Source organism: Tyto alba, unplaced genomic scaffold (genome assembly GCF_018691265.1).
Source record: "Tyto alba isolate M040663 unplaced genomic scaffold, T.alba_DEE_v4.0 Super-Scaffold_18, whole genome shotgun sequence".
Classification (NCBI taxonomy): domain Eukaryota; kingdom Metazoa; phylum Chordata; class Aves; order Strigiformes; family Tytonidae; genus Tyto; species Tyto alba.
In genome coordinates this window covers 10,666,052-10,800,322 of record NW_024881280.1, presented here as the reverse complement: position 1 = coordinate 10,800,322, position 134,271 = coordinate 10,666,052, and the positions used below count along the sequence as shown (strand labels likewise).

Here is a 134,271-nt window from a genome sequence, read left to right as displayed (position 1 = left end):
CCAATTGGCCGCCGCCTCGTCAGCTTTCGCTTCCCATTGGGCGTCGCGGCCCTTGTCAATAAGCGCGTCCGAGCTCCGCCTATCCGCGCCGCTTCTCATTGGCGGGAAAAAGGGGGCATGACACGGGAGAGGGTGGGGAGACGGGGTGGGCGGGGCGGAGCTCCTCGCTGCGCTGGGGCGGCCGCACCTGAGGGAAGGCGGCCGGGCCCGGCCCGGGCCCCGCGGCGCGGAGCGGCTCGCTTTCCTAAAGCATGGGCGCTTCCGCGCGTTAAGGGCCGCCCCGTCGCCTGCCGACACCCTGCCCTCGCCTGCCGGGGTCTCGCCCGGTTCCCGCCCGGGCCTCCCCGCGGGGCGCCGGGGGCTGGGGTTTCGGGTGATGGCCGCGGGTAGGCAGGGCTGGCGGCCTTGGCGCTCCTGCAGCCTGAGGGGCCGGCATAGCTCCGGGGCAGCCGCCTGGAACGGGGGCTTAGGCCAGACACCAAACCGAAGCAGGGACCGGAGAAGTCTTTGTTTTCAGTTACTCCACATTCTTACATACACATGCTGTGCTAAAGCACAGGTGTTCCACGATTTTTGTACAAGGTTAATACGGCTGCATCCCTGCTGAGTGCCTCTTAAAAATTAAACCACAGGATTTATTTTTCACTCTTGCAGTTGGTGTAGAGCTTGGTCCTGAAAAAAAAAAATCCTTCACCCTGCTACCAACATTTTTACAGCTTGTGAAGGTACCAGATCTTGTGAACAGTATCTGTTCATACTTACTGACACAAAAGGGAAATTTTATTTCCATTTTAATCCACTCTTTAAAATCTTAATTTGATTTTCAGTGGTAAAACTGGAAATGAGACGTCTCTGTTCATGCTTCATCATAACCAAGCTCACTGATGCTGAATGAGAATTCTAGGTACTCTGCAGGCGATGTCTTCCCACTTACATAAAATCTCGGGCTTACTTTTTCTTCAGTCTTTTGTGAATGGAGTTATAAAATTCTTCTCTGCAAGACAAATTTTCTTTTAAATTCTCTATTCCCTAGTGAGGCGGTTGTTTTGTTTTCTGTACACAGTAACTACTAGTAGTTCTTAAATTTTGTGCAGTGGGGCTTTGTGTATTTATTTACCCTTGTGTTAGCACTATGATGCTGTGCTTAGGAAGAACCAGGGTTTAGGCTTTAAAAAGAATGATGAAGATCTTAAGAAGAGCATGCTCCAAGTTAAAGAGGTCCTTGAAGGTCCTTATCGTTGTAAAATATTTGAATTTGTCTCTTTTCCAGGAAAGCACCTCTGCCCTACTGAAACTTAGTAACAAGTATCTCAGAGAACCTTGCAGGGAACTGAAATTTTTCTAGTTCCTTTTTTCCACAAACTTTACAGCCTTTATTTCTGACAGAAACAAAAAATACCTTGCCTAGAAAGAGCTGGTATATTAATATCCTTATTTTACAAATAAAGAGCAAAATACATCTAGTAAAGGTTGGAACTAACATTTCTATGTGACACTTGCAAGATTCAGGTGTGCTGCAGTACTAGTTTTCAACTGAACTTGTCTAAGAAATGAGCTTTAGATTTTCTCCTGTATCTCCATCTCCTCTTGCCAGTGAGGGCAGAGCTGAGGATGCATCCTCTCCACTACTGTTTTGTTACTTAAGGATGTGTTTTCTCAATTAGAATAAGCTTATCTAGTATTACTTTCTTGCTGAAAGGGACTTTCCTGCCCCTTCTCACGTGCTTGATCCACTTTCCTGATTGCAGCAGTAGTGACTGCAAGGCCGTAGAGTCATTTCAGTTCATTTATCCAACTGAAAGCTAAGCCATCAAGTAAAAACAGCTAGTTTTCAACCAGCTTTCTGGGTTGTTCTGACTTCTGATAGGACTGTACGCACGGCTGTTAAAGCCAGCACAGTGTGAGGAAGCAGGACAGGACAGGTAAAAGGGACAGCAGACCCTGGTCTTTCAGCAGCAGCACACAGTTAGGTTACCTTGTCTTGATCATGAAGCCAGGGGGTAACAAACAGCTCTGTTCATGATTTTTGGAGTTCAAATAATAGATGACCGAGATGGAATCTGAATGAGTGATGTTAATGTCCCTAGTTAAAACAGCCTCAGTTGCATGCAATACTTTTCTGTCCAATTTTGTTTAGGAAAAAAATGGTTTCTTTAATTCACACAGTGGGGAATTATTATGCTTTCTGTGAATATTGTGCTTTAAAAGTTGTAATATAAAATTTTGAACAAGACATAATAGAGGCTTCCTATCTTTCAGTTGTTTGACACTTATTTTGATCGCTGCTATAGAGCATCAGTAGGTTTAAAGTAGAGAGTTATATTACTGATGCTGAAAACTATTCTAGGAGAACAATGACTTCTGTAGAGGCTCCCGTTGCCTGCTGCAGTGACCTGCCAAGACAGCACCCTGCCATCTTGTGGAATGCCTTGATATTGAAGTGCAGAGTCAGCTTTGCTTCTCAAAGACATCTTGCTGCTTTTTTTTTTTTTCTCTCTTCCCCCTTTTTTTTTGTCACCCATGATGTATTTGTTTCTACAGAGACGGTGTGGCTGCCTCAGGAAGCCCAGAGCAGCCAGTGCCCTGAGCTGGGAGAGTGTCCAGGAAAATGTTCTGAAGAGCCATGGTAGGATTTTCCCATTCTCACAGACTTCTCTTGGCATCTTTTACCGGCCATGTCAGAGACTGGCTTCTGAATGAAAAGATTTGGCCAGGTTGGGAAGGCTGTTCTTAGGGTCAAGGTAAATGGAAGAGTCAGTAAATGTTAAGTTTGTATTTCAGTGACTGGCAAAAGGCAGAAGGAAACAACATTAAAGACTGTCTGCATGCAGTCTGTGAAAGACAACATTTTAGTGTTTGCAAGATACAGAAAGATTTTTGAAATGGTACATGCCTTTCTGGTGAACATATAACCTAAATGCTACACTGGAGGTTTTTTTCTTATGAATTTTCTAATAGGACTGTATATGTTCCCATTATTATTCAGAAGATCTGAGTAATGGGAATTAGATTCTAGATATAACAGATGCAGTTCTCAAAGTCTGTATTTGAATACAGACTCAGTGCTTCTCAAAGTTTGGATACAGATTTTTTTATAATATGTTTAAAAAGGATAGTCTAATCTACAAAATGCAGATGATACTCTGTAGTTCAAACTTCCTCCAAAGTGGGAACCTTGGACCAAGGATTTTAATTCACGTTCATTTTTGCATCTACATTTTTAAAACCCCAACAAATTATAAGATGATAAACAAAAAGGCTAGTCTATTCCCAGCCCTTGTTTTAAAAAGCTATGGAAAGTACTCTGCTTATTCAATTCTATTATTTGTATAAATTTAGGAGAATCATCTCATATTCCGCCCTGTCTTTTCTAGATGTTTGTGCAGACTACTAAACTAGTACTCTCTTTTTCGATGGACGCCTTTCCTCTCTCTGCACTGGATTTAGCAGCTCTATAATAACATGTTACTGCTGTGCCAGTCCATAATTATAAATCTGTACTGGATATCAAAATGTTGGCACTCTAGGCTCCTACTCTCTCTGCTCTGGGAGGGGAAAAAAAAAGAATGCTACCAAAAAAAAAAAAAAAAGTAAGAAGAATGTCCAGAAAGAACAAAAAGTACCAGCGCAATCCAACTACACCACAGTACTAGAAAAGCACTGTACTTAAAACTATAGCTACAACGAAAGCACATCTCTACCAGCACAGCAAGAAAGTATAAAAGATTAAGGAGATGCTCCTTGGCACATCTGCTTAGTGCAGCTCCCTCCTTTTACATCCTGTGACAATTTATATTGCATCTTAAATTAACCCAGCACTAATGCTCTCATTTGGCTTTTATACATTTCAGAGGATATATCTCAGCTGGGTTCCATGGTTATATCCACAGATATAACCATATACACCACTTTGGAGAGGTATCTCATGCCAGTAGACAGATTTATTTGATCAGTTTCTGATAATCTCTCCTCAAACAATGTAAGCTTCACTGAAAAATTGATTCTTCTGTCATTATAAATTGCCTCTCTGCATGGATGTAAAGCTGGACTGTGTTTTTTTTTCCCCACTTTAGAACAGTACTGCTTTGCCAACACCACTTCAGTGTAGGTTTGTTCTTCAGGCAGGGGAGAAAGGTAAGCCACTGGCAACAGAAGCTTTATGAACTGTGCTGTGCTAGCTAGGAGGCAGGCTGCGAATCTGGGTCTTTAGCATCTGAGTCGGTGAAAGAGAGAGCTCTACTCTGCTTCATAAAATATATATGCTAATCTCCCAGATGGCTATATCTTCTTTCTCCATAGAACAGATGACCTGGAAAATAAAAGAAGACTAAAAACATTGGAAAGTGGAAATTCTGGGCCAAATTCTCAGAGCTTCCAGTAGATTTTACAGACAGACTTGGCTTCTAAATTTAGTTTGAATTTGTTTTTATAATAAAATATAGCAATGATTACATGACTACTATTACAGGTCACAGTATAGTTTCACAGGTAACATGAAGCATTCATACGTTTATCAGCATCCCTATAAGAAAAATAAAACAAAGGAAGACTTTCAAATGAGATTTCTGCCTACACTAAAAGATACACAGCTAACACAAAGAATGTTTAACTTTGGCTTAGTAATGACTACCATTTGCATAATGTATATTATCCCAATCCAAGCCACATTTATAGTTCTTGTTTAATTTGTCACTGGTTGAGTTGCTGCTCCTGTAGAGGAATGCCAGAACCTCACTGCCATGCTGGCAACACTGTGCCACAGTTTTGCAAGTGCATGCAACAAAAATTTAACTTATTTGAGTAGAGAAACTGAGGTTAGTGCAATGCAAATGCTCCCACCGGAGTTCACCAAAGACACTACAGCAAACCTTGGGGGTTCCTGAAATCTTTATAGGTGCTGGTGGCCTCGATCTTCCTTTTTATGTGTCAGGTGAAAAGTGAAGCAGCAGCACAGTACGCCTCGGTGCCACAGCCAGCATGTGGTCCAGCGTTCCTCACTGCCTGCAGCATCTCAGCTCCCATTCGAGGCCTGCTGCCCAAGGAATGACCAAGTCTCTCTAGTTTGTGAGGGCAATGAGGTTTTGTTTGGAAATAACAAAAAAAAAAAAGGTGGAAAACAAGGTAATAGCTAATCTGTGGGTTTGTTTATGTTTTAATTTTGTCAAACAAAACCTTTGGGCCAGTTTTCAGGTCGATGAAGCCACCCTTGAATAGTTTCAGGAACACGACACAAAAATGAAGAATCCTGCATCTGAACTCAAACCATAGCAGATGGATGCAAACTGTATTTCTACAACATACAGAGACATACAACATCCATTAGATACCAGCATTCATATCCACATCATAGCTATATACCTGAATCATAACTCTCCTAAATCTGTCATTACAAAGTTATGGACATAAAATAGCCTTTTCATTTGGACTAAAATAATCCTTTTGTTGATTGAGGCTGATGTCTTTTTTATCTCATTTGTATTTAGTAAGTTAACTTACTATTCAGAATAATAAACCTCAATCTAAAATATGACCAACAAGGTCAGTAATAATTGTTTTCTTCCATGTTGTCTTGAGGGAATAGGCAACATTTGCCTGCTGTCTCCTCTTATTTGCAATCAAAGTTTAAATCCTTAACAGAATTAGTTAGAGGAGCCTCTTTCAAAAAATGTACAACCCTCTACTGGAAAATTTTATGTCTTGATTTTCCCATACAGCGTCTACCCTATGCCTGGTGACTAAGCTCAAGTATGATACGGTATTCACTTGATATTTCATAAGGCAACTGGAAGGGGATTTCCTTGTCTTTAGATGGAAATGGACCTAACTCTGTTTTGATCTTTTAGTTAAGTGTGGGCAGAGAGACACATCCTGTTTTTATTGTGATGCCATCTCTCAGTACTGGCAGCACTGGATCCATAGGCAGCCAGAAACATCAACCCATTGAGCAGGGATTTCATGTTACACTGATGCAACCACCTCAAAGAGTCTGCCTTTACACTCCAGAATTAATTTGAATTATCCATTTACTTTTTCTTTCCCTAATTGGCAATCTTAATGGACTCTGGTCCTGCACGCCGTCAAGGCACTGCACATTCACTGTGCAGCTGAAGCTCTTGTGAAATGAGAGCAGCATGATTCACAGAGTGAGCCTACACAGATCAGTCCCAGACTACAGACTGTTTGTGTGAGGAAATGCTCAATTGCCAATGATCAGCGGCTCAGACAGGATGCGTTGTGAAGCACTTTTTATTACGTTCTTGCAAGACTGGGCGCCCCACCAGGTGGATGTGCCTAGTGGCCGTCGTGCAATGGTTTATATCCCTGTCTCCAGACCACAAATTCCCTTCCCTGATTCCTCATTGATTGAGTACTACAGGGTGTACAGACTTCCTGAACCGCCTACCGACACGCCTCTTCATGTATGTGTTCATACGTCGCATGTTCATGGAAATGAACCTTGGCTCTCTCCAGGGCAGAGAAGTTCAATATACATGAGCTCATCATGCAAGCGTACTAAGATGAAAAGTTCAAAAGTTCAGGTTCCCCAAGCCTTTTGGTATCTCCATCCACCTAAAACTAGTTCCAAGTACTGGGTCATCACAGTTAACAAAAGGACCCCTTATTTTCTGGCCACAGGGTAGGTGTGAATCACTCCTCCTTTATCAGACTTGTTCTTCCAAAATAACATTCTTTCTTTCCCTTACACGCGTCTTTAACTCTAATTGGTACCTGAGTAGTTTTCAAATATAACTTTAAACATAATTAACTTCTGAATGATACATGCCTCCTTTCTCATGGTGTGGAATTTTCCCTCCATATTCTGCCACTCAAAGGGCCTGTAAGAGTAAGATTTGTTAGTGTACAAATGACAGACTTTCTGCTCATATGTATTGCTTAAGCATAAGTCTTCATGAGCCGCTGCTGGTAGAATCTGAAATTTTGTATCACTGGCAAGTGGAGAGTCTCAGCTTCAATCCCAAAAGGTCTCAGGTAAGATTCTAACTACAATATTTATGGACAGACAAGTAATAATCGGATCTTTCTTGAAGTCAGCTTTGACCCTTGTATTCAAAACAAGTAAAACACTTGGCTTTACAGGAAGAGAGGATTTGAAAAAAGACTTGCAATAAACGGTTTTGAATACTCAGGGGGGTTTTTATACCTATTTTTTTGTAACTTGGGTCAAGCTAATGGGGAACAGATTAACAATGAACCAGCGGTCAATAGAATGAGCTACATAATTCATTCACAGCTTTAATGCTCGTTAAGCCTTCACCTCAAATTAATGCCAGCAGAGCCCTTCCCTTTCTCCACCACAGTACCTACTCTCCTTAGACTCCAGGGTGCTCCTATGGGACTCAAAAAAGGCTGAAGCCTGTAACACAAGCAAGCACCTCCCTGGAGCTGCAAACAGGTACCCAGGGGGATTGAAACACTGAACAGAACCCACCATTTTATAGTAAGCTTTGGGAAAACCTAGAATGCTATTTGCCTATATTATTTTGAATGCATATGTAAAATATGTTAAACTATTCTGATGGCTACAAAAAGTTTGTTTCCCTATTTTCACACAGTTATCCTTTCTAGTATAGTGTAGCCACTTTGCTACCAGCAAAGAAATACGCTTCCTTTCTATCCAATTTTAGTGTTCGAATTGTTTTGCCTACTTAACCCAGGTTGAAGATACTCATCTTTAAACTGTCGATACTGCACCAGAATTTCTTTATGTGGGTAATAAAAAGGAAAGGTTAACAAACTCCGGAGCTGTCTGGGGAGGTGAATGCCTGAAGAGGCAGGTCTCACCGTGGGTGTGCCAGGGGAATGCCACCCAGGCTGAGGAGCTGCCATGGCAGTGCCTGGGCAGCCTTTCTTCTCCCTCAGACCTGCCCTGGAGCTGTAAGCCATAACATGACATTTACAGTAACCTTCCAGCACTTATTTTTGGTCATTATCGGTGAAGGAGAATCGAGACCCTCTCACGAGCAGGAGCCGTAACTAACGGCCACCGATACTCCCATCGGTCTCAATTAACAAAGCAGAAGGGTGAAACCTTTGGCTGGAGGCGGGTAAAAATCCCGCCTCCCTCAGGCGTTGAAGGCCCCGGGGGGATGCGGCGGCGGCGGCGGGCGGGGCCCCGCCGCGTCCCTGGGTGCCGCCGGGGGGCGCCGGGGCCTGCGGCGCCGGGAGACCGGGGCCTGCCCGGGGCCCTGCCCTCCGCCGGCCCGGGGCCCTGCCCGGGGCCCTGCCCTCCGCCGGCCCGGGGCCCTGCCCGGGGCCCTGCCCGGGGCCCTGCCCGCCCGGCGGCACCGCCGAGCCTCCCCACGCCTTGCCCTTGCAAAGGCAGCCGGCCTGTTTTTCCGCGCTGCGGTTAACAATGAAGATGTTCGCACCCTGGCTATTTTTGCTCCCGCTGGAGCCGCACACTGTTTCCTCAGGGCTCAAAGCTCATTGTTTTTAATTCACTTAGATGAAACAATTACAGTCGACGGAGGACATATTTGTTTTCCAGTTTCTCAAACCATTATTACCTTTTCCTGTTCCCCTTGAGAAAATGGACCTTTGATACCCTGCCAGGTTGCATTATTGAATTCCCTGCCTGTTTCAGGGTGAAATCATGACAAAGGCAGCCACTTCTGGTGAACAAAGCAAAACCAAAAAATCACAGAAAGAATGTGGAAGAAAACCTTACTCTGGGAAAAAAAAGCAAGTTGTGTAATAGTGAAGGAATGAGATAAGGTGAGTCATCTCCCTGATGAGCACTGCATCTGGTCGAGTTCTCACCCACCCGGGAGGGAGTTTGCCAGGCCCCGCTTACATCCCACAGCCAGTAAGCTTGGCCAGGGTATAGCACCCAAAATAGAACTGTATCTAGTCATCTCTGAGCATATATGAGAAGCAGTCTCACGGTTGCCCTCAGAAGAAGTATAAACTCTCTTTACCTACATTTTATTATGAAGGATGCCACTGGTCCCAGCCTCATCTAGGACCACAGGGAGGACTGGAAGACAGGTCCATGGGCTCCCCTAAACAGCCAGTTTCTCATTGGAAGACCCCTTCTCATGGTCCATGCTTCATACTACTCTTACCGTACTTTTCTTCCAGCTTATCCCTCAGAACAACTGCTTTTACCTTCTGAAACTCGGGTTGATTTCAGTTATTTCCTGTTAGCCCTCCAGTTTACCCTTGTTAATCTTTTGTGGGACTTACATGTGCCATTACAATTCCTGTGGGTGCTGTAAGAGGGGGGAAAAAAGAAACACATGCTTTTTGGATTTAATCTTTCTTAAAAACTGTGCAGTAGGGTGAGGCAGATTAATTAATTTTCACTTAAAGTTTGAATTAGTCTTAATTCAAATGTAGCTGTACATGCACATCTAGGACTCCCAGCTTTTTCCTCAGCTCTGTTACCAACCAATTCAGAGAACATGACAGTTTCCAGGTTTGTACCCAGTGAAATTGACTAACTCTCAGCACACTTCTACCCTTATTTTGAGTAGAGACTGTTAGAAAGAAATACAGATCACAAATACAATGGCTGTTCCTATATTCTTGGTGGGAAGAAGACAAGGTGTTATTATGAAGGATAAGTTTCAAGTAATGAAATCTCTCTTTTTCCTGTAGACAACACAAGGCCACACACACTGCCTGTGTGGTCACCTCCTACTGAATTTCCTTGAAGTTCATTCTAGCTAACTGAATTTGATGGATTTTCTGGAGACATCAGTTCCACTGCTACTAAACACTTCTAGCCCAGAGCTGATGTTCTTCCATCACTCCATTAAACTCTGTCCCTCATAATTTCTCTGTTGTATTTATGAGCAAATATGACGATTTAAGAACTTGTCTCAAAGTTTATAAGATGATGAAGTTCACAGAACCAGGAGATGCAATTAGCTAGTGAGAATAGCATCTGACAGAAGCTCCTACCAGGCCTGCTAATCACAAAGAAGTCTTTTTGAGAAAGTATGTATTGTTTAGATCTGTTGTAAGGAGTAAGGCAGAAGGGAGGCTAGTGAAAAGTTGGATTAGTATAACCTCTGAACTGTGTGCTTGTAAGACTCAGATCCTACAGATTTTCTGTTCTGAAAACAAATATCAAGTTGTGTGCAGTTTTCTTGATGTCATAGAAGTAATGGTTGTGAGTAAAGACACTTTACAATATATAGGTTGCAAAATTATGCCTGAAGCTTTGACTTATGTCTCGGGTTTTTTAAATTTTAAGTATTTTGTTTGTTTTCCATCATATGTCATTTAAAGATTTACCAGAAAGCATTTAGCTACATTGCTACCAACGTAACTGTGAAGCAGCAGTTTGTACCAAAAATTCAAAATTCAGTCCAAGAGTCAGAATACTTTGGCCACCTGTGCTTAATTCTGCTGTTACCACAGCAAGACTGTTTTTCATATGATTTGTGTAATACTCAGTATTGAATTAAATCTTGGAAGTACATTTCCTACTGCAAAATAGCTTTTTGTGGTTAAAATACTGTTTGCAACAAAACCTCCTCTTTTCATGTCATGTCATGTCACATGTTGAAACAATGGCAAAAAGATAAATCACTCCAAATCTAATTTTAACTGCTGCAAATTTTTTAATAGGTTTACTAATTTCTATAACGTTTAGAATGTTCTATGTAACAGCTATAGGCACATAGCTTGCAGATTTCGGATGCAACCTTCACAGGCATTTCTGAGTTCTATAAGCAGCACGAAGCAGAGTATAAATCTCTCCAAAAGGGTTGCTTGCTCCACCCTTCCTTTGTTTTGCAGTTGTTTCTGATTTTTTGCCTTTAGGGTTATTTTTAATGTTAGATCATTTCCATTGTTTATCTTCAGAAAAGCGTTTCCAGGCCATTTTGCAGTCATCACTGTTCTGGGAAGGCCTATGAAAAGGTGAAGATTATGTGTTTCTCTGGCAGATGTGGTCAGAAATATATGACTGTCATCAGCATCGTAGACCTATATCTAATTCCTTTGCTCTTTAACAGTTTTCTCCCTGTTCATTTTCATTGCTTAATCCATCAAAGATTTCCCAAGGGGCTGAATATATCTTTCCATGCTTCAGGCTGATAAATAATGTGCCAATGAAATAAATAGACTAATGTTATTAATATGGACATTGCTCTGGAGCCGAACCTGGGGCCAAGAACCTAGCAGCTGCACAAGGCACCCATGCAAGTGGCCTTGGGAAACACAGATGCCTCTGGATGCCTGAAGATCCCTAAGAATCTGCCATGAGGGATTTACAGGCCGCTCCATGGTGGACAAAATGCCTCATTCCTGAGGAAAAGATCAGGAAGAAACTCTGCAAAGGGCTGCTCATGCATCCACCGTCTAAGAGCATCTCCTGTGGGTTTTTCCACAGAAGGCAGGGACCAACAAGCAGAGTTTGTAGAAAAACCTTTAGGCTGGCTGAGAGTTGGAATGAATCTGCCTGCAGTTCTCTGATCTGTGAACTCCACCACTACTGTGCTGTTCAGTGTCTGCTCTTGATATGAAGTAGGGAAGAATCTCATGTGATAAATAAATACAGAGGAATGAATAGCTTTAGTTTCATCCCACTGCCTTGTCTTTGAACCGAGAAAAGCTCACTTGTCTAGTACTCACTCTGCAGAAGCCGTGACAGTTTGTACAGATGTTCTTCATGTTAAACATCACTGCATTTAATGAATCAGGACCTGGAAGATCTGGGTCCTGGCTTTGTCAGTGGTTTATGTCGTGAACCAGAGCAAATCACTCAATTTGCAACAGCTTTAACACCTGTACAAAGGAATTAAGGATACCTCCTTTGCAAGTTGCTTTCATCTACAGATAAAAAACCCCTATATCTAACACATGCACATACTTAACAGATAACATGGAGTTGCAAAAAGTGAATCTATTTTTAAGTCCACTTTTCTTGGCTGTGCATAGTTCCCTTACTCAATATGGTGCCACCATGCCCCTGCAGTCGATGAGGACCATCAGGCCTTACCTGTACAGAGGAGGGCAAAGAATTCTGATGACAGACATAATAGACACATGGATAAATGTAATAAGTGAAAAGCAGTCTGATGTAAAACAGGCTGAAGACCATCAGCTAATGCAGCTGAAAGAACATTTGCATGAAAAATGATGCTGTTTCAGTGCCTGTGGTGTATCTATATATGTGCATGAACACATGGATCTGTATATATGCGTACGTGTGCTCTGTGTTCACAGGGACTGTCTGACTGGGTTATAGCTAAGACCTAGATGAAAGAAGGGGCTGCAAGGAGAGGCTGAGTTGAATGTGTGTATGTGTTTCCATATAGCTATGGGTTTATTTTACAGTAAGAGCTTCCTCCTGAATCAGCTTAATATGAAATACTGTTTATGGAGGGTAGGTTGAAATCAGTTGCCCACTGAATGGCTGCAACAAATCTATTCAGCCAGCAGGGGAGAGAGAAGATCTTTGTAGCTGCTGCTGTTTTCCTGATGAATAATTATGCCACCTCCAGCTGGCTGCCAAAGACCCTTTCTTTAAAAACCATATGTCCTCTATAATAAAGCTCTCATCACACCTCCTTCAGGCTTCCCTCATTCTGCTGTACTTATGCCTGATTTCATTTGGTTTATGCAGTTGTACAGCTGTAGGATGATGGCTTCCTTAAGCTAGCGCTTAGAGAAAACATGGCCTAGAGAAAAAGGAAAGATTGTCTGGGACAGCCTGGGTCTGTGCCTCAGTGATTCCTGGAATGTTACTCACTGGGTAGCTCATATGGGTTTTCTTTTTAAATAGCTCTTTAAAGGGTTGCTGGAATCCAAGTTACTTTAGATCTGCCATAAAGTGGCAGTGTTTCAGGGCACTCCCCCCCAGATTAATCATTTTCACATTCTGAAATCTGTCAACTGTACCTTCAGGCACTGCCAATTCAAGCAAATACAGAAATAGTAGTTACAACACCTCAGGGCATGATTTCATCAGATCTTCTACACTAAGCAGGTCTGACCTGCTCAGTATTTATCTGGGAGACCTCCAGAGAACAGAAGGAAGAATACAGGAAGGGGCAGATCTTGTGAGGCAGCTGAGATTTCTTGCTAGTATAAATCATACAACATCTCTGGGAATTCAAACCTTGGTTGTTTAAAAAATAGCACTGCTTCTGCTGCGACCGACCTATATTGGTGCGGAAGCAGTGTATGACTGGAGATGCTACCTTCCAAAAGGGATTTAAAACTGACATGCTGCAGTTCTTTTCTCAAATTCAGGTTGTTAACTATGGCCACATTCCATCTCAAGGCAATGAATTACATACTGTTTCCCATAGTCTTGAATGTCAAAATTATTCTTCACACCTCCTACTAAAGCACACAGTCACTGCCATATTCCACTTCAGACAAGGCTGTATTCAGTGAGGAGTCTTACATGAACAGTTAGCAAAGGAGTTGAAATCAGACAGAAATATAAAGTTAGTTTTCTGTTTATTCAGAAAGAACCTGAAATCCAAGAAAGATCATAGGAAACTACCAAGGCCTGCAGGGCCTCTCAGCTAGTCTGCCCAAGTGGACTCTTATGCTTGTATGAAATCCAGTCGCATGAAATTGTGACTTATATCCCCTACAACATTGCTGTCTTGCAATTCCACAGATTGCCACAGTCCCCGCTGTGGAAATGATGGCGTCACAATCTTCTTGCAAGAAACACCACAAGAACCATCTTTAGGAGGAATGCACATTACTCTCACCTTGTTCTCAGGCCGTCACCACAATGTTATAGCTTCCTCCATAGTTCCCTGCAATAATGTCCTCAACCCATGTTCCCTGTCTACTCATTTTTGGCCTGCTAACTGTGCAAGACATGGTCCATACTCTGGATAATATGAAATCACATCCCTATTGATAAGTCAGCCAGTTTAAGACTATTCTCCAGATTCTGCTCACATTTCCCCTTTGGGAATCCTAATGTTGGCCTCTTTTCATTACCCTGAAACCGAGAGGCATTTAATATTTAAATTCTGCCGCTGACAATGTACTTGAGACTGGAACTCTCTCATGGGCAGGGACGGACCAATTCAAAAGACTAAAATTTCTTAGAAAAAATGGCTAAAAAGAGCCACAATAGAGAGGAGATCCCTTAAAATGGAGAAGATGGTCCTGGGGACTCATTCACATGTTATGGGAGCTTTGTACTTCAGACAGAGAGTTTTAACTCTGAACAAAGATCTTAAATGAGTTTATCCCAGTGGCACTGTGAATCATTGTTTGGTAGAAATTTCTTACAGTGAGGCACCACTGTTCTGTACTTTAAAGAATGTGGTATAAATGCTGCTAAAATACTGTCAGCTCAGTGTTTGGATATTCTAATTTTAGCCTTGTTTATTATGTTTCATCTCCATGGTGTTTTTAGGCAATTCTTGAACCAGCAGTGCTAGAAAATTCCTCTTTTTCACAGAGACCTTTTGGTCACTGGGACACTGATGATGCTTCTCTGTGTGATTTCTGTATGGACACGTTCACACAATTAGGTCAATTACAAATAGGAAAGTGGATGATGCCGTCACCATTTTCTTGCAAGAAACACTACCAGAACCATCTTTAGGAGGAAAGTTCATCTTTAGACTGCACTCTGTCTCCAGCAATGGGAGCATTAAGCTATTCCAGCTGATCTTTCAGCCATGCTGAAGCAGATGCAGGAAGAGAGACTGGGGCCCACATTGCTGCTAAAAATGTACAGCAGAAAGCTGTATAGAGACAATTTCTAGACAACAAAGAAAGGGAGTGGAGTGTAAAATGCTGTTGTTCTAGTGGCGACCTACAGGAGGTTGCTATCAACAAGTTGGTAAGAATTCTTTTTTCTTAGTTGTCATGGGAATTCTTTGTCTGTGTGGATCTATTTTAAACAGTTTTCCCCTTTCAGCACTCCCTGATAATAAGAAACTTATGTAAGTGCTCTTCTTCAGGGAGAATCTTGTTTTGGTCTGCTTATTTTGCCTCAAGAAAACCACAGGGCTCAGAGAATAATATGAAAAGAGTTTACATACTCAAAAGGTGCAGCAGGCAACTGAGACAAACAGTGAAGCAAGGATTAATGGGACTGTTGAGCTTCATGGTTCAGCTGTTTCCAGATCAGTAATTAGCATCCTCCACCCAGTGCATTGATCTCTGCCTAAGTAGCACTGTGAAGTACTATATGTGAAGGGCTGTATTAGTCATAGGGATAGTTGAAAAAAAAAAAAAAATTAAAACCCACAACCAAACCCCAAGCCTTTCTTCCCCCTTTCTTTGTTTGTGAGGGCAAGAACTGTGTTCTGCCACACCGAGAGAGTGAGGGAAGGGTTTGGCTTGCCCCACAAGCTGCTGGGCAGGGTGTATCCCAAAAGGGCAGGTGGATCTGGGAGTGTGTTGGGTGCCCTGGCAGTGATAAAGGTGGGTGCAGGCTGTACTTTGGTGCAGCTGGGGTTGCATCATGTGCTGTGAGTGGTTAAGTCTGCTAGTGCAGCAAGGACAGGAGGTCTTTTGCCACATAACATTTCCTGCTGGCAAGTTAGTGCCTGGTCTATACTGAAACACTAGAGAACAGTTTGTTGGTTTTGTTGTTGCCTTTTTTTTTTTTTTCTCCCTTGTTGTTTCTAGCTGCTGTGTTCCAATTCGGAGTGCAGTAATATAAATGGCAGAGTTTCACAGAGTAACTTCATAACAATCTTAGTGTGTGAGGCTGAATCTGATGTGAAATCCCCACTAGAAAGGGAGCGTGGTCTGTAAAAGGATCTGGATCTTATTCAGAAGTTTGTTTAAAAAATGTGCAAGTAGCAGATAAGGTGCTATCAGATGCTAATGTGATGGCAATGTGTTCAGTACAGTCCTGCAGTTGTCAAACCCCATGCTACTGTAATTAAAAGCAAGTCTAGATCAACCTCCTGATAGGTTTTATAAGAAAATTAGTTATCTTACAGTAAAACTAGGCTAACAAATATTATTGTAGAATGACTTTCTTCTTTCTATCACCCTTGTAAATAAGCCTACTTCTTAATTCTCATAGGAGATAATGAGAGAATAAAACACATTTATCACCATTTATGACAATGTTCTGAATTCAGATAAACCATTTTTTAACCAGGTTGTGATTAGAGGGGAATGGTGATGAAAAAAGTCAAGATTTAAATTCTGCAAAGATTTTTACTGCCCAAGTAGCAAGTATATATTTTACCTATTACTTCTTCAGGAAATCAAAAGATAGGTATACTTCTCTCCTAGGCTGATCAGTTATATAGAAAATTTACTTTTGTCTTTTTCTTTCTTTCTTTTTGGAGCCAAAGTTGCTGCTTTTGGTACTGTATCCAATCCACAGTAAGTAGTATATGTCAGCAGGATCCAAAAATTGGGGCTGAACTGCTGCTGTCTAATTATAGATACAGAGACAGGTAATCAATAGGAAGAAGTAAATACAAGTTGGTAGTGAGCCACCAAGGCCTAGTTTGTCAATCATCTGAAAACAAACACTGTATCCAGCATGGAGAGAGAAGTGCTAACCCTCATAATTGTCAGGTGAGTAAATCAGTGTTTTTCTTGTTTTCTGCTGATTGTTTTATTAGCTATTTACAGCTTGGTATCATACTGTGATTACTATAATGAAAAATTACAAGGAAGTGCCAATCATAAGGTTGTTTCTGGACATAATAAATTTCACCCAATTTAGGGATAATATTATTTTTAACTTTTGTTTCGTTTCTTGTCCTAATTATCTAAGTTATGTTCTCATAAAACTTAGGCATTCTCTTGATAACTAATTAAAAAATTATAATTTGGGGTATTCCACAGAAGATGTCTGGAGGGAAAGTGTAGAACTTCATTCCGTTGAATGAGAAGGTAAGAGAGACTAAAGTACTACTAATGGTGGAAAGCATGCTGTAATATTAGTAACATGCTGAAGCGTTTTTGTGGCAGGTTTCAGTGTTTTGTTACTGTTTTGATTAACTTCCTGTTCTTGTAGTATCGCATATTAGAAAAAGTGCGCTCATAAGGCAGGTCAAAAAATTGTGATTAGTTTAACCACCTGAGTATTTAGTATGAACTACGTGCTACTGTGTACCACAGGTAGCACTGCCCTGATTTTGCAAATGCGCTTGCAACCCACTGGAGTGTTGCATGAAGCAAAGAAAAATGTGGCTGTGTGTGATGACAAGATAATTCTGCCTTGGCCAAGTCCAAGTCAAAACAGCCCCATCTTTAACATGATGGCATACCTAAGAGAGGCAGTAATACTAATTTGCTGCAGAAGTTTACCCAATAGCCTGCAGTTGTAAGGAAGGCACTCGACTGTGTACATAGATAAAGAACATGAGGAAAAATGGAATTGAAGTATTGTCTGGCTGAAATAAGTTAAAGTTTTGATTTCGTCTCCTCCTGTGTAATGCTAGCTTATGTGGCAAATGACTTATTTGCCTTAATCTTGGCATAGTAAATTGCAAGAGAAATGCTGGAGAAAAATAGGGTGATCCCCAATCATTTGATTTAATGCCCCCTCCCTTTAATATTCCAATTTAAAATTGTTCAGTCTTCACAGATGTCATGCTCTATTCTTCCCAGAGCACACTCTTTTCCTTTATAGAGAATAATCCCTATCCTAAAGAAGTGTTGTAAGGCTAAAGTAGAGTGCCGAATATAAGATAGTTAATTGTTGGATTGCAGAGGTTTGATGCCTAGATTGCTGTTACTTTCTATCCAGATATGGATTGTTCGTTTGTTTCCCTTAAAAGCTAAAAATGATTATTCTTTTTTTTTTCTTACTTTGTTAATGATACCTATGACTGGGCTTGTTATCAGTTTTACCTTCAGGCATGGATGGATTCCAATAACATTATTTCCCTATCTTGTCTCCTAATGTTTTCAGCCTATCAGCATTTAAATAGCTAAACAATGAAAATTAATTGTCCTCTCAAGCACGTGGTATTCACTTGCTTATTTTAGTGGACACAGACTAGATCATCGCCATGATGAAGTGCTCTTAAACAGGGCTATCTGTGCTCAACTAGGTTACGCTGATTTGGATCAGGGTTGAGCCTGTAATATTCATGCTTTGTTTCCTCTGTTTTTTTGCTTTAATTGCCCTCCCCACAGCCCCACCAAGCCTCTATCACTTTGTGGCTGGTCCAGTGACTTCTAGGAGAGGGCTGGGGAAGCAGCCATAAGCTTCCACAGCATCCAGCCTCTCGCACAGGGACACTGTTTATTGTGAATCATTACTATGAGGCTGAGGCTGATCTGTCCAGATTTAATCAGTGGCTCCTAAACAGAAGCATAAGGGTTTTTAAAGCATTTACTGCACTCTTCAGACATGCTATTTACGAATGTTATCCCTCTTGCTTCCTTTTTGTGGAGAAGGTAAACAGCTTTTATGTAACATTCATCAAACAGCTGCTGGAAGAACTAATGCTTCATAATCTTGATCGTTACGGTATCATAGTGTATCTGTGGATAACATATCCTAAGAACTTCAACTTAAACAGCTGTACTTGTAATTTTAGTTTTTAATGGTATTTTGGCAAATTACGTGGTTGAAATGGGCTTAACAGTTTCATTTTTTTCTGAGCCTACTGTAACTGGTGAGGCTTGTCACGCTTGGCTTTATCCCAAAAGGATAAAGGGTATTCCCCCTCCTTATCTATGATAATCCTCTGTAGGTTTTCTCTGTTTTTGTTTTCCCTCCTCCCCATCTTCCTTTTTTCCTTCCTTGACGGAGTGAAAAAATGCTCCTTTGCAAAATATTGCTAACAGTCTTGTATTTGAAAATGCACTGTCTGAAACAATTAAGTTAAAAATGCTTTATTTGTTTATACTGGGGGGACAGAGCCATCATGGTTGGGGTTTTGTGTCCATCCGTTCTCCTAACTTTCCCACTGGGGAAACAAAAAATTGATCATCTACATCTGCTTTGAGTCAATCACTTCTGTGTTCTGTTTTTCCAAGAATAGCCAAATGATGCCGCTGGTTTGCAAACCGTCAGGGAGAAAAACACTGTGGAGACTGTGGCATTAATGCAGCCTCTTGACACGACCAACCCAAATGCATGTTCATCATGAGTCATGACGGAGCGCTTGGGTTATTTTATTTCCGCAATTCCTCCTCAGCAGAGACCCAGAAGGTTCTGTGCCCCCCTTCTCGTATCTGCTGGAGTGGGACAGTTAACTTGGTTTCAGGACAGAACCTACGTGGAATCCTTCTGCCACCATGGTGACAGTATCATCACGTGCGCTCAAAGCTACTTTTTCCCAAATATGATGGGGGAGTCAGGTAATTTAATGAGGGATCCTGTGTTACTCATTCACAGGGTTTGAAGGAGGAGACCTCCCCTCTCCCCTGCTTGGCAGCACTCTTGGGACTCTTTCCCTCATCCACCCCTTTCTATCCGGTGTGTGACTCCTGGGATGTGCTTGCTGAAGGGGAAAGCTTGAACAGCTGGGACTTGATGAGAACTGGTGACTTCCTGTAAAAACAGGTGAACATGGAAGTTGAGCCTTGAATTTGTGAGTCTTGCGTTCTCCTAATAAATACAAACGATCCTGCCTTTCTAGGTGTTGAAAGCAACAAGCCTGGGGCAGGGACAGGCATGCAAGGGTTTTGGTTTGGGTTTCGGTAAAATCATGTTTTAACAGTAAATGGAAGGACTCCTAAGACCAGCGAGGTTGTTATCTTGCTTTAATTTTAAATAATTAAAGGGCCTGAGGGGCCAATGTCCTCCTGCCTTGCCCCAAGAAGAGCACACTCCGCCTCGCCAGAAGCAAGGCCCTGAGAGAGGGGAAGCGGCAGCTGGCTGCGAGGCTTCAGCCTCCCTCCATTTTCTAGGTGTATCCTGACACGGCACGAGTCCCGAGAGCCGCGCCGGCCAGGCCGCAGGCGCAAGCCCGCCTCGGTGACTGGGGGGGACACGTTCCCACCACACCCCCCACCCCGTCGCCGTTACTCCGGGCGGACCCAGGAGGGGTTCAGAGGGGTTTGGGCCCGGGGTGGCGAGCGGGGCCGCCGCCCAGCTAGCCCGGCTCGCCCTCCTCCGCCCCGCCAGGGGGCGCTAGGGGCGGCGGAGGGGGGGGAAGCGGGGAAACCGCGCGCAAGCGTAGTAGCGGGCGTCCCCCTCCCCGGCGACAGAGCGCGGGGCGGGCGTCCCCTGCCGCAAGGGCTGCCGGTCTGTCGGCGGCGCGGGGGCGGGCGGCCGGCCCGGGGCCCGGACATAAGATGGCGGCGGCGTTGCTGGGGAGGCGGCGGCGGCGGTTGCGGCCGTGCGGGCTGTCGCGGAGCGCCGGCGGCGCGCGGCTCTGCCCGGGCTCGCAGGGCGGATAGAGCGGGGCCGGCTCGGTGGAGAGCGGGGCCGCCATGGGCTCCCAGGTGCTGCAGATCCTGCGCCAGGGCGTGTGGGCGGCGCTGAGCGGCGGCTGGTACCAGGACCCGCACCAGGGCGCTGGGGTCAACGCGCTGCACCTCTACCTGTGGCTCTTCTTGCTCGGCTTCCCCTTCACCCTCTACATGGTGAGCGCGGGGCCGCCGCCGAGACCGGGAGAAAAGCGGGGGGCGGCCTGGGCCTTGGGGCGGCCGGGCGGGCCTTGCGGGGGGCCGCCCGCCTCAGCGGCGGCGGGGGGGGGGGGGGCGGGAAGGGCCGCGGAGCCGCCGCAGACGCGCGCCCTCTGCCCGCCGCGCTGTCCCGGGCAGGGGAACCCCCCCGCCCCCCCGGGGCACGCCCGGGGGCTGCGGCGTGTCGGAAACCACCGACCTGTTACCGGGAAAAGGTTTTGTGTGTGTGTGGGGGGGGGGCGGGGGGGTTTCGATCGCTGGCACTTTGCCTTCGTTTTTCTGTTTGCTTTCCTTCGAAATTGGGCACAACTCTCCTAGCTTCCGCCGCAGCTCTACCGGTAGTCCGGGAAAACGTACAGATTATGTAGAAGCTGTCAGATTTGGCTAGTGTTTTTGCCTGGCAATTCTGTCGCTTTCTGTTGTGACTTTTGAGACTGGGGGAGGGATGTGCTTCGTGGTCCGTAACCTAGAAATTTATTTGGCCATAGTGTGGTGTATTGTGTGCTGGCTGGCACTGTATCCGGGCTGTGTGTTATTTACAAGAAGTTATTTAGGCTTTTTTGCCTGTGTCCAGTCTTAGTATACTTGGTTTGGGAGAATTCGTGTTGAATATAGCTTTGTATCCAGCATTTTAATCAAAGCTGTTAAAGTATTAACCTTTAAACCTAGAAACTTTTTTGACATTTGGACTTGGAAACAAGTATAGGAGGGGTATGATCAGTTATGAGAGAAGGGGGCAATTTCTTGTTGGCCATTGCTTTTTCTTTCTATTTAACTCGTGTGTAATTTATGAAATACTATTTCTCTTAAGATTTCTCAGAAAAGTGTGGTCATACTAGGTGTGTTCTGCCCAGTTTTGAGCGTATGAGGTAAAATGTAATTTTCAAGTTTGCCAGGTCTAGATGCTGTGACAACTAAAAGTAGAAACTGCCTTCTGAAAAAAATGTGAGTTAGTGAATGAAATGTTGGAGAAAAAACTCTATGTGAGTGCAGTTGCAGAGATTGAGAGCTCTGGGCTCAGGTATTTGCTTTGTTAAAAAACAATTTGTAAGATTGCCCTATGAGACACTTCATACTAAGAAATAGGTAATGTGGAAGAGGAGGTTACAGCCCTGTATGGTTAGTTTTTAATTTATATTACTGTGTCTTGGAAAAGGTAGCTCCAAGGCTTTTTGTTTGAAAACTTTAGACTGCTGGCAAGAAAACCACAGGCTGAGACAAGCTTCTTTTAAAACCAAAGTTAATGTGACAACAACTAGATAAAACTTTGAACTAAGCAGATCCTCCATGTAAAAGCTGTGAATCTGCTTCTACTTGGAGTTCCACTGAATATGGGAAGAAGAGAATCCTTTTGGTCGCAAATATAGCTTTTTTTTTTTTTTTGTAAGTACTGGTCTTTGTCCTTTGACAGAATAGTCTATTTAATTAGTATCTCCTTGCTGAGAAAGCTGTTCATAAAGGTGTGGTGAGCTGTATCTCTGCATGTGCAGATGAAGGGGGGCTGGTCTATAGTGTGCATAGGTCTTTTGACAACTGATGAGTCTGGACCAGCATTTGAGTCTCCTGCTGCACTTAAAGCAGCAATTAAGCTTCAGTTTCCCATACTATGGGGTAAACTTCAGTGTTGCTTGAACTTTTTTTCCTTTTCTGTGCAAAGGGAAAGGACGGTCAAAAGCAAGCTGCTTCGGGTTTTGTTGAGGTCACAGGGATTCTCTTGCTTCATAGCTCTGGACACGTTAAAGATGCCACAACAAGTGCCAGCTTCCCTGAGAATAAGTAGGGAGATTAGTCACAAGTTAAAGCAGATTGAATCATATTTGGCTGTTTTCCCTCTTTCCACCCTCTGCAGTTTAAGTGTTGTCTAGACATAAACTAAACAGCCAGAACCACGATGGTCATCTTAGCTCTTTAGCATCTCTTCAGCTCTTTTTCGGAATAAAAAGCAGTAAATGTTGCATTACTGTAGACCATACATAAATAAGCAGAACTTGCTTAAAAAGCCTTAGGTAATCGTAATCTGAATTCTGAGTGTGGCTCACTGCTGTGTAGGAGGGAGTTTCTAAGCTAGCTTCAAATGACTTGTTGCTGGCAGACAACCCTGTGTGTTTAAAAAAACAAGGTATGTAGAAAGACTTAGAATGCTGTCAGGTTTTATATTACTTAAAACTTCCTCACATAAAGATTTCCAAGATCATAGTGTTGCTTTGCATTGGGGCAGCAATAACTGCAGTTTTTCCTAAATTGTGCTGTAGCAACAAAGGTAAAAGGATCCCTCAAGAACTTCGCTTGTAGCTGGCTCTAAAGGCTGAATGCATTTTGCAGTAAACTAACCACTTTTTTCAAATGTTATTTAACCTCCAACGGGAATGGAACACTTAATCTCTTTTAGATATGGTAATTTAGGTGCTCTTATTGCTTAAAGAGTTGGTTTATTGCACCCAATGTTGCTAATCTTTTGTCTGTGCATTCCTTCTATTGATCCTGTATTTTCAGATTGGCATCTGGTAGTGGTTGTGGTCAGCAAGTAATACCATAAATCTGTGTGTTTCTTTGCCAGTGTTGTTAGGGTTGGTGCATTTAAGGCATGCTGCAAACCAACTGAAGAAATGAACAGTAGAATTCAGCTAGCTTTTCTTCCTTGGTCTCTCATCTGCCCTCTGAGTTTAAGCGCGTGAAAGCGAAGTCTGTACCCTATGTGACGGAGAAGAGAGAGGTATATATAAATGTATCTCTATTACAGATCCAGATACTTGTCTTTTTTTTTTTTTTTTTTGGTGTATTTATACACTTAACCTGTCCTTGTTGGAAGTATGGCAAAGAGTGTAGATAATGAAGGAATTGGGGTCTAGAGGAAGAGAAGTATCTGCCTGAGTGAAGCTGCTTGAGTCTATGCTGTTGGATCTGTGGTTTGGCAGCATGCATACAAAAATACTGCTTTCTAGACTAGTTAAATGTATCCTGTTTGGATATTTGTATTCAGTAACAGACTCAACTGTGCTTCTTGATCTGCATATCTGTCGTAAGAGCTGATCCCTGTTTTTACTTTAATCCAAAACTGAAGTTGTGAGAAGAAAATATGCTAAAATACAGGGAAACTGTACAACTAGGTTGTAAAATATAGTGGTAGAGTTGGAAAAAATACCCTAAATGCAGAGGCCAATGTTATGCATCATTGTTGCAAGGGGGAGGGGAAAAGAGAGGCTGCCAAAGCACTTCCCCTGGTCGGAATGCTGTTTCAGCCCCACCATGCGCGCAGGAGGGGGTGAAGTCTTGGCTCCGGCGCTCGGGGAACTTTGCCAGTGACTGAAGAGGAGCCAGGACTGTACCTTGCTTGGGGTGATGGGCTTGTATGTACCTACAGAACTTGTCTGTCAAAGTCAAGCTCATTTAGACAACAGTTCATTTAATAGGCACTTGATTTCCTGACTTCTGTACATAGTTATAGAAGTAGGTCATATAAATCCAGCTTCATGTGAAAGTCTTTTTCCAGTGAGGTGTCTGAAATAGGTGCTGTTTCTTAAACAGAGTTTAAGTGCTTGAAGCTGGATGTGTGATGAGAATCCCTGGTATCCCACATTGTCTAAGCCACATCTAGTTTCTTGGCTACTCAAGTTTCATTTGTACACCTTGAGGTTTTATTCAAAAACTAGATAACTTGTAACCAAACATGCTTCCTGATAACACCAGTTCTTAAGGGCTCTAGCTGTTCATAAACAAAAAATGGTGACAAAACTACATCTGCTGTTTCTTGATCTTTCCTCTTCTCCAGTATGTATGTTTCTATAAAATACTGGCCTCAAAATGCTTAAACTTGAAATAGTTTTACAAGACAACTGTAACTGCTTAATGAATGTTTGATTGATACCACTTTTACGTAAGGACTTGTAATCTGTTTTGGGTTGAGAGACTTTCCTATGAATGTTCTCAACAGGTAACACCTACACATCTCTTTTTGAAAAGAATCTGGAAACTTCACTGCATCTGTAGTATCTAGCTAAAGCTAGATTTGATTAGGTAAGATCCGTAGAGCCTTTACTTCTTCATAAGTATACAGCACAGCCAGTCATCAATGAAATTCCCTCTGGTTCCTGGCACCGAAGTATATGAAATGTTGAATCAAGATACAGTGACCTTTGTAGTTCAAATGGGAATATTTTAGTCTTGTAACTAGTGGTCTGAGGTTTCTTTTCTGTTCTGGGTTGACCACTGGAATCTAGGAGTGCTTATGGCGTCTTCTACCCACTCTTTCACAAAAGAGGTGCTGTGATCCAGCCAAGCTGACCTAACAGCCAGCAACTTTCTGAAGGCACAGTCATGCTCCTCAGCTGTGCTTTTGTACATTTTACTTTTGTTCATATGTATAGTATTGATTTCAGAAGTTGTCTTGAAGGATTTAAATTTGGAAAGTAACTCCTGAGGGAAAGGTGGTAGAAAATCAATGTCCTCCCCCTCCATCTCTGAGAGTACTCCTTAACTTCACTTTAAGGTTTAGGGAAGTACTTTTAGCTAGGAGTTTATCTAATGATTGGTTTGTTCAGCCATTAGATAACTATAGTTTTCAACAGAAGGTAATTAAAGCAGGCAGTTTTTGTACGGTCATGTCTAGCCCTTTCTTCTCCTACAAGAGCTTCGGTTGTGACTACTGCTGTTCCGTGTGTTTTCTTTTGGCGCTAATGGAAGTGACTGGAGATGTGCAGTTAAATGGGATGTTCTCTGAAACGCTGTTGCAGCTACAGACTTGTAGCCATCTGATGTCTGCTAACAAGCTCTAACCTGAGGTTTTTGATTTGTTGTGCCCAATAAAAATGCTTTTGTACTTGTGAAAAGAACTGAAATGAGATCCAGCTGCGAATTTGTAGGACTTAGATTTGTATTCCAGTCTTGAACATGTTATTGTATAGGATGCTCAGTTACTCTGGTGAGAGACCTATCTCTCCTTAAATGTGGTAAAATGTCAAGCACAGTTTAAATTACTAGTCTCACTTTAACTTGCCCTGGCTTGTGGAGAGAAGACCCCAAATGGAAGTTGAATGCTGCTAAGTTTGGCAAAGGAAAATAGAGAAGGCACCAGTGGTTTAGGTTAGGTTACAGTAACTCTTCCTCTTGAGACTGGATTGCAGATGAATTGCTGGTACGATGGGTAATACTGCTGTACCACAGCATGAAACTTAAAGTATGATCAAACAGCAGAGTATGCCAGACATGCTAAGATTTCTTCTATTCCCAGGGTATATGCCCTATTCAGAGTGGAGTAATTACTAATGAGTATGGGGAATAAAAAGTGAATTAACTTAGTTTTAGCTCTCTGCAATCCCGTGGAAACAGGATGTGAGGAAAAAGCACCCTTTTAATTCTTTATTGGGTTTGCTGCAAGTTACACGAGGTGTTTTGCTTTTTCCTGACTTGTTCTCAAAGCCTCCCTTTGCAGAACAGGATGTGTAGATTGAGCATTCCACAAGATAAACTGGATACCCTGTGTAACCTCACTGCTGATGGAATGGAGGGGAGAACTTGAAGAGCTTTCCAGACAGAAAAGTATAGGCATGTCTTTTATAGACTAACTCTAGCTTTTGTCATCTAGTGTTAAACTGTCTGTGTTGGTAATGGCTTCTGAACAGTAGGTACTTGTGAAGGAGAGGATAGTCGAAGTTGTGTTTGCAATTGGGTAGCAGACTGCTTAGCAGGTACAGGACCCTCACACATTTTGCCAGAGTTATCGGGCTTGCCCTTGCCTGCAGGGACCTAGCTGCCTCTGAAGCTCTGGAAAGTGGAAGCACATACTTCTTGAGGAAACGCTTGTAGCATTACTCCAGGGGATGTATGGAGGCCATTAGCATTGTTGTGGCTCCTGGTTGCTTACTGATGCTGTTTTTAAATAGTTTGGTTTCCTCTTTCTCCTCCTGAGGTGGTGCTTGGTAAGTGAATTTTCCTGTCCTTTAGGGTCTTGTCCAGCTCAGCATGCAAAATCTACATTAGCATACTTCAACTTAGTTTGCCTGCCCTACTTCAGATGTTATGTTAGGTGTTGACTTAACTTGTTTCAGAGGAAAAGGTAGGTTAAACTGGATCTATTTAAGAAAAGAATCCTAATAAGTAACCTGCCTCTTGATTGATTCCAGACTCAATTATTTATACTATTTCGGCTTTAGCAGTGTTATATTGATTATTTGTTTTTGCTTACTGCCAGAAAGCAAGCAGCCACATTAAGGATTGTTTTTGTTCCGAAGTCAACAGTCAATACAATATTTAAAAATATTTATTCTTTTATGTCCCTTGATAGTACAATATTTTGTATTTGGATATATCTTCAAACACTGTTTTTGCTAAACCCATGGTTTAAATTACGTGACAAGCACTGCCAGCTCTTCTAGGACTAATAAGATCTTAAATATGTAGAAATATTAATGTTGTAATTGGATCTCTTAAATGACTAAAATTAGCTTTATGTGAAGAATAGAGAGGGCCCTCTGTCTTATTCTCAGATCATGTTTCCTTTCTGATTCTGCAAGATGAGCATTGTGCTTTGAACACCATAGAGGCTCTTGCGATGGTCTGTATGGGGAGGGGGGAGACTAGGTGTACAAAATAAGCTGGAATTCTCCTTAGTCTAAGTGGTCTAAAAAGACAGTTGATTTGTTCTTCTCATCTACTAAATTGATGTTTTGTGCTGGGTAACAAATGCTGTTTAGTTCTGATTGTCATATGTGTCTGTGTGTGTGTATATATATGGCTGTTGGAATTTTATATCAAACTATACTATCAGTGGGTTAAAGGATAGTGATGCAGCATAATACTTGAGAACACTAACTCTTGTTGCTTTTTTTAAGGGAAGTGGTCTGTTTGTGGATGAAGACGAATAGTTAGTATCTTACCTTGTTTAGTGACTACCTAGGAAAATGGCAAAATTATACATATTAATAAAATGTGAATTAGAAGGATGAAAGCCTTGAAGTGAAATATAAAGTTTAACTAGTATTCCGAACATTTCTTTTAAATAGCTACTAGGCTGCACTTAATATCTGTTGCTGAAGTGATTGATCTGTAAAAGCCTCATGGGTATCAGCTAAAGTTGCATGAGAAGTTATAAGTCTGAGTGGAATTTAAAACATTGAATTCAGGACTGAAGTTTTTCATGTGATTTCTGGACATGTTTGACACAGATGACAAATTCTCCTTAGAACATCTGCTCTGGCTGCCTTTCCATGTGCATGTAATGGTCTAGCACAAATAATCTTTGCAACATGTGGTCTTGCAGGTTATTGTGGACTCTGCTCCAGTGTGAGAGCCAGAAATGTAAACAACCTTTTTTTTTGGTATGCAAGTAGGGAAGAGTTTGGCTTTTGTGACTGATCAGTATCTTGTCATTCAAAAGTAGCTGTTAGATGCCTTGACTTGACAGCTTCCATGTTGGGTAGATGAGCAGGTTTTCTCCCATCTACCATGCTGTCAAACTCGAGTCAGTTTTTCCAGATGGACTTGGTGTTGTGTACTAGTCCTGAAATAAGGTCATACACTGTGCTTGGTTTAGTTTTCAGGTTGCTTAAAATATTCCCATCTTTTTTATCCATAGCAACTTAACAAAAATTTTGTGTGTGACACGCAAAATCATGCTAGCTCTAGGTTTCCTAGTCTAGATCTTGCATTCTGATAGCCTGGAAAAGGAGAACAAGAACTGAATTTGGTTCTCAGGCTCCAGTGATAGTTCTACTTAGCATGCTGCTGCAGTGCTTTGCTATCTTGTAGTCCAATTGTTCCTTTTTTCTATGTTGCCAGACTTCCACACAAAGTTTCACTGTAGGGGATGTGTGTTTAACCTTCATTTTCAGAATGATCAATATTTTCTGCATGAAAGAAACTGTTTGAACTCTAGATGGCTTTATGTATTCTTTGGACATTTGACCTTGTGTTCATTAACTCTTTCTTACTTTTTTTTGAAAGGCTCTTCCTTCTTCCATGATGATAGTAGCTGTCTACTGCCCGGTGATAGCAGCTCTCTTTATCGTTTTGAAGATGGTGAATTACCGTTTGCACAGGGCACTGGATGAGGGAGAAATTGTGGAGAGGAATGCCAGTGAGCATATGGACAGAGGTGCAAAACCAGAACAAAGCAGTGTTTCAGCCAAGAGGAAAGACAGCAATGGACCCAGGTAAGGTGTCTACTGGTGTTTGTGTACTGTTTCAAATGATAAACAGTCTTGTCTTCATCAGATGTGTAACTGGAATGGTGCTTGAAATAAACAGTGAAGAATATAGATGCAGACCTCTGTTGTGCTGAAAGACTGTTCCAGTCTGGTCTTTAAAAGCAGACTTACTTATGTATTGGTTTGAAATGATGGATTCATGTTAATTTCCTGGTTCCTCCCCCAGTGGAGTTCCAGAACAATATTGAAAATGCTGGAAGCACTGAAACAATAGCATGGAAAATGTGTGCTGATTAGGTCACTAAATACTTAATGAACACAACCAGTACAAGTAGTCTTATTTCAGCAGTAGACTTAGTCTTAAAAAGTCAGCTGTCAAAGACCACATTCTACATGCTAAGTCTTTTACCACTAAAAGGAGAGTTTGCCCCCCCCCCCAAAAGATAGTTTTGCAAAAGCAGGAGTCAAATACAATGCTTGACTCTAGTCATAGTCTTACTTCAGGAGAACACTGTTCTGTGACTTTGGAAATTCTGGGATTGCTCAGCTCAGTAATGAAAGTGATGATTCTGAAGTACTGTCAATAGGAGGTGATTCAGTTCCACAGATCTCCTTTGCTGTCACTAGCATAAAAAACCCTAGAGGTTTTCCTCCTCTGACCAGACTATTTGGAGAAAGAGCAAAAGATGACTAATCAACAGGGCCAGCCTAACCAGTCTGGTCAGGCTGTGGATGTGATACCAGCTCTATTATCAGAGCCTCTGCCTGGCTCCAGATAATGGAGGCCCTCTTAAGAGTTAGACTGGATGAAATTAATCAACTATGAATTGTTAGATTTTACAGAAGACACTTCTCTTGGCTGTGAGTTTCTGGTACTGGTAGCCATGAAGAATTTTTGAAGGGAGGCAATTAATATGCTGTCCTGACTTAAAACGTTGTGTGTGTCTTACTAAAAAAAAGAACCCAAACTGAAACTTTTACATGGACACACGTGCTGTAAGGAAACGTAGTTGAAAGAAGCCTCTTAAGTCTGTTTATCAGGATGCTAAAAGAAAGGAAGTGTTAAAGTGATGCTCTTTAAAATGCTCAGCCTGGAAGTAAAAGGACTTCATTGTGCATATTGGGTAGCTTCTCCTGAGATAGGTCTTAAGTTCTTCTATATCTGCTCTCAGCTCAGGTATTGTTAGTAAAAACAGTGTCTTAGATTCCTTTAAAGTTGATATACAGTACCTTCTCGTATCAATCTTTTATAACCTTGACCCTTTTTCCGTGTCGTGTTTGGTAACTGAACCTGCCGGTTTTAATTGTGATTCCTTTTAGATCACCATATACCTTACTAAAACTGTATTAAATGATTTTGGCAGAATGCTTGCCTACATGTATATTAATGCTTGTTCTGCTTAATAAAATTCATGGAAGTAAACTAGTGGTCTGTTCTGTTTCAATGCAAGCTTGCTAATGCCTGTTTTAGTTGTGATTCTTAGATATTTTGTTTTGGTTGGTTGGTTTTTTGTTTTTGTTTTTTTTTTTTTTTTTTTTTTAAGCCATGTAGCTTTTGCTTCCAAAACAGGGGCCAAGACTTGGCAAGGGACTTCTTTCTACTGGTATTGTGAATTACTTACGGATGTTTCAGAAGTCCTGTTTTCTCTAAGGAGCAGCTGATATGGGACAAGTTACTACCTTATAAACATTCGTGAGCTCAGAAGTAGAGGTTAGTTTGATGCTGTGTGTCCTGCTTGCCAACTGAAGTTTTATTAACTTTTATATGATCCTTGTTCCCACTTTCAGGTCTCTTAACTAGAACTGGGAACAAGGTCAATGCAGAAATTACGGAGTTACTTTTTGGTAAGTGGGATATACAGTATATACTAATCTTTACGTGGAAGCTTACAAGAACTCTGGGGTAACATTCAAACCAGTAGAGGGGATGTAGAGTGAGTGTTTAATATTAAGCTGTCACCTTAGTAAGCTAAATTGGAACACTAATTAAAAGAAAAAAACTGTTTCAGAAGAAAATGAGTATGTAAGGTTTTCTTTTTTTTTTTTTTTTTTCTCTAAACTCTGGTCCCCTAGCATAAGGTGGATATAGGGGAGATCTATTGATAGCTTAGGCTACAGCATGTGCTACCAAATAAATATATAGTATAGTGTGCAGAGCTGTCTTAGAGTTTTCACCCTGCCACACACACCCTCTCTGAGACCACTTTAGATATGAATACTAATATTTTTGAAGGATTAAGCAATAGTCTAGTTTCTGTTCAGAAGTTATGTTCAGGATTCTGTTTAGGTTCTGAGAACTGCTCTTCCTTTCTGAAGATGTTTATCTGTGAAGCAGTGCTTTAGGTATCAGACAAAAGTTATGTGCTGACATTTGTGGGTTTACATGAACTGCTCATTTATCTTCGGTTCACGTTGGTTTGTGAGTAGGATCAAACTCTAAGGGTTTGTAATTATTTCATAAGATTTTGGCATGCTTAAATGCGGAACAACTTACTGCTCCCTAAGAAATACCTTGTTTATTTTTTTCTCGTACTCTTTATAAAGCTGAAATTCTTTAGTTTATATTTTTGAAAGAAGCTATTCTTAATTTAGAGATAGCAATGTGAGTTTTCTTCTGTAGCTTCTAGTCATATTGCTGCTTTCATACTTAAGGCTGTGACGTTAGTAATTCTTCTGTGAGTTTTCATGAAAACAAGCGATAGGGATACAGGCTCCTAATCTCATGTAAAAGGTAGAAGGAACAGTACAAGTGTTATCTTTGTTGGGTATCAGTGGACCCACATAGATACCTTAAAACACTTAAGTCAGTCTTGCTTTTGGGGATATGAATATGTCTTTTTTCTTGTGTTGGTGACAATTATGGTTTGAAGTATTGTAAAGGATTAACGTGGTGACACTGCTGTCCCTGATCTCCATCAGCATGGGGGAGCTGTAATCATGATGCTACATGAATTTCACATATACTTCTACAAAATAAAGCTGACAGCTGGAGAATGTTGCGTCTTTGAGTTATATGCAGTCTACTGAAACAAGTATGAGCAAGAGAAATGAAAAAAAAAAAAGTAAACTCTACAACTCTTGCCCTGCATTTGCTGTTTCTTCTCCTTGCAGTTTTCTGGGGCTGGCAGATGTGTTCTTGAGCTTGGGAGTTGTTTTGCCTGTTTGACTCTATAATTAGTGATTCAGGCTTTGAAGAAAACTTCTCTTAATACTTGAAATTGTCATGGTGTAGTATTTGCAGTATGTGTTGTGGTGGTTCTTTGTTTTGAGAGCAGCCTCCTGAATAGTTATTTTGCTATTTTAGTTAGAAATTAAAGACAGAAGAAGGTATTCAAAAGAAAAGAATAAAACACTTTGTCTACTTTGTCCTGACATCAAAATTGCTCATTCCCAATTTTCTCTGGAAGTTCTAGACTGAGTATCAGATTTCTTTAGTCAGTCAGCCTAGGTCAAGTTTTAAACTTCTAATTTCATGTAGACTTACAGCCTCTTCAGACTTTTGGTTTGTCTCTGATGTGCTAATGTAATATAGCTGCAGACAGTAATTTTAGATAGCAGAGCTACTAATAAAAATTAGAAATACTAGTTTTAATTGGTTTTGCATAGTCTCTGCCTCTTCCACAGCAAACTCCATTGCAGATGGCTGGACATAATTAATTCAGTCTTCGCAATTTGTATAGTAACTTCAGTTGTTTTGCTTGCAAATCGGGAAGCGTAGCACTTGCTCTAAGGTATGAAGTCAGCAAACTGAAAGAAACTGGTTGTAGAGCTTAATAGCAGAAAGGAACGGCCACAACACTAGCAGAAAACAGCTCCTAAGGGATTCTACATGCAGTTGTAGTCCAGATCCTCATGCATACAATGATTAATCCTAGAAATCTGTACTTCCTGCTTGTTCCTGCAGACTTTATTTGCTGCTGTTTGTTACTAGCTTCTGTTAGTCCATTAGTTTGTGTGTGCTGTCACAGAATATAGCAGCTCTTAGAGTGGTGGTGTTGGGTTTTATTGTTGCTTATGTTGCTATCTGTTGGTTCGCTTTTAGACAAAGTCAGCTCCATCTTCCACCGTGGCTAACTACCCAGTTCTATGCATGAGATTTTATTTGCATTGGCTTATTTTCTACTTCATGGGACATTCTTTAATCATATGCAGTGTTTCTCAATGAGTTATTCAAAGAGGAAAGGAATTTTGTCTTTGTGAAAAGCATTCTTTGTTATATCTTCAGTTGTTATCATAATGTGTGCTGAAGTGAGAGTTTTTCAGGTAAGTATTTAACTTTATTTTTTGTCCTTATGTGTTCTTAAAATGCTTACATAAGGAATACTTTGTTTGGCTAAAGCTGGTGGAAATTATTGAAGCTGATTTTTATTTTTTTCTTCTCCTTACCTGATTCTGCCTTACAATTGATATTATCATGTCAGAGAAGGATCTGTAAACAGCCATCAATAAGAGCATGCTTATATGTCACTGCCGTACCAAAATGGTGGCTTTTCACTTCTTTTTTCCATTTGCTGGAGTTGGACCATAAGTGTTTTGCTAACTCATGACTGATTTGTCTCTTAAGTTAGCTTACTTTTACTGAAGTAATATTCTTAACTTTAAACTGTCTTTTTTTGTCATCTCTTTGATGTAGGACAGTTCAGGGGCCTCTTAAGATCTAGAATGGTTCCTAAGGCTGTACCTTTACACGTCTCTGAGATGACAAGAGCTTGAAATGTTATGCTGCAGAATGAATGATGTTTCAGGTCCTTTAGTCTACAGGCAGTTTGTTTATAATATCCTAGATCAATGTTCATATATTACAAACATTATTAGGTGCTGGTCTTATTGCCTGAGACTTTTCTGTGAGACTAGCTGTCTTAAGTCCTGCAGTGCTTCTGTCCATTTCTGTCCTGTTCTCCAGAGGGGCTTCATCTTCAGTTCGTTTAGTCCAGCTGGAGAAGGGTTGTGCCTGTGATCTTTCTTCAGCAAAATGTTGAAGTGGGCTTGCCACAGCTCTGAATCATTGGTTGTTGCGAGACAGTTGTTGATCTTTGGGAAGGAGCAGAGAGAGGGTCAGTGTCAAATTACACTGCAGTCACTTCTGTTCAGAAGTCTCCTGGGTCAAGATGGTTGGAGAGAACTGTACTGGGAGAGGAGAAAGGATGCCTCCACTTCTCCATCATAGCAATGAACAAACAGTTCTAGGTTGGATCTCTTGAGTTGTAGTCCCAAACTCATTTCACATCCTGTTGTCTTAACGGACAGGTCCAGCTTGCTTTTGTTTCATAATTATCTGCCTTTGACAAGCTGAATTATGTTGAATTATAACTTGATGTTGATCTAGAAAATACTTTCAAACCAATACTTAATAATCTTGAAAGGGTGAAAGCACTAGGACATAATAATATATATATTGTAGCTCAAAATACTTCTTGGCAAGGCCTGTAAATTATCTGATGGGAAGTGATTTTCTGGCAGAAAGAATTGGTTTGCATCTCTGTGGGAGAGATACCATGTCCCTCTAGGTCTCTGCCTTTTCAGTAACTTTTACAGACAGTGTGTGGCTTTCTTGGTTAACCCATCCTTAGTCTTGCTCCTAGATCCAGGCTAAGGGAAAGATCTGTAGTCCTTTCCCTGCTCTTTGAAAGAGTTCTATTTAGTACTTTCTGTTGATTATGGTTGAACAGATGAACTGAAAGTTACATGTGTGTGCATACACAGAGAATTTCATATGTCAGCATTTCGGAATGCCTTGTAGCTCCTAAGTCTTCAGGGTTTGTGTTGGCTGGTGACAGTGGGCTTTACAAAGCAGCAGCTCCTGTGACAGTATATAGGGTGCTCCAGCTCCAGCTGAGATTCCTGTGTCACATGGACAGTATTAATCTGAGATACTGGGATATACTTGAGCCCCTGATACTTGAAAAGGGAAAAACTGTTTTGAATCTGAGCTCAGTGTAGACAGACAAACTTCTGTTTAACTGGTAGGTTAATATTTTGGTTTGTTTTGTTTCTGTTGTTTTTTATGTTTCTCTCAGTGACCCTGGTGGAGGGATTGAGATGTCAGAGTTCATACGAGAAGCAACGCCTCCTGTTGGATGCAGTTCACGCAATTCTTATGCTGGGGTGGATCCAAACAACCAGGTAAGAATTAAGCTACTGCAGTTGTTGCTTCAATAGTGCTGGCTTTGCAGTCTGTAGAGTAATCTTTGCTGATTTTTTTTTTCTTATTATTTTACTATTTTTTTATTGTATTAGGATAAACAACTTACCTTTCTCTGCTTCTTAACTGCTTTATTAGGGTGGCATTGCACTCTCCTTGCTGCATAGCTCTTGCTCCTCCCATCCTGTCTTCACTTTAGGAATGTTTGAATTTTTAGGCAACCTACTGTCCCATCAGAAAGTATTCCCTGTTGCTTAATTTGTTGTCTTCTGATTTAGTAAATCAAAGTGGCTCAGAGCATGGTCAGATAAATACTAAGACCCACTGTGATGGACTTCTCTCTTCCTTTTGGTATGAGTGAGCCATTGGACAGCTGAAGTTATAACTTCATCCTTATGTTCTAACTTTGTTTTCTTCCCTTACTTCTATTTGATCTGTCATATAGATGCTTAACTGGCAAACTTCAGTTGTCCTGAATTTGAGGAGGCTTCTGTTCAATCTTAGAACATACTTGCTGATGATTATATTTTACAATGCTAAATGGCTTTCTGAAAGTTACAGTTCAGACTGCAGTCAAAAACATTAATTTGCTAAAGTACAAAGGAAGGCAAACTGGTAGAAATGGAAAGATTAAAACTGTTTATTTTTGGATGACCTCAGCAAAATCTTCACTATTTTGACCTAATAAATAGGGGCTGCTGGGCACCGAAGGCAAGTGCTAAAGAACTTGGCTTTATTAGATTTTAATGCAACTTCTGGTTGCATTGTAATTTTACTGGGGAAGTTGTTCTATTTCCTTACTATGTCTGCGAGATTTCAGTGCTGCATGTGCTGTTCTGTTTGGCTTGTGACATTTAGCCAGTTGTGGCATCTTTTACCAACTCCTGATGAGGACAAGTAGATTGAGTAGCCATACTGTATGGTTATGTTGACAAAGAGCAATGCAGCATAATATTAAAGATACAGAAGCTATTTTTAAATGATGTGGAAATCCTTGTTATTGTATTACAATATCAAGTTCTTCTAATTAGCTCTCTGAGCAAGCAGTATATGATGTACTGCAGTGTTATGCTGATGTTGCTGCTTTATCTGAATAATGCTCTGTTACACAGCGTAAATACTGTAAGAGATTTTCTTCTTTGAAAAGAGTAGGTATTTGGTAGTGTTCAAAGGAATAGGAAGCAATGGTCCATGTAGGAAGACCGAACTAGGCTGAGGATCATGTTTTTTGAACTGGTCTGGAAAAAAAATATTCCAAACATAACAGTTTTAATGTTAAAGCATGTAAAGAAGCTCTTGTGTTTTTTCCTGTGTGCTTTAAAGCTGACACTATAATACACAGTTAAACCTACTGTGAAAGGTAGTATAGTGTTGAAAATGTGTTTAGGCTGATAAAATTAGTGCTCACTAGTCCCCTTTAATTGAATTTGCAGCATCAAAAGGGTGTCTGAACAGTAAGCATCTGAGTTCTGTTCATATTTTTGTGTGAAACAGCTTCCCTATACAGATGCATTTGCATGCAGCTACAGCATTCAGTAAGGCATGTTACTGAAGGGGAAAAAAAGGTTGAAACATGACAAAATTGCTAACTAAAAGTGTACATGACAGTGTAGTAAAGAAAATGTGTTAAACAAGCTGCGGCTGCTTTTTTTTGCATTACATATAGAAAAGCCATTGTTCTGTAGCATTACTGAATAAAATCTGCACACATCTTCAGATTACCTTAAATTTGCTTTGCTTACAGAGAAGAATTAGTAGAATTATGCTCATAATAATTTGAACTAGGGATTTTTGAAAAACAGCATCCCAGTAAGTATACAGTGAAGTCAAATTGCCATCATTTTTGTGTTTTAGGTTCAGATTTTGCCGTTGAGTGCTTTTCTCCTGTCTTGTTTCCGAGTGGTTTAATTGACACATGCATTTTTTGCATGCTAGTCAAAGCTCTTTGGGAGAGGTGTTGTTGGAAATATTATTGAAGGAAAGACCAAAATCTTTTTAGCACCTCTGCAAAATAATCTGCTACATAGAGGACCTATGTAAAAAGACAGACTGCAAAGCTAAATGGCTAGCTTGTTTATATGTGAGGAAGTACATGCCTGCTGGTTGGCTATTTGACGTGGCTGAAAAGCAGATACTATACATTTGAAATGTGATTCTTAACTAGTATCCAAGGATAGATCAAGGAATCTTGCCGTCTTCCACTAACCAGTTTACTTGCTTTGAGGTAACTGTAATCTGTGTACTCAAACTCTCATAAAAAAACTCTCCTGCATTTGCAGGAATGAGAGGAAGGAATAAGATACAGTAAAATGATTAGGTTAAATTGATTTAAGTTTATTCAGCTGCCAGGAGGGATCATCCTGCCATATCCCCTCATGATGCTGCTGTCACTTTCCGTGTACCAACAGCTGGGTTCTTGTGATTACCTGGTCATTGGATCAACTCTGACAGATCTGAAAACTAACCCTGCTAAAAATAGGTATCTTTTCCAATGGGAGCAGTTTCTGGATTTAGCTTGGTGTTTACTATGTTGAACAGATAAGTTTTATATTAACATGGTGTTTTCTTTAGGCATTTTAGGCAACCATGGTCACTGCATTAAACATTCAGCTTTACAACAGCAGTTATTCGTGTACCACCACACTAGTAGTTTGTTTCCACATTAAGTATTTTCAAGGAGGAATCCTAGGTTAGAAACTCTTTTTAAAATCAGCATAGTAAAATCTCCAAATGCGTTGGCTATAAAACAGAATAATGCAGTGTTATAGTTGGAAGCATAATTAGATGCCTTGTCATCTCTGTTTGCAGTGGAAACACTCTTGAGTCAGAAAGGATTTTGCAGCACTGTGCTGTTGGATGCTTTTGTGACTTTGAAAACCTCTCCTAGGTATATTGGCAAATGCATGCATTGCAGTAATAGTAAACAACAGTTGGGTAATTCCTGAAAATTTACGTCTTTCTACATAATTCCCTATTTCTAGGTTGGATCTGGGTTATCTCGTCTGGGAACAGCAGCAACCATCAAAGGTGAGATTTTGGCTACTTCTTAAAATCACCCTGCAGTAGTACTTCAAATCACTATTGTTTACGAAGTTGTTTCCAAATACTGTCTACCTTGTTCATCTTTAGAACTTTTTTTGTGAACTATGTACAGCATTTACTATTTGGAAGAAATCTTCCTTGGAGTTGCAAATTACGTGCCTAAAACACTAGGGCAGAATATTCTGGAATCCTGCTCTGTTTTCCATGTTACAACAGGTTTTTCTTTTGCTTGAAAATGCAGAGGCAAGGGGTTGGTTTGAGTGGACTTTTCCCTACTATTTTGTGTTGTGTGCAACCAGTTGCCCTTCTGGTATTGTATTTACAATGACTTGATTATTGCTAGTTGCTTGGTATCTAGTGAAAGTATCGTCCAGGACAGCCCTTGTGGACCCCTCTGAGATAAAAAGATAAATTATTTGTAATATGCAAAGCTGCTATCTTGTAAAGTTATTAAGCCAATAATAAGACAAAGGAAAACGAAATGTGAATTATTGTCACCTTCCTGATTTTTCCTTATCTCTCTTTACAAGTATTTTGTTACAATCTACCTCTCATTTTTATTGGCATCCAGGCAAAAAGGAATATTCAAATAGATATCTTTATTTTCACCGAGTTCTGTGTAAGATACTTTTTCAATTCTTCATCCAGATCTGTGTAGTTGAATGAAAACTTTCTTATATACATAATAAAAGAAACAGAGTAGACAATATTTATCTCTAAATATAAGAGAAATCTTGTATACTTGTAATTATTGTTATTTATCTTCAAATGAAGAAATAAAAGCAACAGTCTTTCATGACAGGTGATAAATCTGCAGTTTATGTTGATGTGTGTGGTAATACTTTGAGCACTAGTACTCTTCTTTCTTAAAATTTACAGGAGATACTGACACTGCCAAGACCTCTGATGATATCAGTTTAAGTCTTGGCCAGAGTTCTAGCCTATGTAAAGAAGGGAGTGAAGAACAAGGTAAAATTTCTTCTTCTGCATATTAAACATGGTATTTTGTTACCAAAGACCCTTTGCTTAACATGCTAAATAAATTCATGCAATTTGTTGATAGACTTTGAGAAAGGGTATCTTGAAGCTCTCAGTTTCCTTTTTTAATTATTCTGAGTTCCTGGGATGCATAGCTTGAATACTTTTAACTTTATTCTTTGGCTGCATGTTTCTTGTCCTGGCATCTTCCAGCAGGTAATAAATATTTATTGTCTCCTTACTGCTGAAAGATAGCCAGCTTACGTGTCTGTAGATGATCTGTCATACTGAAAGTGGCCTGGGTTTCATGGTCTTCATTCAAGACTAATTTGATTTGCTTTCCAGTACAGCCAAATGATTTTTTTTTTTTTTTTTTTTTTTTTAATCAGGCATGCTTTTCTGTAAAGTAGATAATCTCACGCAGAGTTCTGTGTTTTTGGAGCTACAGACTGCTTCTTATATGCAAGCTATCAGAGTTTTGTAATTGTTTTGTTTCTAGTATGTAAGGAAACTGTTAGCTTGTAATCTTCAGTTGTCCAATTTTGTTTCAGATCTCATTTTTCCTTTAGGTTTATTGCCAGGAAAAAGTCTGCTCAGACTAAAACACATAAAACTATAGGGAAATCTCTTGTTTACTGTATTTTAAGTATGTAGTGATTAGCAGGAAGTTAACTTCGGGAATACTGTGTTTCTTTTTGGACAGTCTAATCAGTCTAATGGGTTCTTTACAGTCAGTACTGTGTGATTCGGTGCAGGAAGTATGTTTAAAATAGAGGATTACAGGTGGCTGTGCTGTTGTAATAGGCATCAGGGTTCTACTGCTTTCAACTGAGTAATGGAACTATTTGTGAAGTCTCTTAAGTTACACATATGCAAATACACTCCACAAATTTAGTAATTGTCGTAACTTAACTTGGCCTCCAGATCTTCTATTTTTAGTGATAGTATCAAAAAGGAAAGTAGCCTGACTTTCAATATTGCCTGCAGGGGCGACACTTTTATAAGAGAGCATTTCTGATGGGTAACAGAAACAATTGTTCTGACCAAGATCTAACAGCAAATCCTTATGATTTTCTTTAACAACACCAGTTTTAGAGGTAGTAAAGCTCAGTAACTTCATGGGGAGTTTCATTGTAGTATCAACCTACTTGTGATAGTGCCTGAATCCTTGCTAACTGTGAGCTTACTTGGTATCTAGTAGGAAATGTGTTTTTTCTTGTTTATTTTGTGTCTTGAATGTTAATGGGTTTACTCTGTTTTCTTTAACAATTTTTAAGTTTATATGAAACAGTTTACTGCAAGTAGGAAATAAAACAAAAGGCAAGGTACCCTATTATAATTAAGGAACTTTGTACATAAAAACATGGTCTGAGACACTTGAACAATAGAGGAGGCTGGGGACTTGTCAGAATAGTGTTATTTTTATTAGCTACTAAGATTAATCAGGTGTTGATAGTTTCTCTTTTATTAAAAAAAAAAAGTGTCAGGTTTGCGCAGATGCTCAGAAAGCTCTTAAATGATAATGTACTTGCACTTTAAATGACATAGTACTTGCAAATGGATTTGTCAGTTTATTTACTTTATCTGACATAAACAAGCAGTTGTAAAGCAGATTGTATAACTTACATGAACATCCTACATGAATATTTTTTAAATATGTACTTACACAGATTTGGCAACTGATCGGAAGCTTTTTCGTCTGGTGTCGAATGATTCCTTTGTCTCCATCCAACCTTCATTATCCTCTGGACAGGATTTGCCAAGAGACAACAGTGACAAAGTGTGCCTCTCGAACAACCAGCTTGTGGACCAGTCTAAAACCAGCGCATGTGACACGGAAGTAGCTTCGCTTGTAACTCTGCATTCTCACTCCTATAGGAAGGATCATAGACCACGAGGTGTACCAAGGACTTCTAGCTCTGCTGTCGCTTTTCCAGATGCTTCACTAAATGACTTCCCTCTCTATCAGCAAAAACGAGGACTAGATCCTGTCAGTGAGTTAGAAGCTTCCAAGCCCCCTTCTGGATCCAGAGAGTCCTTGGCTGAGAACTCTTGCATTTCAGGAGTTTTTCAATTAGATGACATTCTGAAAAGTAGCAGCCCTCAACCATTGGTTAAGAGTGGGAAGAGCAAATCCTTGAAAGCAGACAAAAGTGTGGACAGTCTGAGAAGCCTGAGTACTAGAAGCAGTGGTTCAACAGAAAGCTACTGCAGTGGGACTGATCGCGACACTAACAGTACCATCAGTAGCTATAAAAGTGAACATACCAGCTCAACGCATATAGAAAGTGTGTTGTCTGAGCACGAGGAGGAGTCTCCTAGAGAAGAAAAAAAGGATGATAAGAAAAAGGACTGTGGTGTTGACTCAGAGGATGACAGTAGCTCTACTACTGACAAAAGGACTAGTAGCGAAAGGACTGCTGTGGAAGTGAGCACCAACAGTGGTGTTCAAGAGGTAAAGGGTTCTAACGTGTCTGACGAGATGCACAGTCAGAAAGGTCTTGGTGCCTCTGCTTCAGAAGAGGCCAATAAGAACCCACATGCCAATGAATTGACTACGCAAGCTGACAGGCCGCCTGGGAAGGCTGCTGAACAAAGAGATGAGCAGAGTGAGAAACTAGCTGTGCTAGTCGACTCAAGAGCTCCTAAAGAAACGAGTGGAAAACAAAAAGAAGGAGATGTTCGACCAAAATCCTCTAGTTTAATACATCGAACAGCCTCTACCCACAAGACCAGTCGGAGAAGGACAGGAAAAAAGCGGGCTAGTAGTTTTGATTCAAGTCGGCACAGGGAATATGTTTCCTTCCGAGGTGTATCTGGTACTAAACCTCACAGTGCTGTGTTTTGTCACGATGAGGACTCCAGTGATCAAAGTGACTTGAGCAGGACATCAAGTATGCAGTCAGCTCACCAGTTCAGCAGTGATAGCTCTTCCAGCACCACTTCCCATTCATGCCAGTCTCCTGAGGGAAAGTACAGTGCTTTAAAGACCAAATACGTTTCTAAAGAACGTGGGGGCGCAGACCCTGAAAATGCTCACAAAACCCACGTAAGCTCTGAAGGAATTAGCAAAAAACGATCTACACGTCGGACTTCTAGCACAAACAGTGCCAAGAATCGTGCCAGAGTGTTAAGCCTGGACAGTGGTACTGTAGCTTGTTTGAATGACCCAAATAGTTTAATGGCACCAGGTAACATAAAACAGTTAACCACTTCAAAATCTGATTTGGAAGCCAAAGAAGGAGAGGTGCTAGATGAGCTATCTCTGTTGGGAAGGGCTTCACACTTAGAGTCAGTCACTCGTTCTAGGAATAGCTTACCAAGCCAGGCTACATTCCCTGAAGGGGAAGAGCAAGAATCAGCAAGTGGAGGTAAGTAAATAACCAACCAGAAGTATCTTGCTGTATTTTGTTAATGAGTCTGGTATCTGTGACTTAAGTTACAACTGTACTTAAATGTCTTCCTGTTTCTTCATTCATTCTTCATGACAGAGCATATCCTTCATAATCTCTTGGAAGATCTACAGAAATGGGAGTTGAATTCAATCAAATGTTATGAAATCTATAGGTAGAGTTGTTACGGGTTTGTAACTGGCTGTCTTTGTTAACCAGAGCTGTATCTTAAAATTATTTGTGATCAGATCAGACCTGCTCCATTGTATTACTCAAGCTTCAAATTAGGTGTATTATTTTAAAAGTTAGCAATGAGAGAGACTATTTTTGTCTTTGAAAAATTGTGCAGTTTAGAAAATTGGAAACATGGAAGTGATTATAGTTACTGCTGCCTCTTAAATGAACTGTCTGGCATGGCTTGAGGTGGTATAAAAAACCCCCCAAACAACCTTTACCATGCTGCCTTGAATTGTGCATTCTTACAGTGGTCTAGTTACTAAGCTGAATTCTCCCAGGGATTTGATTTTGCTTAGCCTTGCCATTGTTGGCTAGACAGTGTTGTTTACTTTGGTTCTGTTAGTTGTTTTCTTTTTTTTTCCCCCTCATTATGACAACACAATAACCTTCCTGTGCTGGAGAGAGCAATGTAGTTTCTTCTTATTTTCTGTAACTATTGCTGTGCTTGGTGTAGCATAGTCTGAGTACTAAGCTCACCTGTAGTAAATCGTATTAATATAGATTAATAGGGTCCTAAAAAAAATTTTTTTTGGAGCTCTTAATAGATTTTTGTTTCCCACTTCTTATGATGTTTCAGTCTCTTTTCTTGGTTAGCCATATTGACTGCATTAACTAGGAGGCTTTTGTCTCGTGGAAGATAAGTGGGTTTAAAACACATTTTCAGAGCAGTGTGGGATTGCTAATTATCTCAGTCTGACTTTCAAGATTGTTTGAGGGGAATACCTACCAGATAATGTGGATCTTGTTAGCTAAGCACACAAATGATTCATAAAATTTTATTTTAGATCAAGACAGAGAGTTTTAAGAAATGGTAGCAAATTTACCATTCTTTGTATAGGAATTTGTTATGTGTATAGAAATGATTTGAGAAAATAAAGAAGTTATTTTATTTACATGTAGCCAATGAATTGTAGAATAAGCTTGGTTCAGATTTTCATAAGATCAGAAGATACTGGTTGGATGGGACTTCTAGTGTTTGTCTGGTCCAACCTTCTGCTAAAGGATTATTTTACAATTTTATATAAATATTTCTGTAATTTCTGTGATTGCTTATAATAACTTCCTGAAACAAATAACAGATGCATGCTGGAATAATAAAAAGACTGATATTAATACTGCCTTCTCTCAGTCAACAGCTTTCAGTTCCTATTTTCAAATACGACTTAAATCAGTAGTAACTTCATTTTGTCTTTAGGGAGTAAATTAAAAAGTACGTTCTTACTTGTTTGTGTAACTGCTAAAACATGCTTCATAATGGATAGGGCCTTTAGTACTAATCTTTCACTAAGCGGGATGCTATACAACTTGTACATTTTAAGCTTCAACAGGTGCGATTTAGCAGTTTCGTTTCTATCTTATGCCAGGAAGTGGTGAATGACTCAAGTTACCTTGTAAAAAGTACATTTGAATAAAAATTGCAGTTCATTAAAATGGAGACAAACAACATTTGAAAATTGTGTAATTAAATACACATGGTGGATATATAACAAAAAAATGGAAGATGTCTTATAATAGTTAACTTTGTTTAAATACTCAGCCTCTAAAAGTGGTTAGTGAATTGATGGATTATGGATTAGATGAAGTTATTTAGATGTCTAAAAGTTTGTATAGATGTCTTAATGATAGTTTGGAAACACCACCTTGATACTCTCCTGTGCCTGGTTTGTCAGATATGTGCTATTTCTGGATTGCTGTTTGTAAAGGTTTAAAGAGCCAACATAACGCTGTATATGACACAGTGATGTTTTGTAAAACTGGAGCTGACCTGAAAAGTCAAGTGTTCTTTCCCAGTTTTGTATTAACATCTGTAAAAGATTCACCCTTTAAGTTACTATTCTCTCTTACAGTTTGCTGTGATTTAAGATTAAAGTTATTGAGTTACATACCTTTTTGTAAATAAAACTGCATGTAATGTGTTTTTCCTTCTGTGCATTGCATAGCCATATTGAAGTAACAGCTCATACTGTTGTTCTGTGGTCTGCAGTACATGTCTACAGGCAGGCAAAATAGGATTTTGTGAGTTTGGGTTAGAATCTTACATTTCATATGGCATATGGAAACCTGTTCATCTTTTCAGTCTGTGTGTATTTGTACTTATATGTTTAGTGTATCTGCCTGTAATCATGAGACAGTATCCTTTCCAAAGTTAAAAGTACAATTCAGTGCTCTGCTACGCAGCCAGTGATGATATTAGCTGTTACCAATACATCACTTTTTCCTACAATGCTTACATTGCATGTGGTCTACAGTCATTACTTATTTTGCCTATGTTGTAGAGCTGTTTCATGCTTCTGATGGCTTTAGTTTGATACATTTTTTGCAGGTACAATCAATACAGTTACAGAAGATGGGGCTTCTGGTCTGTTTTCTGGGAGTTTATCAGTTCATATTCAGACTGCTAAACAAAACAGTTTTGCATAAGAAATCAAACTCTGAAAGAGTTCAGAAATGGTAGAAACTGAAAAACATATAAAGTTATTGTAATCTGGTTGTGTGTACGTTAGCTAGCTCCATTCATGTGTTCAGCAGGAGCCCTCCTGTAACTGGATCAAATTAAGCAGATTAGCCGGTAGATAGGGCTCTTCTGTATGAGGTTCTTCATTGGAACCGAAAGACTGAATTCCATTACTTGATTTTTAGACATCAACCATCAGTGTCTGAATGTACACAGTATTTGGTTTAAGCATGACAGAAATTTTAATGTTAGCCCTTTCCACTACCTGACTTTGAAAACATAATGTTGTTCTGTCACAGCTTTTGTGTGTGAAGGTTGAGTTTAGAGTTACCTCTAATTTTGGATATCCTGTCATCCCAGTAGAGGTGAGGTGTTACTGTTCGGTGCTTAAAGATGGAAACCGCATTAGGAGTAATGCGTGAGGCTGAAATGGAGCTCTGCAGTTTTGGAACTTAACAATGAAATAACACTTGGAATGAATCTTGCATCTACAAATTCTTAATCACTACCTACTAAAACAAAATGCTGGTTTAGTAGGGACTCTGTCCTGACTCTTTAGTCCCCTTTCTGGTGTTTATGGATAGGAAGGGACTTTGAGTTACTTATGACCAAAATAACTACCATCTTCCTGATACTTTGTGGTTCCATAAAAGTGGTGATGGGGAGCAAATGCACGCATGCAGATGTCAGGTTTTGTCCAACTTGCAGCAGTGGTTGTTGAGAGCCAGGAAGGTGTGTAACGCCTTGGCAAAAGCCCAGAGTACTACTGCTGAGACTTCCTGTCACTTTAGTGTGTCATCTACAGAGTAGTAGATATTCTGCCTAAAGTTCTGTGGGGCTGCATAAGAGAAATTCCGGATACTTGATGAGAAATGCATGCCACAGCATTACCAGAAGTTAAAAATGAAGCAAAATATGCTTCATATGATTTGTTTGTTTGTTTGTATTCCCTGGGAGTATTGTTTATAAAATTTGACCCTGGTTAAATTTTCTCAAGCCTCCCAAAGAAATCAGAAGTAGTAGTTCTTTTAAAATACTTTTGCATTGCTGTGGAAATGAGTTATTTAAATGTCTTAGATTAGTAGTGTTTGGGCAACTACTTCTCACAATAATTTTTACTTGATTTGGAAAGAATGGTTCCATTTTGTTGACAAATAGCATGTGTTGTTCATAAATTTGCCAAGTATTCATCTCAAACAGGAGTTGAATAAAGATTTTTGATACTTAGTATAAACAAAGATGCACCTACTAACTTAGGTTTATTAGCCACTTTTTTTTTCATGCTTGTTTATAGATGTAACTGGATTTATTGTTATGCATACAGCTGAGAAAGTTCCAAAAGTTCTCTAAACTGTAACAAAAATGCTCACATTGCTGCCAAATGTAGCTATGAGATGTAATTCCAGGATATATTACAGTTAGTTACTACTTAACATTCGGTGTTATAGTTAATAGAAACCTGTTCAAAGCGAACATGACTTTCTGTGTATGACAAATACAGAACAGCACTTATGCTGGAAGGGCTGTGTGTTCTAAAGATTTAAAGCATCTTTTCCTTACGGTGAATAAATCCAAATACAGAGTTGTAATTAAGTTTCATAAAGGTCAATGTAAGTTATGAACATTTATCTGCTGCATGAATGTACTGCTAGCTATTGTAGCTATTGATACCCAGATCCCTGGATATAGGGACTCTACTGGGCAGGGGATCAGATTAGGTCATAGCTTTAGCTCTTTGACCCCCAAGTCCATCAATATGCTATTCAAGAAGTATGTGTGAGTAACAGCTAATGGTTTTAAAAATAGAGTAATTCCAGTGGGAAGTACAGTGAAATAAAATAGCTGAGACTCTTAGTTTTATCTTTGGCATTAATATAGAAATCTGTCTATCAAGCTGGTCTGTAAATATGGTTGGTCCAGTATTCAAAACAGATGATTTTATTGTCCTGGTTACTCCCTGCTTGACAGTGTTTTGCTTTTCAGATTGTTGTAGTGACTGATTTGATGTAATTGTAGATATTCCTCTGGCCTAATATTAAACTTTTTTTTTTTTTAATACGTCCAACTACAACACTGAAGTCTTGGGCTTTACTTCCCTTGTTTCTCATTAAATTTTCTGTTTGTTTTTTTTTTTTTTTTTTTTTTTTGGTGTGTGTGTGATAAGCTTTCCTTCCTAAATTCTGTGGTGTTTTTTCTCATCCCTATTTTGTAGCAAAAGTTTGTATCTTAGAGATGTCCTGCTGTTCTTCATTGTTTCTCCTTTACTGCCCACATCTCCATTCTTAAGAAATTGACAGTGGCAATGTTCTTCATTAAATGTCCACAGTAAGTTAATAATACTATAAGCCAACACTTTTGATTTTTCGTCTGAGAAGTGTAAGAAATCTCTGCAATTGTAGAACTTAAAATGGTGCATAATTCATGGTGATTAATAACTGTATGCTGAAGACACAGACTGAACCAACTCCTTTCTACTTCAGCATCTTACAAGTATGGTTTTTAAAATAGTGTTAGGGCACACGAGAATAAACTATGAATGCATTAACCCATAAATGCACGTTGAGAAATAGGGCTCTTAGGTTTTGAACACAAATGAGATGCAGAAGAGCAACATTTCAGCTTTTTGGTTTGGCAGAGTATGTTCAGTGTTAGAAGACAGACTTCACTGCTTACGTGAATGCATGAGTGATAAACTTCATTTCAGCTCACACTGAGAATTTGTAGGGTTGGTCATTACAAGTGGTTGAAAATAGATCACAGTTACCTGTTTGATAGGGAGAGAAATTACATGTCCAAGCATCACTCAGGTTCCATGCACACATTTAACTATGCTTAACCGGACTAAAGTTCAAAACCATGTAGGCTTCAAGTCCTGTATTATTTTTATCTTTCTTGAGAAGACTGAGGGACACTGTTTCCATTGTGTGTGGGATTTTTGCTTTTTGTTTTCTTGCCAGTCTAACTGATGTTTGCAGTTTTTATCCTGAGAACTCTGTGTCCACATGGATCCTTTACCTCCGGACCATATCTTTCCAGGAGTCCTATTACTTGGGAAGAATTTATCTGTATTTCAGAGTTTATCTAAGGTACTGGGTTGAGCTTTTTTTTTTTTTGCCTAGCAAAAATGAAATGGGACTTCTTGATGCAATAAAATTGGGAAATGCTGTTTTTTCATCTCGTACTTCTTCAGTTTCCATCTTCTAAGTTGGGGTTAGAAGCAGTGGTACATAAATGCAGGGTGATGTTGTAAATGTTTTGACCTGTATGTGTGAATGTTCCTGTTTGAAAGAGAATATTTGCTTTTTATGTTTCTTAAAGCTAGTTGTATTGTACAACAATTGTGTAGTTGTGTGAAACTCTGAGTCTTCAATTATGTTTAAAACTTTGAGGAACTGCAGAGGTTTACATCAAAAACGTGTAGTATAGAAAGAGTAATTTTGGAAAGGCATAACCTATCAGCAGAATAGTTCAACCTATATTCAGATGTTTTGGCAAACGGATGTGAATTATTTGTTATTCTACAGTTTTCTCTACAATAAATTTTAGTCCTTTTTATTGGGAAAATATCTTTACAAACATGATAATGGAATGATACCTTCATGACTTTCTAAGTGTATAACTGCTAATTTGGCTTTTTTCTAACCTGAAGTGTAATGAAAGGGGGAGAAAAATGATTAATAAATACACGTTCATGTGCACAGTTGCATTAATAATTACAAAAGTCAAATTATTTCCTCTGAAATTAGATGTGTTGTAGTTGGGGATAGGTGTGGGAGGATTAGGTTCGCTACAAAATTCTCATTAGGTCTCCACCTGTTACTTTATTGATCTTTGGGATGTAGGTTTGCATTTCTAACTTATGCACTTTGGACTTCAAACTTGATTTTTCTGTTCTTGAGAACAGATAATGTTGGGGGCTCAAATTCATATGACAACTTGCAGAAGAAATTTCTACTTAAATTTCTTGACATTAATGAAGTATATTGTTTCAACATAAAAATTTTATTCTAAACGGAAAAATAGAACAGACTTCAACAAAAAACACTCTGAACTGAAAGACTTGTCTTCCTTTACTGAGTTACTTTAAAGTAAGCAGGAACTGTTAAAGTATAACCTATGTTATCTCTCTCTATTAGATCTAGATTTTGTACATGGGTGTAGGTGTTGGATCATAGCTTTCTGGAGACTAGAGTAAGTGGTTGTAAATAGCAGCATTGGATAAGTGTGAGTGATGGTCTAAAGATGTATCCAAAAAAAAAAAAAAGCTGTCCTACAGGGATACTTTTATTTGTTTAGTTTTTGTTTTTAAATATCAAAGCATTATGTTACTGTGTAAATATTAAAGGAAGCTTATTTATGTTAAAACAAAGCTATTTCCCTCATGATTAAACTGCTGTCAGAGCATGATAGAGGATAATTTAGGAGCTTTATCGTACATCCTACTGGTGAACTCATCAGCAGCTGTACTGCTTCTCATTAAAGATAAGTAGCAACACAAATAATACGTATTAACATAAGTAGTTTTCTGTGCTGATATATATTTTTTTAATCCTGTGTGTACTTTAAAATGAGGGGTTTGTGTGTGTTTGTTTTTATTTTTTCAAAAAAACAAAACACAACTTCGCTCAGTTTGGCTTTCCTTACTTCAGACAAACTGTAATCCTTCCTTCTCAACTGGCTTTTTACTTTCTTAGTCACTGTTTCAACATGTAGCTGCTTGAGCTGTTGCATAACACTGGCAGACTTGGAGCTTGTGGGCTTTTTGAAAAGCTCTGCTGTCTTTTCAAAAGAACTTATAGTCTTGCTTTAGTGGCCCTGAATGTCACCGCCTACATTCAGGAAGAGTGTATATAGATGATGTGCATTGAATAAGTTTCAAGATAAATCAAAAATGCCTTGATAGATTAGGTAGAAAGCTACACCAAAATCTACTTTGATTTTTAAAGGCTAAAGTGAAATAATAAAAAGTTAACAAGTGCCAGAACTATCTGTGCGGCTTTGAATTCAATCCCCAAGTACACAGGAATTTTGATTTTTAAATTTCTTTTCATCTTCAAACATGTTTATATCTCTCTGTTTTCCTCACAGGGCATTGCCTCAGTGAGTGCTTGAGGTAGATTTGCTTTAGTGACAAATTGGAGCTATGTAGGAAGGACCTCTAGTGTTTCCATAATCTGGGCTGCAGTTATTACAGAAGGTGATGTTTACTGAATAAAGGATATGAAAAGAAAAACAGATGTTGTCAGTGATAAGTATGCTGCCTTGAAGAATTGCACTTGAATGCTGCTTTTGCTAAGTAGTTGCAAATGGTAATTAAGATGTAATGCTGATGTTTACCATCCTAATGGTAATTAGACTGTTTACATTTCAGTTAAGACTAGTCACTGTTCTTTATTTTGTGGTGCTTAACTATGGCCTGATTAGCAGAAACATGTGGAATTGCTTTTGCATCTGAACTCAGTGGAAGCTGCCTTGTGGATGTATGAGTTTTTATATGCGGATATATACAGTGGGAAAATGGAGCTTTACGAATTGACACCCAAAATCAGTGAACAGTTTTGACCTCTTGTGTGTTAACTTAATCTACCGGAAGAAAGTCAGGATTCATGCTATCTTGTTTAGTGTGTTTCACTTTCCCAATCCTTCAAATATGAGAGCTATAAAGAAATCCTTGAAGAAATTAGCCTGTGTATTAAAACCAAGCATGAAGCTGTATATTAAACCACAAGAGAAATGTATTGAATTCTTGCTGAAACACTGAGAAGGAATCATCTATTAATGATTAGAATAATAAACACAGTTGTGGAGAAGTGAGGAGAGATTGAGCAATCCCACAGTTCTCCTGAAAATATAGGAAAGGACTGAATCAATAATGTTCTGAACTTCTGACATTTTGGTAATGAAGTGCTTGTAACTTTAATGTGAGTCTTAAAGTGTATCTCTTCATGTAGCTTCTTAGTTTTTTAAAGTAAACTACAGATTGAAGTTTCATGTACAGTATTCACTTGATAACCTGTGGTTCATGGGTGGAATTAAGACTCTTCCATGCAGTTTTCATTGCTTATGCCATGGCAGTTATACATAGCAGCAGTAATAGGTTGCTATAGGTTGCTACTCCCTGTAGATCAGTATTAGAGTCTTTGTTGGTAAGTTTTAGAAAGCTTAATTGACAGGATTTTTGTAACTTGAAATGTGTTTAAGTGTACATGGACTAGTCTGCCTGTGATTTTTCTGCTGTAAAAAAACCTTGCTCCCCTAGTGTTTTCTTTTTTTGTTTTGGCTTGACACGATCCTTGGTTTTCTCACTTTAGTAACAGGCTTCTTGTCTACCAAGTTGTGACTTCCCCTTCAAGATAGTGATTCTCCTCTTGCATTGACTTCATGTCAAGTTTGTTGTTTGTTTTTTTGTTTTGTTTTGGTTTGGTTTTCTCCTCTTTCACTTGCCTGCCAAAACCTATTTTCTCTGTGACCCATTCATTTGAGCACTCTAGTGCTTGGCATTCAAATTGGTTAGTAGATTCCTTGGTTCAGGAGGAAGACTCTGAGGCTGTAGACACACCATGAAGCAGTCCAAATCTGAAATTGTTCAGACTGTGAAGCTTAGGGAGCACAAGTGGATTTTTCAGGGTAATTTGTGGAAAAATCTTAGACTCCCTTGAGTACATACAAACTGTTTTTACAGTGTTGCTGTATACAAGTGGACCAAACCTTTTGTTTATTTGTTTTTGTTTGGGGAGTTGAAACAACAAAACCACCCATCTTTACGAAGAAGTTATTCTCTCACTTAATCTTAACCCCCTACTCCTCCAAATCATAGTGTAACTAGTCTAAAATGAGCAGCATGTATGCTTTGGTGCTTATGAAGAAAAAGGAAAAAAGCAACTCTATTTTTTCCCCTGAGGAGGTGTGATGAGGTTAACCTCAACCTTACTTGTTTGGCAGAAATTATGAAACTGAGATGAGAATATTATGGTGAGGAGTGGCAGGCAACCTTTCTAGGTTCTCTTTTAGGCTTCTCCTTTATCTATTAAATGAGATAAAGAGTAAGATCAGTCTTGTGTCTTCCTGCCCTGTGTAAATGAAAGAGATTTGGGATATGCAACTTTTTGCAACCTGACTACATGGACCTTGGGTTGAAAATAAAGGCAGGCAAGCTGTATGTTCAAGAACACACACACACACACTATCCCCCAACCACCCAAATTTTTACTAATAATTGTGTGTTGTGATCCTATTTTGAGACAGGTTATTTGAACAGTCAGTGCATAAGCTATTTTTGTTGTTGCAAGTCAAGTTCGTTAACTTGGGGAGGGTCAGGGGGAAGAAAGGAGTCTTAAGTTACTGTGTACGTAACTAGGATGGGTTCTTATTTGACCTAAAGTCTGTCTTGATGCAGCAGCACAAGCCAGCGAGGAGACTGTCACATTTCGTCGTGAACGCAGCACATTTAGGCGTCAGGCAGTACGACGCCGGCACAATGCAGGGAGTAACCCTACCCCTCCTACATTGCTCATCGGATCACCCCTCAGGTAGGGTATCTAAATGTTCCACCATATTTAGCATGCATGCAGCAGACCACTTCTCCCCACACCCACCAGTGTTGCCAGAAAAGCACTTTTTACTTCCTTCCCCACCATAACCTCCTTGAACTGTCACTGCATGTCACTGTGGGCTTGTTGAATTGTGCATGTATATGTGGCACTATTTTCAAAATGATCAGGATAGCCAGTCTCTAACATGTTATAGCTGATTTCAAATCGATAACAAAATGAACTAACGCTAACAGACTTAGACTCAGTGTTTTTTATCAAAACTTTAGAAACTTTTACTTTCAAGCAAGGAGGAAAAACCCAAGAAAATACTTAGCACTCCTCATTTTGGTTTTCTTTCCTTTAAGAAAGTAAGTGTTAGGGACTAGAACTGTAATCAGTTTTCATGTCTGTAGATAGTGAGAGATAAGCACAATAACAAAATGGCAGAACGTTATAGAGAGTTGGATCGTACATGCAAAGGTTTCACATCTAAAATACAGATAAACCATTGCATGACCATCCTGCAGCTTTTTACAGCAAAGGAGAAATAATGAAGCAATAACGATGCTTTCGGTACAGAATGCACAGTATTGCTCAGTATTAAATCTGATTGTATGGCACTTTGCATGCCTTGGCAATGTTTAAAATACACTATATACGTGTATCCCAGGAGTCCCCGGTCTTTACTGGCCCATTTGTTAACAATACTGAGCCTAGTGATACATTACATACAACTACTCTGGTCTGTCAATTTGGAACAGTAGAAGCAGCAACTTCAATAAGTCTTTAAACTTGCTTTTTAAATCTTTCAGTCCTGTGGTTGCTTATGATGTTGGAGTATCTGGCAAGCAGAACATTGCCTGTAGAGGAAGGAACATTCCCCCATACACATCAAAGTAATTCTTCCTCCAGTTAAATGATAAATATGCAGGAATAATTGTTTATGTTGTATATTCTTAATGATCTACCTTCATATGCTAAGCTATCTTTTAATAATAGGAGCAGTCTGCTTTTGCGTTTCAGGAATATTTGTGTAATTTTTTTAACTGGAAAAAGTATAGAAACTGAGCAAATAAAAAGAAAATACTTCGCAATAAACGATGGGGGAGGAATTACCATCTTTGTGGCACCACTGAAATAACCCAGGACTAAGTTGGTAAATTTTCCTCAGGCAGGAGGATTGCAAGAATGGTACCTAAAATCTAACAAATGAAGGATTGACTTCTGTCACGTCAAGGACTGAAGCTAGTTAGATGTGGTTTTAGTGGCTAGAGCAGTATGTAGCAATAATCACGTAATTTCAGATAATTTTTTTTGTTGAGCTTCTGGTCTTCCTGACCATAGCTCATTCAACTTTTAGTGATTTACTTCATAGTGAGGGATGCTAAAACTTTGCATTCTTAGATCACTTTTGCTCTACACTCCATTACTTTCACCTGCTTCTGGTATTTTTTTTGGTGTGTTCTCCTTTTTTCTTTTTCTTTTTTTCTTATTTTTTTTTGAAAGAAAGGTAGTGTAGTTTTGTGTATGGGTTCATAAGAGACTGTGTAGGCTGATCAGAGCTCCTTAACTGTGCATTAGCCAGGAAATTGAGTTTTCTTTCTCTCAGACAGGTAGAAACTAGGGCAAATAAATGACTTTGTTTTAAACCGGGGGTGACAGCTGCTGCATTTTCGCATGCTACTGCAGTTATTAAGGTTCCCATGGCTTCAGCTGGACTTCAGTGAGAGATCATGAGAAAACTGAAGTTGGTGCAAGTAACTTTTTAATCAGACAAGGTGTTCAAGGGTGAAAAAGCTAATCAAATATTTTAGCCTTAAATTTCCTCTATGCATCTTCCAGTTAACTAAATTTGTTCCTTTATAAGTAAAAAAAAAAAAAAAAACCAAACCCAAACCCACAAAACTCTGTACTTTCTCTGGCATAATGACACACATCATCAAAAATGCATTTATTATAAACACATGTTCAGAATTGAATACTTAGTGAGGTTACTTTGCTCAAGGCATTGTTTGTGATGTTAAATGGCTGTCCCTCGAAGTAGAGTTAAATTGCTTTAGTTCAACCAAACACGAGTGCTTTTAGATTTGTTTGACATAAATTCCATTTGAACTACCAGCTATGGAATGTGTCTTAAAAGTTGTATTTATTACTGTTCTGATTTCTAGATGAATAGTCTGAAGAAGCTTTCTTTTGCATGGGTAGTGTCATTTTATTGTAAATTCTATGTGTTGCTGAAAGAAGAAACCCTTAAGAAAGATTAAAAAACAATCGTGCATTAGGAAGAAATACAGAGATTTTTTTTTTTTTTTAGCCAGTTACCACCAAGTTCTTTTCAAAATATCACTGCGTCTGTACTGGTGTGACTTGTATATGCTATTGGTGAGCTGCCTCAGTCTAGTTCCTGATATTGCTAATCCATATGACTTCAGATGTTAAACATCTAACAGATTTACTAATATTTAGTTATCCTGATATTACTTCTCACGTATACTTGCCAGCAAAACTGTAATCTAACCTTTTAACTCTGGCATAAAATTGTATGTTGTGGGGATGTTCCCTTAAAACCTGTTGAATTCAACCTGATGTTTTTTCTTTTAATTTCCTATCATTATTGCAATTACTTTTCACTTCCACTGTGAAATGTTTAGTAAAAGAGACAATGGCATTATATATGTGTGTGTCTGGCAACGGTGGACACTTAAGTAAAATCCAGTCTAGTAAATTCTGCTAGAGTACTTTGCCTAGTAACTTAACACAAGTCAAAAGCACAAAACAACCAACCACTCCTGCTTTTGTCCTGCCTAAATGTAAACAGTGTTTTGGGCACTTTACATAGGATGCCAGTGCATAGTTATGTTTAGTCAATGGTGTATGCCTGTGTGTCTGATAAGAGAATGTAAGTGACTGTTATGAAGCAGAATTTTATTTTTATAATTAAGTCAGAGAATAAATGTATCTTTTGCATATCTGTACAGTCTGTTAATGTCAATGTTTTGAGTTTTGTTCTTTTTTTTATATTGCGACAGATAGGGATAACCACTGAAAGGGCAACTTTGTATATACCTTTGATACATAGCTACTATTTAAGGGAAAGCAGTACTGTTTAGCGTTGTTTTGGTGTTGCTGATAATACTTAAGGGAGACAACGAAAGCTGGCACATCGGTGAGCTTCCCTAGGGCTTTTGTTGGCCATGTAGCTCACTGAAAGCCTTGTATACAACAGCAAATGACTAAATTTAAAGTTTAGATTAAAATATGTCAGAATACAATAAGTGATTTGCAGCTTTTTACCTCACGAGCTGTGCGCATGTCTGCTTTATTTTGCATGAGCTTTTCTTAACACCTGTTCTTATAGTTATATCCATTTTTTGTTTTCCAGTGGTGCTCTAACAAAAGAACTGAAAAGCAGATGTTCTAGAAAATACTGTTAAAAGCAAGTACATTAGATATAACCCCTTAACTCTTAGTAAGATCTTGCTTTTTCAGTTGCCTCACTTGCCAGCTGTAGCATCACACTGTAAACAATGAAATGTTAAAAGCAACAGGTGATAGATTGTTTTTTCAAAAGACAATGTTTAAGATATTTTCTGTAGCCTTCAAAATATAAATTTACATCTGTCAAAAAATTTAATTTCATCACATCTCACAGCTAATGACTGTGACATGTAACTTCTTTAAATGCACAAAATAAGATGATAAAAACACTAATCTTTGAAGTAGATGTGATACACAAGTATAAACATCATGTATTCTGACACTGCCATGTTTAATATTAAACAAGCTATTAAAAATACCTAACTTTGTTAAATAGCTTTATAAAATAGTTTTGCAATGAGAAGGCTGTGAAGAGCAGAACTAACATTTTCAAGCATTGTCTACTCATGGCTGTAAACTTAAAAATTTATTTGGAGCCCAAGTTGACTTTTAAACCCCATTTTTTTGTGCAGGCGTATTTGGTATAAAAGAATTTCTTTGCAGTAGTAATGTAATAATATTGAGTAATAAAATTTTTGCTGTGCTGTCAAAATAGACTTAAAACTTTTGCCAATTAATAATTTATGAGCATTCTTAATATGCTTTGAAAAAATTCTGTATCCAAACATTTAACTACAGTTATCTAAAAGGTCTATGGTAGCATATGGCTACTAACAAAGCTACTGGGAAATCTTTTCTAGTAGATTAAGAACAAGAACAGTGATGTTATTGTGACCAAAAAACCCCGAATGGCCAACTAAACAGTGGATAAAGTTGTACTGCAATGAGCAAAAAAAATGGCCCTAACTGTTGTGAGAAGACTGGAATAGTCACTACTGTATGTTGGTGATAACTCAGGTTAGTCTACAATTAGACTAACCACTGGTAATTTGCTCTTGCACCCACAAATTAAGACTTCTGAGAATGTACTTAAGAGTGACTTGGGGAGATGTTAGAAAGCAATACTACTTTTAAGAGGTGGGGCAGGAACACTATCTCTAGGTTACTGACATAACTAGTAAATACATTGTTACACAGAACTCCTGGGTTACCTTAACCCTGAAAAGTGGCTTCTTAATGCTATATTCTTAAGTTTTCCTCTTTAAACTAAAAAGTCTTGTTTTGCTTCACTTCTAGCGATTTTCCTCTTCTTCCTGGTAATGTGTCCCCAATCCGTGTTTTCTCGTAGCCTTCAAGATGGTCAGCCAGGCCAGCAGCCCTCCTCCCAGGTCAGAGTGCAGTCCCGCCCCCCTTCCCAGGCAGCCGTGCTCGGCGCTGGCGCCTCCTTGCTGGTGAGAACTGGGAGTGTCCACTTAGAAGCATCACATGCCACTGCATCTGCTGTAGGCGGTAGCAGTTTGCACGATGAACTTGGTATGCAGGCCTTATGTAACCTTGGTGACATGGAAGTTTTTAATACGGCAGATATATCGGTAATAATGCGGTGAAAATAAGCTAACCGTAGCATTGTTTCTGAATCTTGGAGGTGCATTTCCTGGAAGGCCATATTGCTCATAACTTCCTTGCCTTTTGCAGTTGCCTTCCCAGGCACTTTCTCTAACAAATAGCACAATGGGAAACACGCTCTAAGGATGCATAGATACAGTAGTGATGGTGTGAGAGCTTTCATGACTTGAATAATGTTACACTTGTAATGCATAAATTTTCTTGCATCGTCACAGGCAGTTGTGCAGAGGTTGAGACCAACTTGGGGATATGCTGGTTCCTGAAAAAAGTATTTGTTACGGTCCTTAGGAATTCTTTATCCACGTTTTTTTAACTGAGCCTTGCTTAGCTGCTGTTCAAAAGATAAATCCTTGTGTAAATGAGTGCTTTACTTTTCATGTACACCTTAATTTAGGAGCTTGAGATGGGAAGAAAATCTGGACTCTTTTCTTACGTCATATGATGGTCCACATAGATGGACTCTATCAAATTTCATATCATTTCATGGAGCCTTACAGTGCCCCTTAGTTCTTCATGGTCTACTGTATTTTAATACACTTTATGTAATATTCTTAACTATTTGTTCACTTCTCTGCAGCTAATAAATTTACTAGGGAGAAGGAGGCTAAGATGGTCTTAGTGAGTGATCTCCTGTCACACAGTAATGCAGGAGCAGATGTGGAAAAGTTCCTGGCAGGGATCTTGGCAGCTATCTATACATGGCCTGAATTACTGATGACTTCACATTAATAGGGAATTCTTCCTTGAAATATTAAAATGGACATCTTTAGAACTGACAATTATTAGTGACATTATTTTGAGCAACTGTCAGCTGTAATAACCTAAAAGTACAGGTTAGCTCAGAACACTGACAGAACACTTCTTTCAGACTTTACTGTAACCCAGTACTAAAAGATAAGTGGATTGTCATCTTATTCCACTACTGGAGAGGACCTGATGAGTTGCCAGGCTGTGGTACACCTTCAAATATGGGTTTACCTAACAAGTTGCTAATCTTCTGCATCATTTAGCTGCAATAAAAGGAAAATTTTAATATAAGCAAAAGTGAAAACAATCCTGACGTTCTCTGAGATGTTTTACAAAACTTAACACATAATCTACTTCTCTGATAATTTTTGGTTTAGATTCTGTGGCTCTACTAGTTTCTAGACAGAAAAAGCAAGACTTCTGTATCCCTGCTTGTCTGTGTCTATGAACCATGAAATCTTATCACATGAAACTACAGATTTCTCTATTTAATTTGGACTCGTATTTCTTGTTTGAAAAAATACTGCAATATAACTCTGAACTTCAGTGATGCTGGCTATATCTCTCCAAGGCTGATGTTGAGATCTGTTCTTAAAGCCACCATTGTTGTATCTGAAGGATTTGGTTCATTTTACCCAAAATAATACAATCAAGTTTTATAGAACTTGAGATTTAATGCACAACCTGGGTAATTCTGAGTTATTCAAGAACGTTGATTTTCTAAAACATAGTAATGTAAGTGGATCATTTAAGAAATTCAGCATTACATTCAGGCTCTCTAAAAAGGCATATTCATTGCACTTGGCATGTATTGGAGTCTTCAGAAATTTATATGACTAAATTCTTCTGAAATTGTCTGTACTGTGCTTATAGTTGTATGGGGCAGCATGTTGCCTTTGGGAGGCACAAAACTTCCAGGATCATCTCAGTTAAAAATCCGATGTATAACAGGGATTTATTCCTGATTTGAAGCTATGAGCATCTCTTTGAAAACCTCCTATGAGTGAAAGTAGGTATTATTGGTAAAGATGTGTTTTTATTATTTTGGGAAAATCAAATTCTTCAGTTTGTATAGCAGGCTTTGTGACGGTTACTGTCTTCTGAAAGAGTAAAATAGTTGGCAAAATGGTGCAAGCTCTCACATGCCAGATTCCTTTATCAGCCCTGATGAGAGTATCTTTCCTTATAACTGGTACGTGGTTTGTCACATTTTTTTTTCTGTTGTTGTTTTTGTTTTGTACTCAGTCAGGTTTGAAGTAACACTACTGCTCTGTTTACTTTAAGTCTAAGGCGGTTGGTTTTCCTGTATTGTCCCAAGATACCTTAGAGTGAAAGATGACCCTGTTACTTTAGATTGTGTGTGGTTTGTGGGTAAAAGAGGGTAGTAGTTGGTTTTTCCTTAAGTTTTATTTTGATGCTGGTCAGAGCAATGCAGGAGATACGACCAATTCTTTGTCACTGTGAAAATTGCGGTGACTGCCCAGGGCAGAAGTAGTACTGAAAATAGAGGCTGGGGAAAAGACACAGAAACAAAACCTGATTTACATGAGCTGGAAATAAAAATGACATGTAGTAGATGTGGTTATATGTCTCTGTACAATGCATATAAGAATTAATTTTCTTACTGAAGTTCTATTAACATATTCTAACTCCTTTGGAAGACAAACAGATCATGTGTTAATCTACATGAAAAGCCCCCACATTTAGGACTCCAGTTTTTGTGCACCAATGCAGTATCTGCTTCTACATTTTTTCCATGTATGTGTTGATGTCAAGCTGCAGCTCTTAACAATACACAGTTTTTCTTTGCTTTAAATATTTGGGTTTGTTAACTTGATTCTTGTGGCTTATTTTATGAAGGATGAACCTTACTGTGTTATACTTAGCCTGCATCCACTCTGGTGACTATAGTCATCTTTTAACTGGACATTATCCAGAGAGTAAGGCAAGAGATTTTGAGGTACTGTGTATAGTCTGCCAGCTTCAAAGTAGAAGGATTTTTATCAGTTATGTTGCTTCATGAGGATAGTAAGGGAAAGAATATGAAAGGATGGAAAAAGAGCTTTATGTGGAGCAATAAACATGAAATAAATAATAGGAGGAGTGCAGGCCAGAAAGGAAAGGTGGCAGATCTAATGTCATGATTATAGGCACAATACAAATCTAGAAAGCAACAAAACACCATGGCTTAAGTGAATGACAGTTTTTAGATCACAGCATGGCAGTACTAATGCCTTTTATTCTCATTAATGTCTAATTCTTGAGACATGCAGGTGATGGGTGGAACTATTCAGTCCTTGCAGAGAAGGCTGTAGGCATTACAATATGTGAAGTAGTTAGTAACACAGTACTTGGATTCCTAGAACAGGTGTCCAGTTTCTGAAACTGGGGTGAAATAACAGCTTCTTGTCCTTCACTACATGATTTCCTTTTGTTAAAGAGTATTGCTTTAGTTTTAGAAGAGAACTGGTCATCTGGAGCTTTACAATACAATTACACTGCTATGTGGGACTTCAGTTGTATCACTAATATGCAAGTGATAATATTTCAGATTTATTGAAGTATTTTAATTTATGAAGGCAGTTGGATGCTCTTGTAGATAAAAACTTTTTTCTAAAGAGGAATGTATATACAGATTGCTTATTGGATTAAAACCAATTTAGAATCCGTTCCTCACTACCTTTTTATATTTTAGTAGATGTAATTTATTTGGGAAGGATGAGGAATATTTTCAAAGGTACAGGTAGAAAATAAATATTCACTTCCCATTGTTCCTATTGAAAATATCCCTGTTGTAGTCTGTGGAAATCTGCATAATAGGTAAGTTACTCTTTTGACAAACTTCATATAGAAATAAATTAACTGCTTTGAAGTGTTCTTATTGAAAACTTCTAAGTCTTCATACTACAGCTGAAGGTAAAATTTTGACCTTTGGAAATGGTAATTCCTTGCACACTACAGAGTGTTAAAATTCTGATGGGTTTGGTTTTGCTGACTAGGTTTTAAAAAATACTGTCACAGGTAGTAGATGAATGTATCTTGATGTAACAGTGATGTAGACTTCAACATGTCAAAAAATGTCAGCAAAGTTCAGAACTAGTGTGAGAGGTTTGGAACAAAGTAATTATTTATTAGATGGAAAACTGGGAAATGTGCTGAAAATAACTTAGCTGAAGAAACTACTGGAGCACCGTTTTAGTTGGATTCTGAGCAACTTCAGTCTTTCAGGTTTCATCTGTGTAAGCTCATCACTGTTCTTGTTATTGATTCCTGTAACTGTGGGAACACCAGTTTGTACAGCGTGAACTGTTAAGTGGTTGTCTCTGGACTTGGTGATGAGATATTTTTGTCTTTTGAAACAAGGAATCTTGTTTCAAAGGGAGTGCATTCATCTTTTCCTCTCAGTGTCAGAACTGAGATGTATTTTGGATTTGTATGCCTGCGTATCAATGAATTGGTTTTGTTATTTTTGTAACCTGGTCCAAATAGAATATTGTTTGGGTGACTTTAATTTGCTAAGAAATCACAACTCTCCCTTTGAGGGGTGGGGGAAAATTTACAAGCATTTCTGTTTAGTGGACAGACATGCTATTGGCTGTATTTCTTGATTTGTAAAATAAGCTTTTGAGTCTGCCATTTGTTCACAACTTGATAAAACTACAGCACTTGGCTTAAAGTTTTTTCTTTCTCCAGTGTGATGCTATTAAAATATTCCAGAGAATGCTGTGGGAGAGCTCGGAATGGGAGGGAGAGAAAATTACTAGGCTAAGTAATAATAGTAGGTATATCCGTATATATTGAATCGGGTGAGCACTGGGATCCTTCATTAGAGTTGTAGAGTGCTGTGAGGAAGCTGCTGTTATCTCACAGAGTTTACAGAAGTATTTAATTGGTGGGACTTTGGAGCTTAGCCATAGAATCTCCAGTCATACCTTAGAGTTTGTGACCTCAACAACATGGAATAGTCCTGTCATCTTTTCCACTTCCGATGAGTTGAGGCTTTTCTGGAGAGCCTTTTGATTGAAGGCAACTAAACAAAAAACCCCCAACAAAAGAAAAACGAAAAGAAAAACAAAAAATAGGGCAGACAACTTTGTTTTATTGAGAAGCCATGCTTTTCTTGAGAGATCTGACTTTCAATAGGAAGCCTATATAAATAAGCAGAGTGAATTGCAAGTATGGCCAAGCCTGAGGCTGCTTTGTAGTTTGTGTGTAAACAACTGGAAGGAAGTGTCTGTCTGTTACTTCTCTGACCATGTTTTTTTTATCCCACCACTTCCATGCAGTAGTTAAAGCAGCAATATACAAACGCAGTAGATTTTGATGGATTCAAAGATGAGTTGGATGTGATGGAACTGTAGATACTTTCAATTATGAAATGGTTTATGCTGAATTTTTTTCATAGTTTGAGGCCCTTTTTCGACATTTCACATGAGTGTAAAAGTTCAGTAAAATTCTGAAACAAATGTATCTGATGTATTACCTGAGCCTAAGAGAATGGGAAGTTATATCTTGCAAGTAGTATATTCTAATTTCTGTGATGAGAATTTCATTAATGTAAAAATCAGAAAGTCTAATTTCCAGACTCTCAATTCAGTAGTGCAAAAACATCAGGAATTTAACCCCAACTTTTTGTCTCTCTTAAGGAATGATTGCCTATAAGATTTTTCCATAAGTTATGCGTAACTTTGCTGACTAAAATCTGAAGTATATTACCTGATACCTTCACGTTTGGAAATAGACCTGTGTAATAAGTTTATTTATTAGTTGTGAGAAGGAGGATGCCTAATGTTTTGTGCTGGTTTAAATTTTAAACTAAAGTAACAACTGTTTACTACACTAGGCATTAAAAATCAGAGGATATTTAATGGAAGCACTTCATTATAATCTTAACCACTGAGGAAAAAACCTGAGCAAGTGAACTTTCTACATGTATTTCCCTATAGATGTAATTAAATACTCTGAGAGAGCTGTTGCGTTACTGAGCTCTGACATGCTGCACATGACTCCTGAATTATGGAGCCGACTGTCTTGTCAGAATGGCTGGTCCTTAGCATGGTTGCAGTATGTGTCTAGCTGGTCTGAAGTGCCTCCCTCTGAGGGTAGAAAGCTTTATGAAGATATTTCCAATATACCATGCCTTAAGAAGGGTTTTGAGCTAGAAGCAATGGAGAAGTTGGCAGTACACTTCATATGAGTTCACGATTTCAAAATCAGCTTCTTGCATTCAGAGCTGAAATGTATTGAACCTGGCCTTCAGGGGAAATTACAATGCTTATCTCTCTGATCAGACTATTGTGGGGGAAGGGCACTGTAAAAACATCATATTGTGAGTAAGGTAGTTAATCATTTGAGTTGTAATCTCAGGCTACTTTGTTAACTCTGTATTTAGGAATAACTTGATATTGATCATTCAAAAAGTTTTTAATAACAAATATAGGAGGTTATGTTTAATGGAGTTCAGTAACTCCAGATGGTTTACCTGAGAAGTTAGTTTGCAGTCTTCTGTTTTTACACTGCAGCATTTACTTCTGGCTTGCAGACTAAATCTCTGCCTGACATTCTTTTTTAGCTTTGATAGACATATAACTTAAGCATCATCACTGGCCCCTTCTTTCACTCTTTGTGTTTCTTTGAAAAGAAACATGTGCCCCTCAAAAGGAATTTTATTCAGGACCCTTGACAAATCTCTGCCTTAGCTAAATGCCATGGTTCTTAAATGCTGATAGCAAATGATTTACTGATTGTTCTACTGGGAGTGGGGAAGAACTGAAGAAGCTGGTTGTTGCAAGTTGTTTGCCTGGTTATTCTCTAAGGGGGGAAGAAAAGGCTTATGTTGTGCTCCTGTTGTGTTAATGGTGACATCTTGTAAATACAAACTCTTTAATTCAGTATTGCAATTTACTGTATGTATGTCATATAAAATGGTATGAAAGAAGACTGAGTAGCTAATGTCTTGTCTACACTGATGACACGTTAATATGTACTCACATTTTATATTTTGACACTGATGTAAATTTAGATATCTAAATTGATCTCAGTAGTAAGTTAAATAGAAAGTACTACCATTAGGATGAAACATGAAATTCTGACCTGCTTTTGACCTTTTCTTTAATAGGTAAGTTCAGTTCTACGCTCTACGAGACAGGGGGCTGCGACATGTCGCTTGTGAACTTTGAGCCAGCTGCAAGAAGAGCATCCAACATCTGGTGTGTGTGAAGGCCAGTCAATAGTGATGATTTTTGTGTTACTGCAACCAAATCTTTGATTTTATTTTTAAAAGATTATTTAGTATGGACTACAGAGAAATCAATATAAAATATTATCCATATACTTTAGAAACCTAAGTGATTTTTACTAGAAAATGACACTAACTGCATAAATAATCTTCTCCACTTCAATAGATCTCTAAAAATGAAGACTGCTACTAACTTAAGCAATAAATTTTCAAACTGAGAACTTGACAAATGCATTTTTGATTGGCTTATAGAAAGTCTTTTTAACCCAGGTTTTGGGTAAGTAGGTGGCTGTTGACTATAATGTCTATTAACTTATTTACAAATGAACTTCCAATTGTGAAGCAAATGTAAACTGATAAATTTGTTCTCAAGTTCATAGATGGCATGAAACAATACATGGAAATGTTAACATGCCTGAGTTTAAAATTTGATTTACAGTTGAAATAGCCAGCTACATACTGGAGAGTTCATCTGCTGTGGGAAAGATGCACTTTCTTTCTCTGAAGGGACAGGAGGCAGAAGAAAAACAACCAAAAACCTCCCGTGACCCCCACTCCCCAATCTACTTCATAATGGCTCTGAAGCTATTATGTCATGCCGAATGCTACAAATTCCCATCACCTGTAGGTGGAATAACTACTGGAATTATGGATTAATGAATCTAAAAGCTCCCATCTTCTAATCTTTCTCGTGAAAGTGTGCAAGTGCCTTTTGTAGACTTGAACTTTGAGAAAAAGTTCTGTTTCCTTGCACAAAGCTGCCAGTGCCTGCCTCTACTGCTTGCATGTTCCAGATGCAATGGCTTTGCTGATGGCTGCTGTTACAAAGTTATATGTGCTAGTGAAAGGAACAAACTGGCCACATCCAAATAATCGGATCTCAGCTTTAAAGAATACTTGAGTTGCAGTGAAGTAAAATTGATAACAAAGAATGTTTTTATCTTAAGGCAAGGAACTGAAGGAAAGTTGCATAAATTTGATACAAGTCTTACAGCCATGTGATTTACATGGAAAACAAACATCAAAAGCTATCCAAAATTGGGGAAAAAGCAATGGTTGGATATGGACTCTCATACAGTAAGAGAAATTTCTCCTCATCTCTAATGAATGGAAATTACAAAGTAATTTTGCTCTTCTTACCAGAGGTTTATTAATTTAAAGTAAAGTTTTTCAAAAACAATGTAAGATCAAGTAACTCAGTATACTTGTGTTACGTATGTATTATTTTTGGCAGATTTGGGACCTTGGTAAAACAGTATAGAATTAACAAAAACTCTGTGGGAGCACGTAGTGGACTCTGCACTCCTTTAGAGATGTGTGTTTACACACCAGTAGCTAACAGATTATAAAACATTTTTGTTTTTTTTTTTCAAGTGGAATAATTACTATCATGATCTTGTTAGACAATTTAAGGACTAGGTGTTGAGGAAATTATACCAAGAGTAAGGGTAAAGAGTCTCGTGATGTACTATAACTACAGAATTCATTACAACACACACGACTGAATGTATACTTGTATTTAAAATATGTGGTTGATAGAAAAACTTAAAGACTTTTAGATAAAATTTGCAAGGAGTCAAAATTAATTTGGGACACTAGAAAATTAGAGGGGCCTGTTGAAGTAAAATGTAGTTTTATAATCTGAAGTCTTTCCCCTGTTCTTATAGTGACACGGACTCTCACGTATCGAGTTCTACCTCAGTTCGCTTTTATCCACATGATCTAGTAAGTTTTTCTCATTTATTTTTAAAGCATGCAAAAAATCAGAAGACTTTCCGATTTTATAGCACTGATTAATCATCCTATGTGGTAATTATTTGCTCTTAAGAAGGATTTTTGCCTGGGTTTAAATGAAGATAAAGTATTTATTTATTTATTGTTACAGTGACTTCATATATACATACAAATTAATCATACTGCATAGCATTTGAAGACTCAAATATAAATGGTTTCCTGTGATCTAAAGCATAGTGATTTTCTAAACCGCATGGAAATTGGATGTTCTGAGATACCTCGTATAGGTTTGTGGAGATGACTGGACAACTTGGTCAGTTTTCCTTCTGTACATGACTAAGATTAGCAGGCCACAGAAAGAATAAATTTCGAGCTCTGACCAAGAGAAACTTCAGTCATTTCCCTGAAAGGAATTTAAAAATTTATCATTGGAATCTGTTGTACAAAATTTTAGTTCATATGTAAGGAGTGACTGGGAAAAAAGGCAGAGGCTTACACTGTTTCATATTACAAATAGCTTTAGAATTGCTTAGTCTTGTGATCTCAAACCTTTTATATTGTTGTGAAGTCCAGACATATCTGTATTCTTAATTTTGAAGTCTGATATTGCTCTGTCATGAAAACAGTGCAAGTGTTCATGATTCTTAAGGTCATGATTCTGAAGCTAGGAAGCCAAAGTAACATTTATTGAAGTACCCAATGACCTAATCGAGAAGCAGAGATGAAATACGGATTCAGCATCTGGCAGAGGAGCAAGAGACCTCCATTTGCCTGACCATGCTTTTGATCAAGAATATGCTCTTCAAACCTGGTGTCTGCTAGAGAAACTTCCTCTGCTTTTCACCATCCCCCTCAAAAAAGCAACCTCTTTAAAGAAGAGGCTGCGTTACCTGTTACGTGTCGTTGGTTTGCCAGCGTGGTCCCATTTGAGGGAAGGATTCTGTGTAAGGGGAAACTTGTGTTTGTAAAAGCTTAGCCCATGTCCCTAAATGGAAATTTCCACTGAAACAGCATATTAGTGAGACAAATGTTATATTATGGTGATTCTACCTTTTAAGAAACCAAGTTCTTAAAAAGCTGCCCAAAAAGCAACTGATTTCTGACACAGCTTATCGTAGGTAGTAGATTTTGTATTTTTGAAATGCCTTTAGAAAGGGAGTGCTCCTGCTTGTTGTCTTTATTAGTATTTTTCTAGGAAGGAAAAGCTGGCTGAGCATAGTTACAGTACACTGATGCATTAAGGAGTCATGAAAAAACATTTCAAAAACAAAAAATAAAATGTTAAATTTTCGGGTAATTGTAAAAAAAAAATTATCATAAATTAAACCAAAACCCAAACAAAAAAATACATAATTTTGACACTTAAAGGTGACATGAGTATTTAAATGTTACTCTTTGCCTTAAAGACTGCGAAGATTTTTCATTAAATGATACTTTAACAATTATATTGTTTGAGAATAAAGGTCAGTGCATTAAGATGGTTTTTGTCCTGTTAATGGAATGTATAAAGCAGGTTAAATGACACATATATACTGGAGTAACTTTGAACCTTCTGAGTCCTCTCCTTAAATGTCTTTTATGGTTGTTAGTATTACTGTGATTTCAAGAGAACTCTAGAATAATAAACTACAAAAGAAGTGGGAGATATAGCCAGTCCTAAATAGTACTTGACTAGTTAGGACAGAGCTTTTTTTGTAATTTGTTACCGAGTGTATTCTTAATGTAGTGAGTTTGAATTTGACCACTGATGCATGCATATGTTGCTTTGTCATGCAAAAACAACCATTCGGCATGGATGTGCATGCAGATTAGCTGACAATAAGGAAACTGTTGTAATTAATTTAAATTCACAGTTGAATTATTCTTGTAGTATACCTTATTCTTGTTCACATATCAGTTTACTTGTCTTCAAATTTGAAGCTTCCAGAGTAAATGGGATAATGTGCTTGGAAGACACACGCATACTTCATCTGAAATAAGGCATATGTTAAAATGCCAAATAGTTGTGTTGTATGCAAGTTGTTATTAGGACAGGAAAAGTAAGCAGAAGCCTGAGAACTTAGTGTTCAACATAGAGCTTCTCAGAAGTGAAACTAAATAATTCTAGCAATCTTTTCCAAAGCCATTTTCAGTAGAATACAGTCATGTAATAAAAAATAAGCTTTTGTTAATACTGACTTTCTTTTAGCTTTCTCTTCCTCAGATCAGGTTAAACAGGCTGCTGACCATGGATACAGATCTGCTGGAGCAGCAAGATATTGACCTGAGCCCTGACCTTCAGGACCACATGCAACCTCAAGAGGAAGCAGCTCAAAAAGTCAAGCAGTACTATCGCTTTTGGATCTTGCCTAAACTTTGGATTAGCATCAATTTTGATAGATTAACTCTTCTGGCTTTATTTGATAGGTGAGATCCTCATATATTACTAGACCTCAGAAAGTACAGATTGAAAAACTAACTAAACTGTACTACAGATAAATCTATCCTCAGAGGATTATACTTATTTACTGTTCTCTGAAGGATGATAGAATAATACAAAATGCAGTGTTTCTGAAACGATGAAGGCTACTCTCCATTTTTCTCCAGCAGTGCTAAAAAGAAAAAAATACAACCCTCATTTTGCGTGAGTGAGGTGATAACATATTTAAATGGTTGAAGAGAGATTGGTTGCTGATCTTTAAAGCTAGAAAATAACTTCTCTAGAAAACTAATAGAAAGGATCTAGAACCTGGCATACACTTACATTATTTCAGCAAGTAGAGAAAATTTACCTGCTGTTCCAAAGCATTTTCCCAAAGGGTCATCTAATACCTGTTGTAACCTGTTGTCTCTCCTGCATTAATTTAGTGGAATAAAATGAAGGTAATTTAGCACAGTTTCCAGCTTTTGGAATATATAGAGTATTTAAATTTTGGTAATGAACTTCCTTGAGATAAATTATATAGTAATGATTCTGTCCAGCCAGAAGTACTATTAATTCTGTTCCTAAGCACTACCAATACCTTGAAATTCTCTTTATTCCACTTGGCATATCTTAGCCAAGTGAGAGTATTTTTAGTTTATTCATTACAAAATCACAAATGACAGATTATATGCAGATAAGCTATCATGCATGTGTTTTTCTTACAGTCATGTAATTATCCTGTGTGGGCCTTGAATATAGATCTGTGTTACAGACCATGCTTCTGGTTGAGCATTTGAATTATTTCTGAAGTTATCTTCTGCTGTTTAAAGTTCAATTCCATTATTATTTCTTTCAGCTACCGTTGAAATCCTGGTAGCTCCTAGTTTTGCTAAAAGACAGTGTGCTAGTATAATCTGTGCAAGTTCAAATCTTAACTAAATTGCTACCAGTAGCATAACTGTTGTGAACTTCTGACCCTAATTGTTCCCTTGCAGCTTTTTTTAGACAGTTAGCTTTTAATTATCTCTCTTTTTTTTTTTTTTTTTCTCTCCCTCTGATACAGGAATCGTGAGATCCTTGAAAACGTGTTAGCTGTCATCCTAGCTATTCTAGTTGCATTTCTGGGCTCTGTGCTTCTTATAGAGGGCTTTTTCAAGGATATTTGGGTCTTCCAGTTCTGCCTGGTAATAGCCAGTTGTCAGTACTCGCTGTTGAAGGTATTTTAATTTATATCTTCACTTTCTGTAAACAATAGAAATAACTTCGGTTCAGTGTTGCAGATTGGTTAGAGCTTTAAGGGGAAAAAAAACCATGTTTATAATTTAAAAACAAATGAGTAAACTTCAGCTTCATGGGAATTTTGATAGATGGTCATACAAGGTCACTTCACTAGAATGGTTCTGTGTATGTTTGTTAACCCTTTATTTGTTGTTCTCATGCACTTTTTCTCTTCCCAAAGAGGAGCACATTCTCACTGGTTGAAAACAGCCTACAAACTAAACCTGAAGTTTTATTGTTTTGGGGTTGGCTTTTTTTTTCCTAGTGGATACACCTCAAATCATTCATGTTAAGCAATTATACCTAAACATATTTTTAATCAGAATCTTAGTTTTTATTAGGCAATTGTTAATGGTATTTCTGTATTTTAAGAATGTCTGCTTATTTCCTTATGATTAGACTAATAAGGTGGAAATTGGATTCAAAATTAGTGCGTACACATTTTGTGTTTAAAAAAGGTAAAAGTTCTAAAAATTATTTAAAAAACCCACCTTTGCCTGTAGACATAAATTCTTTGAACAGATTTTATGATTCAATATATTGTGCTATTTAAAGGCTGTAGAGTGGTTTGCCAGTTGTAAAATTAATTGTAGATATTACCAAAGAACTTGAATCAAGAAAGGGTGTGTGTGGGGAGGTAAACTCACTTACCTGTATATTGAGTAACTTTTCCTTTTTCCACTTTGGTTTCAGAGCGTTCAGCCAGATTCTTCTTCCCCTCGACACGTAAGTCATGGGCATGTACAACTGTACTAACTCTGCAGATGTAGAACTTCCACAGACACTTGATCTTTTTGCTTTGATCTTTTCAGCATTTTTATTAGGTGTTTTCTCATAAGGCACAAGAGGCTTATGTTGTCTTCGTGTGGGAAGGGAACCGGTACTATTTGTTTCCTCCAGTAGGCTTTGTTTGTATTTGGCAAATCATGTCTTCTCTGTCTGAAGCCTAGCTTTTGCTGCAGAGCTGTATCATTATAGGTTTTTTGTTGAATCTTCAGTATTCAAGCAATTATACTGAGAGGTATTATTAATCCTATAATTTGCTATACTGGTATGAACTGACACAGCTTTGATGTTCTATTCTGGTCTTGTTGATCATTCAGTTGTCCGAATGTGTGCACGGCCTTATTTTTTTCACTCTATTAAGCTGAGTATGCAATGCTCTAGTGAGCATTAACATTTGAGCATGGAAATGTTAATGTGCTAGTGTTGCACAATATGTTTATATTGTGCATCTGCTAGATTGCCAAGACAAAATATTTCTATCTCCTAAATAAGGAATGAAAAAGCATTGTTCCTCTGAAGCAAGTCATTCATATTATTTTAGGTAATATATTGTATGTTTTAATGAACACGCAAATAGAGATTATAATTTTTTTATTCCAGCAGGAGCAGTATCTGAGTAATAAAATTCAATTGCTACTTCTTCAAAATTAACATACTCTCTTTTGCTTATGAAGCCTAGTCAGAGTTTCTCTGGCATTTAGTATTGCAAGAAGCATACTTTAAAACTTAGTGGAGAATAAGAGTAAATATAGTTTACTCTGACTTAATCTAACTGTTGTGTCCTTGTTATATCAAGGACATAAAAAAAAAGACTCATCACTGCAAGGCAGTGCATTAAGTATTTTATGAACAAAACTTAAGGATGTGCTGAGGTGACTGTATGTTAACTGATGAACAATGATTAATTTTGGTTCTGAAATTATCTGTAACAGAAGAGTTGCAGTTACTTTTTTTGCTAATAATGAAACATGTGTTTTGGTTTTGTTCTTGTTTTTTTTAAACAGGGTCATAATCGTATCATAGCCTATAGTAGGCCTGTATATTTCTGTTTATGTTGTGGTCTTATTTGGCTGTTGGATTATGGCAGCAGACACATATCTACAACAAGATTCAGGTTGTATGGAATGGCTTTCACCAACCCATTGCTGCTGCTGTCAGCCAGGGACTTAGTTATAGGTGAGTGGCTCTTCCATAGATTTGAATTTTTACTTTACTACAGTAGAAATCTTTTTTTTTAATCCACTCTGCATCTTGTTAAGACACTGTTGCATCATCACATTCTAAATGCAGTTCATCTAGTTTCCTTTGGAAAGAGCAGTTTTAGTTTAGCTGAATTTATGGAAGAGTTCCCTCTTCTGTAGCTTTTCTGAAACAAACTGCAGAGATGTCAACTAATATTTTGTCATAGGAAAAAAACTAGTATTTTTAGCTTTTTAATTATCTTGTATCTTAGTCCTCGTGCGTGAACCTTGTATTCTTTCTTCTTAACTTGGACCTGGATATGCTACCCTGTGCTTGGACCTAGCTGCTCAGTAGTTAAAGAAACTTTTTGATATGGACTGTTTTGTACTCTCTAAAGTGGCTTGTGGCAAATGAGTAGGAGATTTCTTAAATCAGGTTAGTTGTGTTGGACAGGTAGAACAGTACAGAAACAATTTTTAAAAGCATTATAGGGAGATTAAATCTTATTTAATGTGTCCCTTCTCAGAACAGTCTTATCAGCAGTACCAAAAATACAGTTTTGGACCGTGAAGTACTTTGTTTTCTGAGCAGCACAGTGCATTCACAATATTGCTGGCATTTAACACACACCACCCCCACACACCCCCTTCCCCCCCTCAAAAAAAAAAAAAAAAAAAAACAAACCCAAACCCCAACAAAAATAAAACACAAAACTAGCAAAGTTTTCCCCTGTCTAATTACAAAACTTATTGAAAACAGTAATAGCTATGTAATCTCAGGTGGAGTCCATAGAGAGGAGAGAAAAAGTACATATATGTTTGAAGACTATCTTATCATGGGATAAGTCGTTGTGCATATACGTTAATGGACCAAAGTTATTTGGGTGATCCTCTCTGGAGAGGGAATAAAATCTGTTGAGAATTAATCAAAATTGAACACACTTGATCTTCAGTTATGCACAGATACTTTGCAATGAAAGACTACAGCACTTAAATGTTATGACTGCATGCCTCCAGTACTTGGACAGTCTTCTCTCCAAGAAAAACTAATACTTGGGCTTGTGTGTGGTTTTTTTGGGTTGTTTTTTTTTTTTTTTTTTTTTTTTTGTTAATTTTATTTTATTTTTGACTTTTTGGGAATTAATTTTTATTACTTGATTTTAGGAACATCCTGAATTTCATACCTCATACTCTCTTCCTTCTTTGACTTTCTGAAAGTAAACCTATTTTTAAATTTAAATGCCCAGAAGGAAGAGGTCTAAGCCACTCATTTATGAACAGAGTATTGCCCAGGCATTTCCAAAGGTGCTTTTCTACGGATTCTGTGGATCTATTAATGCAGTGGCATACTTAATTCTGTGTATGTGATGGAGAAAGAAGTTAAGACAGCAAATACTTTTGACTCATTCAAGATATAAAAGTAGCTTCACTGCCCCTTGGCTATGCTCTGTTGATTTCAGAAGTCTGTTATCCCCTTTTCTATCACCTTGACCCATGGCCATTAATGTATACCTATATCCCCCTAACATAATACATGAAGGTATATGTAGATAGTGTGTTGTATTGTGAAAGTGACCTACTTATTTTAAAAGTACTTGAGTCTTTTCCAGTTTTAAAGACATACTGGCATTTTCACCAAGCTGTGTCCATTTTGGGATTAGCTTTTAAACCTTCTTAGTTCAAGAGTCTTGAATGCTTTTTGATCTTTATGTTCTACTCGTTTCGAGTATCTTGCATCAGTTTATGTGGTTTATATTTCTTAGTAGTTCTACTAATAAAAAATCAGATTGCCAGAACAGCTTTCGCTTAAAAAATAAACCAAAATAAGAAGCTACACCCTACCCCCCCACACATGGTCACCCTTGCCTTTGGAGTAATTCTTAATGTTGCTGAAGCACTGTTTCAAAAAGCTTTCTATTCCAAGGCAAGCTGACTGTTAGCAAACATACTTTGTTAACTCAAAGTAAAAAGCTTGGCTGCCATTTTTTCCCATTCCCAGGCTTCTAGAACAACACAGGTGCTGGCAAGGCAAACTTTGTGTTTAGATAATGTAATTGCTGTGTCCTTGCCAACAGACAAGTGAGGACCGGTATAAATTTTTTATTTACTTAATTTGTCCCACATATTGGACTTTATCAATAGGTCTAAATCTGCTTCACATTTGTAACAATTAGTTTCTGTTTTCTCCTAGAGAGCAATTATTTTATGGTGTTTAAAAGCCATGTTGGCTTTTTGCTGGATTGCTCTTTTTCTGTCCACAGATCTATTTTGTAATTTTGTTTTCAGTAGACCCAAGACAGTTTAGCTTACAGGCCTTCACAACAACTGACTAGTTTTTAACCTGTCAGAGAGAGAGCACTTCATTGTTAGCCTCCTATGTAGGCTTTCTTGAGTAATGAATTGAGATAAAGTTTTGACTTGAGAATTCTGAAAAATATTTTCTTCAGGTCTTGAGTCCTTAGTCTTGTATTTGCTAATTTGTATCACTAAGAAGATGCAGATCTCCCATGTTTTTCCCAAGCCCTGTACCTACATGTTTTTAAACAACCTTTATTATTTATTTTTACCAAGGAGTAGGAAATAAACAAAATAAAATATCAGATTCTCAGTACCTATCTCATTGTAGATATTTCTAATGTGATATCTTTTAGTATCCAACCATTCATAAAGTTAGAAGCTTAAAATTGAGACTTGTGATACTTTGCAGGATACTTCAAAATTGGTTTCTTCTTTTGGTCACTGAAGCTACAAATCTATAAGTTTTAGAAAGTCTTCCCTAAACTGTCAGATTTTTGTCTGCTAGGGTTTTTTTCATGGTTTGATCCTTCTGTCCCTCAGAATCTAGAACTTAACGATATGCTGCTTGTGAGTGATATCTGAACTACTGAACAGCATTTATGCATCTTTTATTCCTTAAGATGGAATGTAAATGATATGCAAAGGTTGGGACATAACATTCTTTGTATTAAAATTGTGGCATTTGTTTACCTTTGCATTCTTAAGTCCTGTAATTTGAGAGGTGTTAATGGTTCATACAGTTACCCATTTTCTTTAAAAAAAAAAAAGCCATTTAGGATCGGAACTTTTCAGAACTGGTGTGGGAGAATGAGTATAGTAGTCAAACATTAGTGGCAGAAAACCCAGAGGTGAAATGCTTGGGGTCTCTTACGTCGGTGCGGCTGCTGTTAGCTTGCCCCTGTAACACCACACAAGTAGTTAGGCTCAGATAAGCCTCTTCTACAATGAATGAAGATTTACAATCCTAATCTGTAAACATTCTTGGCTGATTTTTGCTAAATAAGCAGGCCTGAGTTGACCTGTGTCCATTTCTACAGCAATTAAAATGGAAGTACGAGAAATCTTCTATTGGTCTATAACTTCTATATTCAGTCATTTCTGAGTCATTAGAGAATTACATAATGGATGTTTTCCTTAGAAAAGTAGTACTTCAGTGGTGATGAGTTAAATAGTGTGTGTGATACTGTAGAATTTAAGCTGAAGAGTACATTACCATACTATATTTTTCATATTCACCACTTTTTCAACTATTTCTTTCCTTCGTAGTGTTTACACTATGTTTCCCTATAGTATTCTTCATTGGTCTCCTGCCTCAGGTGAATACATTTGTGATGTATCTCTGTGAACAGCTGGATATTCATGTCTTCGGTGGCAATGGTGAGTGTTGTTTATGTCAGAGTCAAAAGCATTAGATTAGGAGCAGCCATCAGATTAGTAGGCTAGTTAAAAAATTTAGTGATTGCACTATTTTTATTCCTGCCCCCTAAACATAGAATACTAGCTGTATTCTTGAAAAGGCTGAAAGTCTTCTGATTGATTATTGAGAGATAGAAGTACTGTCTTAGTAAGTCTGTCAAAAATACACCTTTTTCCTTGACTGGTTTCTGTTGCAGTTGTTAACCATTCCCATGGTAATGCTGTTGAATAAATGAGGAGGTCAATAAAGCCACATGAATTGCTCATTAAAAAAACCCCAATTTGTAGGGGAAAATGCAAGTAGTTGCTGTGTGTTGGAATTTTTTTTTTTTTTTTTTTAATCAGAGGGGTGTTGCAACTAGGGGCTGATACCTTTCTTAAACAATCTGAAGTATTTTGTATTGTAACCTAATTACATAGCACTGCTTAATTTTTCTTTCCTTTCTATCATGTTTAGCTACCACAAGCCTGCTTGCAGCACTTTACAGTTTTATCTGTAGTATTGTGGCAGTAGCATTGTTGTATGGACTGTGCTATGGTGCCCTGAAGGTAAGCAAAATTTTAGATGCAGCATACTTTAATGTTTTGAGTTTTGTTCTCTGCTTCCTTATATCTTAGATACTTTAATATGCAAAAAGTGAATTAGAAATATTAGTCTGATTTGGTAGGGTTTCATACTTGCTCAGCTGTGATGTCAATAAAGTAGATGCAATGCAGGAACAAAGCAGATGTTTTGTTTTTAAAAGGTATATGATTTGTGCCTGCACTAACAGGCTATTTTTTTTTTTGCCGAAAACACGTGACATTTACTGCCAGTTCCAGTCTACATTGGCTCTTGAAAAAAAAAAAAAAAAAAAAAGAATCAAGCTGCTTATTTCTAGCACAGTCTTGATGTATTGGTCTGTTAACATCTCAAAATGGCTCCTGTGAGTACTTTTTTCAGTTCTGCAAACCAGAAATGGTCTTCTCAAATTAATCTTTACTTGAAAAGAAACCAGGAAATAGTTTGTAGTGTCCAAGTGAAGATATATGTTTATCTAAAAGGTATAGTTAGCTGGCAAAGGAGGGGAAAACCCCACCCCAAACCCAACAGCTTTTCTTTCCTTGAAATGTCATTCTATTTTGAAAACAATGTTGTGTTGGTTTTGTTTGTAGTTTTCAGGTGTGTGTCAATAATAAAATGCTCTCAGTTCAGAATTAATTGTAGCATGTGCACCTTCCCACTCAGAGTTGCCTGGCTTTTTTCCATTCTGTCACAGAGAATAAAAAGTTGCTGGAGGAAGTACTCCCATGATGCTATCACCCGCAGAACATCATGAGCTTTTCTGTGACTTTGTATTTTTGTCTCATTAGCCTTTTGCAAGCACAGCAGTTCAAGATAAACAAGCTTTAGCAAAGAATCACTGTCTCATCTTTACAGATCTAGTACAGATTATGAAAACAAAAATAAACCACTGGTTTGATCTGAATTCAGCACATTAGAAAAAATGAATCTGAATCAAAACATATGTAACTTTCAAAATTCAGAGGTGACTGTGCAACTCTAAGAACCTGTGGTCTCAAGGAATGCAGGAAGTTCTTCGTAAGGATCATGAAAACTGATGACTGTTCAATGATTAAGATGGTATAGGCTTAAGGGATGTACACAATGTTAGTTTCTGATCTATAGTTAGATGTAGGTAAATATTGAACAATATTGAACTAAAAGTCCTGTTTCATTTTTGTGGAATTGCAGTCAATTTTTCTGTTTTCTTAATACGATGTACATAATACTTGTATGTCAGATAAGTTATATATGTTGTCTCCTTTTTATTAATAATTAATTTCTGTTTCCAGGATTCTTGGGATGGGCAGCATATTCCAGTTCTCTTCTCCATATTTTGTGGTTTGTTAGTGGCAATATCGTATCATCTCAGCAGACAAAGTAGTGACCCTTCTGTACTTTTGTAAGTGACGCAGTTTGTGTCCCTTCACCAAGGATGAAACAAGTCACAAGGGAAAGTTATAAATAATGCTAGATAGGAGTACTCTTTGAACTGGTAGTCACTAGCATTACCAAAACCAGTATTATATTGGTTCAATAGTTAGAGAAATTCTCAAATTTTGCACCTGGTTCCTTCTCTAACAACAACCTTTCTTTGTGACTTCTGCCGAATCACTTATATTCCAAGATCTGATATAACTGCCTGCTGATGTTCTCCAACGTGACAGTCGGGTGCCATCTTTCTGCTGATGTGTTTGTACTGATCAACCTGTACCCATTCTGTGTTTGAAGAGGTGCTCAAAGGAGTAGTTTAAGCCAAAGCCCACATGTGGGTTTTTTGAACCATTTCTCTTGCTTAATTTATTACGGTGTTTTTATCTTGAGTATACACTCACAGCACTTGTTCAAATCATTTCATCTCAGATGCAAAACAATGCTCATCATGAAAACAGATCCTTATTCCCATCTAGCATGGGGAAACATGTACCCGTGTTGCTATTCTGAGTTGGAGTATTGATCTGATGATGAGAGTATTTCCGATTTGGTTAATAATTATGTGTGTAAAATGAAATAGTTCCAGTAGGAGAAACACCTCCCACAGAATAGCCAATAGAGGCTCAGTCCCATACTACATGGGTTAGACAGAGCTTGAACTTGGATTTATATTTAGCCATAATGTTGGATGAATTTGATAAGCAGCAGCCTAGGGTAGATAGTGAGGGGCCTCTTCTATTAACAGGAAGATTAATGATTCATGAGTGTTCACACAGAAGGAAAATTCGTATCTTTCAGGTGACAGCTAAACCTTGTCCTGTTACTCTTAGTTCATATGACTTTACTCGGTATGAGGTCCTTGGCCCTAGATACCTGTTGTTTTGTTTTTTCCAAGTACTCCAGCCTGGACGCTTATGTTTGACCTGCAGGCTCACCTGTTTAGCCAGATGTGGCACATTTAATTACAATATGTAATTGCCTTTGAAGATCTAAGGTCATTTTGTAGTGAGCTTTTTGTCCATAAAATGCAATAATGTGTATTTCTGTACCATGTAGGGTATTGTAAGAAAAATCACATTGCAGGCCTGTGAGACGCTTGGCTGTGGCTAGCAGTGCTGCATATGGTCTTCCAGAAGCTTAGGTATAAGGTTTTTGGGCTTCAGTACCAGCAAGGTCTGCTAAAAATTTAGTTGTTTGGTCAGTATGGCTAATTCATTAATTAATCAGGGTAGTATAGATGGGAGGTTTTTTGTTGCTGTTGAAGTTTGAATTAAATCAAGAAATTCTTGTTTTTTTTAATTGGTGTTGACAAATAGACTGCGTCTAAACTTTGCACCAAGTTACATTTCTGTTCAGTTACTTACGAACTAAAGTTTTCTTCTTTTATGAATACTAAGAACTCCACTTAAAATTCAGTATGTGTTCAGTTATTCCTGTTGGTACTGGAGAAGCTGCTGTTTGAACAGCATCTGACTACTCATCTTTAATGGTGGTCATTGTGTGCAACCAGAGAACTAATTCTTCTATAATGTTGGGATCTCATCTGTATAACTTTGCTGAACCATGTGAAGGAACTAATATGCTATATTTTCTTTTTCTTGTAATCAGTGTGTAATAGAACTTCTGACTTTGTTATTCTTCTAAAACCACATAGAACAATACATGCTTTTCAATGGGTTCTTTTTTTGTCTTTCTTTAAAGCTCTTTAGTGCAATCAAAATTTTTTCCTAATTCTGAAGACAAAAACCCTGAGGATCCTCTGTCTGAAGTAAAAGATCCTTTACCTGAAAAGCTTAGAAATTCTGTGGTAAGTAGGCTTTTTAATTTTTTTTTTTTTTAATTCAGCCTAATCATTTACTTGATGTTGGTTTGTATAGCATCAATCTGTGTCTTACTTAACTCACAACACTTGTTAATTACTATGGTGTTGAACAGAATTTGTATCAGAGCATTTCCTTTAAACTTGCAGGTGAACCAATGTACTATACTGAGTATAAAGTTTGCACTGCAATTTAAGTTACTTAAAGGGAGCATGTAAAAGTACTGGAATTCCCTAGTGTGAATTCAGTGAAGTATCAAGGATTTTCTTTTAGCTCATACTGACAGTAACAGATACTTGCTTTTATGTAGAAGTTAGTGGGAAAGAATTAATGGTGGCAAAACTACATTAACTCAGTATTTCTCGTAATTGTGAGAAAGAGCTTTGTGTGTGCTGTTCCAGAAGCAGAAGATAAAAAAGGTGGAAACTGTTGGTGGGGTTTTTTGTCGTTTCTGGTTTGTTTTTTAAAGAGCAGATGTAACCTGTTCCATTTGCTTCAGTACATACTTAGTACTATTTAGACATTACTCTTTTTCATACAGTGGAGCAATAAGTAAAATACTTAAGCTTGGTACATTTAATTTGTGCAAAAGGATGAACATTCATTTAACCTTGTGTAGGTCTTGGCTGTAGGGGAGTAACAGTATAGATGGGTTTCGCCTAGTACAGCAGGCACGAGTGCGACAAGGTGTGTAGTGTGTGGAAACTGCAGTTTCTCTGCTCTAAATATTTACTTGCAAACCTTTTAATGCTTAACTCAAACTGTGGTGTTAGTCACCAAGGGGCAGTGGAGCCAAGGATTATGATGTGTTCTTTCTTTCAGTGTTTTTTAAATCGGGACTTAGAACTTCTTTTTCAAAATCAGTATCCCAAGAAGTTAAGATCTTGCAGCAATAATTGCTGTGTGTAATTATTTGGCCGATTTTGGAGTAGTTAGTTCTTTAATGATTTTCTGGACTGAAAATATTAATGCTGTATTTAGAGAGCGGGAACAGGTCTAAACTTGGAGACTCCAGAGTTGTAGTGGCCTTAAGTACGTATTGCCCCCTTGTGACGGAGTCTGGCATTACTCGTTTTGTTGGGGTATTGTTTTGCCCGTTATCAACAGTTTGTCTTCACTTTTAAGTTCAAATTTAATTCCTTGGGATCTTTCCAAAACTATCCTTTACCCTTCTGCGAAGGAGGGGGGAAAAAAGGGTTGAAGAGCTTAGTTGTTCCACCTATTCATTATCTCTGTCTAGGCAGATGTCTTCTGGAGCTCTTACTTGCTCCATAGTCTAAGCAGTTTTTAGATCATAAATGGGAAATTTGGTTAGCCCTTGCAGCTCTTCCGTCAGTGCTGTAGGGGAGTCCTTATACCACTTCACAGTCTGGAACAAGAGAGAGAAAATACTGAATATATGAATTTCTCCTACCCCACTTACAGTATGCGTCTTTCCACTTAAGGCTAAGAGCATTAATTCAAATAAGTTATTATTTATTTTGTGAAATTTCTGATAACTTCAATAGAAGTAATTAACACTGACTTAATTTGAAAGTCTTTAATCAGTTTCAGCATTACTGCTGATGGGCATTAAGAATCTGAAGAGGACAACCAAAGCTGGTGTTTTCTAAAATTATTTTGTTTTGACTCCCCAGAGTGAACGATTGCAGTCTGACCTGATTGTGTGTATAGTCATTGGTGTACTCTATTTTGCAATTCACGTCAGTACAGTATTTACAGTTTTACAGGTAAGGTGTTCCATCGTGTCTGCTATTTGTCTTCTATATACAAATAATCTAATGTCATGTAGCGCTCATTCTAGTAGTGCACCAGGTCTCCTGACTTGTTTTAGATATTCTTTTATAGTGTGACAAGTACATGACTGAAGATCTTCACATTCCAGTTTTAGGGGCTCAAAAACTCTTCTTCCCATTGTTCTTCCCTAGTTTCTTCTTGTGTTCTGGACTTTTATTATAGTCTCTGACACAAGATGTCCTCTTTTGCTTCATCTATCTCAGTTAAGTAGTATCAGGATCATTCTGGAATAAGGAAAAATGAAACTTTAAAAAAAATAAAGTTTAAAGGGTTTGATTCTTAAAGATTGAGGATCTGAACCTTGACTCAGCAATTGCATGCTAGCGTGGCTGTTTGTAGACTGTAGTATAGGGGAGTACCCCTTTACTGGAATGGTTATTTACAGGACTTCAAGGAGGCTTTGAGTTCCAAGTTTTTTACTTGTCACTCTAGCTTATATTACTGCTTTGTATACTTTTAATGTGTATATGATTTCTACTTGTTGATGATAATATAGGACCAGATCCTGTGCTTGAATTTAAGACATTTGCCAAAAGAGTCGAAGTTACCGAATTTTTTGTTATTACTGTAATTAAACCATTGAGTAGTTTATAAACAGCCTTATGTAAGGCAAATTAACAAGTTTCTTGTATGTATTTTGGAAGGGTTTTACTGTTCTGCTGCTGCATATAGTTAAAGTAAGAATCTAGTTTTAAAAAGCATATGTGTTTAGGTAGCTTCAGGTTTTCAGGTCGAAGTGTCCTTCTTAAGCAGCTGTACTAGTTTTTTCTAAGGACAATATCTCTTCTGTTGTATGGCTGGACCTCAGCACTCCTGAATGTTTCTTTCCTCTGCATTTGAGAAACTTGGCTATATGCTCTTCACTAGTTGTATAGTTCAGTAGGCTTAGACTTAACAGAATTTCGGAATCACGAGCTTATAACAAGGTAATACAATCCGAACTTTGCTATGACATATCTAGAAACTTAGAGTAAATTTTAATAGATAGAAAGCATTACTGTGAAATCCAGTCTTCATACCATGTTATTAAAAGTAGTATTTTGTGACTTCTGTGTAATAGTTTGGTCTTGGTGGGAGGCTTGTGACTCACCTTCCCAAGAGAAAATAAGATTAATGATTTGTTTTTCCTTATGCTTATACCTTCTGTCTAGCAGATGAAAATGTAAATTGGGTTCAGCCTATAAAGGATAATAGCTTTGTAATTTATAAAGTGAAAAACAGATGGGTCAGAAGCAGTGGGCTATGAAGGAAAATTGGTATACTATTTTTCCTTTAACAACTTTTCACTAAGTTTAGAAATATTTTAAAGATAGGTGGTTTGTTCTGTCACAGGCATTTCTTGTTTGTTCTTAAATTTGGTAGTATAGCTTCTCATGAAGAAATACATTCCCAACTTACTATTATAGGAGCAGCTGCCTAGATGCTGGAAAAGGTATTACATTATTACTGTATGATTTTTTTTTTTATAAAACACAAACCTTAATTTTTTCAATTTTCCTTTTTAGCCTATTTTAAGTTATGTTCTCTATGCATTGGTGGGTACAGTAGGATTTGTGACCCATTATGTTCTGCCTCAACTCCGAAAGCAACTTCCTTGGCATTGCTTTTCTCACCCGCTGCTGAAAACCAAGGAATACTATCAGTTTGAAGTCCGAAGTAAGTATCATTCATGGCACTTGTTTAGAACTTGCTGTAATTGCTGACCAGCTTGTGCATTAGCTACCGATGCACTTAATCTCTTCATTATTCTCACCACTGGAGTATTTAATGACATCTAATCTAGAAATGTCTTACTTTCCCAGTTCCTCATGCTTTGATTCCATTATATTTTAAGTATCTCTTCACTGATGATGATAATATATTACATGTGCTAACATTATCTCAGAGCAGTTCCATTAAAGCAAAGTCTTCAAAATCTTAAGTTGCTAAGTGTGTGCTAATCACTGCCTTAATTTTTTTATAAAGGTGGAGTGTGTTTCACTAAGTATTTTTCAGGATACTAAGTTTTCAAATGTTTGAGGATTAGGTATAGTGAACACTGTTGGAGATTTCATTTTGGTATGGATTTGATTCTTAATGGTATTGTTGAAATGTTTAATAACAGGAAGTGACCTAGTAATGGAAAAACACACAAAGGGACCAGTCTTGCTAGTTGATCTGCATTAGACACGCACTTGCACCTGCTGTTAAAGTCTAAAGTTTCCATGAAATCTTTCCCTGGAGGCTGCAGAAAATATGAAGTTAGTTATGCTTCTGATCTGTTTTTAAGTATGGATAAATGCAGTGGTAGATTGTGGGGTCTCCACTGTTGGAACATTTCTATTGTAAACAGCAGACTCAATAAATTTCTATCAAAAATAGCCTAGAAACAACTGACACTACCTTGTTTTCTCTCTTCAGTTAGTTTTCAAGGTACGACAGTAAAAAAAAGGAAGCGAGCATTCTGCTGCTTTCAAGAGTAGAGAATTATCAGAATTGATTTGCAAACTCCCTACCTTTTGTAGCAGCTGTGCAGTGCAGTCTTTTCATTGGTGTCTAAATTGTGGAGTCTTTTTCAGTGATTGGGCATAAAGATGGATAAATATGAATAGTAATTATAATACGATGCCAAACTCTGTTTGGAAGAAAAAATGGAAGCACAATTATATGCCTTTAAATTTTTAATCTATGAAGCTGGAGAATCAACAGTTGGTGTGCTTTTGCTGATACCCAACTTCAGTATCTCCATATGTAGTAGTGTTTTCAGGAAAGGTGAAAGTCTTATCCAGTAATGTTACATACCATCTCCCAGTTTGGTCCCTGTAACTTAAAGAGAATCCATGCCATGTCAACAATTAATTGTCCTTATGGCTTCTGGTGTAGAAAAGTAACTTAAGTTTTTGCTGGGACTCATCTAGGCATGTGCAGTCATTCATACCAATGAACAGGAGTGGGGCTTTTTCTAGCCTGTTTGAAGTATACATTTACCCTTTATGTATGCAACGGTGTTGAACATAACTTTTGACATAGGTTTCTCCAGCCTGTATTTGTACTGCCTTGTAAAATAAATATTCTCATTATCTTTAATTTGAAATGTAGAAATCCAGTTATATATTTTGCAATTACTGTAGAAGTTTAAAAGAAGTTCTTAAGTCTCAGATACTTGTGTTGGCAGGTTACGTATGCTCCTCTATGTTGTAGAATCATAAAACAAAATTCTTTTATTTTGAATGTGGTTGGAAAACATCCTTTTGCATGAGGTAAAATACATAATGTTGAACAGCTTCATCAGTATCAATGTTGAATTTATCAAAGAGGTGGCAACTCAGTTTTCCTGCCATGGGTAGTAAGCAAATAGCTTGCAAACTGTTTATTGTAATACATTATGTGTAGACGTATAACAGTGCAAGAACTGTACTGGGACTACTGACGGTAGCTTAGAAGGAGCTTCTCTTTATTTCAGTTAGATAAAACTGTGAAAGTCCACTATGAGAATATAGTTAGTGTTTGGCTCCACAATTCACTTAGATCAAGAATCTTTATTCTGATAGCTGAGTTTGATAGTGCAATCTGATTTCTTCTTTTTAATATATCTTGATAGATGCTGCACATGTTATGTGGTTTGAGAAACTTCACATTTGGCTCCTTTTTGTAGAGAAGAATATTATCTATCCACTGATAGTCCTCAATGAGCTTAGTAGCAGCGCTAAGAATATTGCTAGTCCAAAGAAACTGGATACTGAGTAAGTAGAAAAGGCTATTGGGTACTCTGAGTAGGTCTGCTGTGGTGGGAAGTTAAATAGTAAGTTCTGGCCTCCATGGGCCAGAACTTATGGGGTAAGAACAATTAATGCTATTGCCTTAAAACGAAGGCAGGGAACAAATAAAGTTTTTCTTTATTTGAAAGCTGTTACAGAACCAAGACACCTTGCTGACTTCAACTAAATGGAATATTACAGTGTTAACTAGGAACCCACATGAAGATCAGTCATTCAGTTCATAGCATATACTATAAAGATTGCAGGTTGCAGAATTATCTAGTACTGTGATAATCAGAATTTCCTTGTTGATCTTCAGAGTCTATAATATGATTATCTGGACTGCAAGTTCAAGATGGTGGCAATATGCTCTGGTATTTTGTCAGGTGTCCATTTAAGACTTGTGTCATGTTCCCTGAGTTGGTGTACCAACTTGCAGCCCCTCTACAGCTTTCTGCTCTCATGAAGGAATTCCCTGTGCCTTCCAGCCCCTAAGTATAATCTGTATCCAAATGGAATGGCACACTGCCTCTTAAATGGTGCCTCAGTTATATCCATCAAGCAGTGTATCTTATCTGACTGTCTCAGCAAATGAGAGTTCAGTCATAGGCCCTGCATCTTTTCACTCCAATAACAGTGACCAGGTGGCTTTTTCGGATTTGAGTTTCTATTGATTTAGAACAGAGGCATTGTAGAGAAAATAAATGTTAGAACAAAATGTGATGTGGGGGTGAGGGAAGGATGATAGATTTTGGGGGCATGGGTTTGGGTTATTTTAAGTTCAGTAATCCCTGTATCTAGTAAATTCTTGCTTTGGGTTAATTATTCTTACCTCTACAACACCTTTGGGAGGAATATTGCCATTACATTAGTGCTGTTTTTATAATCTTTTGATCTGTCAGTTACTATGTCTGAAAAAGAATATCACTAAGTTATTGAATAAGTTGCTGTTCCCTCAATATAGGTTAGAGCAGTATAGTCATGCAGGAAATAATGCTAATCTAGTGTTCATTAACATGTTCTTTCTGAGTAATCTAGAGCACTTCTAGCATTTTTGCATCTCAATATTCATAACCTAAATTGAAGACCAGGTTTCTGTTTGGAGTACAAGGATCTTTCACCTGATTTTTTTATTTTTTTATTTTTTTTATTTTTTTTTAAATTTTTTTAGTGAGACTCTTACAAATAATGCTAAACCTTGAACATTGATTGGCTTGAGAATACTGATCAAAAGACTGAGATAGTAACCCTTAAAAAAAAAAAATTAAGTTGTCTTCAAAAAAAAACAACAAACCAAACACAAGTCTTATACCTCTGAACTCCAAAAGCAGTCCCAGATCCAAATCTTGAGTTTGAAGAGATTTGCATTGCATGACAGTAACAATTTAGGTGGTCTTTAAACCCTTTTCGGACAGCAGATAAGTAACTGTTTTGTGTGAATTTTTTATACAGGTTGGGTGCTTTAATGATCACAATAGCTGGCTTGAAGTTACTGCGTTCATCATTCAGTAGCCCAACGTGCCAGTATGTCACTGTTATTTTCACAGTGCTCTTCTTTACTTTTGATTACAAAAGTTTTACTGAGACCATGCTGCTAGATCTCTTCTTCATGTCCATACTCTTCAGCAAGGTAACTTTTAACTTTCTATTTCAAGGTGCTTTAGGTCATCCAAAAAGGAAAATAGATAGTCCTAACTGATAGATAATTTTCTAGATCATCAGTCCTACTGGTGCTGTAATCAATGTGATAAGATAGCTAAGATTTCTGCTTCCCAAAACACATTTGCTTGAGAAAGCATGTGTGACTTCTTAAACATCTCATAAGTTTCTGTTAGCAGAACAATGAAGTGCATATTGTATCACTTCAATTATTACATCCTTTTTATAAGTCTCAAAGCTTCTGGTAGACCAATAGGAACTCCAGGGTGACCAGTAAATTCCTCAGGATATTTGTGTACTGCAAAGCATGTTGATTCTTAGCCAAATCACTAAAGTTTTTGTTTCTCTTTTTTTTTTTTTTTTCTCCTGTAGCTTTGGGAACTCTTTTATAAATTGAGATTTGTATATACCTACATTGCTCCTTGGCAGATCACATGGGGATCTGCCTTCCATGCTTTTGCCCAGCCCTTTGCTGTGCCACGTATCCTTTGAAAATGCAGACTTTTTCATGAAGTCATGTATTTTTTACTTCAGAATGTTGCGTTATAATGGATTATGGATTACAGGCTAAATCTACTAAATGAACAGGTTTGTCTAGTGAGTATTTTTGAAAAACTGTGCACACTTTCTGCCTTGCTACAATGCTACAGATTACACAGTAGGAATAAAATTCTGACATAGAAGAAACATGGAGCAGGAGTTGTTTCATTCTGAAAATGACAGAGCTTTTCTTCTGACAGTCATTCCTTCTAACAAGAGTCACCGACTGGTTTTAGTTATTGAGTTCTGCATTTCAAACTTCTGTAGACTGGCTTGAATGGAGTGTTGAGTTAATATTCTCTGTAGAATTGTGAGAAAAGGAATGACCACCGTGTCTAGTGCCAAATTTTCACTTATTTCTGGTTTTACAAACAAAAAATCCCCTTATTGCTGGAGATACTGCAAAGATATTTTGCTGCATAAAAATTCATAGAGATATTGATTTGTTCCTCATTAGTGTTGCTCTCTATTTCAGGGCTTCTCACAGAAGCCTGAAAATGTAGTTGTTGCTTTGCTTTCCTTAATTCTGTTATCCTACAGATTCTGCAATGTTGTTTGTCCAAGCAGCTGTGTCAGCTTTCTTCTCTACTCCACTGAATCCTTTTCTGGGAAGTGCAATATTCATCACTTCATATGCCAGGCCTGTCAAATTCTGGGAAAGAGACTACAAGTAGGTGAAATAAGACCTTTAAAGTCTGTGTCCTTTGTTTTTAATAATGTAACTATGGCTAAATGTATTGGTTTGTTTTTTTTGTTGGAGTGGTTTTTTCTTCCCTCCAAGTACTGCTTCCCCCCCCAAAGTAATACTAGTTTATAATGCTGAAAGTTTTCATTGAACTTGCTTATGAAATACTGTAGCATCTGTTTTCTTACACTGGCAACATTTGCTTTAGCCTAAGTAACTTCTGCTTAGAGGTATGCCATTTTAGTAATTTTTTTAAAGATAAAAATTACAGTATTGTCAAGTGCAATTTTAATCAGAAGGTGAATTTATGTACAAAAAGGTGGTGGTGGGGGCAGTTCATAACTGTATTTGTCCTGTGTCACTATTGTTCATTTCACATAAAACTGGCTAACTTCAATATAAAAATCTTCAAAGTAAATCTTTCTTGATCAATGTGGGATCAGTAGTAAAAGATTATTCTTGTCAGATTATACCTCCCTGTGCTTTATTTCTGAGAAGTCCACTATTGTTAATGGAGTGTCAGACCAGTGAAATGTTAGATAAACAACATAGGGTAAGATGAGCGGATAGTTCTGGTATTTATGGAGAATTAATTTTTCATTTCACTGCTTTATTGCTTGTTTCTCTTCTAACACCAGAACAGTTTAAAAACAATATTCCAAATCTTACATTAAAGAAGTAAGGTTGTAACTTCAGTCAGTGAAATAATAACTTTCTGAAAATTTCTCTTTCAGTTAAGTCTACTGGAATGTTATCTGTGCTGATTTAATTGTTTTTGTCACATCTAGAGCTTTGATGTCTATCTAAGAAAATATATACGTTTATATCTAAAGCTAAAGATTATTCTATGGCTACCTACTGTGGACAAACTTTATTAGGTATTGGATCATAATGCTATTATAGGCAGAAAATACTTTTACGTATGATAAGAGCAGCAAATTTGCATATAAAATGATTCTTAAAATAACGTTTTGAGACTTTCAGTAAGAATATTTTTTTTTAACAGTTTGTATTCTGTTAGTAGTTTTCTTCCCTTAAACTTTCTTACAGTAATAAATTTCATGTTAAGTATGCTTTATTTTATTATTTTCAGCACAAAGCGTGTGGATCATTCAAATACAAGACTGGCGTCACAGCTTGATCGAAATCCAGGTAGCTTTCATAGTCTGACATAGGTGGTTTTGTTTGGCGTTTGTTTGGGGGTTTTTTTGTGTGGGTGGGATTGGTTTTGGGTTGGTTTGGATTTTTTTTCGGGTGGATGGGTGTGATTTTGGTGTTTTGGTGTGTAAGGTTGGGGTTTTTTGAGTAGTGGTGGCTTTGTCAAATTTAAATGGCTTTTATAAGATTCATGATCAGTTTGCCCTCTGATGTTCTTCAACCCTCCCCAACCTTTCTGTTTTGTCTACTGTTATTTTCTCCTCCATCATCTCTCTCTTGCTTTATTCTTTAGACTGTCCTATAAATTTTTCATTTTTTCCCCTTTATGTGTGTGCTATACCACTTTATAATCGTAGTATGCATTAAGCGGTTTTGCTTTTTGTTATTCTTAAGTAACAAAAATACGTGAGGGTGTCTCAATGTCATGGTGATGAGACCAGTACAACAGTCATTACTGGGATACTTCTATGCTCATTTGCTTTTGCACTTTATTATCTGGAATAGATTGGTGGAAGATGCATGAGTGGAACTGAAGGAGTAATTTGGAAAATGGACGAGTGACTAAGCGGGGAAAAAAGTTGATAAAAAACACTAAGTATCACCTAGCATACATTTGGAGCAGTTGTCCCTTAAGAAGAGGGGAGAGGGGGCGTGGAGAATGACCTTGAAACAAGGTTGCTGTTAAGAAAAGTGTAGCATTCAAGGTGAAGTGATAATTGACATTCAAGCTTGATGTTTTTCTGCAGATTCAGATAATAACTTAAATCCAATCTTCCTGCAGGTTCAGATGATAACAACCTGAATTCAATCTTCTATGAACATTTAACCCGTTCCCTTCAGCACAGCCTATGTGGAGACTTGTTGCTGGGTCGGTGGGGCAACTATAGTACCGGGGACTGCTTCATCCTAGCCTCTGACTACCTCAATGCACTTGTACACCTTATAGAGATAGGAAATGGCTTGGTTACCTTCCAGCTGAGGGGGCTTGAATTCAGAGGTGAGTGTGTTTACACTTCCTTAACTGACTATTAAAAAGTGGACTTCTGCTTTGAGAACTTAAGTTATTTTAAGTTCCATCCTGTAAATTAATTACTTTGAAAATAGGCTGAAGGGCCTCTTTATGCCCCCCACCACTTGGGAAGAAAACTGGCTTGTTCTAGCAGAGTTGATGCTAAGTCTTTCTTTCCATTTTAGTGTAACATGGTTATCATAACTGATTCTTACAGACACCTACCTAAAATGTGATCCTAGAGTGGTAAATTAAGCTGTCCATATCTTTTGTGTTCACTGGCAGATAGTTCACTTGGCATTACAGAAATGTAATTGGAGATGGATTGGATTCTAAATGCTTTTAAACACAAGTCAACATTAAAGCAGTCATATAAAGTGTTCAACTTTTTCTTCTTCTCTCTGTTTTCTCCTAAGGAACTTATTGCCAGCAACGAGAAGTAGAGGCCATCACTGAAGGTGTAGAGGAAGATGAAGGTTTTTGTTGCTGTGAACCAGGGCACCTTCCTCACATGCTTTCCTTTAACGCTGCCTTTGGGCAACGTTGGCTGGCTTGGGAAGTGCTTGTGACAAAGTATGTTCTAGAGGGTTATAGTATCACTGACAACAGTGCAGCTTCCATGCTTCAAGTCTTCGATCTCCGGAAAATTCTCACCACTTACTATGTGAAGGTATGATTCAGATCAGTATGACCCTTGTGGGGAGGTAGGCTGGATTACATATGGGAGCTGCTTAATGTCTTCAATGTCTAATGCTTTTCATATGAGGATCATAGCCTGTGATACAAATTATAGATGTGTGAACACATCCATCAAAGGAGAACAGTTTGCTGTACTGATGATGAGGTGATGCTCTTTTGCATAAGCAGGGCAAAGACCCTGTAGTCTAGAACAGAGAGGATACTTTCTAGCTGAAGCTGTAGTAGAAACTTGAAAGATGTCACCCAGATATAATAGCTGTCTTGTAAATGAAAAGTTAAATAGTGTGTTTCACTTGGAGAAGGTCAAGATGCTTCAGTCTTTAAAAGCTGTCCAAACCCATCTTTGTTCTTAGAAAAAAAAAAAAAAAAAAAGAAAAAAGAAAAAAAAGAAAAAGCCCTGCCCCGCTTCAGTTATAAGAGGACTGTAGGCCTCAGATCCCTTCAGATAATCAGTTTGCTAATTGACATCTTTCATAAGCTACCTTCGTTTAGAGAGCTGAAAATTTTCAGGTTGAAATATGTCCAAGATACTTATTCACACACACACAAGTTGCTGTGTGTTTATCTTCCCCCCCACCCTCCAAACACAAGGGTGTTAAATTGTTTTTTATTTTGCATTTAAGTCTTTAGAAATTCAATATCTAAGCTTCCATGCTAACGAGTTAAAAATTCCTGTGTATTTGTTTTTCTGCAAGATTACAGTGAGAGTCCTGTCCCATACTTTTTTCCTTCCCTTATTCCTGCAGTATATGCTTCAGAAATCTTAAGTCTTCAAAAAATATGCCTGTATACAAACCTGTATTGTGATTTCTGTGCAAAGTTGTTGCTTCTGTGAGCCAAATAAATGCCACTGTGTGTCAGTTTTGTTCGTTATCAGAAAAATAATGCAAATGAGTTGAAACAATTGAGATTGACTTTTTTTTTTGTTGTGATACTGACTCGTTTTTAACTACTAATGTTTCAGGGAATCATCTATTATGTCACAACATCCCCCAAGCTAGAGGAATGGTTAGCTAATGAGACAATGCAGGAAGGACTGCGGTTATGCACAGACCGCAACTATGTTGATGTGGACCCAACATTTAACCCCAATATTGATGAGGATTATGACCACCGTCTAGCAGGGATCTCAAGAGAGAGCTTCTGTATGATATATTTGAACTGGATAGAATATTGCTGCTCTCGAAGAGAAAAGGTAAGTATGAACATGCAAGCAAAGCCATTCGTTATTCTAGGATGGTCGCAGTTTTTTTGTGTTGATTTGACTTAGAGGCTGGTTTAACACTGATTTTTAAAATAAAGGTTTATAATTGAAATACTAATTTATAGTTTACTGGGTTTGATCTTCTGTTCATGAGATGTGAATTTATAATTGAAATTTATGTGTTTAATGAAGGATCTGACACTTCAGAGTTCTGTTTTACTTCAGAGGGAGAAGATTAATTAGAAACTAATTTTAACAGGTGTAAGATTTAGTGTTCTGCAGTCAAATGACAAACAACAGCCAAAGAAAATTGATTCTCTCCAAGTCACAATCTTGTGAAATATTTTATGTAGGTATTGAAAATCAGGTTTAATCACTTGAATGAATGATACTGTTATCTAGGGCTTTATATACCCTGTGCAGCTACTACTGGCTTTGAGCTGAGAGTGAGTTTCCACTGAATAAAACTTTAGTCCAGGGAAGTTTCCAATTAACTCAGAATTATATACTCCTGACCAGTAAGTGAGAATCCACTTTAATCACTAAAAATATTTTTCTCTTAACCCATTATTTTTACTAATCAGCAGTTTGCATACAAGATACAGTGTTGCAGGCATCTGTTCAGCTTACAATTTGTCTTACTTCAGATATAGCACGTGTGTGTCTACCTTTGCAGGTATTCTATGTACTTACAATTTAAAAAGAAATCCTATTCAGAGTTTGAGCAAAGGTAACCGGTGTGGTAGGTACGTACACATGCTTGAGTTGGCGTACTTGTGTATGTGTTTGGGTCTTTTTACTACTTCTGGCAGAATGGTTTTTCTGTGGCAGTTTCTTTGGTCTGTTCACCTGACTATTCTTTTTTTCTTACTACAAGCCACTGGATTCAAGTAAAGATTCACCCCTGGTGACGTTGTGTTACGGACTGTGTGTTCTGGGGCGGAGAGCGTTGGGAACAGCTTCACATCATATGTCGAGGTAGTAAAATATTGTTGTTGTTCACTTCCCTTCCTCATAATACCTCTGAGTGTACTAGATTAGGCATTAGATGAGTACCTCTTCATAAAAGAAACAGGAATTTAATGTAATCTCTCCTTAAACTGCACATATATGCTGTGTAACTTGTCTTTGCTGTAACAACCAGTGAAACGTAACCGAAGAACATCAAGTGAGGGAGAACTTGAATTTGAGGGTTTTGTTTTATCGAACTAATGCAAGGTGAGAATTCTGATAAGGACAAGAACTGGTTGAGTTCTAAAAGTAAGCTACATTTCCTACTCTAAACATGTGCCCTATATGGATATAGGGGAAGAGGAGGATAGCTTCTGAAAATGAAGAATATACATGTCTTGATGGAAGTTAGATCAGACTGTTATGATAGTTTTCATAGTTAAACTGGCTCTGGCAAGCAGTTGTTTTGTACAAATCTCCTTCAGCTCAACACTGTCATCATATGGCAACCTCTTTCTCCCAGGCTGGCAGCCTCAACTTCTTTTAGAAAGCCAATGTAAAATATAGTTGTATAGCTCAGGAAATCACAAGGTGATTGTTTAAAAATAAAATAAAGAGAAGCATAATGAGATGTGGAAGCTATTGGTCAGCTGAGTGCTGACTGTAAAAACCTGTTCTACTTCAGGTGCAGGGAAGTAGTTGACCAATTCTTCTAAGTGCCAGCCAATTGCCCCTAGAAGGTCTTGCAGATATGCAGTTGCAAGAATGATCAGAACATATTTGATTTCTTGCTCTTAAGTTAGCTTAGTAAAAGGAAACAATGCCTTTAAGTGTGAGGAAGTTGTCAAGATTTTTATTCTGTACTCAAGCATGCACAGCTGAAACGACATATCTTCCTTAACTGGTCCATTGTAGTGTTAAATTCCCTGAAAAGAATTCTGGAGATTATTAAAGAGAATAATGTCAGGCATTCCTCACAGTCTTCCTGTTTACTTTAGTCTGTGTAAATAATCTGCTGCATGTATGGTTTATTCATTACCTGTTCAGAGCACATAGACATCTGGTGTCCAAGCTTTGCTTACACACACATCGTTACTCATATGTTCTCTTCTCCCTGTCTTATCCTGTAAGTTATCTTAATAGAGAAGAGTTGTGTGCCATTGTGTACAGCTCATTGTTTTTCTGCTCTTGCCAGTGATGATAATTGTGGATGTGTTTATGTTTAATATTTGGGCTCTTCAATTTTTTTCCCCCTCACCAGTAATCTGGAATCCTTCTTGTATGGCCTGCATGCCCTATTTAAGGGCGACTTCCGTATATCTTCCATTAGAGATGAATGGATCTTTGCTGACATGGAATTGCTGAGGAAAGTAGTGGTTCCTGGAATACGGATGTCACTCAAGCTACATCAGGTGAGAGATTACACAGGAAGATATGTCCAGATCTTCCTGTTTCTGTGCATTCATTCTTTTAAGTGGCTGGGAAAGAGCAAAAAGAGGAAGAGGATAAAAGGCCATGTGATAGAGATGGACAGCTGAAAATGAGGGAATATCATGTGTTATCCTTTGTTTTATTATAGCTCATGTGGAAGGTGATATAGAGGAAAAGGGAATGCAGTTTATGCTCAGAGCTTGAAAATCACATCACCTGTAGATCAGAGAACATGTCAAGCCCTGTTTCATATCCATCTAGAGATAATTTCCTTATGTGCATCCTCTCTGATATTTTCCTTCCCTCTTCTCCTCCCTATATATATGTAATTGGCTTAAAAGGTTATCATGTCTTTCAAAGCTGCACAACCCTCTCCTCCAATGGGGATTTTTTCTTTTTTTTTTTTTTTTTTTGCCTTCTTTGCAGTATTGTAATAACAGACACTTTTGGCATTAATCATTGATCCCATCAATGATTAATGTAAGGTTTTAAGTGGGAATGAGAAAGTTGCCTTTCAATAAGTTGAAATTGGGGTTGGTTTTTATGGTGAAGAGGGGGTGAAGACAGACAATCTCAAATTCTGTCCAGTGTGTCTGTTAACTAAACTCAGCAAGTACAAGAAAGCACATACTGAGTTACAAGCACTCAGGACAGGGGAAGGAGGGGGAAGTGTTAGTACTCTAGAAGAACAGATTGCGTGAAAATCATTAAGTAGGCAAATCTTAGTTACACTGTTTGGATAATAGAGTTTCTGTTTTGCCTTCATTGCAGAGTCTAGAAGTCCCTCAAAGCTAGCAGTGATTGAATCAACTCCTTCATGTAACACAAACTCCCTGAATTTAGCAGAATGCATGTGTTAGGAGTACATGTACCAAAGCAGAGTAATTACAAAATCATTGTTGAAACCAGCAGAAGTACCACTTCAACAGCTCTGAAGTGTTCTCAGTATATTTCGGTTACTGTGCAGAATGGGCTTGAATTAAGTCGAAGAATGAAAAGTGACAAAACTACAGATCTCTAACAATAAAAAAATTTGTTTTTCTTAACATTACTGTATTAATCTATAAAGGGTGACTATTCACTTGCAGTGCAATAGCATATCAAGAGTTCAGCCAGTGTTGGAAATTTAGCTATTAACCACTATCCTTTTTTAACCAGAAAGGGATGTGACCCAATACTGAATTGAACTTGCAAATTTTGTGTTTATATGACTAGCAGTAATGTAAGTTGTCTGATAGTATCTGATCCTGAAATAGTCTGTCATCAAGTACTAATGTGAACTTTTTAATAGAAAGTACAGATAAATCTTGGGTTTTTTCCTGTTGCTATTTTCATGTAATACAATCTTAGTGAATAATAAATGCTTTACTTGAGCGTGTTTTACAGTTGGAGACCTGTGAATAAGCAAAGAATCTAAAACTAAAATGCTTCTGCTTTAGATATAAATTAGTCTAAAAGTCAACTAGAAATTTACTCGAATCAATAATAGGCAGGTCCTTCCAATCATTTTGGTTTTAAGTTAAAAAAGGAGGCAAACACAAGCAAACAACTGATCTGTTGGAAAAGTGCTTGTCTTTAACAATGTTGTTTAGTAGGTATCTGATATTTTTGACGTCTGTATAATGCACTGAGCCTTTCAAGAGTTTGAGGTGTAAAATGTTAGATTTTTATTTGTAGTTACATCTGAAATGTTAATCATATCTTACTGAACATGTGTTCTTGGAAACAGGATCACTTCACTTCTCCAGATGAATATGATGATCCTTCTGTCCTTTATGAAGCCATAACAACCCATGAAGAAAATCTAGTTATAGCACACGAAGGAGACCCTGCTTGGCGGAGTGCAGTTCTTTCTAATTCTCCCTCCCTCCTTGCTCTGCGTCACGTGATGGATGATGGCACCAATGAATATAAAATCATTATGCTGAATAAGCGGTATCTCAGTTTCAGGGTCATTAAGGTAAACTTCTGTCACACTGTGGAATGTGCACAATACGTTGTGGTGTATGTTAATAACTATACCAAACTGCTACTTCAACTGAAATTGTTATTTTTTGTCTCTGATCTGTCATTGCTAGGGCTGCTTCTTCTTACATAGTGGAAGTATTTAATCAGAAAATCAGTTCTCATCTCATTCTTGATTTGCTTTGTTCTCACTGTTGCAGCACGTGTGCCTAAGTTCAGCCTTTTAAAGAAGTGAATATGAATGCTTGTAGTTCTGCACTGCAGTATTGCATGCACTCATGAAGGCCTAGCTATAGCAAAGCAGTCATCACATACTCTGCTTCACTTTGACATAGCCTTTCTACTTGGCTTTTGCAGGTGAATAAAGAGTGCGTGCGTGGCCTGTGGGCAGGACAGCAGCAGGAGCTTGTCTTCCTGCGTAATCGTAATCCAGAAAGGGGAAGTATCCAAAATGCAAAACAGGCTCTGAGGAACATGATCAACTCTTCCTGTGACCAGCCAATTGGATACCCCATCTACGTCTCACCTTTGACTACTTCCTATTCAGATAGTCATGAACAGCTGAAGGAGATTCTTGGGGGAGCTATCAGCCTAGGGAACATCAGAAACTTCATAGTGTCTACATGGCACAGGTGAGCTGAGGAAATGAGTTCTCATTAGTATGTGTTCATGCTCTCATAGCCCATTATCTAATCTTGTGCATGCCCAACAGAGCATAACTTAAAATACACAGTCATATAAAAATAAATAAGCCTTGACTTTTATTTCAGGTACATCTGTAGCGTATGGCAACTGCTTTGGTACAGGATTAATCTTTAAGCCATATAAGTAATATGCCACAAACTATGTAAACAAGAGCTCAGAAGAAACAAGACAAAAAGTCTACATGCAAGAGCTACAACTCCAGTTCTAATGTCAGGTCTGACAATGAGAGACAATGCAACTTCTGTATTTTTTTCAGTACCATCACTTTTGTAGTCTATAATGCCATCTTTACAGAATTAGGGTAGGGTTGCAAGGTTCCCGTTTGGCAAATATTTAGCATGCTGTTAGGGTATGTTCATACATAGTAACACAGTCTTTAGCTGTTGTTCAGAATTTCATGAGTGCTTATAAATATTCTCTATGTCAGAGCCAGAACAAGTAACTGGAGTGATAATAATATAATCCTTCTTCCACACGGCCCCTCAGTAATCTACCATGAGAACTTTTACTGCACTTCTGTCCCTTTAGGACTGTGGCTGCGTAAGCAACAGTGGCAGCTCTGTGTGGCGTCCAGAAGCGTACATCCCACTTCTTACTAGTTCCAGGAGCTGGTGCCATAGCTGGAACAGTCCTCTAACTGTTCTGATGGTCATATTTACACGTAGACATCTACAGCACATCAAAACAGAATGTGCTGCTTCACCCCAGAATATTGCCACACTTAGTCCAGACTGTGGTGTTTGTTTTCTGTCGCCATTTGCTTGTCCGACACGTGGATGGAATAGCAGGTGAAAGTATGACACAGAACAGTATTTGGATCCAAGCTGTGTATGCTTCAGCATTCTGGATCCTAGGGACAAATAAAATAGGAAAGGAGTGCTCAGTATATTCGAGTGCAACAGAAGAAAAAGAATAATAAAAAGTAGGAATTGAAGGGAGGAGCAATGTGTTGTGGCTTTTGTGTCCAAGTTTAACGCAAACAATGTGGTGAAAATTTTCTGTGGTAATATACACTGGAAAATGTTGGCTAACTTCACTGTCTGAATGTTCAAAATTCACACTAGAATTTGTGATTCAAGTAATTGCAATATGTGCTTCAAACAACTGAGTACATCACTGAAGGTAACAAGAAACCAAATACATTAAAAACAAATCAAGCAAAAAGCCCAACAAACATTTTCCTGCTCATCTGAATAGAGAGAGATTTTCCAGTGTAAGAATACAGGTATGACTGGTGTGTTAAGAAGTGTGAAATTTACTAAACTGTTAAACAATAACCAGTATGTTCTACCAGCATTTTGTGTTTAGAATTGTATCGCTTTATTGTACTTCAGAGGTGGCATGATTTTTCAAAAGCAATTTTGGATGACCATTTGGCTTATCATAAATAACTTACTTGCAAACTGGTCATGAAGAAAATTGCAGTCTCTCAGAAAGCAGCATTTATACTTGCAAAACATATTCTGGGAATATAAAGTCAGGTTTTATCTGACTTTAGGGAATGCTGTGGATTTTGCCGAGTAAAGCCTTCCGCCTGTCGTCATATGGCATTTCTTAAAATCCCAATGGTTAGGAGACCTGACTTAATGTTTCAATTGCATTATGTTTTCAGACTAAGGAAAGGCTGTGGAGCTGGCTGCAATAGCGGTGGGAATATTGAAGATTCAGATGCTGGAGGTGGAGCTTCTTGCACAAGTAACAATCCAACTATCAATGAGTCACAGAGCAGCATGTCACAAGGAGGAGGGAATGCAACTACAGGGCAGGGACCTGGAGCAGTACAGCACCCTCCTGTTGCAGCTCATCCACCAACTCTTCCTGCAGCTCATCCACCAACTCATCCTTCCACTCTGGGTAAAGTTAAAATAAAACAAAGCAACAATTTTATACAAGTACAATCCTATAGCCCGAACTGGCCTTTCAGCTCTTTGGATCAGGCCTAAGTTAAAGAGTAAACAGAAGTGACTTGATTATGTAGTGTTAACACCTGCTGGATTCATCTCAAAACTACAGTGCTGTTTTATGCAGTGCAAGGTTCCCAAACAGAGATTTGAGCAATAGGGGTATAGTGGTGCTGGCAAAATAGATTAAATAACTTTTTATAACACACCTCTACAGATTGGATCTTTCTACTTCTGTTATATTGTCTGCAAATGCTAAACATCATTTTTTGTTAATGTATTTTTCTTTATAGTGGAATAGATTCTCTATTTCCATAGTATTTTAGCTGAATCCTATCCAAGAATCCAATCCATAGTGATCTGTACTTAGGGGAGCTGATAAACAATAAAGCTGAGAAAAAACTTTCCGAACACTGCCTTTACTGACAAAGAATATAAAAGTGTATGTAGTTGAACGAACTTTAATTTTTATGCAACATAGTTAGGTCTGTCTAGAAGTACTTAGTATAGGAAAAGCAATGACACCGTTGCTCATAAACTGCAATTCTTGTTTTTCACTTTAAGCGTATTAAGTATATCTGACCTTGTTTAAAAACAGTTTTTGCTCTAACAAATTTTCCTGACTCGTTGAACATCCAGTCAAGCATATTAAGAAAGAATATTTCGTATTTTGAAGCATGGACATCTCTACCTGCCTTAATGCCTTAACCATGTGAAACTTAAGTGTTAACAGTAAGAAACAAATAGCTAATGTGAGAAGAGAAGGCTGAAGCATTTTCCGAGCTACTTGTCTTGCAGGGATTGTGAATTGAACAGAATATGAAATTCCAAGATGAGATGAATGGAATGTATTCGAATGCTCTGCTATATGAAATGCAACAGAGATCTTCTGCAATGCAGCTGTTTCAGATGTTGTTGATTAGACCCATCAGTTTTGTTATCTAAGTGCTAAAACATTTGTGTGTCAGCAATGTGTGGGAGGCTTTATCAAACTCCTGATTCTGTATCTTTTACTTTTAGGCACCAGTCACAGCTCTCACTCTGTGCAGTCAAGCCTTGTCAGACATTCCCCTGCCCGTGCCTCAGTAGCTAGCCATTCATCTTATTGCTACGGCAGTCGTCATTCATCTCTTCGCACATCCACAACAGGCTTTGTGCCTTGTCGGCGCTCTTCCACCAGTCAGATATCCCTTCGTAACCTCCCATCATCCATCCAGTCCCGCCTATCTATGGTGAACCAAATGGAACCTACTGGCCAGACTGGGGTCAGCGCGCAGCATGGACTGCCCTCTTCTAGCAGCTCCAGCCAAAGCATCCCAGCCTGTAAACAGCATGCCCTTGTGGGCTTTCTAGGGACAGAAGGAGGGAGTAATGCAACTGAAACTCAGTCAGGTGGTAATGCAAGCCCTGCAAATCAAATGCAAGCCAAAAAGGATGACGTTATTTACAGAATCCAGGTGAATAGTCCAGAAAAACAAGTTAAAGTATGCTGCCACGTGCTTTTGTTAGTGTTACCTTGTATGTTGTTGAAATCACTACTTTTGAATACACACGCAGTCTGGAATGTCTCAGTATACAACTGTTGTGCAGTTATATTTGGAGAACTAATGTGAGGAAAAGGTTTTCTGGACAATCAGCTTTCCTGCATGCTTAGACATCCTTGTTTACATTACTTACATGTTTTGCTGCAGTGCAGCTTTGAGAATGTCAGCCGAACTCGGTTCCACTTCATATTTAGTTTGCCTTCATTCACTGCAACGTGTAAAGCTTAACAGCTTAATTTGCAGGGCAGGAAGCAACTACCTCTTTTTCTTTTAAACCAAGTAGATTTTCCACAAAAGTAAGTGTAAAAATACTCAACTCTCATATGTATTTATTCATTTTCATATGTATTTACTCTTTGGTTATTGACACAAGTCTGGGTTTACTAAGCAGCAAACAGTACACCATTGACTAAGTTAATTATGGCAGCCTTACTAATTTTGTGGAAACCCAGGTATTTGTATTCTTGCTCTTCTAGCTGTTATTAGCCCCACATTACATGTATTTGACAGTAGCTTGGTGGGAAACATCAAGAAATATATTTAATAAGAGAGACTGTAACAAACATGATTTCATTGCTGATACCACCTCATTTTAGAGTCATCCTAAGGAAACTTAGTAAAGTGCGTTATAGTGGGAAAAGTTAACAAATTAATTTTGCAGGTCTGTGCTTAGTAGCTTTTGTTTGCAGGCAAGGGCCCTTTTATGAAACTGTTTAATCCCTCTGTGTGAGGAGGATTCAGGCAAAGTTGGTATGTGCCCTTGAATAGTGGACATTATGCATTCTCTCTGTCCTTAAATAGGAAGAAGTTTTCAGGAGTTTTCTCCTGCTGCCCCTGTGGAAAGGCCAGTTTACTTCAAAACACGGGGTGGGTCTCAACTAACCATGCTAGTAGATAAGTAGTTCTTAGCCTAACACTAAATTCTCCAAGACCATGTTTCTTAGATACTCTGTAAGAAGTGATGAGCCAGTTTTAACGGCTCATTGTCACTTAACTCTTCCCTGCTACTCGACCGTGTGCTGCCACTGCTTGTGTTGTGCGAGCTCCTCAGACCCTGCCATGAGCCAGTGTAACAACTGAAAGGAAGGGGTGGGAAAGGGAGCCAGAGCTGCTGCTTCAGACAGCAGTGAACTGGTATGTCATCAGCTGTGTCTGAAACCACAGTGTAATATCCAGATTCTGTGCTGCTCAGGCTTTTTCCTAGCCTGGAGCTTGAGCTTCCAACATTGAAATTGGTCAGGAATCGATTTCTGTGGGTTTTAGTCAGTTCTGGAAGTATGCAGAAGGTTGCAGTTTATCTGTTTCTTTTAAATTTTGGCTGAACTAACAGTCAAAACTCAATTCCTACTTATAGTTAATGGATCCCAGTCAAGTACTGGAAGGGATCAACGTGTCAAAAAGGAAAGAGCTGCAGTGGCCAGATGAGGTGATACGGCTAAAAGCTGGAAGAAACAGCTGGAAAGACTGGAGTCCTCAGGAAGGCATGGAAGGCCATGTAAGTTTTGCTTAGAAGTTGACAAGCTACTTCTAAAAAAGGCAGTGTCTTGATTCTGTGGCAGTCTGCCTAGATGTCAAGGCCAAAGATACATGTAGTAGTAAGCTGGATCAGAGCAGGTCTAGAATCCTAATTTGAAGCAGAGGGCTATATCTGCAACTTTATCCAAAAGATGCAGGATGATAATTCAAATGTTGTCAACCACCTCTCCTTCCTTGCCTTCTTCCAGCTCGTCATGAACTCTCAGGCATTGCGCTCATTCATCCGACCTTCATTTTCCTTCCCTTAAGCTGTCAATCCTTGAGCAAATACAGAACATCAGTTTACCAAGCCGTCCTTAACTGGATGGTTAACAGTATTTGCTTTTAAATTATTCTGATGAAAATAGAGCCAAGTAAGATCGTCTTTAGATGTGTCTTTATTATATGATAGGTACGTGATAGGTGTTTACTTTCCTTTAAGAAGGAAGTCTGCTGCAACTAAAACTTACAAAAGCCTATGAGGAAAGTCAGTCTCACTTACCCTAGGAGTGTTATATCTGCATTTTATGAAAATTCACTGCATTGGTTAGAAAACTTACTACTCAATTTAGGCTCTCTTCAGGAGGAACATCTAGCTCTGTGTTTGAGTTTTGGTTTTTACCAAGGAATGCTTTTTTTGACCTTTGTGTCTAAAAAGATGCTCCAGTGACTGTTCTTTCAGTGGTAAGTAGTAAAAGGAAAGGGTCACTGACATTGTGTCTGCATTGGTTCATTGATATAACTGACTTTTATATTGAATATGTCAGTTCTGATAATTTGTAAGAATCTGCTTTGACTGACTGCTTGCCTCAATTGGAGGCGTTATTTATGAATTGTATTCAGGGGCTGGATTTTGCTGTCTGAAAGTCCACATCCACACCAGTGTGGATGTATGTGCAAACCCCAGGTAAGAAATGGCAATATGCTGATAACACAGTCTGCGCCAAAACTACCTTGGTGTTGCATGCACATGAGGGAAGGGCCCTGGAAATAAACGCCTTCCACAAATAATTGTATCGTAGTTGACAGTCCAGTCTTAAGATAGTAGGGTTACCTTGTAGGTAGCACCTAGGAGTAGAATGCTCTTGTAAATTATCATGGTTGTGTTGGGTTTAGACATTTTACTTTTGGCATTTCCTTGTTAGCTATTGCAAATCAATAATAATGTAAAGATGGTGAATGTAAAGGGTTGTATCAAAACATGTCCTGTTTCTTGGTATCATTGGAAATTTTTTTTTCAGGGGTTTGAGTGTGTTTTGCAAATTGCAGCATGTGCAGTGATTGATGTTACACAAAGATTAAACCAAGGATTTGAAGGTCAGAGTAAGCTACTGTTCTGAATGCTTCTCATCTGGTTTTGGTGCAGCATACTGGCAGATTTTTCAGAGGAGCATCTTCTAACCTAAGGAGAAAGGGGGAAAGCACCAGGTTACCCTGTGTGTGATTAGAAGAGGATTTAACTTGATGACATAGTTTCCACTGCCTGCTTCAGGTGCCTGTGGGTTAAACATATTAGTATCAGTAAAGCCAATAGCTCTTAGGACAGTGTTCCCTTTCTGATCCTGCCACTGTGCTCCTTTCTGCAAACAGGCAGAAATGATTCTTACCTGCTGAGATGCTGCTCATCAAGCAGTTTACCAGCCAAAGCCTTATGTCAATGCTCTCAGTATGAAGTTCAGCATTTTTCCTAACTTTGCTTTTTATTTTGCTGAGTATACAGTACAGTGTATATAATACACAAAGACATTATAGTGTTTCTTCAAGGAAATGAAATTTGGCAATCTTCTTTGTATTGCAGTTGCTTTTTCCAGGACTTTGAGATTAAGGTATATTCTGCATTATCTTTCTATGATACCAGACACTGGCATGCAGAAGAACCCTTCGTGCCTCCCCCTCTCCAAAATTCTTATCACCTCTTCACTATCTAGTGACATCATTTAGCATACTATCAGTCATTTATGGACATCAAATAAATTCCAATCATGATAGAAGAGATGGTAAAACAGAGTGTGTGGGGGTGGTTGCAGTGAGTTATAACCTATGTGCAACTTCTGCACGTATAGTTTTTAAGGAGCAGTGATATTGATGCCCTTGGAGTCAGCCCTTAGCTACCTTGAAGGTACCAGTTTTAAGTTGGGCAACAAGGATGTAGTACTTGGACTTTATTGGGAAATGTTTTATGTGTCTGGGGAGAGAATATTCCTCACTCTATACAGCAGCATAAAAAGTTTATTTGGGCAGACTTTGAAGTCAGACTTGAACAGACCACTTAAATATCATGCTGTAGCATCAAACAAAGGGGTACTAAAGATGCCATGTTCCCCTGGCTGAAGTGCTCTCCCTGTGGATGCACTGTAGCTCTCATGCAGTGGACAAAGCGGAATCTTCTTCACCCAGTGTTAGTCGGCTGCGTGTGGTGAGAATTAAGGGGTCTCTCGGATTTGATCCTGGAAGATGTAGGTTACTTGGGGGGTGTTGTCCTTTTTTTATCCACCTGAAAACTGTACAGTTTTGGATCTTGTAAAAATTAACTTTATTTGCTTTTTACCTTACCTTGTCTTGAATTTAAGGTTCTTTTCTCACAATTGGCAAATTTTTGGGTAATTCTACTTCTATGGAGTTTGCAATAATGAAAACACGTTACTGGGGCATACTTGTGGTTCTTTGGAACACTCAGAACTAAGGGATCTATTTTTATGGAGGCAGCTGAGCAGAGACATACAAGGTCATACAAAGGCCTGTATAGAAAAGGGACCTTCTTCTGATGGTCAATACCAGGTGGGATCCTTGGGCGAGGCAGATCAGTGTATTTGAATTCTGTAGATCCGAGGGAGTAACTACAGTTCTGTGCTATTATGTGCTGCACAACACTGAGAAAATTTAAGACTATATCAGCTAGAGCATCAAAATATCCCAAATCCATAGATGTACGCTTTTTTTCAATTGTTACTCACTTTGCATGAACTGCTTGGTTCTGATTCGGGTCAAGTTGTTTGTTCCTGCTGAAATTCAAATCAAAGGCTGGCTGTTCTCAGATAAGCTGCAGATCTCCATCAAGACTTCAACGAGTAGCTTATCTGTGGGTATGCTGTCACTGAAAAATGAGCAACTAAGTCAGTATAGCACTTACATGATTGTTCTTTTTGCCCTGTAAGGGTCTTGAATTATCAGCCACAACTTTGATGTGGCAGCTTTCCTTATGAAATTTATGTTTTATTATACTTTTTTTCTCCCCCCTCAGGTGATTCACCGCTGGGTGCCTTGCAGCAGAGATCCAAGTAGTCGATCCCATATAGATAAAACCATCCTGCTGGTTCAAATTGAAGATAAATATGTTGCTGTTGTTGAAACTGGAGTCCTTGAACTTGGGGCTGAAGTGTAAATCTCTTTGAGACTGAAACTTCCCCTTCTGCAATGGTTCAGAAGAGAGAAGGGTCCAGAAGAAGCAGTTCCCAGGACATGAAACTTCGGTCCAGTTGTAGGGAAGGACTTGAAACACAGATTTGTCTAAGTCCCTTTCCCCAAATAAACAAGTGTAAGAAATTTTTTTTTAAGTTGTTAGCTGCTGAAGAAACATTTGCATGAAGGATAGATTTGTTGAGACATATCTTTTTGTTTATAAATTTTGTTTATGCATTGCGTAATGCTTTAAATCAACAAACTTTTCAGTTCTAAGATCAGAGCACCTCATATTTTTCTAATTGTTTTGCCAAAAATTGCCATGTCTTGTCACAGAGTGTGTGGAATTCATCCACCTTATTTTAAAGAAATTGACTACAAACCTTCAGTTTGGTGAAACAGTGTAAGGGTGTCAGGTGTGGCAAGAAGAGACTGAACAGATGTATAGATTCTTATTCCTTATGAGCTAAACATTAATGAGAACTGCACTAATTTTTTTACAGCAATGCACTAAAAACAACCCTGAGATTGCTGAGAACATTTATTTATATATATAAATATAAGTATATAAAATACCATTATTTAAATTGCCTTTGGGATTAATCCCCTCCCTCTCCCTATACATGTTGATGGTAAGGGCTGTGCCATGGGTTTGGTTCTATGTTCTGTATTTCGTACAAGTGCATTTGCTGCATCCTCTTCACAATAAATGGTAAAATAACAAATATATAGCAAAGCACCTGAGTATCCCTGTACTACATCAGACTCTATTGTGGTGGCAGTGGTACCTCAAATCTGTACAACATGTCTAGCTTTAAAGTAGACCCAAATATACTACCTTTCATCTGTCCTCCCTTCACTAGCCATGGCTACTTTGCTTCTTTACACCCAGAGCTTGCTAGGTTGTTTCATTGGCTCTTCTCTGGCAGAGACAGTTGTTTGAGTTTTGTAGGGGGGAGGTGCAGGTCCGTGATTATTTCATGGATGCTTGAAGGTTTTTCTGATTCCATCCAATTTACAAAGAAGAAATAGCAACAACAAACACCCCCCCACACACCCCCCCCCCCCCCAAAAAAAAAAGAGAGGGAAAAAAAAAAAAAGGAAAAACTTGACTTCAACTTTTAAAGAGCTTTTATAGAAGGCACAGCCCTAAACTTGTATCACTTTTACCACCTTGCCTTTTCTTTCCCTTTAGTCTTCATTCTTTTCTATGACTTGAATTTTATTTTCTGTGATTATATATTCTATGTAAGTGTAATTTGAGTATTTATAACTGTGAAGTTGAATTATTCATGTGTTATATATCCTAGGTTTTATTGTATTTTTTTAAAAAGTGTGTATTCAGGGAAACAAGTAACTCAGAACTATCATGGGAGTGTGAGAGGGAAACTGGTTTGTTCTTGACTTGCAGTTCCTATGACTCACTTCTCTTAATCCATAAGGAAAAAATGTACCTGTTGTGATTGTTTCCTGTTTCTGACCTGTAATTATGTAGGACTCTGTGGGGAAACTGCACACAGTCCTAGCTTTTGGGAGCAGCCATCTTCTTCCCAGTCACCTCCGCTTCTTTATATGTAACGTAACCAGAAGAGGCTTCTGATACACCACAGAGGTTATTGAAATTATTTCTCTGACATCAGAGAAACCTTGTCCATTATGTACCTAATGTAAGTGTAAACTTATATGGGATGAGAAAAACCAAAGGAAGAAACAGCTACCTAAGAAATACTGGTATTCCGACTCCAGTCACCGTATGCCATCTAGCCATGAAAGGGTAAGTCTGTGTGCTTGGGCTAGTCAGTTCTTGATACTGTTCGTAGTGAATTATACCGGGACCTTGCTTACATCATATGCTATGCAAACTTGTACTCCAAGTACTGTGCATCTTACAGTTGCATATTACTATTTGGTTTATGCATATGCAGTCCAATTTATACCACGATTAAATGCACAGTTCTGGATCTGCCACCATGGAAATAATTTTGCTGTTCCACGTAGTTTATCATATGTGCACATTATAGTGTAGTTGAATTCATCTCCTGCATACCTGAAAATGTACAGTAGACGAACCTTCTTCAGCAGTCTGGCTATGTTGCTGTTGGGAAAGAAGAAAATGTGTAAGTTTTGAATTGGAGGTGTTAAGGTTTTATTCTGTGTCCTTCAGGTAGTTACAGGGTTTCCTCTATCACTAGGAATATTGCTTCATCTGAGAGGAATTTTTTTGAAAATAGGCCCCCATTTGATACTAGTTGCACAAGGTTTTTTTTTTTCCTGTACTGAAGACTTGAGGTAAACAAATGACTAAAAAACAAAAGATGGAGTGTTTTTTTGTTTAGTTTTTTTAACCTAACTGAAGCAACTTTTAGTATGTTAACCCTGTCTCAGAACAATCTCTTTCACTCTCTTCAGGGCAAGATACTGATAATGTCCATTGCTAGTAACAGACATGATGGGAATTATTGGCTTGTTAACATAAAAATTCTAGATAATATGTAACTGCCTGGAATTAGATCAGCAAACAGCAGATGGAAAAAAGAAGAGCTGCTTTTTTTTTTTTTAATGGGGCAAGGAGAATTGATGGATCTTCCTTTTTTTTTTCTTTTTTTTTTTTTAACCTTAAGGCTTTTGGTGTGTTGCCTTCAGGAGATGGATTTCAATATTTTAATGTGTCCAGTTAATAGATTAATACCTTCTTTCAGATACTGAGGAAACACCTGTTGCAAAAACCATTCACATACTGATCGTACCTATTCCAGATCTGCTCAACAGAAGCCACCTAGTTGAATTTTACTGTTCCGTAAGGCTTTGGAAAGTTAACTTTTTTTAAAAAAGTTTCCCTGCAGTAGGAACTATTAAGATTCAGATGTGATTTTATGTTGGTTTGTGCAAAGTTTGTCTTGATTTCCGCTGTGCAAGTGACAAAACCATGTTTATTTTCTTCTAACTCCCCACAGGATAGATCTGTCCATGGAAACATCTGTTCCAGATGGAGATAATTTCATCTTTTGTTATCTTTTCTTTGGCCTTTGTCTTGATGCGTAATATTTTTCTCCTGTTGTGAGTATGGAAAAGATGGGTATTTTCAAATTAGTCCTGTCAGTCCAGATTGAGCTCAGCATAGGGCAGGTTTGGTTTTTGTTTTGTTTTTTAGATCTTTCTAAGTTTTAATGAAAGCCTATTATGGATGAGTGCTTTAACTCTGTCCACTTGCATTGTGTGATACTCTTTTTGTCATAAGAACATTCCAGTAGAGTCCTGTTGTCTTAGCTTCCAGGTGGATCCCAGTCTGTTTTGTTTCTCTCAGATTTTGTGAAAGGTGGTATCTATGTGTACATACATACAGGCTTACTGCTCCCTAAAACAAATACTCAATTACAGAAAAGTGCTTGAAACCCGCACTAATCAGATTATGTTAATTAGTAAAAATGGCTGCTAGTTAATTTTTTTGAAACCTCACTTCACCTCCTTGTGGAATTTTTTAAATTGTTCTGATTAAAACAAAGAAAACCCTAAAACGTATATGTGGCACCACGGATGACACCTAGACTTCTGTGCCACTTGCACTGGGTGATACTTCTGATGAATTCAGGGGATCTCTCTCGTGATTCAGTGTTTATGAAATTATTTCAGAATTGAGGGGAGAGCAAGGGGAAAGATTGTGATGATGATTAGTTTTTAAGGTAATTCCATGTAGGTTGAATGGTCCTACAGCCACTTTGCCTGGGATATGTGGCACGTTTCTGAGTGGTGATCTCAGTTTTTCTGGTCAGCTGTGTAGTTGGTCATTGGGTATTCCTTGCCCCTATGGGAACTGAAGAACTCTCAGGAGAAGCCTGGATGACTGGTGAGGTGGAAGATGAAGACTTGTGGCACAGGTCCATGTTCTTGGCTGTTTGGCAAATGGCCATAAAGCTTGGTCTGGACCAGGGTGAGGGGCAAGATGGGAGAAGACATGTTTTACAGTTGGATTCACCTTCAGATCGTTTCTCTGATAATGCGCATACCACCATATGACCTAGGAGTGTAGATACAGAGACACTGCTTTAAAGATCTTTCTCAATCACAGAACTATCCATCCAGAAAATGGAAGCAGATAGATTGCATTTCTTGCCATTAATATTACTCAAATATTAGTCAACTTACATTGGATTTGAGGTTAAACCACCACAGGTTTTATGTACTTGATTTTTATTAAGGAATTTTATACCTATTATATAGGCATCTATTCTTGTCTGGCTTGCTATTTGATAATCTAATGCAGTACATTCAGTGGTGCTGGACTCTTTCAGAAATTATACTGGTGATTACTGGTGCCTTAGTAAAAAAGTGGGTACATAATACCTTGGTGGAAAGTAAAATACATGGCTTGTTTCACCCCAGCATGATACGCTTATTTCCAAAAAGGTGATTAAGATGGCTGCTCCAAAAGATTTCGGGAGTATACATACATCACTCAGTCACGAACATCTGAATATGAGCAATTTCTATGACTTCTGGTATGTACAGTTTGAATAGATAATCCCAGTACACCCAGTTCACAACTCTGAAAGATGGTGATCAAATAGTTGGATGTGTTCACTTGTTACGCAGACACCCCCAAAAGCTTGATGTTAAGCTGCTGGCTAGGAAATGGAGGGAGAGGGAAGCAGAGCATAAATGATAGAGGATGGCTTCGGTTTTTAATGGACAATGAAAATATATATTGCCTCTACCAGCAAACGGACACCTTGCCAGGGATAGGGATATATGTATCTGCGTGTCTGTGAGCGTGTATGTGTCTGCGTGTGTTATTGGAAACAGCCTGTAAATATTGTAGCTGTTTAAAATGGAAAAGACAGAGAGTTTTTTTGCAACATGTTGCAGCAAAAGGACAGTATTGACAGTGGAGAAACACTGAGAAATAAAAAAAACTTTTTTCACTTGTTGTCATTTATTGCACCATTACATTCTCGTAAGTTAACATTCTCACAGATTCCCTGTAGGGACTATTTTAAGTTTATTAAAATCACCCTTTAATGAAAGATTCTCTTATTTTAGAATCTTTTCTTTTATGTAGCTGTAGCAGTCGAAAGGAGGATCTCAGCTATTCTTACTTTACTGCCAGCATCATACTTGTTTTCATGCTTTTACATAAATACGAGTGCTATGTGCTCTCTTCTACAGTTAAAATGTTTTTCTCTTGTTGAAGCAGTATTATAATTTCCCTTCCCTGAATCTTTTTCAAAGCCCAGAATGCTATTGTATTGTCTCTGCTCAGTAACTTTCCATTCTTCATACTTCCCAGGGAAATATTTTACTTAGTCTGGTTTAATTGGTGATTTCTAACTTTCTGCCGTCCTTGATCTGATATCCAAGTGCAGTATTGTGTAAAGTCCAGATGAATGCTACGCTTACATGAGCCACTTGTTGATACAGTGATACTGACTTAAAAATACTCAGCTACCCTCTGCTTCAAATTTCTTCACACCAGTACAGAGAATCCTGTCCTTCTGAGTTAGAAGTTAGTTTTTAAATGTAAAAGTGATGGTGATGTATTCATTGGGCATCTCTGTTTCAAATTTAATATTGGATGTTTCTGGGGTTGTTTTGGTTTTCTGTTTTTTTTTGTTGTTTTTTTTTTTTTTTTTGTTTGTTTGTTTGGTTTTTTAAATCAAAACATTATCCATATCCTGGAACTTGCTTATGTTTGCCTGTACTAGACAAGGTGACTTTACCAACAGCTGCTTCAGGCCTAAATTTTTGAATGAAAGCGGAGAGTACAAATAAAACAGGTGTAGTTAAGGAAAACAAGTAATTTTTAATAATAGCTGGTGAGTCTCATTGGAAAGATCCAGAAGGTCTGTAACTGATGTGCTTACAAAATGCAGCTGAGGTTCCATCTATATTTTTAGCAGTGACAATATAGGGGAGGAAAAAAACCAAACCAAAACAAAAAACAACTAAATCAAAACCAACTGAACTTGAGCAGCCGTTCCAGCATGCTTTAGGGGTGGCAAAGGAGAAGATGGATTTATGCTGTAGTCCAGAGTTTCTTGCTGTTGGTGTCAGCCTAAGGACTGCAACCTGTAAAAAGGGGGGGACTGTAGTCCCAGTTAGTGGTTGGAATCTATTTACTGGTTTGGTTTTGCCTGCAAGGCATCACAATTCACATCCTGCAAGACTGCTTATCTGTGTGAGCCAGGGTCCGTGACCTGAGAACAGAACCTTTGCTTCAAAAACATACGCCTAGTCTGTGCAAGTGTCATGCCTATCCCATGGCTTCCTGTGAATGCCGAAGATGCTCCTGTTTCATGTTTTTAATAAGCCTTTCCCTGGAAAATAACTCTTGTGTAGAAAGAGGGTACTTGGGTTCCAGCAGACCAAGGCCACGCTTACATTTGAGCATCTCTTAAGAGAGTTTTCCCTTAAGGTTGGAGCAGCCTAAATGGATTTTGCTCAGGTTCTGGTTTGTGTTTTTTTCCTATGCAGCACATAATAGCGTGTAGCGCTGCTGGTGCAGGGTTCAGACATGCTTTGGGTGAAAAGGTACTTAACAAATGAGCTCACGTCCATCCACTGCTTGTGCAGGAGGTTTGTTTCAGTTTTTTCCTGGCGATTCAGCCTTCTGGGCTTTGCTATATAAACAGAGCACCAGGTTCTGCTGCGGTGGAAAACAAGGGAAAACTTTGGGTGAACAGGTGTCACTGAAAAGTCGGACTATTTTGGGCCTTCTTTTGTCTACCAAAAAGGTGTTAAGACGTTCTGTGTGCCCAGTCTGAAATGGGTAGAGCAGCAGGTCCTAGTGAGGGCTAGGTTTTTGGGTTTTCTCAGTGACTGAGCAGGCTGGTGGGACTCTTAAAGTGATGATACTGAGGAGGGGGGGACAGAAAAAACAGTTTTTGATTCCTGCAGTGTTAAAGAGAGAAAGGGAAAAGGGGTGGAGGGCCCTCTCTTCTCTCAGGAGTGTCTTTCCCGCGGTGGTGCAAGGCCTGAGGGCCTCAACTGGGAGGCCGGGGGCGGCCGGCAGGGGGCGGCCGGAGCCCGCCCAGCACCCGGGGCGGCCGCGGGTTCGAGCCCCGGCGGGGCCGGGCAGGGCCGAGCCCCGGCGCTGGCACCGGGAAGGACCCCCTCGGCGGGAAGCGGGCGAGCAGGGGGCTCGGGGCAGCTCTCTCGGTGCCCGCCAGCCCCAGTGCTCCCCAGCGGCTGCCGGAGAGGACGCGGGGAATCACAATGTGTGTGATTGCAGGGAGCGGGGTTTGAAATCCCCACCTGGCTTTCTGCTTGCTCATCTCTTCTGGCGAGCCTTTGGGGTTTGTTTTTCTTTCAGCGATGCCATTTTCATCTCCACCCCCTACCCGAGCATCCAGATGTTTCTGCTAAACCAAGCAGCAAAGCCGGCAGCAGCATTCACACGCAATAGGTTAGTGCCGCGCTGCTCCGTTAATCCCGTGTGGAGAGGGGCCGGAGTGCCGGGGTCAGAAACCCCCTGCTAGATCCTGCCCTTGTGCTGGGGCTGCCGCCTCTCACCCTAACTCGTCAGGGAACTGACCCTGCTTTAAAAATGTAAGCCTTTCCTCCCTACCTCCGGGTGGGAATCCCAGCCTGGCACCAGGAGCCCTGCAACGGGACCGTGCCAAGGGGCAGGGCCGAGCAGAGGGCCGAGCAGCCGTCCCTGCAGCCAGGCCGGAGGCTGAACGCTTAATTGAGGGACCCCACAGTCTGAAATGAGGTGCCTGAAACAAGGCCACCAGATACTCATTTTACCTAGCTTTCCACACCCATGGGTGAAAAATGCTGAGAAAGTCTTGACGAGGTGTGGGAGCAGAGCAGCCCGTACCCGCCATCCGGGCTACGGTGCATCTCTGCCCTCCGTCCCGCACCCCTGGGACGTACCGAGGCGGCTGGGGCCGGCCCCGGACCCACGGCTCATCGGGCACGCCGAGAGTGATGGCAGCGTGGGCCCCAGCGCTGCCGCAGCCCTGGCCTGAGCTCGGGGTGGTTTTCGGGGTGTTTTCCAGGAGCCCTTCGCCCCCCTCGGCTCTGCTGCCAGCTGGCTTTGCTTGGGTCCCTGTCCTTCCCTCTGTGCACCAGGGCAGGGATGAATTAATTCAGTTGTTTTTTGGGTGTTTTTTTGGCATTGTTTTATAACATCCTCTCAGATGTCAAAACGAAAGGAAGACATTCCACCCAACCAGTAATTTTCTTTAACTGTCAGTGATCTGTGGCCAGGGAACAAAGTAGAAGAGAAGAACAAACAGCAAGAAAAAGGAAGATGAATGTATTGGGGAAAGGGCATGTGAAGAAAGAGAAAGGCTACCTTCATCTTTCTGGAAACTGCAAGAGATTAAGTGGGCAGCTGCAATATAATTTCTCAGCCTCTTTCCAGTAATTGCCCTGTGTTTAAGTGAAGCAGAGGTGAATTCCTCAAAAGTGCAAATTAGTTTTGAATACAATTCTGATTTAGTAAACACCAGCCTTGGAAACTACTGAAAAAAAGGTCATAATAGGCCACTTTCTTCACTGCAACATTCTGTGTATTTTATGATGCATTATCAGTGTCATGTGAAATTGCAGATTAAACCTTGGTTTAAGAGCAGAGTGTTCCTGCTCCTCTGCAATGCTGGGAATGAAATACTGCTCTTTCTGCATGCAGTTCTTGGAAATGCACACTACCTCCTGCAACCCAAACACGTATCTGTACTGCAGTTGCCCGAAATGCGGGCTGACGGGGGTCTGAGCTGCCCCTGCTGCTTGTTCGGACCCCTCATCCTTCCAGCTGGCGTGGCAGGCCTCACAGCGCGGCTCGGAGAGGTGTACCCTGAACCTGTCCCTGAGTTCAATAACTCTTTTTCAGTCCTGCTGTGGAAAGAAATCCTTGGGACCTGCGCCCTTGTGAATCTCTTCTGCAAGCCTACCTGCTCCATCTGCTGCGGTGCCAGAAAATGCAGGCGTGAGATTGTTGCTGGTAAGTCAACACTGTCTTTTTTTACAAAACAATTTCCTCCTTTGTTGGTGGAGCATGTCTTACACGTCCCAGCAGTGGCTGCTGGGGACGCAGAGGCTGTAGCAATGTTCTCCAGCAACAGGAACTCTTCCAGCCCTACTTTTTCACTGTGGGAACATCAGGGGTTTGGAGCACACCGGCTCCCCCTCCCCTGCGCTGTGACCCGCCACGGTACATTGATTTTTTTTCCTCTCATGTGCGCTTCATGTTTACCAGCACTTTGAGCGATCAGCCCTCGGTGTTGCCTGACACCCGCTGGGACACAAAGCCAAGGCCCTTTGCAACGTCTCTCCTTGCTGGCGCAGTCGTAAGCCCCATTGTTTGGTTGTGTGGAGAGCAAAATCAGTGGCAGCTCATCCCTCTGCAGGTTACAAGATGGCAGCTCTCTCTGGAAGAATGAGGGCTCTGATATAGCAGGAGCCATTACAAACTACAGCCTCCCCTCTTCTTGTCATTCTTGTTTGCTATTAATGAGTGTTTTGTTCCGTCAATGTATACTGTATACATCTATAGTGGGACTGGGGCTGCTTCATCTCCTGGAGCTGTGTAGATGTTAGCCTGGTGGGGCCAGCAATAACCGATGGCCCGGCCCCGCCTGGGCTCTCTTGCTGGGCCATGGCAGAGCCCAGCAGCTTGTATTTCTTGGCTTCTCAGGAGCTTTTCTATGAACAGCAAGGTAACCTGCTTGCTGCATTCCGGTTTTAATGCTCTTTACCAACCTTTTCCAAAGGCTTGGAAACCTCTGAGCTGTAACTTCCTCCAGCAGCCTTGTCTTTGGTCACTGAGCCTGTGAGAATGATCCCTGAAAATGATTCCTGGCTGGGGTGATCCGCTTTATGGGCTCCTTACCTGCTTTAGAAAAAAAACTCTGTTTGAACAATGCCTTATACTTCAAGCTAGGTTAGTCTGTTGCTGTCAGGGGAGTACCTGGGTAAGGGTCCCCTGGGCCACCCCTGTCCCCTCTGTATTGCCCACCAGCAGCCCCCACCACCGTGCCTGCCAGCCCCTTTGCCTGCTGCCAGCTCACAAGGAGCCACGGCTGCGCTCTCCAAGCTGATTTGCCTTTTCCATCCCCCCCCCCCCTTTTTTTTTTTTTTGATGTTCCACACAATGCAAAGTGTTTTAGGACTCGGGGAAGCCAGCACCTGTGAGAAGCAACAGCCCTATTATCACATGAAAGTGCTACTGCTTGCGATCTCAGAGCCAAGTGGGCACCCTGTGCATGGGGGGTCTTTCACCTGCTGTGCAAACCCTCCAGCCCAGGTAAAGATGAGCTGCCACCTGGGAGCTTGTGCCTGGATGACAGGCGTGTTGGATGAGTATTTGCGTGGGGTAGCATCACAGCATGGTTTGGACTGGATCACTTAGTTCCCACCCCCCTGCCACAGGCAGGGACACCTTCCCCCAGCCCAGGGTGCTCCCAGCTACTTCCAACCTGGCCTTGAACCCTTCCAGGGAGGGGGCAGCCACAGCTGCTCTGGGCAACCTGGGCCAGCGCCTCACCACTCTCAGCGTAAAGAACTTCCTTACATCTAATCTAGACCCACTCTCTTTCAGTTTAAAACTGTTGCCCCCTCTTCTGTCACTACAGGCCCTGGTAAAATGTCTCTGTCTTTCTTAGAACCCCCCTTTATATACCAAAAGACGGAGTACCTGCTGGGTGTGAGAAGTTGGGAGCTCCAGCCAGCACTGTTCCCTGCTGCAAAGATGATAAACTACTAGGATTGACATAAAACAACCATGCAGGACCAGCCCAGGGGGTGATGAGATGGATGCCCCGTACATTTCTGCCTGGGCCTTACCCCTGGTCCAGCTTTGCCATTGCAGCAGAAGTTGGAGGCCTCTGGAGCCCCAGCCAGCCGCTCCCTTCCCGTGCCCCATGCTGTAAAACCCCACTCACACATAATAATGGGTGGAAGTGACCTGTGAAATGAATAAATTGCTTGGAGCGCAGCGCTGGCCGCGACTGCGCGTTCATCTGTACGTGATGTTACGCTGCACGGCTCCCGAACTCTTTTCAACACAATTGGTTTTCATTATGGAAAATACGTTCCCAGAAGGAGATGGCAGCGGTGCTGCACGGCGGCGCTGGGCTTCGTCTCGGGCACAAAACGCACCGCGTAAACAGGGATAACTGTCAAGTCTGGGGGGAGCAGTGCTTTTTCCACTCCTCTGCCAAGCCCAAAATCACGTGCTCACCCTTCCCTCGGGCCAAGGAGCTGTCAGCACTGGGGGGATGGCAGGAGGGGAGCACCCCCTCGACTCTCTCAGCCCTGGATACAGCAGCTTCCCTGAAGGGGGAGCAGATGGGCCCCCCCTGAGCTCCCCATCACCCCTCGCTGCCCCTGGTCCCCCCATGGCAGTAAGGGGGCAAACACTGTGGCGCTGCCCCCGGGAAGCCTTGGCACGGGCACGGCTGGAAAACTGTACAAGGGCCATCCTCTGCCTGCCAGCTCGGGGTTTAGAGGCATGCCATGACTTACTGCTAAGTTATTTTCTGTTTTATTAAATACTTAGCAGTGACTGTTCTAGAGATTAGTGGTGAATGATAGGAAAAAAAAACCAAACCGAACAGATGACTTTTACAGTCGGGTTTGGTGTACCAGTACTCCTACGCCTGCATTTCTCTCCCAACAGGAGCCAAATTGTACAGCTTTATGTAACCAGCTATATAAAGCGTGCCTTGAAGGACGGTGAAAACACCGCCCACCCTCGCCCCCAGCACCCCCTGCCCTCCCCCAGGTGTGTGGGTTGCTCAGGGCCCAGCTGTCCCCCCGAAGGCTCCAGCAGCCCCAGTGTTGTTGCTTAAAGACGCTCCAGTGCCAGCTCTGTGCCCAAGGTGCATTGGACACTGGCTGTGCCCTGGGAAGCTGCTTTTCTAGCTCTGGTGTGTCCCTACCCGAGGTGTTTTCATGGTCAGGGGTGGGGGGACAGAGGAAGAGGAGTGGGGGCGGTTCTAGGCACCATGCAAAGCATGAACTGGACAGAGCATTTGGGCTGAGAGCCTGCACCCATGTGACTGCAGAAGATGTTCAGGTAGGGTGAGGAATGGTTCAGCCTTGTGACTTGTCTCTGGGCCCTTCAGGGTAGTGCAGGAGTCGTCCCTGGTTTGCTAAAGAGATCCCAAGACGTATTATTTTATGGGTATGTGTATATATATGTATATACACACTAGCTTCTGAAATAAAGGCTGACTTACAGAGCTGTGTCCTGGGATGTCTGCAACAAAGCAGGCATCACATGAGGATTTAGGCAGAAAGTGCGTGGGTCGTTTGAGCTGGAAGCTTGGAGAAAATTGTAGCTGCAGCTCAGCATTCCTGCCTTAGCCCAGCTCGGGGATTTGCTACAGGGTGCTCGCATCTGCGGCCACAACTGCGTTTTCCTTTTCATCCTGCAAATGATTTATAAGCAATTCCTGGGGACAAGTATGGCTTTACCTGCTTGTGCTCTCATTCATAAACATGCAGATGCTCACCTTTCCTAACTCTTCTCTAAATGTTTTCCTCGCTGGTTTTAAATGACGCCTGGGAGGATGTGAAGGGTGGCAGTGAAGGGAACTGTGCCTCTGTTGTGCACATAATTACAAAACAGTCATGTAAAATACATAATTGCTTGAGTGAGAACTGCTTAAAATATGAATTCTGAGTCAGCTGGCAGCTGCTGTACCAGGAGCCAAGGATGCCGTGGGAGAAGGTGTCTGTGCAGAGGTTAAAGCTGAGCAGCAAGGCACGGAGACCTCGACTGCAGTCAAAACTGCTGCTATGGTGACTTTTGGATCATTTTAATTCTTTCCACCTCCCTTTTCATACCTTCTCATAGGTGAAAGCAGTTTTATCCACCTCATGGGAGAGAAATGTTGTGGGAAGCAATTTCTATATATATATGTCATGCTATAAAGGATTTTGTAATACTGATGTAGATGTGAGCTTCGGATTTTCTCATTTGTGGGGGAGGTAAGGTTTCTGAATCAATCCACTGGACACAGAGCTCAAAGCCAGCCAAGAGCAGCCCAGCTCTGTGTGCGCTGCCGTGCTCAGGGGTGTTGGAAATCCGAACTTGCAGCCTTGAATTTTGCAGCCGTAGCCCCTTCCCCTGCAACAGCCAGAGCCACAGCTCTGAGGGGGTTTCTCTGCAGCTGCTGCACTTCACGGGGCTCAGGAGAAAATCCTTCGGCGTGATGGAAACACACCACGAACCAGCTTAAGTCCAGTTGCCCATGACATGGCTGGAGGCCAGAAAAGTGTTTTCTGTGAGAAATACCTGCCCAGGGGAAGGGGATCTGCTTAGGCTGGTTTCACCATGGGAGCAGTGTGTCTCAGAAACTCTTTGCTCTGGACCTCCTTCCTCATATGACTGCTTCTCATTTTTCCCTTCATCCCCCTCGTCGTACCTTGCCATAAGCTGGATCCAGCAGACAGATCTGGTCTTTTATATTTGTGCAGCTCCTTAGACAATATGGCCTTTGAGCGCTTATTATAACACCATTATTTTAGGGCATGGGCAGCTGTTCAGATTTTCTGGGCACAGTTATAATATTGTTTAGACCCTTTTTCTTCGAATGCGAAAGTATCTCTAATGCAGGCTGTGCTGGTAATGCAGACTGAAGCCAGTTTTTTTCAATATGTATGAGACTTCTTCCGATGCACTAGGGGAACCTTCCTGAAGTCGAACACAAAATGAGTCATTACTCCCTTATAAACCCGCCGCAGACAGTCCCCTCCGCCGGCATTAGCTCAGTGCCATCTCCTCATTATGCCACTTGCAGAGAAATGGCTCTGTGTGTATGTCTGTGTCTTTCTTCCTCTTCCCCCTCCCTGCCCCTGGCTTTCCACAGTAATTGCCATTCTCCTCCATTCCCACAAGTACAGGGAGATCTACAGGAAATTATATCGCTAATTAAGCTATGGAAGAGAGTACAAAAGCCCTACACTATAAATACTCCATTTGTGTTAAAAACCAGCGACGTGTATTGTCACTGCTGGTTGAAAGCCAGCGCAGCCAAGGAGGTAGACAGAAACTTTGGAGGGCAGGCAGGGTCCTCTCGGAGGGTCTCTGACCGCTGACCCCAGACTCAAGTCACAGCACGGCTGCAGCAAGAAATCAGGATCACAAGCAAACCCACGATTCCTCAGTTACCCGGCTTTTCTAATCACAAATGCCGTCAAATCACAGGTGATGTCCGTAAAATTTTTATACAGCGTCACGCTTTAAGTAGTTTTCTAGCAGCAGTGCAGTGCGTGGTGGTGGGATGAAGCTGGAACGCCGCTCGCAGCCGGTGCGGCAGCAGCCCCGGCGGAGGCGTGTGCCGGCACGTGCGTTCGCCCCAGACCCCCCCACCGTACCCCAGTTGCAGCCCCCCCCGAGCCGCGTGGAGCTTCGACCCGGGGCACAGCCTGCAGCCAGGGAGGGCCCGTAGCGGCTTTTCGGTGCCCAGCTCGCCAGCGCCCAACCCCTGCGGGTCCTGCCCGACTGGGGCGATGGGGGGGGGGGCCTTCCCCAAGGGCGGCTCCTCAGGGTGCGGCCGTGGGATGGGGGCCGTGCGGGGTCCCACTCGTGTCACTGGGCCACTCGCCAGCTGACCATTCCCCCCAAACTCCCGCCTTCTGCCTGACGCTCTCATGCCACCGTGGGCTTGCCCGAAGCTGTACTTCACATCGTCATCTGAGTTCTCGCCTGTAAAATCCTGAATTGAGTGCAGAGGTGTTAAAACCAAATTTTTTTTTTTTTTTTTCATTTTGTACTGAGGCAAGTGGCTGAAGAGGGAGAGCGGGCGCAGGGAATGATGCCTGCAGCTGAGCAGCCCTGGCAAGCTTTGCCTTCCGCTGCATCTACAGGCTGTGCCCGGGCTACGAGTTCTTCTTTTCAAGCAGAATAATCAAAACTGTTTCCTTTTTGATGGAATGTAAGATTTTTCACATTCTTCACCGGCAAGAGATTTAAGAAAAATACAAAACATTCAGAGAAACACAATAAAACTTGAGACTCAGCAATGCTGTGTATGCAGAAAAAATATAATTTCTAGGTCACAGAAATAGGTTAATTCAGCACTTACTGGAGCTGAAATCTAGTCTACAAAAGTACTCAGAAAATGCTACTGGTCACTACAGGTGCTTCAGTCCAAAGTTTCCATCGTCAAGACCTGTACTGAGATGACAAACATGAATGAGCTCTAGCCCATTAACCAGAGCTACAAGAAATGCTGGCAGCACTCTTTCCCCCTAAAATGGTCCAAGCGGCACAAGATCAATTAGCTAAAAGACCCAACTGTTTTCTGAGGACAGCGAGGGCCGTGGCGACACGCTCTCAAATAAGCTCATGCACAACTGGGCATTACTTCGGTTTAGTACATCATTCTGTCGGATACAGTTTCTTTATCATTAAAAAATATAGGAAGTCTTATGCTAAAAGCTACATGTAAAAGGGCACATTTCCCAGTGGAAGCACTTGGCATTAAGTCTTTTACAGAAATAAAGTTGTGCTTCCCTCCTTTGTCACCCAGTGCCTTTTTGTTACAAAGCTGCTTCATTACGTAACTACACGTCTCTTTGGCATGTGTTTCTTGCCAGACACGCTGGATGTTGTGCAGTGAATGAATCAGAGTGTCCTACTGAATGAGGCAGGTGTCCTGCAGGAAAATACTGCTATAATCAGCTTCTACTGTTATTTGTGCATGCCGAGAAGCCAGATGAAGGTGTTCCAAGCAGATTTCATCTCACCCCTGTTTAGCAGCAAAGGGGAACTTGCGCCTTGCCGCTGGCGTGATCTAACAGCTCCCTGCTCCCTTCCCCCTGCCGCAGCTCCCAGCCGAGGGCTCCTCCTGCTCCCGGTTTCTGCTCCCCTGGGACGTGAGGAGGTTGCCTCTGCCAGCTCCGAGAGCTGCCAGCGCTGGTGTCAATGCAGGGAGGGAGAAGTGGGACATTTCCTTTCCTTGGCAGCAAGCTGTTAGATCAGCTCAAGCCATAAATAATACCAACCACCCTCTCTAAAGAAGGTCTTTATCCAACAGGCACGTTGCCCCGGGAAAACTGCTCTCCGTTCTTAATTGACTGCCCGAGCTACAACACACAAACCCACTTCTGGACAAAATAAAGTCCCTGCAAAATGAACTTCCCTGCTTACCACATCCTACCCTGGATGAGGAAACTGTTTGCCCACAGGGCTTCTTGTGCAGCCCCAGAGACTGATGAAGAGCAAACAATCCTGCTCACCAAGGGGTTGTTTCTCACTGGACCCCCTCCCTCCCCAAGGAAGGGACAGCTACAGAAGGCTTTCAAAACCCAAACCTTTGGAGGAAAGCGTGCAACTACATCGAATACTACAGTCTCTGTCTCTTTCCTCCGGTCGCATGAGAGGGACATATCATCCCATCTCCCCCCGCACACTGCGGGTACCAAACACCTTCTTTCTGGTTAGCAGTAGCTGGTTATCTGGTTACCAGAAGGGCTCCAAGCTCAGCATGAGCCACTAGATTGCTGCAATGAGCAGTGATCCGTAGTCCTGCAGGATCTGTCTATGGTCAGTGGAGGGAGATAAGCAGAGCAGAGTCATAGAGTCATAGAATCATGGAAGGGGCCCTTAAAGGTCACCTAGTCCAACCCCCCTGCAATGAGCAGGGACATCTTCCACTAGATCACGTTGCTCAGAGCCCCGTCCAGCCTGGCCTTGAATGTTTCCAGTGATGGGCCATCTGCCACCTCTCTGGGCAGCCTGGTCCAGTGTTTCAGCACCCTTATCATAAAAAATGTCTTCCTTATACCTAGCTTAATTCTACTCTCTTTTATTTAAAACGGTTACCCCTTGTCCTATCACAACAGGCCCTACTAAAAAGTCTGTCCCGATCTTTCTTACAAGCCTCCTTTAAGTATTGAAAGGCTGCAATCAGGTCTCCCCGAAGCCTTCTCTTCTCCAGGCTGAACACTCCCAGCTCTCTCAGCCTGGCCTCACAGGAGAGGTGCTCCAGCCCCCCGATCACTGCTGGGGCCTCTTCTGGACCTGCTCCAATAAGTCCACATCTTTCCTGTGCTGAGGACCCTGGAGCTGGACTCAGCACTCCGGCGGGGGGGTGTCTCACCAGAGTGGAGTAGAGGGGGAGAATCCCCTCCCTGGACTTGCTGACTGCACTTCTCTTGATGCAGCTCAGGATACGGTTGGCTTTCTGGGCTGCGAGTGCACATTACCAGCTCATTGAATCCTAGAATCATTTGGGTTGGAAAAGACCCTTAAGATCACCGAGTCCAACTGTAAACCTAACACTGCCAAGTCCACCACTAAACCATGTCCCTAAGCACCACATTTACAGATCTTTTAAATACCTCTAGTAATGGTGACTCAACCACTTCCCTGGGCAGCCTGTTCCAATGCTTGATAATGCTTTCAGTGAATAATTTTTCCTAATATCCAATCTGAACTTGGCACAACTTGAGGCTGTTTCCTCTTGCCCTGTCACTTGTTGCTTGTGAGGAGGGACCAACACTAACCTCTCTACAACCTCCTTTTAGGTAGTTGTAGAGAGCCATAAGGTCTCCTCTCAGCCTCCTCCAGACTATACAACCCCAGTTCCCTCAGCCACTCCTCATAAGACCTGTGCTTGAGGCCCTTCACCAGTTTTGTTGCCCTTCTTTGGACACGCTCCAGCACCTCAACGTAGTGAGGGACTCAAAGCTGAACACAATATTCAAGGTGTGGCCTCACCAGTGCTGGGTACAGGGGGACAATCACTTCCCTAATGCTGCTGGCCCCACTATTGTCCATCATGTCCAGCTTTTCATCCACTAGTACCCCCAGGTCCTTCTCTGCAGGGCTGCTCTCAATCCCTTTATCCCCCAGCCTGTATTGATACTGGTGTTTTCCCCAACCCACGTGCAGGACCTTGCACTTGGCCTTGTTGAATTTCATGAGGTTCACATGGGCCCACTTCTCAAGCTTGTCCAGGTCCCTCTGGGTGGCATCCCATCCCTCAGGCATCATCATCTGCCTTCCCACAGGTGTGTGTTAGAGGGACCTGTGCCTGCTGAACACCATGTGCTTTGCTGCCACAACCTTTTAGCACTTCTGGAATATGCCCAGTATTTCCTTGGTGTAGTGCTGTAACATACTTTAACTTTTTTATTTGTTGGCCTGTAAGCAAGCTTTAACAAAGCTGAATATAAGAGGATGAGTGTTCAGTCTTCTAACAGCCTCTGTGCTCAGGGTGCCTTCACTTTTGGTACAAATCTTTCTTGTGATTTTTTTTTCTCTTTGGGAAGGTCCCAGCTGTGCTGTGGAAGGATGAACAAGCCCTCACCAGCTCCACACAATTCCACTTTGGTAGACTGAGCTTGTTAACTATTTCCTTGCTTTTCTTTGCATAACTTAGAAAAAGTATGGTAGCCTACAAAAGCAATAACCAGATGTGCTTCCTGAGGGTAGGCAAACGTCCTCCCTAAAGCAAATGCTGCACATGCTGGCAGGGAAAACCAGGGGCTTCCTAATGCAATTGTGAAAACTCTCCTCTCTCTGGATTAGCACAGCACTGGGTTCTCGAACCCTCACCCACCATGAGCTCAATGCTGAACACAAAGCTTGTCAAGATGAGCAACTTCATCAGCCAGAGCCCTACTCAGCAGCCTTCTGAGAGCCAATTTGAGGGACCTGCTCTGCATCCTGACAGCCTTCAGCATCGGCAGGCAGCGATGCAGACAGTTCCCACGACCATCCTCCAACAGCTCCTTCTCTCGGAGAGAGCTGCTGTTGGCTGTTGGGTAACATGGCTTCTCTGACAAGGCGCATGGTGTTAGTTCAGGCTGAATAGCTGATAGGACTGGATTAGACATGTTGTCTGTGAACCAAGACATCACCTTTTTAATGACACGGTTAAAGACTTTTTTTTTTTTTTCTATTAAATTTATGCTTCATTAAGAGTCCGTGAGACACACACTAGGAGAAAGAATTATGGCAACACAGAAAACTGTCAATTAGTCGCCGTGCAATTTTCAGATGCATGCACCTTCTGTTAACTAACCTCTAACAGCTATGCCATAGCATGGTGCATGTGCATATACACATGCATATGCATATATATTGCATAAGGTGCTTATATTGCAAGGCAAAGGTTGGAAAAAAACGTTCCTGTGATTGAGATTACTCATATGTCGTGGTTTGACCCTAGTCAGCAGCTAAATGCCCTGCAGCCGCTCACCCACCCTCCCCCCACTTGGGAACTGGGAGGGAATCGGAGGGGCAAAGGGAGACTTGCGGGTTGAAATAAAAACAGTTTAATAACAGTAACACAATAATACAGTGACAGTATAAACAGGTAACATACAATACAGCTGCTCACCACCTGCTGACCTACCGACACCCGCCTGCTCCTGGCTGGCAATCCCAAACACAAAGGCCCCCCAGCCACACTCCCAGAAGTGGCCCCTCTCCCAGCCCTCTCCTGCCTTTATATGGTGAGCACAGTGTCACATGACATGGAATATCAGCCAATCGGGGCCCAGCCCTCCAGCTGTGCTCCCCCCGCCCCCGCACACAGGTGAGGGCACTGGGGCCTGGGGAGCCCCTGGGGTCTCTGTGCTGCAGCTCCTCCTGCTACTAAAACAAACAGGAACTCTATTCCAGCCTGAACCAGGACATCATATCATTCTGCTAATGGAGAAAGTAGATTTGCATGAGTTTGGACACGCAGTCGTATTAGGATTTGTGAATAATCTATGTGCATTTTGTAAACAATTTAAGTTAAAGACTATGTCTAATACCTTATAGTTGAAGTCATCAGGCTTTATGAGGCTAACTCAAACACAATGTAAGCATAATGCAAGCTGTACAACAAAAGAATGAGGACTCCTGTTCCCTCAAACTGGGCGGTAAATGGGACTTATGCGAGCGTGCATTTGTTTCACCTGATGGGAAGATGAAAGGCTGTTCAAATGGCTTTGGTCCAGGCACGAGGGGGAAAAAAGGTCTTTTATCCTTGTTTTTGTGCTTTGTAATAAAACAAAATATCAGCGAGTAAGTAAAACAGAGGCTATTTTGCCATGTCAGGTATCAGTACCTTTAATGAATAAGTTTGAATGTCTGTTAGTCCGGGTGTGAGAGCTTTTTCTTTCTCTCGCTCCAAGGTGACAGCTAGTTCGGAAAGCTGGGCTAATGTCTTCCATACGGATAAATGCTGAAGGTGGCATTTCACAGCTGTTCTCTCCCGAGAGCTGAGGTTGGAAAGGGATGATTTATTTCCACCTGTGAAATTCCTGGGTTTGCTAACTGAGACTGCTTTTTCTCACTGTTACCTGAAGTAGTTATGTCACTTGTGGGTGAGATGATGAAACCACACGTACCTGTGGGGTTTATATCTAGAATCATACAAAAATCCTTTCAAACCTCCAGAATAATAACTTGTCAGGCTGAATATTCAGTCCAGGTCTCTTAGAGAGGCACTGCCATGAAGGGCAGGATGGTAATGGTGCACATGAGGTTGGACTGAACGCCACCGCCGCTTTCTGAGAAATGGATGTTAATACTAAGAAAAGGAAAGTCTTGGGCAATAAACATTTTGGGAAAGGACATGGCATGGCTATATAGGGAGAGGTGGCAACATGCTGGCATAATTTATGCCACAGACTGCAGGGAGAAGTGCAAGACCAAACCCCAGGTATTCATTGCCCCACAGGGCCGGCCTGCCAGCGTGGCAGAGATGAGCTGGAACCGTGGTAGCACAGCCTGGGATGGGGCACCCGGGAGCTGCGGGGCACCAGGTGAGAGCAGCAGTGTATGGCTGCCCTGCCGCAGGGCCAGCTTCGCCCCCTGCTTTGTTTTGTGCGGGAATGGCAGAAAATGCTCTGTTCTCCTTGCAAAGAGCAATGCTTTCCTTGTTGAGGGTAGGGTCCAATGAATTCTTATCGTAAGCGTATCATTTAGCATCCTGGCCAATTTAAGGTTCTCCCACACAATGACAAATTTGTGAATGGATGGGAATGCTAGCCTGAATTTTTCCAAAGTAATTGCTCTAATATGGAAACTGTTTGTTCTCTGGCCAGGATGACATTATTAAAATGTGTTGACCTTCATGAAAATCTTGCTGATGAACTGAAGTGGGCAGAAAGCAGGCAGAAGTGCAACATTTCCAGTGTTGCTGGCCAGTTTTTGTGTCAGATATACTTTTTTTATTGCTCTAAAGTGGTGCAAGGAAATAGATTTTTTTTTAACGCTTTAGATACCCATCCATCAGCTGAATTTTTCTTGATATCATTGCACAGCTCTGGGGGGCATCTGGCATCTGTTTACTTGTGCTCTGAGAGCTTGCCTAAATGAATTGCTGATGGAAGCATTCGGCATTTCTCTGCTCATCAGAGCTGTTCTATTTGTTTGATCAGCAACTCTGCGCTCTTGGTTGTCTGTACCCTGTTAGGCAGTGACTGTGCCTCTGTGTTAGTATTAGATGAGGATTACATTGCAATTCAGCTTGATCTTTCCATTCAACATGCAGCTACGCTTACTTTTTAATTTGCGTTAGGCCAAACCATAGCATCGCAACTGAGCTACATCAGTTTATGCCTGGTGAAGGGCCCTGCAAAGGCAGCCTTCTTCACAATGCTGCAAAAAACAGACCACTGATAGATTAATTGCCCACAGCACTTGCAATGATCAAAGAAATCACTCTCAGGTGAGGCTGTGAAGAGAAATAGGGGGAAGCCAGAAAGATTGCACCATTGCTTGCATGACCAATGTGTGCCTCTTCAGGTGCTTCACTGAGCTCTTTGGGGTAAGCGCTCCTCTCTGGAGACTTATTTTTATAATGGCAGAAAGTTGGATAAGAGCTGTGAGAAGATTTGCTGTCTGTCTCCCCTTGCCTGCTTGTCCAGTAGTCAGAAAATGATGATGATGAAGAGGAGCCTTAAGACATGATAAAGATATGTGAGGATATAGTTTTAATGAGTCTTTTAGCAGATATATTAAAATACACATATAAAAAGAAAATTCCAGTACCTGCTGTTTTCTCATTGCATAAGGGACAGGAAGAAAATTACTTTCAAGAGGGATTTAAATGTAGAGCTTGTAAAGGTCCAGCGAGGGTATTTCAGGCAGGGCTGGCAATGCCATGTAGTCATAACAGATACACCCTTCTAGACCAAAATAAATGCTTTGTGCTTCATTGTCAAGTCTCACATAGATATCTGACATCTGATTGTTTTTTGCTGATAATTTACTAATTCTTTTTGCACCTAATTGAGGCTTGCTGTTATCTTAGAGGAAAGCTAGGGGACATGGCATGACTAACAGACTGATCCACTGAGCTTTCTGTATTCATGAGTCTCCACTTTCATAAAGAGGAACTGGAAATCCTTTTCATCAGGGAATAATGTATGAGGCTCAGAGTGGATGAAGTTTGTGTGCTCTTTTTAATAAGCACTGCTTTTCTTTCTATAGACACTCAAGTTCCCTGAATTAGAGCGCTGCCTGAAGGGACAGGTATTATGAAAAGAGCTGCCAAAGCCTTTGTGTGTCAGTGGGAAGCCCCTGATTATCACAAGAGGATCTAAATGGAAAGGTGACATTCAAAAGACCATTAAGATAAAAGCCAGGATGAATTTCTTTTCAACCTCACTTAATAGAAACTTTTGTTTAAAATCACCTTTCCTGGGAGAAGGAAGGAAAGTTCGACCTATGTGATTTGATATATACAGCTTACTCCTTAATTGGGTACAGTTAGCTGCTTAAGAGAGCAATAGCTTAGCTCAGAGAGGTAATGAGATTAATGGCAGAGGTAATAAGAATGTCAATATATGTGACAAATATGTATTTCTAATCTTTCAGCCATGAAAGCCCAGTGGAGAATATAGTACAAGCTGCTTCCAGATGGTCCTCCAGGACAACAGGCACAGACATGGTATGGACAAAATTGTCTCTACCTTGTGCATGGTTTTGTGGAGTTTTTAGGAAATTGAAATAGGGGAGTTTTTTTATGGCTAATTCTTGAGTTTCTGTTTGCTTGTCCTCTGGACTCCCTGCAAGATTGTTGCCTACGGTGTACTCCTCAATGCTTTTGGTAGCCTAGTTTTGAATAAAGCATAGGACTGGGCTGTGTCTTTTCTGCCTGAGAACTGTCCACGGTTTAACAGTTCTCCCTGCTCAGCCAGAGCTTGCAGCAGATAAGTGTTTCAGTTCTGCCCCATTTTTCCTGTTATAACCTTGTGACTTGTCCCAGAAAAACACAGAGGGGTGCGCATGTGTGACTGGTTCTCCCTTCTGAGCATTAACCAGATATCAATGTGAGTCTGAGCCTTGAAAGTATGGATTGAGGAAAAAGTGGTCACAATCGCTGTTAATAGTGACATTTGCCAAGCAAAAAAATATATCAGGCTTGGTTTCCATCTGGCCAGTCCTTCCCCTGTACAGCTGGTGATTCTGTCAGCCTTGCTGGCCCTGGGATCTGCTGCTGATTGAAGTTATTCTGTAGCTTTGGGATGATTCTGGCCAAGATCTCAAGACCCAGACTAGTATCTAAGCAATGCTCCTCTCTGCAGTGATAACAGACACTAGCAGCAGCATAAATCTAACTCACTGTGTCTTTGCTCTCCCCTTATATACTACCCATGCTCAGTAGTAGCAGAAATAGGCAGTAAAAGGATTGCTTAATTTGCTCAAGTCAGATCTATGGGTATTCACTCATCTGTATGATGATGTGTTGTGCTGCATAGCTGGGCAATATAGTTCCCAGCTGTTGTTGAAAGAAATGCATTAAATGAGTAGGTTGCTTTTATTACATAGGATCTGTGCCAGTTCAAAGCTCTCTTCTGCCTTTGTGAGCGATAACGGGATTTTTCCACAATTTGCCTTTCCCCCCCCCCACACAAAGGGTTGTGCGTCTCTCTTGCAATGCTGGATCAGGGGTCCTAGAGCCCTTCCACCAAACCTGCAAACAGATAGAGAGCCAGATCAGCAGCGTATCGCTTGGTGCCTTGCAAGGGGTGGTTGCAGAAAACTGCCTCCCACCCAGCCTCTGGGCTCATCTCCGTGGTAAGGGTGCCTGCAACCAGCACCCGGCTCAGTCGCCTTGCAAGGCAGCTGTTCTAACCTTTGGGAGTTTAAATACTCTTATTAAATTCTCACTGTAGTAGGCCATGATGTTGCCTAACCGCGCTTCACTGAAGTCCTTCTTTCTGTGCGTGACTAATATTTAGTCACAGCTGGGAGAATTTTGTCTTCAGAAGGATTTGAGCAAGTGATGTAAGGTGAAGCACACTTGGTAAGCAGCCTCTTCCACTGTCATGTTGTCAGGGTTACCTTGGGGAAGGTGGAGGAACCGATTTCGGGTCGTGAAGGAAATCAGTGGTAGAACCTGTCACAGCCCAGCCCCAACTCCCCCGTTCTCACAGGAGAGAGGCTTTTTTGCAACATTACCTTTAAAAAAAAGCCTAATTTAGTCTGGGACTAGAAAATATCGATGACACATCTCTTTTGCAAGGCAAACTAGGGGAATGTCATCAATAGTCCAAAGGTGTGAATTCTAGTTAGGATGCTATAATTACTGTCTATTATGTAGTAAACTAATTATATCACTCTGTGTGTGTATATATCCTATTTTTTCTTTTCCATCTACTTCTAAATTTTTCTCTCATACTATTTATTTTAGAATTTTGTTTGGTTTTGGATTTGTCTTGATTTAGCAGTTGAAAAGCAGTTTCAGCCCTCATGGTTTTGCCTATTCTTCATAGATTTGTCTGGCAAAATGTTTCAAAACTGCTAGAGCTAGTAGTAGGTACAGGCGTAGCTTTCTGTTACCTGCTATCGTGCGAACACTTTTAGTTTCCTGCTTAGAAACAATCATGCTAACAGCCAGCTCCAAGGAGTTGAAGATGAAAATAGCTTGAGCCCATCTTCCTGCTGAAGCAGAACTGTTATCTTGCATTCACTCACTATCGCTTGGTGCAACTTAATTTTAAATGTACCAAGCAGTGGAGCTTCTGTCACTTTACTCTTGGGAGATAATTTTGCATATCTTGCTGCCACAAAGTCCTTCCTGATACTCCACATTTTCCTTTCATATCTTTACCCCTGAATGTTAATTCTATCCTGGTCCATTCTGCTAATTGTCTGCTTGCTCTTCATAGTATTTAAAACCTCTCAGGTCTTTCCTGTCATCACTTGACTGTGCTACAAGCATTAACTCTTTGAGCTGTGGTCTTTTTCTGTACAGGTGATTCAAATTTTGCCATTGACTTAGGAGGCAACATTGCAAATCTTCAAATGTTCCTTGTAGGCAGAGTTGTGGAAATTGATTCACTGTTTTTTTTAAAAAAAAAAAAAAAAAAAAAAAAAGTCAGCATGAATAGAGCAATTTGCTTCCCTTTGAGGAATAATACATTCAATTAATGCGTACATAAATTTCTAATCAAAATGTTGGTTCTGATTAGAAGTTACAAAATTAATCTGCTTTGTTTTCAGCAGTCATCCTAGATATTCTTTGCAGTCATTCACTGCATTCTGTTTACTTTGTTCAAATATCTCCACTAACTTCCAGCTACATGAGCTAATAATGAAAGGGTGCTTAGCCAGGCAGATCTTTAAATGTTTGCAGTATCTGCAAGTAAGAAGGTTAATAGCCCAAATGATCTAGCATTTGCAGTTGCCTACGGCATGAAAGGTTTCTTTTAAATTTTTATTGTTCGAGAAGCCACAACAGATCGCTGTAAATGCTGCGAGGAGATGCATCTGGCAGGTGTGGAAGGTCGGGTCCCTGCAGTGCCGAAGGGGGCTCGTTCCCGGGGGCAGGCACGAAGCCTGCTGGGGTGCAGAGGCCGGGGCCACCCTGTTAACCGCTCGCAGAAGCAGCTGCCTGGGAGAGTTGGTCTTTCCCCACAAAGTTGCTTACCCAAACAGAAGCCCCCAAACTGCTGTAGGGAAAGAACAGACAGAGGACTTGGGGTATTTAAGTGGTAATCTTCCACAACTGATTGTAGTACCTCAAAACCGCTGTCTGCATGGTGGCAGATTCCTTTTGCTGCTAATTGCTCGCCCTTTCTGTGTTCAGGATTCAAGTATTTTGTGACCTACTCTTGTCTACTAACAAAATGCCTTCCCTTCTGCAGTCCTTTGGGTCTCTAGCACTTCCTAACTGGGACACCTGCATGCCTGACGAACCGTGAGCTTGCTGGGTGTCAAGATACCTGCTCCAGGAAAATCTGGAAATGTGGATACTGGCACAGGGATTAAGTTACAAGGGTTGGGATTCAAGCGCAATGGTGTCACTTGGGATGTGCAAGGCAAACACATCCCTCTCTCCTCACAGGGTGTGCAGATGACAATTCAACATGCATGTGCCCACAGCCAGTAGGCCAGCAAGCCCAGGGCTAGGACCAGTGGCTGTTTATAGCCATAAGCCACGCATTATTCCTCTCTACTCTGGTATTTCTTTCACCTGGAGAGCTTTTTGAATTGGGCTGCTCCCTGAATAACAGCACTATCTTCAGCAATGATGAATAATTCATATTTTGTACATATTTACAGAGAGTCCAAAGCTTTTTTCCTACTGCCCCCGATACTTAACGAAAAAGAGGTAAGATCTCTCTGGCATCAGATAAACATGTTGGTAAACCATCCATGTAAAGCTGTAGCCTAGTCTTTATCCCCCAAGGCAGGTCCCTGGGATGCTGCCCATCTGCCTGACTTGAGCTGCTGTGAGCCCCACAGCAATCACAGGGCCAGGGAGAAATCAGATATCCCTGCAGGACTATGGCAAGGGGAGGATCAGGGTTTGGAGCTTGCAATTACAATCGATCACGTAAAATGAGCAGAAGACAGAAGTCTCTAACAAGCCCCTGACCCAGCAGAAGGCAGCATGAAGTTTGCAGACAGAGATGAAATCTCTCTTAATGAGCAAACCACTGCAGGGGCTGGATGTGAACTAAACCCTTTTAGACTCTGGTCCCAGCAATGCAGGCTTGCCTAAAAGGCAGTTGCCTCAGAATATGGGATAAGCGCTCTAACAAATGTACATATGCCCCAGCAAAGTTAATTTTAAATTAATCTACCAGCTAGAATTGTAAGCTTAGTAGATTTGGGGGGCATGAGATAAGGTGGAATATATTTGGGTATCAGTAAAATATTTAAAAAGCGTTCCTCAAAAATCATTCAAATTGCCTTGGCTCTGACAAAGGCTTAGCAATTTTAAAAACTGCTAATAAAGAATAGCCGGTGGCAAGCTATCAGTGGAGAGCACAAGAGAATTGTGGGGTGGTATTGAGATGTGCAATGTTAAACAGTCTGCAATCTAGATTCAGAAATATCTCTATGCAGGAGCCAGGTGGAGGAATAAGCATCACTTAGAGAGTACTGGTAAGGGAGGAGCTGTGGGCTCAGAGAAAGGAAACATGGCTAGAAATAATATGGTGAAATTTGTGGAAAATACAATGTGATCCCAAAATATAGCTACTCACTGGGGCAAGCCTGGAGGCAGAAATGCTGAAAGAGGCTTAAGCTTGGTAAAGAACAGTGAATGATACATAAAACTGCAATGCAACAGACTTGCCAAGATATTATTCTTTACTGATTTCCATGGTATCTAAGCGCTGCAGAGATTATATAAATAGATGCTTTCTGGAGAAACTCTGCTCCCTACTAGGATATGTTAGGGATTTTATTTACCAACTTCTGTATTTTGCAGTGAAGAGGTGGGCTAAATTGAGAAGACAGGGGCTTGCATTCAGGCTTGGTTACAGTAAGATCATCACACTCCTGCGAAAGAAAAATGGAGGCTGTACTGATAAGAGTGCTGGTGATGCTGCTCTGTCCTGAGCTCATGCACGCTTCACCCCGGTGCAGAGGAGACCACTGCCCCTTGTAAATGCTGCTGATGTGAGCGCTTGTCTCTGAAGCATGCTTCTGCTCAGGAGTCGGAGCTTGAACCTAATCTGTTACCGCGGGACCAGCCCGAGGACTACCCAAAGCACCGGCATGGTACCTTCACAGCAGCGTGTGTGGGAGAACACGTGGGCTGCTAAATCTTCAGGCAGATGACATGATATTTTATTTCACTCTATTTCTAGAAACCCTGAACCTGTGTTCCGAAGTGGTGTACGGTGCATTAGTGGTGGTGGGAGGTGGCAAATTCATGATTCAGTGTTGCCTAGGTCTTTACCCTTTAGCACAGGCCCATCATATGCGGAGGAAAGAGCTTTCAACTGAGGATGGGAATGGGCTATTTGGCTGTGAGGGTGGTCCAGACGGATGCTCTCAGGAGAGGGGCAAGTGCCTCGGCATGTGCTGTGGCTCTACCCTGTAAATCTGCCCCACCTCCTAACGCATTGCACTCCTCCTAGTTCTAGCTATGCTTTAGTCCAGTTTCCTATGCTAGGAGTTTTCATGTGATCTTGTGGGCTACCCATTTTGTCACCTGTATGTTTGAGCCTGTTAGCCAGTTTCCACCAAATCTGATTAAAGGGACCTCAAAAATAGGCATCATTCCCAGGTTTGCCTCCGAGAGCCACCAGTGCTGCAACACAAGCCAGCCTGCATGTTGCCACCAAAGTACTCTTTGAGGGGAGAGCTGTAAGGCAAAAAGGAGCTGTATTTCATAGGGATAGGAGGAGATCAGACCGAATTGTACTATGATTTGGTTCAAAAGCCAGTCAGCCCCCCCAGGAGAGCATGCGTGGTCAGTTCCGTTGCTCACCAGGTCGCTCCATCCTGCTCTGGACTCAGCCCAGCCCTCGGCCCTGGGACAGTGCTGGCTGCATAGGGTCAGGGACTGAGGTCAGGGACAGCTGAACAAACCCTGTGTCTCTACACAAAGGGATTTTAATGGGAGGAGGAGGAGGCAGCAGTGTCCAGGATGTCCCCAGATAGTACACTGATCTCCATGAATCATAAGTTGCTCTGCAATCACAAGGCTGAGTCCTGCCCTTTTCCCCCTGTATAATCCTATTAAAGATCACAGGCTGCAGCTCGTTATGCGAGAAGAATTTGACCTATGCTTCCCCCCAGGCTCCCATAATGAGGGCTAGTCTGTGGTGGGGGCTGTTGCTATGCTGAGAGGAAGGCAAAGGAGGCAGATGTTTGGGGAAGACATTATGTTGTCTTAGTTTTTAGCTGCTAATAAGGCAGAGGAGAACAGCTCGTTGACTGATTCAGTGTGTCTTGGGGCT

At 40.0% G+C, this 134,271-nt stretch overlaps 1 protein-coding gene across 14 annotated transcripts; it reads left to right on the top strand.

Moving 5' to 3' along the window:
- Nucleotides 1-20,147: 20,147 nt before the first annotated feature.
- Nucleotides 20,148-110,084, top strand: PCNX1 (pecanex 1). Of its 14 annotated transcripts, none has more exons than XR_006165132.1 (38): nt 20,149-20,481; nt 28,462-28,670; nt 34,682-34,787; nt 37,788-37,833; nt 38,728-38,817; nt 40,497-42,197; nt 52,307-52,439; nt 57,109-57,293; nt 64,252-64,342; nt 66,039-66,096; nt 68,294-68,511; nt 69,573-69,726; nt 70,481-70,513; nt 71,578-71,749; nt 75,319-75,429; nt 75,926-76,017; nt 77,305-77,414; nt 79,148-79,253; nt 80,904-80,996; nt 82,569-82,719; nt 84,644-84,785; nt 86,253-86,430; nt 86,832-86,940; nt 87,540-87,669; nt 88,778-88,836; nt 89,624-89,839; nt 90,268-90,521; nt 91,515-91,745; nt 92,632-92,732; nt 93,967-94,117; nt 95,866-96,096; nt 96,459-96,733; nt 98,419-98,660; nt 99,728-100,164; nt 101,053-101,118; nt 101,606-101,746; nt 105,008-105,301; nt 106,661-110,084. XR_006165132.1 is itself a non-coding variant. In XM_032984594.2 (37 exons), exons 1-37 carry the CDS (start codon nt 20,329-20,331, stop codon nt 105,146-105,148), a joined length of 7,113 nt encoding a protein of 2,370 aa, XP_032840485.2. In that variant the 5' UTR covers nt 20,149-20,328; the 3' UTR covers nt 105,149-110,084. The 14 variants fall into 14 exon arrangements, 12 of the variants coding, with proteins under 12 accessions (XP_032840495.2, XP_032840485.2, XP_032840486.2 ...); XR_006165131.1 differs by having other exon boundaries at nt 105,008-106,939; nt 108,120-110,084; XM_032984594.2 differs by having other exon boundaries at nt 52,310-52,439; nt 105,008-110,084.
- The last annotated feature ends 24,187 nt before the right edge of the window (nt 110,085-134,271 follow it).

Bases quoted from the DNA above. Each gene is read 5' to 3' on its own strand.
- PCNX1 (XM_032984593.2), top strand. From the start codon at position 20,329: ATGGGCTCCCAGGTGCTGCAGATCCTGCGCCAGGGCGTGTGGGCGGCG. The intron at 71,750-75,318 runs GTGAGTGGCTCT...TTTCCTTCGTAG, and splicing joins AGCCAGGGACTTAGTTATAG to TGTTTACACTATGTTTCCCT. The intron at 79,254-80,903 runs GTAAGTAGGCTT...TTGACTCCCCAG, and splicing joins AAAAGCTTAGAAATTCTGTG to AGTGAACGATTGCAGTCTGA.